This window comes from Myripristis murdjan, chromosome 11, assembly GCF_902150065.1.
Source record: "Myripristis murdjan chromosome 11, fMyrMur1.1, whole genome shotgun sequence".
NCBI lineage: Eukaryota > Metazoa > Chordata > Actinopteri > Holocentriformes > Holocentridae > Myripristis > Myripristis murdjan.
The window spans coordinates 10513973-10655543 of NC_043990.1; the positions used below are offsets into that span (position 1 = coordinate 10513973).

At 44.0% G+C, this 141571-nt stretch overlaps 10 protein-coding genes across 21 annotated transcripts in view; 4 read left to right on the forward strand and 6 right to left on the reverse strand.

Annotated features, from left to right (window-relative positions):
• The first annotated feature begins 366 nt into the window (after positions 1-366).
• On the forward strand, positions 367-27101 carry nedd9 (neural precursor cell expressed, developmentally down-regulated 9). The gene is made up of 7 exons (XM_030064277.1): positions 367-578; positions 13333-13740; positions 21916-22014; positions 22899-23048; positions 23893-25068; positions 25330-25419; positions 26075-27101. Exons 1-7 carry the CDS (start codon positions 567-569, stop codon positions 26630-26632), a joined length of 2493 nt encoding a protein of 830 aa, XP_029920137.1. The 5' UTR covers positions 367-566; the 3' UTR covers positions 26633-27101.
• Positions 27102-31121: 4020 nt separating this feature from the next.
• On the reverse strand, positions 31122-35276 carry smim13 (small integral membrane protein 13). The gene is made up of 2 exons (XM_030064147.1): positions 34679-35276; positions 31122-32591 (listed from the first exon to the last, which is right to left on the reverse strand). Exons 1-2 carry the CDS (start codon positions 34752-34754, stop codon positions 32401-32403), a joined length of 267 nt encoding a protein of 88 aa, XP_029920007.1. The 5' UTR covers positions 34755-35276; the 3' UTR covers positions 31122-32400.
• A 4835-nt stretch (positions 35277-40111) lies between these two features.
• Positions 40112-48625, reverse strand: zc3h12ab (zinc finger CCCH-type containing 12Ab). 3 transcript variants are annotated; one of them, XM_030064561.1, is made up of 6 exons: positions 47836-48625; positions 46615-47160; positions 44110-44249; positions 43056-43290; positions 42855-42955; positions 40112-42109 (listed from the first exon to the last, which is right to left on the reverse strand). In XM_030064561.1, the coding sequence occupies exons 2-6, from the start codon at positions 46986-46988 to the stop codon at positions 41142-41144; spliced, it is 1818 nt and encodes a 605-aa protein (XP_029920421.1). In that variant the 5' UTR covers positions 46989-47160; positions 47836-48625; the 3' UTR covers positions 40112-41141. The 3 variants fall into 3 exon arrangements, with proteins under 3 accessions (XP_029920421.1, XP_029920419.1, XP_029920420.1); XM_030064559.1 differs by having other exon boundaries at positions 46615-47163; XM_030064560.1 differs by lacking the exon at positions 47836-48625 and having other exon boundaries at positions 46615-47220.
• A 765-nt stretch (positions 48626-49390) lies between these two features.
• On the reverse strand, positions 49391-71249 carry LOC115367276 (mucin-2-like). The gene is made up of 4 exons (XM_030062946.1): positions 71152-71249; positions 64742-64887; positions 63082-64439; positions 49391-61641 (listed from the first exon to the last, which is right to left on the reverse strand). The coding sequence occupies exons 2-4, from the start codon at positions 64777-64779 to the stop codon at positions 49943-49945; spliced, it is 13095 nt and encodes a 4364-aa protein (XP_029918806.1). The 5' UTR covers positions 64780-64887; positions 71152-71249; the 3' UTR covers positions 49391-49942.
• On the forward strand, positions 65591-70026 carry oscp1a (organic solute carrier partner 1a). 2 transcript variants are annotated; one of them, XM_030063930.1, is made up of 11 exons: positions 65591-65910; positions 66130-66159; positions 66482-66636; positions 66781-66948; positions 67190-67270; positions 67404-67507; positions 68117-68245; positions 68345-68399; positions 68507-68652; positions 69167-69224; positions 69538-70026. In XM_030063930.1, the coding sequence occupies exons 1-11, from the start codon at positions 65799-65801 to the stop codon at positions 69649-69651; spliced, it is 1152 nt and encodes a 383-aa protein (XP_029919790.1). In that variant the 5' UTR covers positions 65591-65798; the 3' UTR covers positions 69652-70026. The 2 variants fall into 2 exon arrangements, with proteins under 2 accessions (XP_029919790.1, XP_029919791.1); XM_030063931.1 differs by lacking the exon at positions 66130-66159.
• Positions 70405-72190, forward strand: lsm10 (LSM10, U7 small nuclear RNA associated). The gene is made up of 3 exons (XM_030063933.1): positions 70405-70550; positions 70946-71013; positions 71179-72190. Exon 3 carries the CDS (start codon positions 71205-71207, stop codon positions 71601-71603), a length of 399 nt encoding a protein of 132 aa, XP_029919793.1. The 5' UTR covers positions 70405-70550; positions 70946-71013; positions 71179-71204; the 3' UTR covers positions 71604-72190.
• Positions 72191-72513: 323 nt separating this feature from the next.
• On the forward strand, positions 72514-78120 carry eva1bb (eva-1 homolog Bb (C. elegans)). Its single transcript, XM_030063932.1, has 4 exons — positions 72514-73518; positions 73646-73974; positions 76042-76193; positions 77457-78120. The coding sequence occupies exons 3-4, from the start codon at positions 76127-76129 to the stop codon at positions 77897-77899; spliced, it is 510 nt and encodes a 169-aa protein (XP_029919792.1). The 5' UTR covers positions 72514-73518; positions 73646-73974; positions 76042-76126; the 3' UTR covers positions 77900-78120.
• A 723-nt stretch (positions 78121-78843) lies between these two features.
• On the reverse strand, positions 78844-94913 carry thrap3b (thyroid hormone receptor associated protein 3b). Of its 3 annotated transcripts, none has more exons than XM_030063928.1 (11): positions 94500-94910; positions 90259-90407; positions 86316-87146; positions 85155-85793; positions 84864-85030; positions 84553-84664; positions 84342-84417; positions 83388-83566; positions 82335-82566; positions 81631-81780; positions 78844-80586 (listed from the first exon to the last, which is right to left on the reverse strand). In XM_030063928.1, exons 2-11 carry the CDS (start codon positions 90384-90386, stop codon positions 80359-80361), a joined length of 2742 nt encoding a protein of 913 aa, XP_029919788.1. In that variant the 5' UTR covers positions 90387-90407; positions 94500-94910; the 3' UTR covers positions 78844-80358. The 3 variants fall into 3 exon arrangements, 2 of the variants coding, with proteins under 2 accessions (XP_029919788.1, XP_029919789.1); XM_030063929.1 differs by having other exon boundaries at positions 94493-94910; XR_003928972.1 differs by lacking the exon at positions 78844-80586 and adding an exon at positions 82095-82224 and having other exon boundaries at positions 81646-81780; positions 94500-94913.
• A 10371-nt stretch (positions 94914-105284) lies between these two features.
• The window catches only part of LOC115367599 (MAP7 domain-containing protein 1-like), a 38076-nt gene continuing 1789 nt past the window's right edge, over positions 105285-141571 (reverse strand). The window contains exons 2-17 of one of the 7 annotated variants that reach the window (XM_030063405.1): positions 126111-126326; positions 124052-124120; positions 121168-121331; positions 120438-120546; positions 119132-119236; positions 115204-115323; positions 113623-113750; positions 112801-112940; positions 111880-112130; positions 110503-110854; positions 109962-110142; positions 108081-108185; positions 107895-107945; positions 107747-107801; positions 107283-107567; positions 105285-105540 (exon numbers count right to left, since the gene is read on the reverse strand). In XM_030063405.1, coding sequence (XP_029919265.1) covers positions 105530-105540; positions 107283-107567; positions 107747-107801; positions 107895-107945; positions 108081-108185; positions 109962-110142; positions 110503-110854; positions 111880-112130; positions 112801-112940; positions 113623-113750; positions 115204-115323; positions 119132-119236; positions 120438-120546; positions 121168-121331; positions 124052-124120; positions 126111-126326 — 2342 coding nt within the window. In that variant the 3' untranslated portion in view covers positions 105285-105529. Of the gene's footprint in view, positions 105541-107282; positions 107568-107746; positions 107802-107894; positions 107946-108080; positions 108186-109961; positions 110143-110502; positions 110855-111879; positions 112131-112800; positions 112941-113622; positions 113775-115203; positions 115324-119131; positions 119237-120437; positions 120547-121167; positions 121332-124051; positions 124121-126110; positions 126327-141571 lie in introns of all 7 variants that reach the window. The other 6 variants (XM_030063404.1, XM_030063402.1, XM_030063403.1 and 3 more) reach the window with 6 other exon arrangements.
• Positions 137521-141571, reverse strand: part of stpg1 (sperm-tail PG-rich repeat containing 1) — a 16094-nt gene continuing 12043 nt past the window's right edge. The window contains exon 10 of the mRNA XM_030063410.1: positions 137521-137729. The gene's annotated coding sequence lies outside the window, so the exon portion shown is untranslated. The remainder of the gene's footprint in view (positions 137730-141571) is intronic.

Consider the following 141571-nt stretch of genomic DNA (forward strand, 5'->3'; position numbering starts at 1 on the left):
AATCTATGCTGTTCACTGTGATCATGACGTCACCTCAGCAGCAGAGTGTAGGAAAGCATATTTTTTTCCTAGGATGGCGAAGTCATGACCTAATTGACTTACATTCATTCTCTACAGCCTTATCCTAATCGCAGCCACCATCAGTTTATGCCTAATCCTAACATTAACCCTAACCTTAACCTAACCCAAACCCCAACGTTAAGACTCACCTTAACCCGTAATTCAAGATCACCACTGAATTGACTTCGCCTTCCTAGGAATGAGTATGACGCTCTAGGGAGGGAGCAGAATGTCGCTTCGACCAATAAGAAGCGTTTTATGCAAATGAGCTTCCAGACAGTCAATGTGGTAAAACGCAATCTGGTGTAGGGGAGTAGAAGGAGTCGGAGTTCACTCAGAAATTTGTGCGCCGCTTGTTTCTCTGTGTGGTACCGGAGCTGGATGGTTGCTTCATCGCTCAGAAAGTCCAACTTTTCGCTTCAGTATTCAGATGCGCGCTCTTTGATGCGATAAGCGGATATTTCACACTTTCCCGGAGTCCCAGAGAAGAGGCGAAGGCGCTCAACATGAAATACAAAGTAAGTGCATCTGCGGTGCAGTTGAGACAGCACAAGTTGGACTGTAACCCCGGATTGTTTTCTGCCTCAAGCTTTATTGTATGCTGTTGAAAAAGCCACTCTGGGAATTAAAAAAAAAAAAAAAAAAAAAAAAACGGTGTTATATATTAACTTATTGTTATTTGAAACTTTCCGCTTTGTGTTATGTTGGTGTTTTGAGCTTCTGTGATGAATCTTCTCGGTTTGTTTCACAAAACTCAACGGAGGAAATAGGGAATTGCACTTAAGAGAGTCAATGTGACACGAAGAGGATGCTCTGTTGCTTTTTTTTCTTTCCCTTTTTGTAGATCTTTGCCATGTCTGAGCGTTTTTAAAGTCGCCCTCCTCTTATTTATTTATTTATTTGTTTATTTATTTATTTATTTATTTCCGTGTATAAGTGCTAACTAAGGCGACAGGGCGTCTTGTGTTTTCATATGTCACCTTTGTCCACACATGCACTGCAGCCCAGGGGCGGAAATACAGTGATAGGTGACTCAAGACGCTCCTTTCTGCTTTAACCACCAATTAGTGAGAGCAGAGAATGTAAAAATGTCATACTCCTGTGATTTCTTTCCTTTCCTTTTTTTTTTTTTTTTTTTTTTTTTTTGCTATCCTCCATTGGCTGTGCTGTGTAGCCTGTTTGTGGGGAATGAACATTTCTCTGCGAGTCAAATTACTAGGTAGCAGTTAAAGGACACATTGGCACATTTATTATTGCTGTGCTCCATTACTTACGTCCTTTCCAGTGACCCCCCCCTCCCTCCTCTCCTCACTGCTCCAGGGGACTGTGAGGCTCCAGCTTTGTTTGGCCACTATTTTTTTTGTATTTACATTCAAGGGCAGACACACAAATGACACATTCAGTCGGGTTAATCTGACACCCTTGCTTGAAAAAAAAAAAAAAAAAAAGAAGAAGAAGGGGGGAATGGGGAGTGAGTCACATTCTCACAACATGTCAATTCTGCTTGGTGGCCTTTGGAAAGTCTCCAATCACACTTTCCCTGCGCACGTAGGCCGCTGTGTTTTGAATGACGCCGCTGGTCGACAGGGTCTGTTTTGTGATGAGTGGTTACAGCTCGGCCCCGGCCCCGGCCTCGTCGCAGGCACGGGAAGCTTTGGATTGGCTCCTGTGGAAAGTTGGCATCTTCTTGTCTTGTGGCCCTTCCATTCAGAACATTCTCTGGACGGCACTGCAGCTCAAAGATAGTGGGAAGATTATCATCTGACTGCGGTAGACGGTTTGGACCACCGCTTCATGAATGGAATGCTTTTGTGTGCCTAACACTATTTCAGGAATATAGGGCAGTCAGCAAGAGATGACTAGCGGAGTTGGTTGCCATGAAATCCCACTCTTCACGGGCATACGCAGCACCTCTAATACCCTTTAAATGTCATCGCCCTGCCTTATTCCTTTTATCATTTAGATGGATGTGCTAGATCCTGAACGCTGCCTCAGGGTGCCATATTTGGGAAGCAGAAACTCACGCTCTCTCATGCAAAGCTTTTTCAAAGTGTTATGGAGATTCAGGGGTATCATGGCTTCAGTGTTGGGCCGGCCGCTCTCTGAAGTGTGAAGCTGCTGTTTTTAGAGGTCTGGCGCGGTTTTCTACACTTGAAAGCAGCCCCTCTCATTGTAGACCAGGTCAGTTTGGGCCGTATCTTTTTTTTTTTTTTTTTTTCATTTGGGCCCGTTCCCTCTGCCCCCTCGGTGTCTGGCGAGTCCGGCCTCTCTGTGATTTGTGGGCGTGTGCATTGTGTATTTGCGTCATGGTCCTAACTGAGTCATTGTCCTGTTCAGTACACAGTTCACAGAGCGGAGTGGCGGGCCGGAGTTAATGGTGGTAATGGTTTGGGCACGCGGCCAGGTAGACCGAGGCTGAGCCCAGCGAGTCTTTCAGGCTGGGGAGAAGCTCCTGATCAAGGGGGGCGGCTCTGAGCAGGTCTCCTTGATGACTGCATTCATCCTAATCAGGGAGGTGGGACTGCGTGTTGATCAGAGGCAGATCTATTTTGAGAAACCTGATGAATGTCAGTCTTTCCAGGCTGTTATCTGCCTGTTGGGATGAGATCAGTATAGTATGCAGCCCTGCTGACGTAGAACTGCTGCTCCACTTCTCTCTCTCTCTCTCTTTCTCTCTCCCTCTGTCTCTCTCATATTCGAGTCATACCACAAAACCAGCCAGTGTTCTTCACCCATGATAACCTATCTACATTATGCAACTCAGCCAGAGGAAGGGCGGGTGGCAGGCAGGGAGAAAGTGTGAGGTCAGGCAGCCAAGAAAGACTTGACCTCTCCGGTTACACATTTTGTGTCAGCATATCTGCTCTGTTTTTTTGAGCTTCCCTCAAGTCAGCCACCCACGGGCGCCGTCCCCGCTGTCTTATCCCAGTTTAATTCTGCCGACAAGAAGCAAAGTCTTTCATGTCCCCTATCAGATCCTATCAGGTGTTTGCTCTTCATCTCGGCCCGGATGAATTATTTACAGCTATATTAAGTGCGACTTTCCTCACAGAGTGGTTAATGTTTCCACAGAAATGTAGCTAAGTGCGGCGGGTGGCTGTTGGCGGCATGTCACATGTCGCATGTCCTGAGGTGCGATGCCACCGGCTGCGGCGGAGCCAGGAGGCAACGGGTCCGGCCAGGGGCTGGCTCTCTCTCTGACATCAGAGACGCTTTCCAACAGGTGTTCAGGTGTGAACGGATGGCTTGTCTTCCATAGGTCACCTAATGCGTATAATCCCCCTGGTGAGTCCGTACACAGAGGGATCTCTTACAGCCCCAGTGAAGCCCAGGGATTTCTGAGGGTGACAGAGACAGAGAGAGAGAAAGGAAGAGAGAGAGATGATTCCTGCGGCAATTAGGAGTTATGACACAACTTTCTTTTCTGGGAAAGAGAGAATTTGAGAACCCCCCCCCCATACACACACACACACACACAATTCTTCCAATTGAAACATTTGTATACACACATATGCACACCCACAGCCGCCTTTTAAACTCATTCTTTTGCAGCTTACGTAACTGTAGCAGAAATAGCTTCACAACCACAGTGAAGAGTGATTAGGTGAGTCCATGTTCTGGCCTGAGTGGTGCAGTGTATATGTGTGTGCGTGCATTTTTCCTCAGTGTTTCTTTTTTATGGGTTCAGGTTCCAGGCACCGGTCCAAAGAGAGGGAGCTGGAGGAGAGCGAGGCAGACATTGTTCTCAGAGCCAGAGATCGAGGAGGGAGGGAGGAGGAGGATCTCTGGTGCTGAAAGGGACAGAAAATGAAAGGGATAGGAAGTTGTGGGGGGACTGAGAGGGCAAACAGAGTTGGATGTGTTGGGGGGGATGGGAGCTGGGAGTTTGAGGAGCTCCCCATGAGAACGAGGCACATTCCAGGCGCTCGTGCATGGGAAGGTTGTTCAGGAGATGCACATGATTGTTTCAAGATGCCCCCTTACATTGTTAATGAGGGTTTGTCTGGCAGCGGGGCGCACTGGGATACAAAGTCCTCGCTTTCTGTGCGCTGTGTGTTTGGATATGCAGGGGTGGCATTGTGTAGAAAGAGCTCTTCTCCAGAGACATTTGTATTCTCCAAAAAGAAGAACAGGGTTTATTCATGGTGCAAACTCGAGCCACCAGGCAAACAGTCGTCTCCTCTGTTAGAGTGTCTCTCTCTCTCACGATCGACCTTTCACTGTGGGAGTCGCCGGCACAAGATTTACAAACATTTAAGCAGTGACATGGCTTTTCTATGTGGCTTTTTTCTAATTTCCTATTACTTAACCTTAGAATTTACATTGAGTTAAATGCAAGTCCTTCATTAGAGTATTCTTTAATTAAAAAGTCATGTGAGTATATGCTCTATAACATGTGCAAAACATTCATCTAGATCTTTCTCAGCAAATTTCAGGATTCCCAGTGCCTTTCCTACTCCCAAGTCTGTCCCAGCTGAGGATTTTCAGCGAGCGCAAAGAGCTTTTCCCTCAGTCTGAAATGAATAGCAGTCCCTCCACCCCCCACTGTGCCCTCGCACCTTGGGCCAAGCATTAACATTTGAAAACGGTCAACCAGGGAGACAGACTACACTGTGTGCTCATGGCACTTAAAAAGACAAAAAAAAACAAAAACTGCCCAGCATCAGCAAAAACGCACATAATCATTTCCATTTGGGGCGGAAATCATTTTTGCCACCCCCTCCCTCCCCACGAAGAATGCCAGCTATTTTGCAGTGACATCTCCCAAGACCTAGAGGGCCACTGTCAACTTATAGCGCAGCCCTGTGGAGAGACGGTCCTCGTGTCAAACAGGCCATGAGCAGCCATGACAGCTGGGAAAATGGGCCTTTTTGTCACCGCTGTACCTTGGATTTGTTTGTGCTTTGAGAAGTTTGTTTGTAGTGTAGTGCTGTCCACAGTCATGTCTCTGCCCTGGGTGTGTCACTGCCTTGGTTCAGCATGGGCATTTCTTTTGTTAATAGCATGTTTTGTGGCCCGGCGGTCAGAGAGTTCGTCTCGTAAACACAATGTGAGAGGGCTGATTCCTGCATGGTTAGATGCCAGTCAGAGCCATCTAACCATGCAACAACACAACTGCAAAACACTGATAAGCCATGCACGCTGCCAGCTCATGTATGTATTTGTAATAACACTATGATTGTGCAATAGAGCAAGCAAATGGTCCATATTTGTAACTAAAATGTATTAAAGGAAAGCGATTCTAACTTGTAATAATCAGTCTACAATGTAGTTTTATGGTGATCATGTGTTGTCATCTACTTCAATTAATGTTTTGCTTCTTTTCCCAAAATGCCTTGCAACAACCTCAAGAGAAGGAGCCTGAACTTGCTGCATTCAGCCGCGGGTTATGTTTTGTAGATGGAGCGAACAATGGCCATAGCAAAGTAAAAGCAGGAGAGTGAGAGTTTTTTCTGTTTTTTTCTCTCCCAGTTGGCTGTGTCCCTCACATCAAATGCAGTATGTCTCGTGGCTGCATTGCATTCTGGTCTATTGATGCTGCTGTCAGAGGAGAAATTGGTATTTCTGTTTTTCTTACAGAAGTCTGAAATCTGGTTGGTGAACATCAGTGCAATTTTTTTTTTCCAATTGTTTGTTTTTTTGCAAGAATAAGTAAAATACACCACCCAGCAGCAAAAACAGGACAAAGCCACATTGTCAGAAACTGTTTTAAAGAGTGTTTTAGTGTTTTAGGCTGGATTTTTTTCCCCCTCTGTGTAAATAAATTATGCTCTCTTTATCTCAAATAGCCCTTATGTAGGGGAGGGGATTGTAGGCTCTGTTGTTGTTCGCATTGTGTTTGTGAGATCTTGGATTGTAGCGTGAAATCGGGGGGACAGTGCTGCAAATCTACATCTCATTGGCTATTCCTTTATGTAAAACCACTAAATGTGGCCCTGCACTTACCATAAAATATATTTAGCATCTTGGCCAGTTCGCCCATGACGGATTATCCCCTGTCTCCAGGGGCTACGACGATGCACTCAAGTACCCTCACTTGGCATCTACACCCAGCTTGGCAAACGTAACCCCTCCTCCTCCAGAGCTGAGCCCTTCTTGGCAGCAGACTCATGAATACCATCCATAGTGTGCTGTTATTTGTCAGTTTGGTTTTTTTTCTGGTGATAAATTTTTGACATAGAAGAGGGACGATGCATCCCTCGGTTCAATATATTGCAATAAAAAATGTGACAATGTGACAAAAATCAGATGGCTTCCCCAGCACAGTTTCACAAGTTGTCCATTGATATTATATTGTTTGCACTTTGTAGTGACGGTGTTTTTACATTGTTTACATTCTAGCAAGCCACTGCCAGTGGTGGAAAGATTGACTGTGCAGAAATTAACATAACTGTGCACAGACATACTTTGTTGATCCTATTGTGAGCATGTTGTCTCATCTCTGTATCGACCTCCACAGGTCAGAGGTCAGGTTCAGCTACAAGGCGGGGGGGGGGACTGCGGGGGATTCAGCATTTTGCTCCAAAACACTTCTGCGAAGCGGATGCTTGTCACGTCTTCTGGTTGAAGAACGGTCCGTCTTAACCACAAGCCCATGCTGCTGCCTCACAGCAGTCAGAACATCCTGGCATGACTTGCAGAATACGAGAGACAGCGTTATAAAACATGTTTGCCCGGCGGCCACAATTTGATACACATTTGAGAGAAAATATCCAGTGTAGCTTTCACGTCTAATTATAGATTGTCCTCGGTGTGCACGGCCAGAGCAAGGCAGCTCGAGATGTGAAATGATAAGTCTGTGTTGTGTATTTTTTTTTTTTTTTTTTTACTTCATCTCCATCTTATATCTGGGTTTCTCAGAAGACAGGAACTGCTGCGGGCTAAGGAGTGGGACGGAAACAGAGTGGAGGGCATTACGTCAGGTAACCTTTAAACATGACAGTCAAAACCAACTCCAGTGAATGGATGGAGGATGAGGAGCTGAGGACCTGAAGGAGGACAGTCATTATTTTTCCTCATAAATTACTCAGATCACTTCCTGTGATTTAGTAAATAGGTGTCTTGTAATGCTGTTGCCTCATGGAGGTTGGGTTAGCCTGTGATTGGCTTTGCTGTGTAACTTCATAAAACCAGCCCTCAGGGAGTCGGTACAAATATTTTACAGAGCTGAAGTGACTGAAGATTACGTTTTTCAGGGAAACTCCATGTTGGTGACACACACAGCTTCAGTGATGCAAAGAGAAGCCCACGGGCCGATACAGCAAATGCCAAGCCTTCGGATTGATGTAGCACAAGGATCAGCGGTTTGTCCCAGCATGCACTGTGGTTAGACACAACTTGGCACATCATATCCTGTCAGAAATGCCGTTGCCACGCTGTGACTGTTTAGATGTTATAACTGAGGGTGTGGAGATTTCCTCTGTGACACTATCAGAGTGTTGCAGCTCGTGAATCACAGACGAGCGAGGGAAGGCGATGGGTGTCATATTTACAGAAGACGTACAATAGCCTTTTATACAGCGCTTGACAAAATGAATGGACGCATTTCTGTCAGTCGGGAGGGGGGCTGATGTGCTCCATCCTGGCATTTTATCAAAGTGCACGTTGGTATTTGAATGAAAAACCATCACATTTATGTACTGATTGAAATATTTCTGTATGAATATTATAGTTATTTACATATTAAACATACTTATACCCTCCTCTGGATGTGGAGAAATATTGTCTTATATATATGTACATTTATTAAAACAACATACAGTGGTGGCTGGTGACTTAAAAAATTAGGGATGGTAGACATACTGTATATGTCCCTATGAAAATACGCCAAATTCAAATACATTCCATATATGGGTATTTAATATGGACATACATGCCATATATGGAAAGTTCCTGTATGTGCATATGTTACATTTTTGTATGGGATGATTTCTGTTGGACCACAACAGAAAGTCAATAGCTGCTTGAGTCATTTGACCATTAGGCTAGTGCCAGCCTGGAATAAGCTATTTATTGATTGCGGTTAGTTATCACTGCAGCTCTATTGAAGGTATTGATTTATTACTGTACGCACGAGGCATCGGTCAATGTGAGGCAGCCGTTCACGTGGTGGCTTGTGTTTGCCTCTGCGGCGAGGAGATGAGGATGATTTATGCCTCTCGAAAGTGGAAACGCTGGAAACGCGACATGGCTCTCTGGCAACGGAGAGACCGCTGCCGAAATGGAGGAGGTGAAGTTTCACCCCAGCCTGCTGTGTAATTATGTTAATACACATGACCACTAGCGGGGCTTCGAAAGAGGCTGTAATCAGTGGGTCAACCTTCCTGAAATCTGTCCAAATGAAGAAATTGCCATGTACTCTGAGCTCTGAACTGCTTCCCATGAGCCTGTCCTACCCAGAACCCTTCACACGGCCCATTTATTTGAACTGGCTCTCACCCGCAGCCGCCCGCACTCAGAGGAACGGCTCGTAAAAGTCATCAGGTCCTCATTATCGTCATTACTATAATTATTTTCTATATTTACCTATGTGAAATGAGGCCAAATGAGTGTGCTGGTTCACCCATTCTATGAACCACCCCGGGGCACGTGTTACAGTGGTATGGCCCTGATTCTCACACCGTCCCGCTGTTGAGACACTGCGTGGAGTTTAATAGCAGCAGCATGATGTTCTCACAATTGGAGCCTACCACTTTTTTGGGAGCAGGAGGCGGGCGGGTGTGCAAGAGAGGGGGCGGGGGGCGCGCTTGTTTGGGTCGAAAACACCCTTGTCTCTTTAAAATCAGGACCGCTCCCGTTGCCTTGGGGACCCAGATCTCCTCGAAGTGGTGTGGTCGTGTTTTTGGCTGCAGTGCCAGGGGAATTTCAACTGTTGTATTTTGTGAGCTCGTTTAGCCAAAGCCACCTTCATTATTATTAGATGGATGTGGACTCCGGGGAACGCTGAGCCAAAACCACCCAGAGAGCTCTTACTGAAAGCGAAGGTGGGGCTCCGTTCGGCGGTGGGGTTGCGTAAGACGGAGTATTTTATTTTTGGAACGGTCAGCACAAGGTTTGCGCACTCACAAATGAGTTTAGGCGATCTGTGCTCAGGCGAGACGCCGGCGGAAAATGCCTTGTTGACGTAGAGGCGCGTGAGTCACAGGCGTCTCCCCGAGCTGAGAGGCTCTGAGCGGAGAGAGGGGCTGGACCGGCAGCTGGCTCGGGGTCTTCATGTGCACATCCATCCTGCTCCAGGTGTGAATCTGGACAGCTCGGCCTCATACACGATTCCACGCTTTCTAATGACAAAAACATATGAGACCGTGAGGGTTTGTCCAAAGCCAGATGTTGCCAAGCGCAGACTGAGACCTGAGAGGCCCCTGACACACTGTTGGTGTGTGTGTGTGTGTGTGTGTGTGTGTGTGTGTGTGTGTGTGTATTTTGTACCTCAGTTGCCATCATAAACACAAGGTAAATGTCCTCTGGCACATATTCCTCTTTAGTAATTAGGCCAAAGTCTGTTAAATTTATCTTCATCACCGTGGTATCTGCCCGCCATGTGTTTGAGTATCTGAGCTGTCTGTCCCTACTCTGTATTCACCCGATTTTTTTTTTTTTTTTTTAAACTAAAGCAGCTTATAGCCAATATTTTCAGCTGGAGTTCAGTATCTTAATATTTGAAAATCGCTATGCAAAAAAAGAAGCAACAAAGAAAACTTAAACCTCTTTACTTGAATGTTTGAATAAGCAAAATGAATAAAAAAGGAACACTTCAAATGCAAATACAAACAATATTTTTTGAAAAAAAGTTTGAAAAAAGGACTATAGAGAATAACCTCTCTCACATGAGAGAGGAAAGACATAAACATGCCAGTATCCGATATTCAAAAAGGCAGATATTGGCCTCACCTCCTAGTCCTGCTCTTTATACAATCAGCTGCTTTGTGCTTTTCCATAAGTGTTTTTACATTTCCATTGGCAGCTAGTGGAACGCTACTCATCTCAGTGAGTAAGAGCTTATGAAAGATAACTTCCTGGAAGACGTACTCATCTGGCCTCCAGCGCAGGGGCCCTTCCTCCCTGGCCTCCCTGACAAATGGCAAACACGTGTTTACAGCAGGATCGGCGGCCAGTGATGGAGTCCCCTTGTTATGACTAACCAGTGTTTTACGCCGGCGATCTGACGCCCGTGTTAATAGTCAGTTTCACCTGCTGCAATTACAGCGGTGCAGCGGACAGAGGCAAACAAAAACAAGCAAACAGGAGCTGATTTTTCCCTGTTGCACCACTTCAAAAGGATCTGCATATTTCTGTCAGCCATTATGGTGAACAACCTGTGTGAGTCATTCAGTATGACTCTCAGCATTGAGATGTTTCGAAGAGCTGTGTGTCTCTCACGGTCCTTCAGATCCGCAGTTTGTCCAGATTATGGTGTTCAGTGACAGTTTTGGAAGTCGACTTTGGCCAACGTGCTGTAAAACTTTTGCTTTGCTCCTCCAGGTAGTGATAAAGTAATCATGATTTCCATTTGTATTGTATTTGCTTTTACCCACCCAGCCAGCCCCAGTAAAACGAAACCATGGTGAGAAAGAGGTTATGTGTGTGAAAATGTGTCAACCGGTTCCCATTTGGGATCTCTGTGGTCCTGGGACTTACCACAACAGCTGAGGCGCCGCCTTCATGTTTATCACAGCGTATTTCCACAAAAATCACTCACGCTGATGTCAGAGTTATGCAGAATTGTTACCTCATCGATTGCTAATGGTGATTACCCTGCTGCGGTGTTTGTGGTCCTCCAAGGTGGATGCTTATCGCCACAACAACTTGAGATCAGCATTGCACTTGATATATGATTCATATTTTGTTTTTAATATATCCTTTTTCTGATCTCTTTGGTTTGCCTCTCTTTTTGTACAAAATATGCATCAAACCTTGTAAGGAATGGGACAGTATGTCTGTGTGAATGTGTTGCTGGTGGCACTTTAAAATGCTTGTTAGAGATGAGCCTGCAGTGCCGTGTGGAGGAATGGCACATTTTAAACACCATCTTTTATCCGAGCTGGTCTTCACAAAGGTTAACCACACTGCGCTGCCCAACCACAGGTGTTTTTGGTGCGTATTTGTGTTCGTGGGCACACTGTTTTGTGTTGTGTGCGACTGTGAGAATATGTGAGTGTGGTAATACTGACATGTTTGTTGTTACTGCAGCTGGCTGCAGCAATCACTGTAATCAGCGGACAAAAGGGACTAGGCATAAGTATGATATGTCTGTGTGTGTGTGTTTTGGGGGCGATCCTCAACCATCTTCTCCTCTGAGGAAAATTTAGGGGAGTTAAGCCCAGCAAGGTCATGCATCCCTACACAAACAGAGTATGACAGCAGTACAGTAGGCTGCTTTAAACAGTTGAGGATTAACCACTTAAACTCTGATTTTCCCTTAAATTTCCCAAATTTCATTCATTCAGTTGGTTAAAAAAAAAATTCAGTATTCAAACCCAAGCTGCCATTATTTTATGAAACCAAATGGAAATATCTAGATGTCTTGTGCATCATTTTATGCAGTTTCTTGTAATTCAGCAGGACATTTGTGGTATCTTTGGAAACCTTGGACTCGCCACTAGGGGATTCTGTATTCACACTGTTTTAGTGGAGTAGCATGAGAGTCCACATCAACACAGTAATCAGCATTTTGTTTCCTCTCGGATAGCCCTGCCAGCCTAGATCAAATTATTGGAGTGAACACACACTTGCCATCCGCTCCCATTGGATAACGGTGACCTCTGGGGTCAGGATCGAGCGCGATCCAGGCCCCGCAGGGCCGATAGTGGGGGTGTAATTGTGCGTCGGTGTCTCTGGCTAATGGCCATGACAGTGTACAGCACTTAGACAATAGCCAGGGAGGCCTGACTCACAGTGAGAGATAACGATGCTACGGGCCGAGGGAGTTTCACATGGGAACCTTGTGAATCAGGCCGGGTAGGAAAGGGGAAGGACAGCGAAGGTTCATGAAACCATCAACCCAGTAGCAGCCGCAAAGCGGACTTCCTGATTCCCACAGTGAGGTAGAGACCAAACCAAAAGAACCAAAAAGAAAAGAGAAAGGACTAAGAGAGAATTTGATCTGAAAAAGCAATAGAGAGATATTTATTTCCTTTGACAAGCTTGAACAGTTTATGCATACTTTTTCTTGTTTATGCGTTTCCTCATCCCTGCTCTGCAGAAATGTCTGTTTTCAATCCAAATGTGCATGTAGTGTGTCAGATTAGGAATCCGGTTTTATCGTCTGTCCAGCTCAAATCATCTGATCTGAGTGAATCTAAGCCCACTGTGCTGTAGCTCACTGTGTGGAGGGCTGAGAGTTTATAAAGATGAAAAGCAGATCTAAAATCAGACAGCACACACCACAGCTTCAAACCCCCAGTCCCTCTGTGGTTTGGACTTCATTTCGAAAAGAAATTATTTCTTGCCATTTTAATGCAGAGGCAGAGGCATAGGCTGTGCACACAAAGGCTGTGTTAACTTGTTTTGTACTGTTTTGTACAATCTGACTGGGCAGTGGTAGCACAAATGTTGCCATAAAACTGTTGATTCAAAACAGAGACCGGCTGGGAAAATGTGAGCAAGAAATGCTCTTCCCTCCCCCAGCATCTACTCTTAAGGTGCCCTTGGGCAAGGCACCCAGTTTCTATGGCTGGCAGTATAGACTGTTGTTGCACTGGGCAGTTCCCAAGTGTGACTTTGTGTATGAAGCAGCATATACTAAAAACGTTAAGTCCTTCCCCTGAATAAATAACAGCTAAAGAAAAAAAACACATGGGTACATTTTACTGAGGCGATTAGTGGTAAGTGCCCTTCTCACACACAATAGCGACACCCTCTAGGGCTTTCCACATCTCCCGATCTGTGGTTTGGAGTCATTATCCCTCACCACTCACTCACCAGCCCTTTTGATAGCCGTGCCCCGCAGCAGCACCCTGGCTGAGAAAATCCCATCAAGTTCAAATCATTTTGAGAGACATCTGGCGCGGAACAGGGGCTAATGCAATTCTGCAATTTTGCATGGAAATTTCTCGTGCAGCAAGAAGTTCACTGGCGTGTCAGTCACCATAACGTTCTAAAAATGTCACAGAGATGCAGTATGTGGTGGGAAACTGAAGTGTTGAGATTTGGTAAAATTTATTATCACCCGGAATATGTGACAGTATGGACATTGGTGCTATTTCTGTTTATAATTCGATCAGTAATGGCAAATAAAGTTCATATTGCTGTCCTCTGTCTGTCTCTCTGCAGAACCTAATGGCCAAGGCGTTGTACGACAACGTGCCGGAGTCCCCTGAGGAGCTGGCCTTCCGGAAAGGGGACATCCTGACAGTCATCGAGCAGAACACAGGAGGCCTGGAGGGCTGGTGGCTCTGCTCTCTGCATGGCCGCCAAGGCATCGCCCCCGGCAACCGCTTGAAGCTGCTGATCGGGCCCATGTTCGAGGGCCAGTCCTCAGCTGCCGCCAACGCCGCCACGTCCGCCCAGCCCCTTCCTCAGAGCTCGGGCTACCAGCAGAAGGCTGGCGCAGCCCAGGGGCTCTACCAGGTGCCGCCGCAGCAGCAGGGCCATCAGGGGATTTACCAGGTTCCTGCGGGACAAGACATCTACCAGGTGCCACCAAGGAGCACCCTGGCTTCTGACAACACACCCAGCAAGGTGAGAGAGATTTAAAACAAAAAACAAAGTTACAGCCCATTTACTCGTGTAGGTCAAGTTTCCATTTTGCTTAATCACTTTGCAAGTCATGCCACATGTAGTTAGGTTTTTTTTGTCATTTTGTTTTAAAACCAAGCTTGAAATGCACTGCTGTTGCAACTGACAAAGACTCAAAATGAAGACATGGATGTGAAACTAAAGTTTGTAAGGCAGCATGTTTTTGGGCGATTACTTCCTGGCGGAGACTTCAGTTGCTCCCTGTGGGTGTCAGGTGATTGACAGTCAGCAGGGTAAGGCAGCACTGGAATATAAACACTCAGCTCAGGCTGAATACAGCAGAAACTTTGGTAAAACTAAATGAATGCCTCATGTTTACTGTGATGGATTATCTAGCTCGGGCAATTTTCAAATATGTGGAAGGATATTGTGTAAGAGTGAGTGGCAGCAAATGGCTTCTTCTGAAGGGAGGAAAATGGACCCTGATGTCTGCAGCCACTGCAAGGAGAAACCACCAGGAATAATGGAAAGGATAGGGGTATCCTAGATGATTCCCATAAATGTGTAAAGACAAAAGCATTATCCTTTACATGCAATAGTGGAGAGAGGAATCGGAAGATGGAGAAATGGAAAAGGGGGAAATAGAGAGAGAAAGTAAAATGGATACTGTTCAGCCGCAGCCTGCTCACTGGCTTCTGGGCAGAGACAGCTCTGGGATCAGAAAGGATTGGAAAAATAACACAAACTCTGGTGGATGTGGCCTGCGCTGGCAAGTGTGGGCATCAAATGTGATAGGACATGGCATTTACGCATTTACACAGCGACCTGTTATCCTGCCAGTCTGCCGTGACACTGCACCAGCATGATTGCACATACACACACACACACACTCGGGTCCAAAAGCCAGAGGGATTGTGGGTCTGCAATGTGAGCTGCGGACAGGGTGTGACTGCCCGGGCACTTACCACAGAACAGGGTAGTGTTTTTATGCAGCGCTCCCATTTGGCTGTACTTGTGCACTGGCGAGCTGTGTGTAGCCGAGCCAGTCCAGCCACAGAAGGGCATTGGATAGGGGAAGAACTTGTGGAAAAGCAAACAGCACAAAGCTGTTTTTTTGGGTGTTTTTTTTTTTTTTTTTTTTTTTTTTTCATGGAGCCCAGCTGCCTCAGTGTAGGTTTCAAATGCTGTACACAGGTCACTGGAAAACTCATCGCACTTGGCTTGGTCATTTACAGTACATCTATTTATACATTCCTCCAGGCAGTGCATCCATCATTGGTACATTTGTGTTTTTGGTTGTTTTTTTTATTCGCTGTATGGTATATCATTTGAGCCATATATCTGAGGCTGTCGCAAAAAAAAAAAAAAAAAAAGTCAGGCCAGTTATAGCACAGAAAGACAAACAACCGATTTTCCAGCAAGTCTCGCATCACTTCTCATACATATGCAGGGAAATCATCTGGACACATGGGAGCTTTGGCAAGGGTGTGTGTTCCAGCATGGACACATGAGGAAAAAAAAAATGAGAGGGGGAAAATGCTGCTGTTTATTCAACCGCTTAACTAGCTGTAGCACCTCATATCAAATCCTCCCTGCAGGACACGGACAGCAATTATATTCTGGATGAGATTTTTGTATCCTAGGGTCTTTTTTTTTCAAACTAGATGGCTGCAGCTGACATAGAAATGAGCTAAGGTGTGCATTTTGGTAGGTAAATATGCAGCAGGCGCCGCGAGCACAGCAGACTTTGTGTGATTCACTGCACAGGAGCTGGTTGTGATAAGTCAGATAGAGCCAGGGGCTGCGAGGAGGGGAGGGCTAGAACATGAGAGCTGTCAATCAACCTGCACATTTACAGCACTGTAGACACACACACACAGGTGCACACACACACACACACACACACACACACATAGACAGCAGTCCTGTCAAGCAACACCTCTCCTCTCCACTAACAGCCCACAGGACTTAACCGAGGAATGGTATTAAAAAGAGCTTTGGTGATAACATGGAAAATTAAATGTGCTTCTAATGAAAGTCGTTTTTGTGCCGGTAATCTGTAATCATGTTGTTGGGGAGATTCAATTAAGGTTTGGACCTTTAACAAACCCGCCAATCTGCGGGTATCAAAGTAGTTCAATTTTCAGCTGTGTTCCTGTCCATTAAAGAGGAGGATGGCGAGTGTATGTGTGTGTTCGAAAGAATAGGGATGGATGGCAGCGTATTGATGTGTGTGACTGTGTGCACGTATACCCATGCATGAGTGTGTGTGTGTGTGTTAGTGTGTGTGTGTGGGCTCCAGGAATCCAGACAAGGCTCGTGTTGTTTTCCAAGGGCATCTGACTGTTGGCCAGAAGCACCATTAGCCCCGATGGCAGAAGTAGAAAAACGGAGAAATTGTCCACCCTAAACTTGAAAACACATCTAATTTTCTTTGTTTTGGCCTTCCACCCACACCATAACTCATGCATTCAACCCACAAAAAAAAAAAAAAAAAAAAAAAAAATGGAGCTGTTCAAAAACACTCCCATTCAAATTTGGTAAACTTGAAAATGCTGCCAGTTCAGTGTTGTGGTGTGGACGGGGAAAAGTGTGCTTTTTGAAAACACTATTGTATGATTGTAATGTCATGTAAGCGGTGGTCTTGTATCAAGCGTGCACAGTCGGGCCACACATACATGCTCCATAGGAAACTGCTTGTTTAATGTAGCTCCAAAATGGCGTTTTCAGATTTACCTCTCTTAGTGTGGACAGACACGACACGGCCTGAGAAATGACCTCAGGGTTTATCTCCTATCTCATCAGTGTTTTGCTCCTGTCTTAATTTATTGTCAGCACACGAGGCCGCTTAATTGTGTTGCACCGTTTATGATGATGATGTTTGTTAATATGAAATCCACACCGCCACCTTTGATCTTTACGATACCGGAGAACTTTGCCGTGCTGTTTGTCCTTGCTGATCCCTGTTGTTGACAGGCTCCGAGCGTTGACTCATGCCAAATGCGTTAGCCAGTCGTGGCGTGGCGTGCTAAGAGATGACGGAGCTAAGGAAAAAAAAAACAAAAAAAACAGAGATTTGTCAAGCGCATAGTGTAAACAGGCATCTGCATGTACGCACAGACTCACGCTCGCTTCCCCAAATGATTATGGAGACTGATGCAGGCGTCCTAGACTGATAATCCCCTCTCATATTACTCTAAAGCATTCATCCCCTCCCACAGAGAAAGGATCCCATATGTCCTTCACCTCGTGTGTGCATGCACCCGTGTCTGCTCACATCCTCCAGTATGCATACTCGGGTTTGCATGCCAGCCCCGCTGTGCAAATCCAGATTGGCGACCGGTTATTTTTGATTCATGTGGCGTGGGGCTTTGGTATATAAAGGCACACTGAGGTTTGGCGCTCTCTGCCTCTCTGGCTGTTTGGTTTGATGCTGCGGCCTCGTCCCCGTGTGACCCCGCCGGGAGGGTGAGCTAAAGAGTCCCACAGCTGCCCCATTCAAGGCCTCAGCGCCGGGACAGTGTGGGACAGATGCCTGGGGCTCTCGACCACACAAAGAGTCTCCTCACACGGAGGCCAGGAGGAGCCTTGCACCGCCGGTTATCACCCTGGTGTTAAGAAGCCCGTTTCTCATCTGACCCTGCCCTTGATTTCCTCTTTTCTTGCAGCTCTGAAAGGTGTTTGTCTCACCCACACAGTCTGTTTCGTCCCCACGCTCCAAGTTCCTCTGTGCTGCTCCCCTCTCCTCCTCCTCCTCCTCCTCCTACGCCGCTGAGGTCGTGGTGTTCAAACATGGGTTGGGTTCAGAGTTCAAAGGCCCCCGCCAAGTTCCTTATCTGCTCCTTCCAGACGGCCTTTTTATTCCTCACTTCCTGGCTCTTGAGCTCTGCTCCTTCTATGGGCATTTCCTCCATCGCTGTGTCATACCCATACAGCCAATCTCTTCACTGGAGCCGTAAAGATGTTGGAGAATCACAGACGGGCCGGTAAACTCCCACGCAGCTCAAGGAAGCGCTCTGGGAGCCGTTTATGGGCCAGACGGTTGAAGGTGCGGCATCCACCTTGATAAAGTTCTGCCTTTGGAAGTAACCAGGTTATCTGTAATGAATAGCCTGTTTGTTTGGTGCGGGCCATATTTTCTCCTTCTAATCATGTGCAAAACGATCTTGGCACCAGATAAGTGAGTTATCCCTTCCTGGAGCAAGCCGGCTCCTTCAGACGCTCGTCTGCTCCTTATTGTCGTGGTTGTGATGAATCGCTGGCCCGTGAGATCCGACAGAGAGGGCAGGGTCATAAATCCATTGTATCACGAGTATTTTGCTCTGCCGTTTGCACACTGAACGACTCCCCTCCCTTGGAAGTTCAGAGCAGAGGCTGTGAAGGAGTAACACAGAGGTAGAGGACAGGAAATTCTTTACTGAAAGTTGACATTTTTCTCCACCGAGATCTATGTTTGTAGTCAGAACATTTCTCATCTCCTGTCCTCCACTTCTCTTGGGTTTTTTTTTTTTTTTTTCACAATTCCAGAGGATTGTCTTGTGATATTGTTTTCTTGGAAAGTAAACACTGGGATGCCAGACACGCCTTTAAAACTACCTCCGTCCACATAATCACGTTGAAAAATTTGGCTGGTCGGCGGATTAAGAAGCCTCTTTGATCAGAAGGGATGAAAGATGATCCTTATTAGCGCTAGAATCAGTGTGTTCTCTTTTAATGCTCCTCATTAAACCCGCTGTCTGTTTGGGTTTAGCCACTTGGAAGCTTTACTGAGGCGGCTGAGGGCCTCACGGGATTCAAGACTTAATTACCTGCATTAATTAGTTTGGCGCGTTAATAGGCCAGCGCAGCTCCAAGTGGTGGAAAGGAACATTATCAAGTAGCTCTGAGGAGCCTCGCAGCAAACGGCCGGGGTGAAGAAAATGGCCCTCAACGCTGCAAGTGAAACCCTCTTTCTGTGATTCAGCACAGCGGAAAGAGAAGATTACAGTAACTCTGCCGAACACGAATCATATAGATATCGCCACTCTCACCTAAACTGTGAGTGATATGAGTAGTACAGTGCAGACAGTGAGCCATCATTGTCATCTGTATGCCATCTGACCTCTGGCTTGCCTTGATAGAGTTGTTGATTTGTGTCATCAGGCCATTAGCTGAGGAAATTATTTGCTGCAACCAATGAAAAGGTGTGAAATGACAGTTTCCTGTTGACTCAAACTGAAACTTACACCCCCTCACCCCCAAACACCCACACACACACACACACACACAGTCTTGTATGAATGCCGTGCAACCTAAACACTACAAGTCCAGGTACAACAGCATTGCATGGCGTCTACATCAAATCCAATGTCAGCTCATGTCTCTAACAAACATGTGAGGTAATTGTTGACATTTTGACTCTAAGCTCTAAAATAAGACCAAAATCAAGCTGAAAAATCCAACCTGAGTTTGCAAGGGATGCTAGGTAAACACTGTGTTGCTGAAAGAGCCATGAGTCATTCACCATAACTATCAAGAGTGTTAAGAAAGGCCTCTGTTTGGCTCCTCGGGGCACCAGTTTGAACCTGATCCGTCTTGAGTCACTCCCAAAGTCTCTGATTCCTCCATGAAGGAATCCTAAGAGCCCGTTCCCCTGAGTGGGAACAAATGTTTGCTCAGTCGCCTTGACGCTTCGTGATGTCATCGCCACTCCTCTCTGAAAGCGGGCCACCACCTCCGCAATAAAAGCACCGACCTCATCGGACGCGGTAAATATTTACCCGCCGGCAATTACAGGAGCGCCGAGCGGCCTCGGTGCACAGCCTGCTGGGTAAACAGAGGGCGGAGATGCGAAATAAATGAGCAGTGTGTGTCTGGCAGCGGCTGAGAGGAGCCACTGATGGGAAGAGTACTACTTAAACCAGTGACATATACCTGTGGAAAAGGGCACCGGGCCCTTTCACAGATACTCCTCTGCCATCTGCACAGGATGACTGAGTCCAAACAGAGATCCCCTTGTGTGCGTTCGCCGAGCGCTCGCACACAGACGCGCACCGCAGGGACAGCGGCGGGGCTGGAGTGACCTTTTACCAAGGAAGACTCCGTTGTTGCTGCTTTGTGAAAAGGGTAGCTCGCTCCTGCTCTCATGTGTCTGGTTAACACACCACGGGAGTTTTTTTTTTTTTCCCAGGCGGAAGGTGTGCGAGCATCTGTGCGTGAGAAGACCCCAGAAAAGGAGCGCGGGTATTTATTCCTACGCTGGTTTATTTCAGAGCCCACGTTGACGCGTTTAAAGCCCACAGTGTACGTTTCAGCTCTGACCCCACAGGCCCTGTTGGGATGATGTATGCACGGACAGGAATGCCAACAATGAACACCTTAAATCACAGTGGGGTTGTTCATATTAGACTTATGAGAACCATATGGACTACTGTTGCTCAGACTCACTTCGCCCGAGATGAATGGCATTCCTTTCCATACTAGGCTACATACTCGCATTTTCCGTCCTACCTCACTTACCTCGTTCCACAAATCGCTTTTTCACAACCGTCCCCCCTCTCTGCTCTCCTCTCCCTCCTCAGAAACATTAATCTCATTCTGACTTGGCTGGGCCTGTGCTGGGGTTACGGCTCCAATCATTCAGGCTCTGATTATGTCTGTGCAGTACGGGCGAAGGTATTAGGATATTAGGTTGGCTATACAGGGACTCAGATTGGATACCGAGACTGAAGTCTCATACGTCCCTGGAGACTTTTCCTCTCTCTGCCAGGAAGCCATGCGTATGGTTCCTATTTTCAACCCCTGTTAATGAACCCTGCTTATTTCAGTGTAGTGATAGTGGTGTGTGGGGGCAGGGGAAGAGAGGGGAAGGAGGGGAAGAGGGGTACTGGGCTCAGGGAAGGACATTCCCCGCATTCCTCTGTCTGTCTGACGCAGCAAGGAGGTCTGCAGCTCTGCTTTTTGGGGGGATACAAGGAGGCAGGGGGAGGGGATGGAAAAAGAGGGATCAGGCGATGTGGAGGGGCTGATAAACACTGACGGGAAGGACGGGAGGGAAAATGTGATGAAGAAAGGAAACTGGGGCAAAAAATGCAATAGGCATAGCTGAAGCTGGTGTCACATCTGTATTTTTTTTTTTTTTTTTAACTCTGAGTAGAAATGACGTTTGAGTGAGATTCTCTAGGTAAAGTCTGACACACTTTAATGATTCAAGTATGATTTTTTTTTTGTCCCACAACACAAAATGACACAAGCACAAAGGCTTGAAAAGGTTTTGATCAGTCTCAAATCTTCATATCTTTATTTTGCCAGTTGCTGAGGTCTTCTGGCTTTTCAAATGCACTTTACAGCCTGCATGCTGTTCTGTTGCTTTGGAAAAAAATGATAAACAGTTTTATTACTATAGTATTTTGTTTTGTTATATGTTACCTCTTCACTAGACATTTCCTAGAACTAGAGCTAGAGCTTTAATTGTGTGTGAGTATAGCCCTTATATTTCTGTCTGTTCCAGGCTGCCATAAATTTTGCCACAACCCACTCGATGCTGTTCCACTTCCTCGGTCTCATGTAGAGAGGATGATGAAAGTCATAAATTACTTAATGTCCCTTTAATCATAAAACTGCATCTGCTGCGGTGCTAAGTAAAATGTATGGGATTTATGATTCAAGCTTTTTTCAAACGACTGTATTTTTTTGGTCACAAGACCAGGTCAGTTTTTTTGTCCTTCAGCCCTGCAGTGTTGCCCTCTTTTGAGACATCACACCTCATCTCACCTCAGTCCACTGGGTCTGAAGTCACGGGTTTCTTTGTGGCTTTTGGGCATTTAAGCATTTTAGTTTTGAGACCAAGGACCCTTGGTTGGTCTGCTCCAGGCTTGTTCATCACGTGGTTCGGAGAGTCCTCCACAAATAGCCTGAAACACGGCGCAGGGAGGATGTAGGCCCGTCTCTGTTGTCAGAACTTATCTGGCTCAACTTTAATCACTTTGTCACTGGGTCACTTCAGGACTTGAGGAATAGGAAACAGGCAAAACTGTGGAGAGCCAAGACAGTTTGAGGATTTAGCGGCTGGAGGGGTGTGTTTGCAATTTGCAATAGTGGGTGTTTTTCTTCAGAGTTGTTCTGCCCCAGGTGTCGCCTTTAGACAGGAGCACTGATTGTTTTTCTGCTCTCTCTCTCTTCCCTGCTGTGAATGGACAGGTGGTGACCCCGACCAGAGTGGGACAGTCCTACACATACAGCCCCGGCCAGCACAACCAACAGGACCTCTATGATGTCCCACCCAGCAGATCACAGGGGGTAGGTGTCTCATATTTCCACAACATTTCAACCTTCCAGTGTACTTGCATATGGTACAAACGATGCATCTGCTTTATAAATCTAATTATGTTAAAAGCCAACAATGCACATTTGCACATTCTGCATAAAAAGGTTTTTAGATGCAAAAGAGGGATAAGTTACATTTTGGCTGAAAATGGGTTTAACATATTATCGGAAAGCTCTTTTTGATCTCTATCTGATTTAGTTATTAACTAGATTAAAATAAAGAAGATCATCCAAGTGTCTAAGCCTGCAACCCTAGATTAAATATGAGCATCTGCACGTAATAGCTGTTATAGAATATCCATTTTCTGTTTTAATCTTAGTAGCAGCATGAACAGTATCATGTTTCTTAATAAAAAAAAAAGAATCCAAGCATTTTAAACATCTTTTTGTGCTCCTCTTCAGTCACTTTCATTATATTTCACTGCACTGACTTGGAAATTTGTGCATCTGTGAAATTCAAACATCTGTTAATCTGTAAATCTGTCAATGCTCAACATAGCAAGAATTCTCCTAAAGGCAACACAAGTTCTGTGTGAGCATAACAGAAAAGCTGCATCATTAATCTTCACTGTGCTCTACATCTTGTGTTTTTATTTGTATATTCATTTCTTCGCTGCTAAACAAGACGAGCACAGTCGCCGCTCAGTTGAGGCGCACAACATCTAGACATAAATTATCCCAGTCGAATAAAATCAGCTTCAGTAAGCTGTAATTTACATGTAATTATTGCATGATTGCCATTATTTTGCATAATTACTGAGAATCCCTCGGTAGTGTGCGATTACAACTCAAGCCATAACTACCATGTTAAAGGTCGTTCCACCCTTTTCAGTGTTTTTCTTACGTTCTCGTTTCAGGTGTATGATATTCCATCTAGTCAAATGTTGGGATCGCCGTACCCCGGACAGCATGGCAGCGCCCGGTGCCAAGGGGTCTATGACGTACCTCCATCTCAAATGGACCTCAGGACACAAGGGGTTTACGACGTACCTCCCTCTGCACAAGGGGTAAAAGAACATTTCACCAAAACCAGTAGAACTTGTACCACAATCAAAGGACACATCAGTCAGTCACTCCATTCATTTCAGTCAAATAAAGTCGAATTAAGGAAGTGGTAGTCCACTTATGTCCGGAATATGTTATTTTGTGTTTATTGATACAGTTCCTAGTATTACTCGTCATTGCCTGTAATAAATGAATAATACGTCAAGTGATCATATTTATGACATTCTTGCGGTGCCACTAAATGAGAGCCTTGCCTGCCAATAGTGTTCAACCAAAACTCCTTGAGTGTGGTTCTGTGCCTGTGAACTCTCCAGCAGGGGAAAAAGTCAAGGACATAACTCTTTGCTTTCCAGACCCTCTAAGATTTCACCAGACTTCCAGACCCAACCAGGCTTAGGGCCATAAGTTTGTTTGTAATAACCTGAAATATGCCGGGACCTGTTATTTGCGTCGTACCTAATTACAGCTTGGGTAGGCCTGTCTAGCTGCAAAGAGTGGATTTCAAGGCTGATGGAAATCACTTGCAGGCCACCATTTTATTCACCCCGCTGCTCTCCTGTGCTTTGTGCCATGTACGTCAGAACGCATAGTCTGCACTGTCAAGACACTGTAGTTCCTGGGAATGTAATGCTTTAGTGCTATATTCTGACTGACACTGCATTAGAGGGAGGAATCTGAGGGAGGGCTTTTGAGGTTTGCAAATATAGTATCTGCATGCAACCAGGAGGCCTTCCACTTCCTCAATCTCTAACTGCAATACTGCTGTACACAGGACATCCGGTGAGAAGTTTCTGTATGACTTTGTGTTTGCACTGTATATTAACCTTATGACACTCCCCTTCACAGGTCTACTCGGTGCCTCCCTGCAGAACCAACCCTGCCCTCCAGGATGGAAACTATGACTTCCCGCAGCCTCTCAAACACAAACAGGAGGGCATCTACGACGTACCCCCGCCCGCCCACAAGCCCACACAGAGCCCCCAGTCTCACTATGACTTCCCCCCCAGCTCGGAGCCGACTGCCCATCACCACCACCCTAACACCAGAGACAGTGAAGGCATTTACGACGTGCCTCCCCCTGCCCTTCATTCAGGAGCAGGTTCTCCAAACGATGTATACGACATTCCCCGGGGCATGCACCCCTCCCAGCCGAGAGCCTCACCCGCGGACAGGGACAGAAGCAAGGGTGTGTATGACATCCCTCCCCAGGATGCTCGGGCGATAGCAGATGTGACGGACAGCGTGAACCGTCTGTCGTTCTCCAGCACCGGCAGCACACGCAGCAGCATGTCCACCTCCTCCTCTTCGACGGGCTCCAGCTCTGAGGGCCGCCTTGCCCTGGATCTGGACGCTGCTGTGCAGAGGCTGTACCGCCTGCAGCAGGGCGTGGAGGCCTCGGTCGCCGCCTTACAGAGCTTTGCAGCATCCCCTCACTGGAGGACTTTTCCCTTCATGGAACGCCATGCCAACGATGTCCGCACCGTGCTAGACAGGGTCCGGGCCGGCCTTGGGGACTTTGTCGTGTTCGGAAGAGGAGCTGCAGCGAACGCCACTGCTCTATCTGACTCCAGTCTGCACAGTAAGCTGAGAAGGCAACTGGGACGACTCGAGGACTCCCAGCAGATCCTCTTGCAGATCTACCAGGCCTTCGAGAACTGCGGGTGGGCTCTTAACGCCCTGGCCTCCTCCGCCGCTGCCAAGCACCACAACAAGACTGATGACCTGGACCGCTTCGTTATGGTCTCCAGGACTTTGCCCGACGACGCCAAGCAGCTGGCCTCCACGATTGGCAGCAATGCAGAACTGCTGTTCAGGCGGGCACCCATGGATGGGTCCTTCTCTAGAGGGAGCACACCCGATGAGAACATGATCCACCCACTGACCACCTCCTCCTCGGATAATGACAACTACGGCGGTCAGACCAAGCCTTTCCCTGTGTCGACCAGCCAAGATAAAGACAACATGAACAGTGAGAAGTGTGTTAAAAGCTGGATGGAGGACTACGACTATGTACATCTGCAGGTAAATCATAAACAAACCACCTGCAACATGATCTGTTATATTTCTACAAGAGCCTGAATAGGAGTTTTAGATTCTTGTGTGACTTATTTTTAATTTATTGCAGTCCAAATTAATTTGCTTTACTCCTTTAAAGTGAATGTACACCACAGGGAAAATGTTGTCAGTCATTATCCGCAGGTATAATATCAGGGCCAGACTAGGACTGTGTGTGTGTACATAATATTTGAATGCTTTTTCTCAACTATTTCACTTCTTCCTCAGGGCAAAGAAGACTTTGAACGTCAGCAGAAAGAGCTGCTGGAGAAAGAGAACATCATCAAGCAGAGCAAAGTTCAGCTGGGACAGGAGCAGGTAAGGTTTTCTCGCTCCTTTCACTTTCAGGGACATTATTACACTGATAAGGAGGGCAGTTGTTTTTTTTGTTTTTGTCATTGCTTTGCCTTTATATAAACATTAGTCATACATATTAAGGTATTTATGATTCACAATATAAGTTGGACACACAGCTGTTGACCTCTTGGGTCTCTTGAGTGGAGAGACCTACTTAGTGACGAGAGCAGGCCAGAGAGAGTCAAACATTTGGAGCCCTGTGCTCGGCTACCCACTGGCCAGCTGGCAGCTCACAGCTTTACACAGAATACAGGAATCAGGAGATTAACCTTTTCTCTCATATAATCTGCAACATTTTTTCCTGTCAGTGGTTGACAATGGAATTCCCTTTGGTTCCCATTTAGCGTGTCTTGCAGCAAAAGGAAAATTTTTAATCTTTCATGACACATTTTTTACAGATGGGGAGGGGGGGCCTTGACTAATATCATATCCTCATTAGCATATAATCTGACATTTAGAGCACATTATGGGTTTACAGATAAGGATAGAAAGATATTCTTAGAGTGTCATAGGTGTGACTGATATAGCAACATCTCTGTAAAAATCAGAAGGACACAGTAAATAGCAAGTTAGGAGACATGGGGGATAATCCTCTCAATTCTTTCGCCCTTGGCAGATCAATCAGTTCAAGAAGCTGGAGCAGGAAGTGATCAAACCGGTGGAGAATGACATCACTCAGTGGATCTCACACCAACACCCTGCTGGAACCTCGGCTTCCTCATCGGACTCTTCGTCCTCCTCCTCCCTGGGCGGAGGGGGAGGCCATTTGTGCGGGCGGGACCGTCAGCTGCTGGGCTTCTACTCTGAGCAGTGCGAGCAGCACTTCGTCACGCTCCTCAACGCCGTGGACGCTTTCTTCAGCTGCGTCGGCGCCGGGCAGCCTCCCCGCATCTTCGTGGCGCACAGCAAGTTCGTCATCCTCAGCGCCCATAAACTGGTCTTCATCGGAGACACCCTGTCCAGGCAGGCGACCACGCCCGAGGTGGCCAACAGGGTGATGAACTCCAGTAACGTGTTGTGTGACTTACTAAAGACCGTGGTGGCTGCAACCAAGACGGCGGCCCTGAACTACCCCAACACAGCTGCCGTCCAGGAGATGGTGGACAGAGTCACTGATCTCTCACATCATGCACAGCAGTTCAAAGAACAGTTGTTGCAAATGGCTGCATTGTGATCTCCAGCTGTGTAACTCGTCCATCGGGTCCTGTACATTTCACCACAGACACCATGTGTACATTTATCTATCATAAATATAAATATATATATATATATATATACATATATATATATATTGCCCTTCATTAATCTTTGCGTGTTTTGGATGTTGTAAATAGTCTTGTTCTTTCTGTTCTGTAAATATTTGCTCTATTTTTGTGTAGATTGTTTTATATTATGGTATGAATATATAGATACAGTATTGGTGTCTCTGTAGGATGGACATATTTTCACAACATTCCTGTCGCATATTACGAAGCACCTTATGAGATGTCCTATTTTTTGTTTTCACTCCGTAGAATGTTGTCGATGCGCCCTACTGCTGGATGTTGACAGTAGATCTCAGTGTAAATCATTTTAATGTCAGTCTCACCTTTTTCTTGCGGGTTTGGGGCTTTCCACAAAGTAAAGGACTGTTCTTAAACATGTGACTGCGTCTTTTAATCTCCGTGACGTACAAGATGTATTTCAATGCACGAGAACGCGTTTCCTGAAGGAGTGAAAAACCAGAGCGAAAACAGTTTCCGACAAAGTTTTGCACTGAATATGCAAATTTAGATGATCAAGTGGATATCATGTTAGCAGAATGGAACACTGCTTTTAGTATTAAAATCAATACAAGAACTGTAATCTTACACCGTGTGTGAGAACTACACAAAAAAATCAAGTGATATGGACTAATTATGAAAGAGACTGTATTAACTTGAATGAAATTGGATGCCATATTATCTTTGGGAACATGTCTCTTTACCAGTACACAAGATCTGATGTAACTATCTCTTGTGCTATTAAACTGCAATGAGTGCCAACTTAGAAACCTGTCTTGGATGTTAAAGAAAATGGGAATGGGTGAGAGCAGGAAAACTCTGGGATACATTAGGTCTTTGCATGAAGAATTAACATAGACAAAACAGCAATGGAGCATTTAAATAAATAACTAAGTGTATAAAGAAATGTCATTTCAGGCTTTGCAGATTGTTTTTATGCACCTGTGAAGGAAGGAATCTCATTTGTTTGAGCAGTGAACAACACGACCGGTCAACATCAGATATTCAGGTTAGGCCTGTATCGGTCTTACTCTCATGTTTTGTCTCCCTCAGATTTAACCTTGTGGGCCTTCTGCAGGGTATTTTTGATTTCAAATCATGTCTGATTAGTTAGTTATACCTTACAAACATTGAAAGGGTCAGTTAAAGGTTGGGCTAAAAGGATTTAACAGTAAGCCTGCTGGTTAAGGAGCCCGTCCCAAATAGCTCTTAACTTTGCAAGTGGAACATCAGATATGACAGGGAGGGCAAGCAATAGACGAGACATCATTTCACATGCTCCCTGGATCTTGATCTGAGAACCATGTTGTCACAATTACTGAAGCAATGCATTGCTGCAATGCATTTCCTCTGATTCTAAGTGTGGCAAATTGATAAACCATACAAAATGACGGGGCGTCTTCTGCAGCAGCCTCTTAGGAAACTCAGCCGAGGCTTGGGTGTGTGTAACCAACTGGCTGTAAGATATAACTCAAAGCAGTCATTGTTTTCTTTTCTCCTTTCCTCATCTTCGCCTGTCCCTCTTTCCTCTCTTTCATTATAATCTGAGTGAAATATAGTGTTTCCCTGTGGAGAAGCTGTTCTATAGTTAGACGGGACTGGGTGAAGAAGAGATGCCCATGACCACAGCGAGACTTCCACCCCCCTTCAGCTCCCAATCAGAAAATCTCATTAAAATCCTTTGAGCACACGCAGGCTGGCACTTACAAGCAATCTAACTGTTTTTATTATCCACCGCATTCCAGCCAGATCTCTCCCGGGAGATGAGAAAGAAAGGAATTTGCAATGGAATGACTTTTAAAGGGGCTCTCATTTAACTCCCGTTGCAGACATGGTAAATCAGGAGATGTCACTCTAAGACAACAGATCCAGCTGACAAGTCTCGCTTAGATTTATTTTCTGCTAATAATGGGATCCAAGAACATTTTGTGGCTCTAAACAAGTGGGAGACATGTCTCTTGGCTGAAGTTAATGTTTGAGACCTGGGGGGAGCTGGATGAATCAATGAGCTATTTTAAGCCTGGCAGCCTTAATACATCTACATGGGCCAGGACAGATAGTCCTGGACTGCACAGCGGGGCAAAACAGCAGCAGAAGAGCTTCTGTATGCGTGTGTCATGAAGGGCAGCATGCCAAACGGCTCATAAATGGCTGCATCTGGTTTACCGCAATCAAAACAGCTAAGCCAGGTGCTGCAGAGCATGGAGGCTGAAGTTCTCATCTCATAAGAGCCTGTCTCTGGTTCACCACAATGAAACAGCAAAGCAAGGTGCAGCAAAGACAGAAAGTTAATTCGCCGTCGCTGCTTTGCCACAATTAAAAGAGCTCCACAAGGTGATGCAAAGGCAGAAAGTCGAGGATGTACTTTGGCCAATCCCCTGGAGCAGCTGTCTCCGTGCTCCTCAGTGAGGTAGCGTCTAGCCGAGAGGACAAGCAGCACCAAACAGGTGTGAGACTGCCGAGGTGGAAATTTACTGGGATGCACAAGGGGAGCAGCAATTAAAAAGTCAGCTGCTCACCTGTCTGTTGTGCGAGCAAACACTGAAAGGTCATTTCATAGGTGATGCTGTGAAAGACATAAAGCCAGCCAGAGGAGTGAAAAGCAAAGCTCGGCTCTCACTATATATAGAGTCAGAGGAGCAGCGGAGAGTCGATGTCATTTCCTTGGTTTACCACAATCATTTCCTGTAAAGTATTTGCAGGCTCTGAAATTACAGCTTCTCAGCTCAGCAGAGCCTCCTCTCTTAAAAAGGCCCCAGCTGCAGACAGCAGCTCTTGAAATGCACTCAGGCAGATCTGAGAGAAAAAGTGCCATCATGAGCATTTCTAAAACTACGTCGGTAGGCCTCAGAGTTAATTTACTCTAAAGGTGGTTTCTTAATTTTTCACCATCTGTTTTCAGTGTACACAAGAGTCTGGATGTGTGAATTCTTAACACTTGAGTCACACCAAAAAATTACTTCTTTTTAACTTTTAATTATGTTTGATTATGTCCTTGGTGGGAGAGTTGTGGATGTAAAACTACAGTATGCTGAAATGAAATGCAAGTGGATTTCAAATGCCCAGATTGAACTCATAGAAAACAACTGCATGTATAAGTCAACACACACCCTTGTGGAGGTGTCTCAATCCACTTTCGGTGAGGATATTCAATACATTTCAACTTAAATCTGTCAGCTGCTTGGGGCTTTAACATAAATATCAATTCAAATTTAGCTTCCCAGTTTAATCTTGAAATATTGCTCCAAGATTATTTGTTTTTCAAACTTGATAAATGAAGAGAAAATTCACTTTGCTGCGTTTCACAGTCAAAATCAATTGATTGATAAGCACAAACAGCCCAGGACTTAAGCAGATGACAGTATGGACATGAATTAAAGTCTTTTAAGATGAACGAACTCAAAATGGCTTGTACATGAATGAATTTGCTTCGTATCAATCGTGGTGATCCAGTGCAAGAGAAGATAAGATAATGAGAAAATAAGCTCTGGCAGCAATAAGCAATCAGCGTCAGCACAGACAAATGGGTGTTGCATATAATTTAATACAGGAGTTTAATTAATTTGAGCCACAAGTGTTTTCTATTAGGAGTCTATGTATTCCAAAAGTGAGGGTTGGCCAGTTCAACAGACACTTCATGAATCCACATTTAATCAAAAGTGAGCTAATTAAACTGGTGTGTCAATTAAAGAAACATTTTTCATTTGTTGTCTCCATACCTTAGTAGTTTATTAATGCTCACCAATACAGGCGACTCAGTCCCTCCCTCTTGCTCAGGTCACTTCTCAGCATTTTAAATCTGATTGTCTTTTTACAAAAAAGGAAAAGGAGGTCCAGGTACAATGATTTTTTTGAATTGAATAGACTATAGGACTACACCAGATAAAAGTAATAACCACGTCTACTGTTGGAGACGTTTTTCTGTGGTGTGGTTTTCCCTTAGTGCAATACTGCCATCTTGTGTTCAAACATTAAACAGCGGTCTGTGGTGATTTTGAGACACTGATAAAGTGCACTGAGATTATAAGACCCAAGGAGTTTATAAATGACCACGGCAAGTTTCGCTTTGGTTTATGAGAAATAGTTCAAGTTGTAACTAGACAGACCAGCAAGTTTTGTCTGAAGAAACCCAGAACAAGTCAAACAAAAGCTCTTGTGGATGTGGGTTTTCATTACAGCAACATACCTTTCGTTCAAAGTAGGTAATTCCATGTCTTTACGCAGAATGAGGCATTTTTATAAAATGTCATATTTATTATACAGGAAAATTACAGCTAAAATTTAAAAAAAATAATTTCAACCAGTCATCACACGTACGACCATGACATCGCCCACACAGACTTTTGTTTCTGCACTTTTCCACTAAAGAGACAAAGGAGATTTGCCAGGGCCAGCTCAACATGTTTATAGCGTTGTTTACTTACTCAAAACTACGGTTGCAAAATCACTGCCGGTAACAAGGTGCAAGAGTCCTAAGTTTCATTTGGAGGGAAGCTACGTGACATACATAATGACTTAAGCCCTGGTCAGCCTTGTTTTGCCCCGTAATGGAAACCAAGCTATTGTTTGCTATTGTAAAGGATCAGAGGCCATGTAACGAACAGTGGATGCCATCTCGACAGGCACTGGTACAGACAGAGGCACAGGGAGCGGGAGAGGGCTCACACACCACTAGGGCGGGTTTTTTCTGCAGCAGGGAGCCTGGTTGGACACTCCAGGAAGGCAGCGAACAACGTGTACAGCTATTATTGCACGCCAGATAGTCCAAAAAAATCCGTCACTGCCTTGAAACTTTCTCCTGACTTCAAGTGTAAGTCCATGAAGGGGTAAAGAAGAAAGAAAAAGCTCACATCATTAGACGACTGGAATGAAGGGCTGTCATTTGTTGACTTCCTGGGGGGCTCTGGGCATTAATTACTGGGTGTGATGCTCTCCATCTTAAGCATGATTATTCACAACAACACAATGACAGCAAAAATAAAACAACATTCCTTTCATTGCAACTGTGTTATTACAAAGTTTTTTGTTGTTAAAAACGAAAACGGTGTCAGTTATACAAACTGTTTCTTTCAGTTTTGAATTTGTCTTTAGTTGTTCCTTTTGAAATTGTGCAGACAATCTCGTTTTTTTTTTTTTGTTTGTTTGTTTTTTAACAGTTATTGACCTACACTGTCTGGCTACTACTGAAAATACAAGATCCAACAGTATAAAGTGTACACACAGAATCATGATAAGAGCATTATCGTCATGTGTCTTGGTGTGATGGAGTAAATTTATGTCCCACGTAGGTGACAGGCAGCAGCTTGACAGCTAATGAAAGCTGATCGTCACTATCGCAGCACCATGAGGAAAGCCCCAGACGTGCTGCTCAGTACACATGTATACTATACACACACACACACACATACACACACTTCAACAGGTGACACAAACAAAATGGCCAGTGATTTTGATGGCTTATCCCTTTGAAACCAGGATATTTGCCTGGTCAGTTTAAAGTGTCCTGGACAAGAAAGGGGCCGAGTTTCGACTGCCGGCAAGGTCCATGCGTAGTGTAGATTGAAGGGTGGATGGGAAATAATCTGTAACGATCAGACACGACATTTGGAGCTGGCTGACGAGCAGTCATGGTGAGCAGCAGATAAAGGTGTGAAGGATACACAGTAGCTATTTGGATGGTCTATGAGGTGCTTTCTGGCGAGGCGATTCTTTGGCGTGCAGTCTTGGGCCGATTGCGTTGAGTGGCGCTGGAGGAACGGTCACTCTTGGTTTCGGACGGCTGAGTCTCGGCCTGTGGAGACACTGCATCCCCCACCAACTCACGCAGAAACTTAAACTTGGACAGGAACAGCTGCCAGACTACATACCAACCTGTGGAATAAGTAGGGAAACGATTACTCAATGGCATAATAAAGTCACAAAAATACAACATAGCCACAGGTGGAAATGAACAGGGTCCAAACACGCGAGGAGGAAATTTTAAGAGGAATTTGAAAACATTCCACATACATGAAGTAAAAGTAGGATTTGGCCACCTGGGGATTCAAACCCTGGACCTTTGTTTCCCCTGAATTGGTGACTTACTGACTGAGCTAAAACCTTATAACATGAGGTATTTTTGTTTGTTTAAACATTTACAACAGTCAAAATGTTGGTCATAAACTTCTGAAAAAAAAAATAAATAAATAAAAATCAAACATCATTCTGCTGGTTTCAGGTGTATTGTCAAATACTTGGGTGAGGTTTGATTTAACACTGAGCGCAGAACAAAATGTGCTTACAGTACAAATTACAGCAAGATATTTAACATCACTGCAGACTCACTGTTGGACCAGTCTGGACACCACTTGATATCTACCATCTAGAAAATGTCTGGCTCAATTTTTGGAGCATCTGAATGATCTCTCTAGGACCCACGGTGTAATTTTACTTTTTAGATTTAACTGCAATTTTGATTCAAATGTGTGTTTTGCTAGTAAAGCACATTCTTTTTCCATAATGACCAAATTTTATACAATGAACTGCATGTGACGTGAGAACATGTGGACAACACTGTTGATGCGAATCCTCTCAGCTGATTCTGAGATTTACATTTGTTTTGCGTGGAACAGTGCCACATGCAGCTGGAACGTGAACCACTCTCACACAGATGCTCAAACCACACCTGAGAATGCATGGTTTGAATTTTGCAATGATTTGACAAACAGTTCATGAGTTAACGCTGTTTTGTGAGAGCCAGCATTTTCTGCAACCTTGAAAAATGCACTGCAGCCAACAGTTATGAATATCAAAAATCAGAAAAAGTACATTTTTATACAGTTTGGTCCATGGAAGGAATAGCTAAAAACTGATTTGGACCAAATTAAAAATATCTGTCCTTGTGCATATGGGCATTTTGTCTCTGAATTGCTGTTCAAAAGTTAAAGACCCAAACACAAAGTTCATCACTATAGCGCCACCATGTGGTCAACTGGTGTTTTCTGGGGCTGTTTGTTTTCTTTTTTTTTTTTTTTTTTTTCTTTTTGCCTAAGTAGTGGGTGAGATTTCCAACCTGTCTGTCAAGTTTCAGTTGTGTCCCTGTTTTGGTTTCTGAGATGCAGATACTTGTAGAGCACATGTGTCAAACTGGTGCCATGGAGGGCCAAGAGGCTGCAGGGTTTCACTCCAGCCGGAAACTCCACCAAGTGATTTCACTGATTAGTCCCTTCTCTGTGCTTGAAGGTGGTTTAATCAATGAAATGACCTGCTGGAGTTTCTGGCTGGGATGAAACCCTGCAGCCTCTTGGCCCTCCATGGCACCAGTTTGACCGCCCTGTTGTAGAGGATAAGTAAGGAAAAAGAAAAACAATCCAAGCAATCACAAGAGGGCTCCAGCACCCTCTGTGCTTTCTAAATATCTTGAACACAAGCACAGCATACGTCCATAAACATTCATCCATACAGTCCTGTCTGCCTCAATATGGAGCACCTCTACAAACTGGAAATGAAGTAAATAATAAAACACATGGAAACGCTGGGTTAAGCCACTTTTTTTTGGAGTGTAAAGGTCAAATGAGATATGCAGAGGGGAATGAGGGAAAGGGGGGAAAGCAACAGTCATGGTGATGTGCCCACTTTCTGAGGCTCCTCCTGCACACATGATAAAAATAGAAACCTCTTCTTGAAACCGAAACACGTCGGCCAAAGACATTTAATATACCTTCCCACGCCGATGACAGTCACATAAACCAACTTCAGACGATTAGTTTGGTCGTTTATGATATTATTGACAACTAGATTCCACGGCCTTTGATTTAATAATCCTAATTTTTGTACCCTTGTCAAATCAAGTCACCCTGACCTCAACCTTACCCCGATCCATGAAAACATAATCGTTATATTTACCGCATGTTACCAATCAGCTAAAAATATATATATATATCTAGATAAATAGTAAGGTTATAGGAACTGAAACTTACCAAACAGCATGAACAGCAATGCACAAACAAGTGTGGCCACAATGACCAGCACTGTGAGCCCGACACTTTGCCACATCTTAGCTGGACACTTGGTAGCAAAAATAGCATTAAGAAGAGGGACTGCGGTGTGTGTGTTTTGCCTCACAACACACGAAACAACCAAGCCAGCCGGATCCGTCGGTCGGACAGCTTGCCGTCACAGCATAAGGTTAAAAAAAAAAAAAAAACAGCCAGCTAGCTAGGTTAGCTTATGTGCTGACGACGAGAGAGAGGCAAAACAAACAGCACCGCATCGCAACCTCACACTAGCCTGTTTGCTAGCGTGCGGCTAGCAAGTTAGCTGACTTGGCTAGCCGACAAGCCGGAGATGAGCCCGAAGCGGCTTGGCAGTCCGCGGCCTGAGGGCGGGCTGAAGCGAGCTGCTCACTCAGCACAGTACCATTCCTGTGTGGCGTTAGCTGGGCTACATAACTGCGACATACATTTTGTTGGCTGACACAGACGACAGAGCAGTACAGTAACTAGGTTAAGACAACAAAATTAGCGTCATACAGCGGCGCCCGACTGCGGCTGCGCAACACGCCAGTGGACTTCTGGGTACTGTAGTCCACCCACGTACCAGACGCTCTCATGCCATGCGCAAGTTATTGATGTTTCATAGATGGCTTTATCATAATTTTATTCTATTTTATACACTTTAAACTTAATGTTTGTACTTTTTCATTATTATTTCGACAGTACACTTTGTATATTTCACCTTAATCTTTGTATTTCTTAATATTTATAAATTTTAACTCCATGGTATCATATCTTCACTTAATCACTCAATCACCTCCCTTAATCTTCACTTTATCATTTTTTTTTAATTTTTTTTTTAACTTTGACAGTGCACTACAGCGTGTGTAATGAAATTCCTCTTGGTGGGTGAATAAAACAGACTTTGAGTCTGTTTGCAGGAGGCCTAGAGTATGTTTGATGAACTGTGTAAATTCCCCTGAATCTACATAAGCACATTAGGCCTGTATACATTACTTATTTACACATTGACTTAAGTAGTGTGTAAATACAGTGTTGAAGTGTTGGCAGTGATACTTCACTTTAATTTGCATTTTGTGAGACTTTACTCTTGCTGTTTTGCGTTTGATAGGGAAACACGTTTTACTTCACTACATTTATCTGACATTGGGTGTCAGCTAAATGTTGCATCATTACAGCTGAATATTTCCAACAGTATATGGAGCAGTTATAGCGACAGCACTCATGTACTTCTAACATGTTAATGCATCAATAATTTGACACTCTGAAAGGAACCATGCTCCACAGCGGCTGCTTTTGGCACTAAAGTATTTTGAATGCACTTTCCACAGATTTTTTTTTCTGGAATTATACATTGTACTTAAATGAAGAACTTGTGTAACCTATTTTTTACACCACTACTAAGCTCCACCTGAGTATTGCAGTGTTTGTTTGTCTCTCAGCAGATGCATTCTCCATCGATCCAGCAGGAGGTGTCACTGTCGGCCTTCCCCGAGCCAGTCATGATGCACGTTCTCAAAGTGGAGAAAAGGCAGGTTTGAAAAACACCTGGAGTGTAAATAAAGTGTTAAATCATGTGGTTAATTTGTGATTGGCAGCAGAGTTCAGGAGTGTCCTTATAGTCTCCAGTATATTAACTGGAAGGCCAAGGATTAACATCCCGGGACGTGCAGCACCCACCCAGCTCAAGTGTCCTTGAGCGACTGATTGCTTGCGGCTCCAGGCTCACTGTTGTGTCTGGTTGATCCTCATCCTTTCACCTTCCAGGGGATGGGAGACAAGTGACAACAGGATTTCTTGCAGAGATCATCACAGTATCACAAAAACTCTTTGTTCTCGTTATTCATCCAGTAGGTCAAAAACAGCACTAGAGAAACTGGGTCCTGCGGTACCTTTTCTCTGCCAGCGCTGAAAAAAGAAAAAGAAGATTGATTTGATTTCAGTGATTGAATACGCATATTTCAAAGTCACCTCAATTGTGTCGTCTTTGAACAACCTCAAGTGACCCTTGGAATAAATTTCAAAAGAGGTACACTGATTTGATCTTGATCACTGCAAAGGAAGTGCATTCGAAATCTAGTCATTCCCCAACATTATCCTGTCACTTAAACTGATTGTTAATTGACCTTATATAATATTTATTATAACATAAAATTAGGCAACCATGTACTGATTTATATTAATAAAGTTGTGTGTGTGTGTGTGTGTGTGTGTGTGTTCTGTATTTGAATGCTTGTTTAATGTACATCACTATACTGGGTCTGAGCATCTTAAAACCTTCGTGCAAAACTGCATTTGGGTTTGTTTGTTTGTTTGGTTGGTTGGTTGGTTGGTTGGTCCTGGCAAATAGGAAAAAAGATCACAAAGATGTAAAAACGTCCACAAGCAACATAATTGTCACTCAATTCAACTATCAGTTCATCTCACCAGTTCAAATCCCATTAATCTGAGTTATTACTATTTGAATGAGGCTTCAGACAGACAGCTGGTGTGAAAGCAGCTGGTGTCGAAAGTAGCTTGTTAGGAAACATGTTTTCCAATGCTCAAGTTGAAAATAGGTCATTGGCTTTCAGATTTAATGACGTTTCGCCCTCATTCTTTTATATTTCCAAGACATGAGCACTACTCAGGCGTGACAGAAACTGTGAAGGCCTTCCTCTTGATTTTACTTGCACTGACTCACCTCTGATGCACGTGGGGAGTTTTATCTAATCAACAAAGGTAAAAATGCATGAAATAGCAGAAAATGTGAATGCAGCAATGCTCACTCACTTTCTGCCAGCCTCTCCTTCTCCTCGTCTTTCTGCCTTTCTGCAAATTAGGAACATTACTTCATGCCCGGACACGTGCACATTTGCAGCAGACTGTGTCCTTGGGCATGAGCTCAATTGCTGTATTTACAAGAAAACTGAGGTGAGGACAGAGTAATGTTGAGTAGTGCCTGCAATCAAATGGCACCAAAAATAGGTGTGTGTGTGTGTGTGTGTGTGTGTGTGTGTGTGTTGCTGTTATCAGCTCTTTTAGTCCGGCCCTTGTACCTTAAAGCTCTGTATTTCATCTTCCGCCACATTTAATTTTAATTTTATGCATCCTTCACCTCAGACAGAGCCAAAAAAGGTATTAAATCGACTGGCTGGGCCTGTGTGCCCAATATGCCTGCCGGGAAGGCCCATCCCTACTTTGCATCTGACTGGTTAACCTTAACTCACCTCACCAACAAGTACTAGCCAATCAGAGGCAGAGCAGGGCAGGTACTTCAGCTCAGCAAGTCAGTAAAGTCTTGAGGCTTTCCAGAAACCACCTTGAAGTACATCTTGACTGACAGGCTATTGTTTCACTGAGCTGGATGCTGCATGCAAAACAGATGTGTCATTTCCCAATAAAACAACAGGGGGGAAATATCTTGTTTCCCCATTCGATTCAAAAGAAACGATGAAATTCTGGTTTATGCATGCAGGTGGTTTGCGACCACAGGCCATGCAGGGAGTTCTGCTTAAAAAATGATTAAAAATGTGTGGTTTGTCCTCAGTTTAAGTATTTCAGCTACACAATGTAAAAAAAAAAGTGGGCATGTGACAGCCCGTATCAGTGAATTAGGATTATAAAAGTTGGTGTCCGTGCATTATTTATGAACTCTGATATTAATTAGCCGTCACAATGCTAAGGGAATAGCTGAGGTTATTGTTTGGTCAAACTATGAATGCTGCTGACCACATTTTTAGTCCCTGTGGTTCATGACCAGCCCAGAAATTAGATCAACTGGTTTCATGAGAGGTGATCTCAGTAAAGGTCTTCGCTGAGATGGGAGGACCATTGAAAAGCACACACACAATGATTTTAGTGGCCTAATCATATTTAAAACCATGTTAATCTTTGCAGACCTTTCATGCAGTTATATGATTTAGGTTAGGCAAGCAGGTTGCAACTTTAACTCATAATAAAAACCTGTGAGAAGCTGAACCTGAATCACCTCTGACCGCTGCTGAAGGAGATCTGGCACCTCCAACAGGCCCACACTGGACTGGACAACACATCACACACCTTTGGGACTTTGATACAGTGCTGTTACAGGTGGATAACTATATGTTTTTTTTGTAATATCTTCATGTTCCTATATATTGAAATTTTTATTTTATTTCATTGTATAAATTTTTTTCTGTATTTCCTTCATCTTAGAAAGTTTTACTGAGTCCTTTCGTGTTCTCTTCTCCTTATAACATTGAAATTGTCCATTATGCTTGTTTATACAGCCCTATTTTGCTGTATTCATGTTTGCACTGAGCTAGTTTTGGCTGTCCTGCTATTTCCAGCTGCAGTAAGCCAGTTTCTCCACTGGTATATCAGTGAAGTTTCATCTTGTCTTTAGTTAACCTGGACAAAGGAGAAGTTCATATCCCAATTTAGAAAAAAAGCACGTGTGTATGCGTGTATGTGAGAGCATACACAGGCAAGTGTGAGTGTATTATTAATATGAATTTGGTCAATATAATATTTCACAATAAGATGGGAAAGTACAGTAAAGGGACATCACTGCATTGCACAAATGGAAAACTGTTTCTGTGAGTCATAAGTCAGTGGCCACATTGTGTGTTTTTTCTGTTCTCCAGCATCTCAGTAGTTTTTGCTTCCTTTGCTCTGACCCAATAAACCAGTGCCTACAGTAAATAGCAAGGCAAAGAGCAACCAGCAGCCCGACTACTCAGTGAGGGGAATAGTTGATAAGTCAAACAGATGGCATGATAGCCGGGTTAGTTTACTGGAAGTTAAGGGACACATTTGCATGACAGCTTACGATTACCAAAAACGGAGCCTCCTTTAAAAGCTTGAGTACACTTTTCTGATCCGTCAGCACTCGATTTGAATAAGCCTCTGTTCAGGTTTGCCACTTCCTGCCACTTCTAGCTCTCACTGTGCATCATCTATCTGATACCATCTCCACACAAATGTTTTGAACCCGTTTAATTAGGACGCCCTTTTCTGTTTTTCAGGTTGCTAATGAATTTTTTTCCCCCTAATTACTGTTTTTAAATCTGCATAGGTTAACACAGGAGATGGTAAGATGCGGTTTGTGTGACTTACAGTTACATATTTCAGAGTCAGACAATCTGTCTGCACTTCACTTTGTGTGATGACACGCAATTTCCACTGCAAATCATCAAAGCCAATTTATATAATTTAGGTCAATAACTCAGGCATTCTGTTTGTATATGTACATGGGCTACTGTATTTATATTTCTAAAGCTGATTTTGGACACCTATGCTTTATTACCCAAAGAAAAAATAAATATACTGACCATTGCATTAAACTTGTGAATCTCCCTTTTAAAGTTCAAGATTTATTGTATTGTAAATAAGCATGAAGGCAGTCATTTATCTGCAATGTGTTTCCTCTTTTTCCAAAGGATACAAAGTACGCCTCCAGTCACATGAACCGAAATAGAGGAAGAGACACACTGAAAAATGGAGCCCCATTACACAAGTACATGTTTCCCACTTAAGAGTGTAGGTGTGAAGGTCGCTGGCTAGGTCAAGTAATCCAACGGCTTTGAATGTGTGTGCTGAAGAAATGTACCTGTGCAGAACAGACTAAGGTTGAGATATCTAGAGGAGTTTTCTTTGAAAGATTCTCAAAGTTCACACACAGACATGTTTGGTACTGCAGAGTCCTGGAAAAGATAACAAGATTATTATTTGACAGTGAGATTGATAACTTGTTCTTTTTCTACTTTTTCTATACATCAAAATGGAAAACAGATCAATAACACATTCTTCTCAAGCAAACATGAATCAATACGCCCTTTATTAAAACAGCATAAAGTGCTGTGGTTAACTGCCAAAAACAAATTTCCTGACAGTGATGTTTTCAGTTTGGCATGACCCCAGAAAGCAAAGCTGTGAAAACACGTCTCAACTATGATCTTCTGTGTAATAGAGAAATAATATCCCTGCTCTGAATAACAAATGTTTGTGCATCATTATTTTATCACAAAATGATTTATTGCCTAGACCAAATCTACAAAATCAACACTGGCACACAGTGCCAATACGCCATATGAAATGATTACATCTTATTCAGTACATTCATTTTATCTATGACAACATATGTAATAGTATATTTACAAGTTACGTGAACCTCCTTAAACCCAAATGGGCATTTAAATCCACTTTTCCATTTCTATTTTTTATTAAAGATACAATTTGTATCAACTGTATACTTCCTCTTATTTGATCTAGTTCACAGAGGGTAGATATAATCAAACACAGCTTATGATTCCAAAGCATTCTCAGTAGAAACACAGTTTCCTGCAAGGTGGATACCACAATACAACAATATACAAAATGACACATTTATCGTGGCTTACACAGCCTTCTGAATGAAAATCCTTTCCCTTGAAAGACATGGGTTGAGCATAGAACAGGACTTGTCCTATCTCAGGGCTCTGCTTTGACTCTGCAGCATGAGGATTTCAGCCGCCAGCATCTGGGGATCCATCAGCTGGGGAAACATCTCCATGGCTTTGTCCACCAGGCAGGCGTTAAAGATAGCAAGGAGCTTCTTTCGGACAACCTCTCTCTCCTGGTGAGGCTCCCAGTGCTCTCGCTCCCCCGCCATGCTGTGCGGAGGATAAACTCCACACGGATCTGACCAGAACAGGGGCTGCTGGTGGCTGTGGACTCTGAAATCTCCCGGTTGGCTGTATGCATGCATACTGACTGGATACACTGGTGCGCCGTAGCTGTGGTAATGAGGGGGGCCGTAGCCCATCATGTCTGAGCTGTGGCTGACGGCTGGCCCCATGCCATGACTGTGGCTTTGGTGTTGGAAACCAGCTGTGGTCCGCAGTGAGGGAGGAGCAGGGGAGCAGCAGCTGCACGGTGCACTGTTAGGGACAGACACATTTTTGGGACAGCACTGCTGTCTTATATTGTGAATGGGCTGGCAGCACCTGTACCCCGTCCCATAGCGATGATCACAGTGACCCCACGGAGCCTCTGTTGACTGGCTATCTATGGAGCCCAATCCAGAGTCCAGCTGCTCGTGGGAGCCACTGTGCACCTGCGAGTCCAGGTCAGAAGAAGAGTGTTGGCTGGTCTTCTCCTTCCTCGATGATCCCCTCTTGCTGGAGCGATGACTTCCCCTCACCACAGCAACACTTTCGCTTGTATGATCTTTTCTAAAGGAGCCACTCCACTGATCTAGGGACAGTTTCTGGGCCATCTCCTCCAGAGAAAAGCTTTGGGCAGACCCAGGCCCGGAGCCTGGTGCAGATTGTTTTGGAGGGGCTGAAGGGAGCTTTGCCTTCTCCCGAAGCTCATCCGCCACAGAGCGATGGGACTGGGTGGCTCGCTCCGGATGGTGGAATTTACATTTGATTCCATAGGTGCATTTCTTTCCTGCATGAAGACAAATATACACAGTGGTTTGCTCAGTGGTGCTGAGAATTTCTAACACTGAGAAACATCTAGGATCACACTTCTCACAATGTTTGTGAAAGTGACAATTTCAGTTATCTGTCATAATCCCCGTCCAGTTGACTCAGAGATCTGAGTCAGTTTAAGACAGTCCGCGTATTTTGAAATGCCACAATAAAAAAAAAAGATCAAAGAGACAAAAAGCAAAGGTATTGTGGACAGAGCGAAAGATGCATGCACACACACACACACACGCACACACACATTGCTGCTGTTAAACATATGCCTCCCACCATGCCACCACTGCAAGAAAAAAATTCTAGGGGAAACACTGAAAGGATCTTGAATTTTGGCCTAAGCTGTTTAAGCTGCTTAATAATTTAATCATTCAAATTTTCTAAAGTTTAAATATTAAAGAAGTAACTAAGAGCTTCATTCAACCAGAAATACCTGTGTGCGGTGTCATTATTCTAGCCATATGGTATTTCAATCAAAATCTTTATGCATCTGTCTTAACTAATTTTACAGATTTTAAATGATAAAATATCTTTTTAGGATGTTGTTTCATTTTGTCTAGAACTGATTATGAACATTAACCTGGTGCCAATACACTTTTGGATTGTCTGAGAGTCTGGGAATTAAAAAATTAAAATAGTACTTTAATTGTGGTATTGACTGGCTGGATCTGATTTGATTGAGGATATTCTGGCTGTGCAGGCGACCTCACCATAGGGACAGGGCTGTTTTTTGTGAGTCCTTGGAAACTTGCGGAGGAAGTTCTCCAGAGTTGGTCCATGGCGTCCCAGAGGATCATCGGGAAGCATAAACCTGAGAAGTCACATTCAAACATTAGGCCCACACAGTGTCTGATCTTTTCCATGGTAGCTGTACTACAAGTCATTTATCGCTCATCTGCACTGCCACTCACTTATCGTTAACAAAGGAGTACATGAGCAGCCTCTCCTCGATGAAGCGCTTCCACTCCGGCTTCTCTCCCTGCAGATCCCGGTACGTGTCGTTGGACACAATGACGCCGTCAGACTCGTACGCAAGCTTGACGATGAAGCGATCGTCGTAACAGACCACTCGTTTCCCCGCCACGCGCCTCGAAGGTGTGAACACCAGAATCTTCTTCCTCTCCAGGTCTCGCAGGATGTGCTGATCTTCACACCAAACATAAGTTAACCGATTAATGACAAGACATGTTTTACTATTTATAGATACTATTTATAGATACTTTTTATAGATACGCACACTTTAATATTATTTACAGCCATTTAATCTGCACTTTCTAGAGCCTAAGGTAGGATAAGGTTTGAGACAGATAATGTGGTTCATCATTAACCAAAACCATCAACCCTAAAAGTTTACTCCACCACAAAATTAATTTATCTGTATGAGCCAGCTGCTCATGTACCAAAAGCATACAGGCTTTGGGACACTGTCCAGCAGAGCAGGACAGGACAATGTCAACAGCATCTGGCAAATACAAACCAACCAAACCTCTTACACCCACTAACATTAACAGCTCAAAAGGCAATTATCTAACTTGGGCCTCAAAGGAAGTGATACAGATTATCAGAAAAGTCCCACATTTTTATCAGTTGAATGAGAGGTACATAAATTAGAAATTGAGCTGACTGTAGTTGCTATTTGGAAAGTAAACCTACATGGGGTTTTTCCCTTCTGAGACTCAGTGGTGACATGAAAACTAGCCTTTACCTGGTCGTTTCACGAGGAGTTTCTGAATGCAGGCTCTGTATTTCAAGTCCACAAACTGATTTGTCAGCGCTCAAATTTATGGTAACATGTGGCCCGTTTCCCTCGGTTACAACACTTTGTGTAATAGGGTGTCAGACCAGATACCAATCCAACCAGTCCTGGTTTCTGACGAACACTGAGGGTTGTGGTGAATGATCCACTGCACGAATGAAAGAAGGAAGTAGAATACTGTAAATGCTGTTGAATTGCCATCCTTGTACCTGTAATAGGGACATCTGGTCTGGGCTGCTCCTTCCTCCAAGAGGGAACAAACACGGTGATATCAGAGTGGCCTCTTTCCAGGAAGAAGTTCACAGCAAAATGGATTCCCAGACAAGAGAAAACTTCCTTGTTCCCATGGCTGTGAGAGAACACACATAAACCAGGAAAAAGGCATGAGTGTGCGGGGACACGTTTTCTCACCATCAATCGAACAGTGACTAGTCTGTAATGGAAAGTTCCCCTCAGCCATTTTAGAATGACATACAGACACTGATTTATCATCTATAATGGAGCAACTACTCTTTGATGTTTGAGCTGGATGGCAGCACTTATCTATTCAACACCTCATAGCATTTTCTATGTAAATTTCCAGACCACAACACAACAGGTTGTCTCAGACCAGATAAATTTGACATTTATAATTAGATACTACTGTACTATCAGGGCAATGCCAGAATAAATATTAAATTACTGCTACTACAACTACTACTTTGAGAGCCAAGAATTAATCATAATGTCAGAAATAGAAGCAAAACAATTTGTCTGTATCACACATAGAATATTTCATATCTGCTGGGGGGAAAAAAAGGTCCACAAAGGGTCTGGAGCCTGAAAAAAGTTAGAAACTCCCTGACTTGAAGGTTTAGTATGTGGAAGCTGTATCAGCAGTAACATCAGTGCATCCCTGGATCTAACACCACAACATGAGCAAGACTAGGAGATGTATCTCCGTGTGACATGAACAAAACACTTCAGTTGTCAACAATAGCAAAGCCCTCGTTTCATATTATGGCTATCTGTGACTGTGTATTCACTTATCACACTTGTGTTTTGATAACACAGGATCTTGAGTTATCATGGCATAATGATCATAGAGGGTTTTTTTTTTCTACTGCTGAACACAGAGACCTTTCTCTATAAACAGTACAGCTCCCCGAGGGAAGGAGAAAGCTCTGATTTGCATGCTCAGATATGCATACCTGTGCTGTGAGTCTAGAGTGTGCCTGCACGGGCGTGCCTGGCTGTGCACATGAAACAGAACACAAAAACAAAAGAAAGGTGTGTGCGCTGTGTGCTTGGTGTACAGGACGAGTCAAAGAATGGGACAGTAAAAAATACAGAGAGGAGGTAGTGTGTAAATTGTGTATAGGTGTGTGTGTGTTTGTGTGTGTGTGAAACAGAGGGTGTGTGGGAGAAAAGGTTGAATCTACCCACAGAGTTCCCTAAATTACTGTCAGGACACTAATCTACAGAGCGCTTCAGAGGCTGAACAGATGAAATCGTTCCTCCCTGTCATTTAACTCTGAGATATTATCTGAAGGTTTATCAGCCTGAAGGGGAATCTCCAGGCGCCGTACAGTGTGCTCTTGAGGCCTGGAGGGACCACGGCACACATGCTGTGCTTTTCTGTCAACCACCTGAAAGCCAACAGGTGGTTGAGGCATCACTTGTGCTGGCAAAACCACTGCATCATCGTCTGAAAACAATAACTGGCATTCAGCGTGAAAAAATCCCTCGACAGAGCTCTGGAGGTCCCATGGACACAGAGGCAGCACAGCAACAGTCACAATGTCAACGCTTTCAAATGGCTAAGACAGGATTCTTGACTTTGCTTTTCAAATTATTTTTTAATAATAAATTACCACTAAAACATATTATTATTGGTAGTACTAGGATTAGTTGAAGTTGAAAACATGAGGTAGTGATATTAATATGGCAGTAGCATTACTATAATATAGATTATGTCCGCATTGAAAATGAGATGGTTCATCTGCATGGGTGTATCCTAATGAACAAGCTTATATCCTCATATAAATATTGCTAATAATAGTCATGGCCAAATTATGGGTTTATTGTTATTAGCCTGCCTTGTCTCAATGAAATTAAGCCATAAAAATGTCAAAGTGGAAGTGCTGGCGTGACTGACATGCTTTATCACACTTCCACATGTTACACTTGAAAACTGGTTCTCTCTCTCTGAGATTACATGAAGTAACTCATGTCACTGTTTTTGTGCACAAGACCGTTTGCACTCCCGTTATAGCTCACCTCACTCCTGACTTACACAGATATGAATTAGTCAGGCCCAAACACGGCGCTGCCTAACACTGGAGCCTCCATTAGTCACAACTGAACCTGCTATTGTGCTATTCAGTGCCTCATTTTTTATTCAGTGATCTCCAGTGCAAAGTGAAACTAGACCAGCCAGTATCGCCGTGTGAATTTAGTTTATGCTGATGACTTTTCTTGTTTCTTGTGATATTATCTTCACTTGTATGTATTTGTGTCCATTGTTTTGTTGTTGTTTTAATCACCAATTATGAACAGGCAAGAATAATAATAACAAGAGAAAATGAATAGGTATACAATATATAGTGCTATATAAAACAACATGCTGTGAAGTTAAAATGTGCTTTACTTTGCGATATTGTTTCCTAAAAGAATTGGTAGCACAGGTTAAAGATAAAACCCCTGGACATGTAACAAACTTATAACAGTCTCACCTCATGGCCACGTTGCTTCCATCAATGACGATGGGTCTTAGAGTATCTCCATCCTCGCTGGCCTCTTCTCTGCTCTGAGGAGGTGAGACCGGCAGCAGCAGGGCGGGGGCCTTGGCCTGGCCGTCCCCGCTGGACACCAGCATCGTCATCGTGGTCACCAGCCCCTCTTTTGCTGCCGGTACGGCCCCGATCCGGACCAGCTCCCCCAGCACCCTGTTGGTGTCTGTGTTCAGGCCGAACTTCTGAAGGACAGTCTGGACTTGTGCCGTGGAGTATCCAAGCTTGTGGAAGAAGTCCAGCTGTGTCTCTGTCAGCTGGGGGTCCTGGCAGGGTTCAGGCTCATCCGGGACAGTAAGGCACCCACCGGGCTCCATTCTCTCACTTGCAGGACGGGCAGCTTTTTGAACCAGGTCCTTGCAGCTGCGTCAGTCTTTGCGAGATGCAGATGGGTCGTCTTGGGGATTTTACACCATGGGTGCAGAGTTGGGACAAGAGTGGCATCAGCATTCATTTCTCCCTCCTCTGCGCGACCCACTGATGTTCAACCTGCTTGGAAAATATATCATAATTTTTCCTATGTTCTATCTTCCTCCTATATTCTGCAATGAAGAGAATGACTTTAAGCTGAGTAATATAGATGTTATATTTTCACATAGTAAAAAGAAAAGTCATATTTTTTAAGAGTTTTTTTATTATTATTTTTAACAGATGAGGTTATTTGTCTATTTATTTGATTCTTAACATTGTTATTTTTCAGACATCTTTTATCTGTTTTTTCTTAGCTCTCTGAAATTTCAAATAGCCTACCTGGTAATTGTTGCTATTTTCAGATTATGGCCAATTTACCAAGAAACATAATGCCACAATTTGGTGATCATGATTTTTATATTTTCCCCTTAGCGATATAGCGATAGTGTATTTTGCAAAGCAAAATACACTTCAGCTTCAGCACATCGTTCACAACAAGTGAACCTGTACTGAGACACCAACAGTGAAGTGTTAACTGTGAGCCTTCAAGTGCAAAAACTGTTTACACTTGGCTGTAGTCTGGTATAGACCAAAACATTCACAATAATAAATAAGTAAGTTGTAGTTGTATAAGAGTTGCACAGAAAGATAAAGAGCAGAGAGAGTGAAACCTATGATCGAAATAGAAATTCCTGTATTACTCTATCGCCTATCTAAATGAATGAAATGGTGATGAAATTAAACATCACCTACCTCATTTTGCAGTGGACTCCCTCAGACCCCAGGAGCCAGTGGGACAGACTGTGTAACATCAGACTAAGTGCGGCTGATCGGGCCGAAAATTCGCACTTATGCATTTAAAAAAAAAAAAAAAAAAAAAAAAAATCCAAATTCCTGCCGCTTCCGCCTGCACTTGTTTTTAACTTGACAGTGAAACAAGAGACGAGAGCAACTTAGGAAATTAACCCACTGGCGTAATTAGATGGTTCATAAAACAGAAACAGCGTTTTCTCTGTTGTTGTTCATTCTGATTTCCAAGTGAGCACTGTCTGTCAAGCTGAAGAGTGAGCCAGGCGAGCGGTGAGACGGTGACTTAATTGAGGCCGGCACTTCAGGAAGTTTTTCTCTTCTTGTCATAAGCAGCCAACCCCCAAGCAACATTCATGCGAAGTTGGCAAAATCGCACAATCCCAGTTCGCCTTATTTGGAAAAGCCCACTCGTCACACAACAGGTCGCCTTCCAGTGATCCACATGTACAGGGACTGCACGCCTGTCATGTAGGCTACACACTGTCGAAAATGGAGAACAACTGAGGACAAGAACCGAGTGTATCCAGATGAAAACGCGGCATCAGTTTCATTTGTCTACTGCTTATTTTGTTGCAAGTCTGAGTTGCCTTTTAAAAAAAAAAAAAAAATAGTACATTTAGGATAAAATGCAAAATGAAAATATATAGGTCAGCCTATAACGCATGCTTGGTGATAGGCTATGGTCTATATAGAAGAATAAAAGAAAAAAATATCATAAAATACAATAATGCACCATAAACTGTGCACCATATACACAATATAAGTTATTATAATATTAGACTAGAATGGCATTTCTTTCAAGGTCCTAAATGCAATGCCAGAAAAGCTACTCTGAAAACTTTATTATTATTATTGTTATTATTATTATTATTAATGAAAAACTAAATCATCTCACTGAGGCAGGTTATACTTTTGTTATAGTCATGGTGCCCTCTTGAGTTCACCAAGGCAAAATATCACTGAAATAAAATCTAACACTACTACTACACAAGGAGAGTAGTTCTGCAGAAAGCCATACTTACTTCATACTCATCACTCTAAAATTTATAATAGGATTTTTTTATTCCATGAGGCCAAGACACAGTAACTTTACAAACCCCATTGAAGGGCTGCAAATGTAAGCCTGTAAAAATGCTTGTCTCGTCCTGTAAATGTCTGGCATACTTATTTGCTACACTGATTATGGTGTGGAATTTACTTTGGAAACCACATGTAATTAGTTGGTGGTTCATTGTCTGGTTCAGGTATGTTACCTCAGCTCGACTCCTGCTGATTCTCATTATCACACCCAGATTTTTAAGGTGACAATAAAATCCAGATCAGGTTTTTGCACGCTGATCTTCGACTGCAAATGACTGCAAACTTTAGCCACTTGATTCATTTTACTGATTAAGCAAAAAGAAAGGAAGGAAGAAAGAAAAACCTGCTAAATGATAAGCACAGAAACAATTGTGTAGATAGATAGATAGATAGATAGATAGATGTTTGCTGCCACCCCAGTTATGTTTATTTTCCAATCAAAATAAAATGAAATCACAGAATTCCATCTTCCTTTATAAACAATGTCTCTTTACAATTGCTATATACATTAAGGTATTGCTCTTGTGAGGTCCAGTGATTTAAAGTGTTGCTACCCTTGTTCGGGTTAAGGGTTCAGGATTTACTCATGATAAAAAATGTACCTTTGCCACTGTAAAGTGGTGAATTTTATGCAGATAAAATGTAGGTCTGGATGTATAGCAGAATAAAGTAGTGATCTACATATGAGGGTGGGTCATGTAGGCAAGCATGAGGGCTGTTGTCTGAGTTTTTCTTTGGTCAAACATGAGACAAAAACTGCCACATTGTTGATAATAGTTTCACTGGGAACAATTATTGGATTACATTGCAACTGAAAGTAATTATTTTTTAATGGCATTATTTATTTATAATGAATGAGTTAGTGTAAAATGTTAATAATTCTTGTGTCTTGAAAAGATGTTGAGCAATTTATTTTATAAATTCCCTCTCTAGTACTATCTAAACACATAGCATTATCTTTTTGGGGTTATCACTTAAATGTTTTCCGTGCATGGCAATTAATCTTTCCCCGATATGGTAACTTCGGCCCTGGTGCAGGCAAGGGGTGGGGATGTATGAATGAAGGTTTAGGGTGCGGTTCAGTAATGAGTTTTGGTTGATCAGAGGCTAGATGGGGAGTATGTGCTGTATTAGTTGTGTGAAAAGGCCTTCGGTGGGATGTTGGAATTGGGGTACGGTGTGCCTCAGTGGTTGAGACTGACGCTGGATGGGGATTGCCATCTACCTTGGTTGTTGGTTCTGGTCCTTTGTTTGACGTTGGATCAGTGTTGCTGGGTGCCTCGCTGGTCGAGGCTGACGCTGGATGGGGACTGCCGTCTGCCTTGGTTGTCGGTTCCGGCCCTTGCTGTGACGTTGGATCAGTGTTGCTGGGTGCCTCGCTGGTCGAGGCTGACGCTGGATGGGGACTGCCGTCTGCCTTGGTTGTCGGTTCCGGCCCTTGCTGTGACGTTGGATCAGTGTTGCTGGGTGCCTCGCTGGTCGAGGCTGACGCTGGATGGGGACTGCCGTCTGCCTTGGTTGTCGGTTCCGGCCCTTGCTGTGACGTTGGATCAGTGTTGCTGGGTGCCTCGCTGGTCGAGGCTGACGCTGGATGGGGACTGCCGTCTGCCTTGGTTGTCGGTTCCGGCCCTTGCTGTGACGTTGGATCAGTGTTGCTGGGTGCCTCGCTGGTCGAGGCTGACGCTGGATGGGGACTGCCGTCTGCCTTGGTTGTCGGTTCCGGCCCTTGCTGTGACGTTGGATCAGTGTTGCTGGGTGCCTCGCTGGTCGAGGCTGACGCTGGATGGGGACTGCCGTCTGCCTTGGTTGTCGGTTCCGGCCCTTGCTGTGACGTTGGATCAGTGTTGCTGGGTGCCTCGCTGGTCGAGGCTGACGCTGGATGGGGACTGCCGTCTGCCTTGGTTGTCGGTTCCGGCCCTTGCTGTGACGTTGGATCAGTGTTGCTGGGTGCCTCGCTGGTCGAGGCTGACGCTGGATGGGGACTGCCGTCTGCCTTGGTTGTCGGTTCCGGCCCTTGCTGTGACGTTGGATCAGTGTTGCTGGGTGCCTCGCTGGTCGAGGCTGACGCTGGATGGGGACTGCCGTCTGCCTTGGTTGTCGGTTCCGGCCCTTGCTGTGACGTTGGATCAGTGTTGCTGGGTGCCTCGCTGGTCGAGGCTGACGCTGGATGGGGACTGCCGTCTGCCTTGGTTGTCGGTTCCGGCCCTTGCTGTGACGTTGGATCAGTGTTGCTGGGTGCCTCGCTGGTCGAGGCTGACGCTGGATGGGGACTGCCGTCTGCCTTGGTTGTCGGTTCCGGCCCTTGCTGTGACGTTGGATCAGTGTTGCTGGGTGCCTCGCTGGTCGAGGCTGACGCTGGATGGGGACTGCCGTCTGCCTTGGTTGTCGGTTCCGGCCCTTGCTGTGACGTTGGATCAGTGTTGCTGGGTGCCTCGCTGGTCGAGGCTGACGCTGGATGGGGACTGCCGTCTGCCTTGGTTGTCGGTTCCGGCCCTTGCTGTGACGTTGGATCAGTGTTGCTGGGTGCCTCGCTGGTCGAGGCTGACGCTGGATGGGGACTGCCGTCTGCCTTGGTTGTCGGTTCCGGCCCTTGCTGTGACGTTGGATCAGTGTTGCTGGGTGCCTCGCTGGTCGAGGCTGACGCTGGATGGGGACTGCCGTCTGCCTTGGTTGTCGGTTCCGGCCCTTGCTGTGACGTTGGATCAGTGTTGCTGGGTGCCTCGCTGGTCGAGGCTGACGCTGGATGGGGACTGCCGTCTGCCTTGGTTGTCGGTTCCGGCCCTTGCTGTGACGTTGGATCAGTGTTGCTGGGTGCCTCGCTGGTCGAGGCTGACGCTGGATGGGGACTGCCGTCTGCCTTGGTTGTCGGTTCCGGCCCTTGCTGTGACGTTGGATCAGTGTTGCTGGGTGCCTCGCTGGTCGAGGCTGACGCTGGATGGGGACTGCCGTCTGCCTTGGTTGTCGGTTCCGGCCCTTGCTGTGACGTTGGATCAGTGTTGCTGGGTGCCTCGCTGGTCGAGGCTGACGCTGGATGGGGACTGCCGTCTGCCTTGGTTGTCGGTTCCGGCCCTTGCTGTGACGTTGGATCAGTGTTGCTGGGTGCCTCGCTGGTCGAGGCTGACGCTGGATGGGGACTGCCGTCTGCCTTGGTTGTCGGTTCCGGCCCTTGCTGTGACGTTGGATCAGTGTTGCTGGGTGCCTCGCTGGTCGAGGCTGACGCTGGATGGGGACTGCCGTCTGCCTTGGTTGTCGGTTCCGGCCCTTGCTGTGACGTTGGATCAGTGTTGCTGGGTGCCTCGCTGGTCGAGGCTGACGCTGGATGGGGACTGCCGTCTGCCTTGGTTGTCGGTTCCGGCCCTTGCTGTGACGTTGGATCAGTGTTGCTGGGTGCCTCGCTGGTCAAGGCTGACGCTGGATGGGGACTGCCGTCTGCCTTGGTTGTCGGTTCCGGCCCTTGCTGTGACGTTGGTTCAGTGTTGCTGGGTGTCTCACTGGTCAAGTCTGAAACTGGATTATGACTGCCAACTTCAGTTGTTAGCTCTGGTCCTCGGTTGGATGTCAATATGTGGGTGCTGTGTGCCTCAGCAGTCGACGCCAGTGCTGGTTGGGGACTGACCACTTCCTTGGTAGTTGGCTCCTGTCCTTGGTGGGACACTGGATTAGTTGTGCTTGTTCTCTCAAGGGTTGAGATTGATGGTGGTTGAGAACTGCCCACTGCCTCGTTTGTCAAAACTGGTCTTTGGTTGGATGTTGGATTCGAGGTGCCTAGCGCCTCAGGGGTCAAGTCAGATTCTGGTGATTGACTGTCTGCTGCTTCACTTGTCAACTTTGGAACATATTCAGTTGTTGGATTAAGGGTGCTCGGTGTCTCAATGGCTGAGTCCGACACTGGTCGGGGACTGCCCATTACCTCAGTTGTTTGAACTGGTCCTTGGTCAGACGTTGGATTGGGGATGCTTGGTGTCTCAATGGCTGAGTCTGACACTGGTCGGGCACTTCCCACTGCCTCAGTTGTCATTTCTGGCCCTTGGTCAGATGTTGGATTAGGGGTGGTGGTATCTTCAGGGTTCGAATCTGACGTCGGTTGAGGACCTACCATTGTCTCAGCTGTTGTCTCTTGCCCTTGGTTGGATGTTTGATAAGGGGTACTTGGTGCCTCAGGGGTCAAGTTCAATGTTGTTTTGGGACTGGCCACTGCCTCAGTTGTCATCTCTGGCCCTTGTTCAGTTGTTGGATTAGGGGTGCTAGGTGCCTCAGGGGTCAAATCTGACACTGGCTGGGGACTGCCCACTGCTTCAGTTGTTAGAACTGGTCCTTGTTCAGATGTTGGATAAGGGGTGCTTGGTGCCTCAGGGGTCAAGTCCAATGTTGTTTTGGGACTGCGCACTGCCTCAGTTGTCATTTCTGGCGCTTTGTCAGATGTTGGATTAGGGGTGGTCGCATCTTCATGGGTCGAATCTGACGTTGGTTGAGGACCTACCATTGTCTCAGCTGTTGTCTCTGGCCCTTGGTCGGATGTTTGATAAGGGGTGCTGGGTGCCACAGGGGTCGAGTCCAATGTTGTTTTGGGACTGGCCACTGCTTCAGTTTTAACCTCTGGCCCGTTTTCAGTTGTTGGATTAGGGGTGCTAGGTGCCTCAGAGGTCAAGTCTGACACTGGCTGGGGACTGCCCACTGCCTCAGTTGTTAGAACTGGTCCTTGTTCAGATGTTGGATTAGGGGTGCTAGGTGCCTCACGAGTTGAGTCTGACACTGGCTGGGGACTGCCCACTGCCTCAGTTGTCAGAACTGGTCCTTGGTCGGATGTTGGATTAGGAGTGGTGGCATCTTCATGGTTCGAATCTGACGTCGGTTGAGGACCTACCATTGTCTCAGCTGTTGTCTCTTGCCCTTGGTTAGATGTTTGATAAGGAGTGCTTGGTGCCTCAGGGGTCAAGTCCAGTGTTGTTTTGGAACTGCCCACTGCCTCAGTTGTCATTTCTGGCCCTTGGTCGGATGTTGGATTAGGGGTGGTCGCATCTTCAGGGGTCGAATCTGACGTTGGTTGAGGGCCTACCATTGTCTCAGCTGTTGTCTCTGGCCCTTGGTTGGATGTTTGATAAGGGGTGCTGGGTGCCTCAGGGGTCGAGTCCAATGTTGTTTTGGGACTGGCCACTGCTTCAGTTGTCATCTCTGGCCCTTGTTCAGTTGTTGGATTAGGGGTGCTAAGTGCCTCAGGGGTCAAGTCTGACACTGGCTGGAGACTGCCCACTGCCTCAGTTGTTAGAACTGGTCCTTGTTCAAATGTTGGATTAGGGGTGCTAGGTGCCTCACGAGTTGAGTCTGACACTGGCTGGGGACTGCCCACTGCCTCAGTTGTCAGAACTGGTCCTTGGTCGGATGTTGGATTAGGAGTGGTGGCATCTTCATGGTTCGAATCTGACGTCGGTTGAGGACCTACCATTGTCTCAGCTGTTGTCTCTTGCCCTTGGTTAGATGTTTGATAAGGGGTGCTTGGTGCCTCAGGGGTCAAGTCCAGTGTTGTTTTGGGACTGCCCACTGCTTCAGTTGTCATTTCTGGCCCTTGGTCGGATGTTGGATTAGGGGTGGTCGCATCTTCAGGGGTCGAATCTGACGTTGGTTGAGGGCCTACCATTGTCTCAGCTGTTGTCTCTGGCCCTTGGTCGGATGTTTGATAAGGGGTGCTGGGTGCCTCAGGGGTCGAGTCCAATGTTGTTTTGGGACTGGCCACTGCTTCAGTTGTCATCTCTGGCCCTTGTTCAGTTGTTGGATTAGGGGTGCTAGGTGCCTCAGGGGTCAAGTCTGACACTGGCTGGAGACTGCCCACTGCCTCAGTTGTTAGAACTGGTCCTTGTTCAGATGTTGGATTAGGGGTGCTATGTGCCTCAAGGGTTGCGTCTGACACTGGCTGGGGACCCAATGCCTCAGTTGTTGGAACTGACCCTTGGTCAGATGTTGGATTAGGGGTGGTGGCTTCTTCAGAAGTCGAATCTGATGTTGGTTGGGGTCCTACCATTGTCTCAGCTGTTGTCTCTTGCCCTTGGTTGGATGTTTGATAAGGGGTGTTTGGTGCCTCAGGAGTCAAGTCCAATGTTGTTTTGGGACTGCCCACTGCCTCAGTTGTCATTTCTGGCCCTTTGTCAGATGTTGGATTAGGGGTGGTCGCATCTTCATGGGTCAAATCTGACGTTGGTTGAGGACCTACCATTGTCTCAGCTGTTGTCTCTGGCCCTTGGTCGGATGTTTGATAAGGGGTGCTGGGTGCCGCAGGGGTTGAGTCCAATGTTGTTTTGGGACTGGCCACTGCTTCAGTTTTAATCTCTGGCCCGTTTTCAGTTGTTGGATTAGGGGTGCTAGGTGCCTCAGAGGTCAAGTCTGACACTGGCTGGGGACTGCCCACTGCCTCAGTTGTTAGAACTGGTCCTTGTTCAGATGTTGGATTAGGGGTGCTAGGTGCCTCACGGGTTGAGTCTGACACTGGCTGGGGACTGCCCACTGCCTCAGTTGTCAGAACTGGTCCTTGGTCAGATGTTGGATTAGGAGTGGTGGCATCTTCAGGGTTCGAATCTGACGTCGGTTGAGGACCTACCATTGTCTCAGCTATTGTCTCTTGCCCTTGGTTAGATGTTTGATAAGGGGTGCTTGGTGCCTCAGGGGTCAAGTCCAGTGTTGTTTTGGGACTGCCCACTGCTTCAGTTGTCATTTCTGGCCCTTGGTTGGATGTTGGATTAGGGGTGGTCACATCTTCAGGGGTCAAATCTGACGTTGGTTGAGGACCTACCATTGTCTCAGCTGTTGTCTCTGGTCCTTGGTTGGATGTTTGATAAGGGGTGCTGGGTGCCTCAGTTGTTGGAACTGGCCTTTGGTCAGATGTTGGATTAGGGGTGGTGGCATCTTCAGGGTTCGAATCTGACGTCGGTTGAGGACCTACCATTGTCTCAGCTGTTGTCTCTTGCCCTTGATTGGATGTTTGATAAGGGGTACTTGGTGCCTCAGGGGTCAAGTCCAATGTTGTTTTGGGACTGGCCACTGCCTCAGTTGTCATCTCTGACCCTTGTTCAGTTGTTGGAATAGGGGTGCTAGGTGCCTTAGGGGTTGAGTCCGACACTGGCTGGGGACTGTCCACTGCCTCAGTTGTCAGAACTGGTCCTTGGTCGGATGTTGGATTAGGGGTGGTTGCTTCTTCAGAAGTCGAATCTGATGTTGGTTGGGGACCTACCATTGTCTCAGCTGTTGTCTCTGGCCCTTGGTTGGATGTTTGATAAGGGGTGCTGGGTGCCTCAGGGGTCGAGTCCAATGTTGTTTTGGGACTGGCCACTGCTTCAGTTGTCATCTCTGGCCCTTGTTCAGATGTTGGATTAGGGGTGCTAGGTGCCTCAAGAGTTGAGTCTGACAGTGGCTGGGGATTGCCCACTGCCTCAGTTGTCAGAACTGGTCCTTGGTCGGATGTTGGATTAGAGGTGGTGGCATCTTCAGGGGTCGAATCTGACGTCGGTTGAGGACCTACCATTGTCTCAGCTGTTTTCTCTTGCCCTTGTTTGGATGTTTGATAAGGGGTACTTGGTGCTTCAGGGGTCAAGTCCAATGTTGTTTTGGGACTGGCCACTGCCTCAGTTGTTATCTCTGGCCCTTGTTCAGTTGTTGGATTAGGGGTGCTAGGTGCCTCACGGGTTGAGTCTGACACTGGCTGGGGACTGCCCACTGCCTCAGTTGTCAGAACTGGGCCTTGGTCGGATGTTGGATTAGGGATGGTGGCATCTTCATGGGTCGAATCTGATGTTGGTTGGGGACCTACCATTGTTTCAGCTGTTGTCTCTTGCCCTTGGTCGGATGTTTGATAAGGGGTGCTTGGTGCCTCAGGGGTCAAGTCCAATGTTGTTTTGGGACGTCCCACTGCTTCAGTTGTCATCTCTGGCCCTTGTTCAGTTGTTGGATTGGAGGTGCTAAGTGCCTCAGGGGTCGAGTCCGACACTGGCTGGGGACTGGCAAACTTCCCCGTTGTCTTTTCTGGCCCGTGGTCAGATGTTGGATTAGGGGTGGTGGCATCTTCAGGGTTCGAATCTGACGTCGGTTGAGTACCTACCATTGTCTCAGCTGTTGTCTCTTGCCCTTGGTTGGATGTTTGATAAGGAGTGCTTGGTGCCTCAGGGGTCAAGTCCAATGTTGTTTTGGGACTGGCCACTGCTTCAGTTGCATCTGACATTGGTTGAGGACCTACCATTGTCTCAGCTGTTGTCTCTGGCCCTTGGTCAGACGTTTGATAAGGGGTGCTGGGTGCCTCAGGGGTCGAGTCCGATGTTGTTTTGGGACTGGCCACTGCTTCAGTTGTCATCTCTGGCCCTTGTTCAATTGTTGGATTAGGGGTGCTAGGTGCCGCAGGTGTCGAGTCCGACACTGGCTCGGAACTGCCCACTGCCTCAGTTGTCAGAACTGGGCCTTGGTCGGATGTTGGATTAGGGGTGGTCACACCTTCAGGGGTCGAATCTGACGTTGGTTGAGGACCTACCATTGTCTCAACTGTTGACTCTGGCCCTTGGTCGGATGTTTGATAAGGGGTGCTGGGTGCCTCAGGGGTCGAGTCCAATGTTGTTTTGGGACTGGCCACTGCTTCAGTTGTCATCTCTGGCCCTTGTTCAGTTGTGGGATTAGGGGTGCTAGGTGCCTCAGGGGTCGAGTCCGACACTGGCTGGTGACTGCCCACTGCCTCAGTTGTAATTTCTGGCACTTGGTCAGATGTTGGATTAGGGGTGATGGCATCTTCAGGATTTGAATCTGACGTCGGTTGAGTACCTACCATTGTCTCAGCTGTTGTCTCTTGCCCTTGGTTGGATGTTTGATAAGGAGTGCTTGGTGCCTCAGGGGTCAAGTCCAATGTTGTTTTGGGACTGGCCACTGCTTCAGTTGCATCTGACATTGGTTGAGGACCTACCATTGTCTCAGCTGTTGTCTCTGGCCCTTGGTCAGACGTTTGATAAGGGGTGCTGGGTGCCTCAGGGGTCGAGTCCGATGTTGTTTTGGGACTGGCCACTGCTTCAGTTGTCATCTCTGGCCCTTGTTCAATTGTTGGATTAGGGGTGCTAGGTGCCGCAGGTGTCGAGTCCGACACTGGCTCGGAACTGCCCACTGCCTCAGTTGTCAGAACTGGGCCTTGGTCGGATGTTGGATTAGGGGTGGTCACACCTTCAGGGGTCGAATCTGACGTTGGTTGAGGACCTACCATTGTCTCAACTGTTGACTCTGGCCCTTGGTCGGATGTTTGATAAGGGGTGCTGGGTGCCTCAGGGGTCGAGTCCAATGTTGTTTTGGGACTGGCCACTGCTTCAGTTGTCATCTCTGGCCCTTGTTCAGTTGTGGGATTAGGGGTGCTAGGTGCCTCAGGGGTCGAGTCCGACACTGGCTGGTGACTGCCCACTGCCTCAGTTGTAATTTCTGGCACTTGGTCAGATGTTGGATTAGGGGTGATGGCATCTTCAGGATTTGAATCTGACGTCGGTTGAGTACCTACCATTGTCTCAGCTGTTGTCTCTTGCCCTTGGTTGGATGTTTGATAAGGGGTGCTTGGTGCCTCAGGGGTCAAGTCCAATGTTGTTTTGGGACTGGCCACTGCTTCAGTTGTAATTTCTGGCCCTTGGTCAGATGTTGGACTAGGGGTGGTCGCATCTTCAGGGGTCGAATCTGACGTTGGTTGAGGACCTACCATTGTTTCAGCTGTTGTCTCTGGCCCTTGTTCAGTTGTTGGATTAGAGGTGCTAGGTGCCTCAGGGGTCGAGTCCGACAGTGGCTGGGGACTGCCCACTGCCTCAGTTGTCATTTCTGGGCCTTGGTTAGATGTTGGATTAGGGGTGGTGGCATCTTCAGGGTTTGAATGTGACGTCGGTTGAGGACTTACCATTGTCTCAGCTGTTGTCTCTTGCCCTTGGTTGGATGTTTGATAAGGGGTGCTTGGTGCCTCAGGGGTCAAGTCCAATGTTGTTTTGGGACTGCCCACTGCTTCAGTTGTCATTTCTGGCCCTTGTTCAGTTGTTGGATTACGGGTGCTAGGTGCCTCAGAGGTTGAATCTGACACTGGATGGGGACTGCCCACTGCCTCAGTTGTCAGAACTGGCCCTTGGTCGGATGTTGGATTAGGGGTGGTCGCATCTTCAGGGGTCGAATCTGACGTTGGTTGAGGACCTACCAGTGTCTCAGCTGTTGTCTCTGGCCCTTGGTTGGATGTTTGATAAGGGGTGCTGGGTGCCTCAGGGGTCGAGTCCAATGTTGTTTTGGGACTGGCCACTGCTTCATTTGTCATCTCTGGCCCTTGTTCAGTTGTTGGATTAGGGGTGCTAGGTGCCTCAAGGGTTGAGTCTGACACTGGCTGGGGACTTCCCACTGCTTCAGTTGTCAGAACTGGTCCTTGGTCGGATGTTGGATTAGGGGTGGTCGCATCTTCAGGGGTCAAATCTGACGTTGGTTGAGGACCTACCATTGTCGCAGCTGTTGTCTCTGGCCCTTGGTCGGATGTTTGATAAGGGGTGCTAGGTGCCTCAGCGGTCGAGTCCGACACTGGCTGGGGACTGCCCACTGCCTCAGTTTTCATTTCTGGCCCTTGGTTAGATGTTTGATTAGGGGTGGTGGCATCTTCAGGGTTCGAATGTGACGTCGGTTGAGGACTTACCATTGTCTCAGCTGTTGTCTCTGGCCCTTGGTCGGATGTTTGATAAGGGGTGCTGGGTGCCTCAGGGGTTGAGTCCAATGTTGTTTTGGGACTGGCCACTGCTTCAGTTGTCATCTCTGGCCCTTGTTCAGTTGTTGGATTAGAGGTGCTAGGTGCCTCAGGGGTCGAGTCCGACACTGGCTGGGGACTGCCCACTGCCTCAGTTGTCATTTCTGGCCCTTGGTCAGATGTTGGATTAGGGGTGGTGGCATCTTCAAGGTTCGAATCTGACGTTGGTTGAGGACCTACCATTGTCTCAGCTGTTGTCTCTTGCCCTTGGTTGGATGTTTGATAAGGGGTGCTTGGTGCTTCAGGGGTCAAGTCCAATGTTGTTTTGGGACTGCCCACTGCTTCAGTTGTCATTTCTGGCACTTGGTCAGATGTTGGATTAGGGGTGGTCGCATCTTCAGGGGTCGAATCTGACGTTGGTTGAGGACCTACCATTGTCTCAGCTGTTGTCTCTGGCCCTTGTTCAGTTGTTGGATTAGAGGTGCTAGGTGCCTCAGGGGTCGAGTCCGACACTGGCTGGGGACTGCCCACTGCCTCAGTTGTCATTTCTGGCCCTTGGTCAGATGTTGGATTAGGGGTGGTGGCATCTTCAGGGGTCGAATCTGACGTTGGTTGAGCATCTACCATTGTCTCAGCTGTTGTCTCTGGCCCATGTTCAGTTGTTGGATTAGAGGTGCTAGGTGCCTCAGGGGTTGAGTCCGACACTGGCTGGGGACTGCCCACTGCCTCAGTTGTCATCTCTGGCCCTTGTTCAGTTGTTGGATTAGAGGTGCTAGGTGCCGCAGGGGTCAAATCCGACACTGGCTGGGGACTGCCCACTGCCTCAGTTGTCATTTCTGGCCCTTGTTCAGATGTTGGATTAGGGGTGGTGGCATCTTCAGGGTTCGAATCTGACGTCGGTTGAGGACCTTCCATTGTCTCAGCTGTTGTCTCTTGCTCTTGGTTGGATGTTTGATAAGGGGTGCTTGGTGCCTCAGGGGTCAAGTCCAATGTTGTTTTGGGACTGCCCACTGCTTCAGTTGTCATTTCTGGCCCTTGGTCAGATGTTGGATTAGGGGTGGTCGCATCTTCAGGGGTCGAATCTGACGTTGGTTGAGGACCTACCATTGTCTCAGCTGTTGTCTCTGGCCCTTGGTCGGATGTTTGATAAGGGGTGCTGGGTGTCTCAGGGGTTGAGTCCAATGTTGTTTTGGGACTGGCCACAGCCTCAGTTGTCATCTCTTGCCCTTGTTCAGTTGTTGGATTAGAGGTGCTAGGTGCCTCAGGGGTCGAGTCCGACACTGGCTGGGGACTGCCCACTGCCTCAGTTGTCATTTCTGGCCCTTGGTCAGATGTTGGATTAGGGGTGGTGGCATCTTCAGGGTTCGAATCTGACGTCGGTTGAGTACCTACCATTGTCTCAGCTGTTGTCTCTTGCCCTTGGTTGGATGTTTGATAAGGGGTGCTTGGTGCCTCAGGGGTCAAGTCCAATGTTGTTTTGGGACTGGCCACTGCTTCAGTTGTAATTTCTGGCCCTTGGTCAGATGTTGGATTAGGGGTGGTCGCATCTTCAGGGGTCGAATCTGACGTTGGTTGAGGACCTACCATTGTCTCAGCTGTTGTCTCTGGCCCTTGTTCAGTTGTTGGATTAGAGGTGCTAGGTGCCTCAGGGGTCAAGTCCGACACTGACTGGGGACTGCCCACTGCCTCAGTTGTCATTTCTGGCCCTTGGTCAGATGTTGGATTAGGGGTGGTGGCATCTTCAGGGTTCGAATCTGACGTCGGTTGAGGACCTTCCATTGTCTCAGCTGTTGTCTCTTGCTCTTGGTTGGATGTTTGATAAGGGGTGCTTGGTGCCTCAGGGGTCAAGTCCAATGTTGTTTTGGGACTGCCCACTGCTTCAGTTGTCATTTCTGGCCCTTGGTCAGATGTTGGATTAGGGGTGGTCGCATCTTCAGGGGTCGAATCTGACGTTGGTTGAGGACCTACCATTGTCTCAGCTGTTGTCTCTGGCCCTTGGTCGGATGTTTGATAAGGGGTGCTGGGTGTCTCAGGGGTTGAGTCCAATGTTGTTTTGGGACTGGCCACTGCCTCAGTTGTCATCTCTTGCCCTTGTTCAGTTGTTGGATTAGAGGTGCTAGGTGCCTCAGGGGTCGAGTCCGGCACTGGCTGGGGACTGCCCACTGCCTCAGTTGTCATTTCTGGCCCTTGGTCAGATGTTGGATTAGGGGTGGTGGCATCTTCAGGGTTCGAATCTGACGTTGGTTGAGGACCTACCATCGTCTCAGCTGTTGTCTCTGGCCCTTGTTCAGTTGTTGGTTTAGAGGTGCTAGGTGCCTCAGGAGTCAAGTCCGACACTGGCTGGGGACTGCCCACTGCCTCAGTTGTCATTTCTGGCCCTTGGTCAGATGTTGGATTAGGGGTGGTGGCATCTTCAGGGTTCGAATCTGACGTCGGTTGAGGACCTTCCATTGTCTCAGCTGTTGTCTCTTGCTCTTGGTTGGATGTTTGATTAGGGGTGCTTGGTGCCTCAGGGGTCAAGTCCAATGTTGTTTTGGGACTGGCCACTGCTTCATTTGTCATCTCTGGCCCTTGTTCAGTTGTTGGATTAGGGGTGCTAGGTGCCTCAAGGGTTGAGTCTGACACTGGCTGGGGACTGCCCACTGCTTCAGTTGTCAGAACTGGTCCTTGGTCGGATGTTGGATTAGGGGTGGTCGCATCTTCAGGGGTCAAATCTGACGTTGGTTGAGGACCTACCATTGTCGCAGCTGTTGTCTCTGGCCCTTGGTCGGATGTTTGATAAGGGGTGCTAGGTGCCTCAGCGGTCGAGTCCGACACTAGCTGGGGACTGCCCACTGCCTCAGTTTTCATTTCTGGCCCTTGGTTAGATGTTGGATTAGGGGTGGTGGCATCTTCAGGGTTCGAATGTGACGTCGGTTGAGGACTTACCATTGTCTCAGCTGTTGTCTCTGGCCCTTGGTCGGATGTTTGATAAGGGGTGCTGGGTGCCTCAGGGGTTGAGTCCAATGTTGTTTTGGGACTGGCCACTGCTTCAGTTGTCATCTCTGGCCCTTGTTCAGTTGTTGGATTAGAGGTGCTAGGTGCCTCAGGGGTCGAGTCCGACACTGGCTGGGGACTGCCCACTGCCTCAGTTGTCATTTCTGGCCCTTGGTCAGATGTTGGATTAGGGGTGGTGGCATCTTCAGGGTTCGAATCTGACGTCGGTTGAGTACCTACCATTGTCTCAGCTGTTGTCTCTTGCCCTTGGTTGGATGTTTGATAAGGGGTGCTGGGTGCCTCAGGGGTCAAGTCCAATGTTGTTTTGGGACTGGCCACTGCTTCAGTTGTCATTTCTGGCACTTGGTCAGATGTTGGATTAGGGGTGGTCGCATCTTCAGGGGTCGAATCTGACGTTGGTTGAGGACCTACCATTGTCTCAGCTGTTGTCTCTGGCCCATGTTCAGTTGTTGGATTAGAGGTGCTAGGTGCCTCAGGGGTCAAGTCCGACACTGGCTGGGGACTGCCCACTGCCTCAGTTGTCATTTCTGGCCCTTGGTTAGATGTTGGATTAGGGGTGGTGGCATCTTCAGGTTTCGAATGTGACGTCGGTTGAGGACCTACCATTGTCTCAGCTGTTGTCTCTTGCCCTTGGTTGGATGTTTGATAAGGGGTGCTTGGTGCCTCAGGGGTCAAGTCCAATGTTGTTTTGGGACTGCCCACTGCCTCAGTTGTCATTTCTGGCCCTTGGTCAGATGTTGGATTAGGGATGGTCGCATCTTCAGGGGTCGAATCTGACGTCGGTTGAGGACCTACCATTGTCTCAGCTGTTGTCTCTGGCCCTTGGTCAGATGTTTGATAAGGGGTGCTGGGTGCCTCAGGGGTCGAGTCCAATGTTGTTTTGGGACTGGCCACTGTGTTGTTACTACAAATGCATGGCTTGATTTGTATTATTTTCTTAATAAGATCAGAACTGGGGAAGTTCATAGTTATTACACCTAAACAGCCTGGTATCACAGAATTTTGCTTGTGTTCCACCACAAGGTCATTGAGCTGTTTGTTTACTCCTAGAGCAACCTTTTTAGGATTATTTAAAAATGATGTTGCTGTAGTGTCGGTCAGTACAATATGATGGGCACAGTTTTCCTCAGCCACTTTAAGATATTTTTTTACTTTTTTAATCTTTTTTTCAATGTTCCTGAATCTGTCATCATCTGGGAAAAATGTGTCATGGTTAAGGGTTCCATAATTGAAAGCATCACTCTGAATAAATACAATTTTCCCCCTCACCTTTTTCAGTTTTGGTACTGAGAATTCAGTCCACACCCTTTTCTTGATATTTGTAATTAACTTTATTATCATTTTTGCAATTTTCTTCTGGTACAGGCCATGCAGTTTCACTCTTAAAAGGACTGTCTCACTATCATGGACTTTTAAGAAGTCCAAAATTATCTCAAGGACTTCCTCAAATGTAATATATTGCCGAAACATCCAACGACTATCTGATACAATATCAACACTTTTTTGGCCAACAAACCAGTTCCCAGCATGCACATCAAAATATCGCAGCCCCACTTTTAATTGTTTGTCCAAAGTCCAAGCTTGACATCGTATAAGTGGTCCCCCATACAGTGTTAAGCTTTCATGTGTTCCAGGAATGGAAATAGCTGAGAGTGGAGTGTCATCAGGTATCGACTCCATCCAGTTCAGGTTATAGTCGCTTTCCTGAAGGCCTGGATCATCATTAAAACCTATTGCTGAACCTGAACAGGAGGTTGTAAAAACTCTGCAGGAAGAAGTCAAATACATATTGGCTAGTTTGTTTTTCTTGTTTTTTGTCTCCACATATTTAACTATTGGTGGAAATTGTGAAATTGCATCTTAAAAGATCAAACAAGGTCCTTAAACACACAAACAAACAGTAAAATACAGGATACAAATTTAAATGCACACAACATTTTTGCTGAAAATGTTAATACTTATAACTAGCGAGAGCCAACTCTAATATGGGTATATGACAGGACATGTGATGAAAAATAGAGCAAAATATTATTACAAATTCAATATGAATTTTTAGGTTTAGCTTACATAGAGAGAAGGCAGAGGCACTGCTGGATCTTCATCATTAGTTTGTTGGGTGATCTTTGGTCCAGTGAAATCAGTCAGGATTGGTGCGTCTCCATCTCCAAGTGTTGGTTTGGTGCGCTTTGTTTACCTCATTGTCCTGTTGTTGTCTTGTGAAAAATTTTATGTGAGTCTGTAAGCCGATACAGCCTGTGACAGTTAATTTTCTCAGGTCGACTGCACTACTGTGCAACATCACCAAAGTGCATGAAGAGTGGCATTCATTTGCATCTTTTTACCTGTAATCTTCCATTCAGAGACAGAGATATAACGAGAGAGAAAGAGAGAGTAGTGTGGACATAGTAAAAGTGGTGATAATATTACATTGTAGAAGCTGAGTTAGTGAGGAGAGTGTGCCTCCAAGGAAGTAGAGTCATCAGTTAGCAGGCTACCATTTTCATATATCAGTCCATTACCTCTATTGACTGTTATAAAATATGATTTTCAAGGAAGTTGAAGAAGTATAAGAAAAAACTCACTCTAGGCAAGAAGTAAATGTTTATTAGCTATGCTCTAAATCATGTATAGTACATTTCATAGGCCTACGACTTTACAGCTCTCATGTATACATCATGCCAATTGTTATGAACAGACTTATAAATGACTGCCATTGGGATATCTGCCCTGTATTGTAGCCATTTTTGCCAAATACTAAAAATGTCTCACAGAGACAAGTTAATGTAACTGTTTTCTTTCTCTGTTTGGTTGTGCGGTAGCGTCACACTTATCTCCACCAGTCAGGTTGTGTCTAACCACTACTGATCCCCTTCCTGGCCACCTGTTGCTTCTTAGTGAAAGCGTTATCCGCAGAGGCCTGATCAGATGAGCAGATTAACATGGGCAATTTTGTTACCAGCGATGCTGATGGCAATTCACAACAGGAACAAGCAGATATTGTCTTTGAAATGACAGGAGTGTTTTCTTCTTCTTGTCTGCGAGGGACTAAATTGCTTGCGACTCCTACTTCTGCACCGGTTTTTATCCTGTCTGTTGCCGGTTAATCCTTTCTTTGCCTTGTAAGATGTCTATGAGAACTCTCCCCCTGGTTTTCATTAATCTCGGTGGAGAGATGCTTTATATACTGGACCAGCGCCTTCGAGCTCACAATACATCTGAGGACAATTCAGACAAAGGTAGAGAGATGGCTGGCTGTATCTGTGTATATAGCAGGCAGCTACAGTAGCTCCAAGTTATCCCTCTTCCTGACTAGCTAATCTGTCAACTGTCAGTTTATGAACTTGAGCAAAGGGGTGGAGTATTTACACACCACCCAGAGACAATGAAATCTGAATCTGGACTACACTCATTAAAATATTTTCTTTCTTTTCATGGAAAACATGACTCGGCTGCAGGTGTATGGTCAGAGAATGACAGAAAAAGAGGTATCCATGTGCTGTACTTTAGCATAATACTGGCTCCAGTCAGCTCCTTTCCCCCTGTAGTGTCTACCAATAGCTGGTATTTCTTTATGTAGGTCAAGGAAACAGTAGCACAGTCCTTAGAATATAGCCTGATGCAGACAACAGGCAATAGAGACCAACCATTAGAGCTGCACTGACACTAATATGGTGTCTATTGTGTGATTGTGTGTTTCATGACACCTAGACCAAAACTTTTAAATAGGCAATCCTATTCTGTGTTCAGTGGTTTCTATTTAGGCAGAACTAATTTCTGCATTGTCCCCTTTGTCTTTCCCATTCATAGTAATGAATGACATCGTTGGGACCATGTTTAGTAAAGCCTTTATGGATGAACTTCTCAAGCCCCAGCAGCTGTATTCGCACAGGACGCTGAAAACAGTGCTGACTCGGTTAGCACACGCCTCCATCATGAGGCTCAACCCAGCCAGCATGGACAGAGTACGTACTGTACACCACATCAAGTTCAAATCCAGTTCACTGAGAGTAACCTCTATAGGTATCGTTTCCGTTTTTCCTTACTTTGTTTTGCTGTACGTTTTGTCATTAATTTATGTGTTTTTCCTTGTTGTTTTTTGCTTACAGCTTTATGAGCTTATGGTCATGGCTTTCAAACACCAAGTCCTCCTTTGTCCCCGGCCAAAAGACTTGCTGCTTATTTCATACAATCACTTAGATACCGTCAGGGAGTTTGTGAAAGACACTCCTGCAGCTGTGAACCAAGTGGATGAGACACATAGGAGGATCATTGAGGTATCACCGGGAATGGGAAGAGGGGCTGGCAGTATATCAGTGTTAGACTGTTAAATTATTGTTTGTTTTGGTTTACAGCAGTTGAGATGTAAAGATTAAGGATACAAGTCTGATGTCAGACCAACACAGCTCGTATACCTGCACCCCAACAAGCCAGTTGATACTGGCTGAGTGACAGCAAACAGCGTTTAAGTTTTATTAGTACATCCTGTATAACCTGTTCTTACATTCCTTCATACAGACATATGGATTGCTCTCTGAGGGTGAACTCCAGCTGCTCAGACAAACGCTGCTCATATTTTTCCAAGACATGCATGTTCGTGTGAGTGATCTGCACACTACTGCTTGGCCATTAGTACAAATTATATATGTATGTATTTGTATATGTGTGTGTGTGTGTGTGTACATATATATATTCATTTATATTGGTCCTTGTTTTTCGCTTTTTCATCCAGGTGTCACTTTTCCTCAAAGATAAAGTTCAGAATCCAAATGGACGCTTCGCCCTCCCAGCCTCAGGCCCAGTGCCTCATGGGATAGAAGTTCCAGGGTTAATTAGGTATGCAAATGACCGGCAGCAACATAGCAGAAGTGCTGAACGTCTTCTGATAACCAGCAATCCGATAACAGTTTTATGTCACTGTGACGGCGACTGTGACCGGCTGAGTGTCTCTTGAAGTGAGCAACCAGTGCGCGCATCTTGTGTCCTCCTTTGCATTTAGATGTCAGATATTTAGCCAGCACCTGACCGATATAACATGTGACTATATACTGGCTTGTAGTCGCACAAGAACATTGATTGTTTTGCTAAGCTGACCCACCGGATACAGTAGCTGATAAAACCAACAAACCCTTTTTTCTGATTAATTAGTTAACTCTTCTCAAGCTACAGCTCAGAGTGTTTTTCAAGTAGAGACCAAGGTAAATACAAATCTTTTTCAAGTCTAGTTGTGATATCCTTCCCTATATCTGCCAGCTATTTGCACACATCCAATGTTCCACTGGTTTTCCATTATTGCTTGGAGATGTGTGATTCAACTGGAAAGCCCTTGTCTGACCTGCAGGCATGCCATAACTCGCAGTCATTGTTTCCTGTGTTTAACTGGCCGTTGAATTTCCTGTGACTCCGTGCATCCAGAGTGTCATCACCTACTTCCTGTTGCCACAGGATGTTCAACAGCAAAGGGAGGGAGGTGAAGCGGTGCGAGTTCCCCACAGGAGGCAGCTACTCGAGCTCCATCCGGCAGGGGTCCTTTGAGCTGCATGGAGACAGAGTCGTCCGACTGGGCAGGAACATGTATGTACTGTGTGCCGCTCCGCCAGCGCAGTTTAACACATCACTGTTGTTCATGTCTCTGGGTTAGACCACTGTGTTTTGTGTTTCATGGACATAAAGGTACAGTGTGTGCCATCCAGAAGAGACACATACATCCAAGCCTCCATCTGTGAAGGTAACACTCATTAAAAACCCCTGCAGGAATATAACCTCATGCATTAGGCCTTTAGTATTTTGACAGGCCTTTTGCATAATCTGCTGTGTGTTTCCATCGTGCTGCAGACAGATGACTCCCCCAACCTCCTGGCCAAAGAGGAGCTGAACCTGCTGGCCCGTCTGATGGGCTGCATGAAGGTGGAGAACGTGCAGAGGTCTGGAACGGGCTTCCGAATCAACCTGTTTAGCACCGACAAGGAGGAGGAGGAGGCGTGAGTCCTGCTGCTTTCCTGGCGTTTTGGTTTCAAATGGCAATAGGGGACAAGACTGAGATGATGTGCACACTAATGCATTTTATTCCTCTTACCGGTTGTGAATTTTATTATTTTTGCATGTCTTCTCCTTGTAGTTCTTTATGAACTTTATGGTTGTTCCTCTTTTCCCATGGAGTGAACTGGTCTTATAGTATCATTTCTGCCATTTCATTTCTTTCACACTCTTGCCAGCCTAGCAGAGGTCTGTTCCTGTTTTGATTTTTGTTTTTGCCCACCGTGGCAGTGTTCAGGTCACAGGCTGTGGTATTGTTTCCCATAAACTGCAGGCCTGTAAAGCTCTTTGAGACTGTGCACAGTGATTAAGGGCTATAAATACACTTGAACTTGATCTTGTAAGCCCCTTTTCTTTCTTCATGCACTCTTTCCAGTGTGCTCTTTTTTTCTTTGTGTTCATTTGCACCAATGAATCAAATCTAAATCCCATACATGAGACTTTGATTTTGTTCAACAGGGGAGCAAGCGGGGCTGACGACTCCATGTTCGGAGTGATAAATATTCAGGCGATGCAGGTATGGCTTGGTTTGGTAAGAGACTGTCATAAATGCAGTGGAGGGCAAGTTAATTCAACCCAGTTTTATTCATGAAATCAAGTCTACCTGTCTTATTGGGCTGAGATGAATGTGAATGATGTAAATTCATATGATGCATCATTGTGAATAGTATCAAAGTGATATAAGTTATGTGATGTTTGGGTCAAAACACTCATGCCCTCTTGAAAATGGGATTGTTATTTAAATCGGTGGTTGTTTGGCTGATCATAATGAACCGATAGAGACTGACTTTAATCAAAGTTCATTTTTGTTTGTCTTTGGTTCGGCTCAGGATGTGCAGGCGAGTACGGAGCTGGCCCGAATCGCTGGAGAGTTTGCAGATCTGCCGGAAAATCCCAGTGGCAGCAAAGGAGACGACCTGTTGGCCATGATGGATGATCTCTGACTCCAGTGTTTGACGCTGAACTTGAAGATGAAGTGAGGACAATTTTCTGCCAGACAGTCAAAGATCTTATTGCACATAAACTGGTAAACTTGCAACTGCTGTCCTGGTTGGCTTGTATCTTGTATCTCAGGTACAATCACTTTATCTGTCACTGTGAACTCATTTCTACTTAATATGCAAATAAGGAACTGTAAATGTATTCAGTGCTACCTCTGATAACTTCACACTGTTGCACAGCAAACTAGAGAGCAAGATAACCACACAAATGAAGAATAATGTCAAATTCAGTCGTATAACCCCCATATGTACAGCAATGATTTCAATTTTATTTAAATATGAGTGTTTCAAACTGTTAGCACTTGAAAAACGATCACATGAATCGATTACAAATACAAATTGTAATATCTGCCATATGTGATCTGCTTTTTTTTTTCCATGATCATGATTTTATGTGGCCATTTCAGCTGTCTGTGTTTGCATTAAAGTGACTATTCACAAGTGTGTTTTTCTTTTTCTTTTTCATTTGTTTGTTTTTTTGCCCTCTGCTAGATCAGTGGCTCCAAATACTGTGTTTCCCTGTCATTCATTTATTTTTAAGATGAAACAATGAGAGAAGGAAGTGACTTTAAACAAATTACATCCAACAACATCAAGAAAATGGTCTCAGATGAGGACAAAATTAGTGTCCGTCTGGGTGTCTTATACACAAAAAAAAATTAAATTTTAAACCAGAATAGCGCTTGTTGACGGCAGGGAGCCTCAGGGGGGCGCTGTTGCGTCGTGCTGAGGAAAATCCGTGACGCAGGGTAAGACGTCATCACGCTCCACTTCCGTCTTCTTCCATACGGTTTGTTTGAGAGTTTGCAGCTTTTCTTTCAGCCCCCAAAAAACTAAATAAGGTAAACCGTTTCAGTGAATTAACGATTTAAACTAATGCGGGTAACTGTTAGATAGAAGTTTAACAATGCAGCATATGTATTTTTTTGTTAATATTTGTTTTCGGTCGGTGCTGAAGCTCCCACAGTGGCTGCCACAAACGCACATAAACAGCCGCACTAGTTTACTGTTTTTGTTTTTATGTAATAAAACGGTAACATTTGTGAGGTGTCGATGCAGTTTAGCTGCTGTGGCATCGACCTTTCCCCGTTAAATGAAACATTAACATGAGCTGAATTCCCATTAACACGGTTTATCTGCTCAACGTGTCTAAATTCATAAAACCACAAATTTTGCCATGTTATATAGTGATATGGCATATAATAATGTGGGTTTTCTCTTGTCTTTTCATCCACAGTGCGAGGCGGTATCCATGAACTTGTCAGTTTTGTGCTACAAGTGAGACTTGAGATGGATTATCACTAGGTAGGCTATAAATATAAAGCATTATGCCACATGATTAAGTTGAAATTAAATGAAAGTTGCCACTGCAGTTTCTAAGCCCCCCTCTGCTCCACGCTCCATGCATCATACATGTTTCCCACTGATGATGAATTGTCTGACCTTTGTTGACCTCCTGCCTCCCTCCAGGTGTTTTTGTCTCTTCATCTCTGTCCATGGAGTCCGCGGAAAATCAAACCCCAGAGCCCGAGCTGGTGGCAGGCTTCAGCTCTATTCGGGAGCGCACCATCGCCGAGAACAGCCTGGTGATCCTGCTGCAGGGGCTGCAGGGACAGGTGACCACCGTCGACCTGCGGGACGAGAGCACGGCACGGGGCCACGTGGTCAACGTGGACGCCTTCATGAACATACGCCTGAAGAAGGTGCTGCACCGGGACCGGCGGGGGCGGCTCACGCAGCTGGAGGACCTCTTTGTCACCGGCAGGAACGTCCGCTACGTTCACATCCCCGACCACATGGACATCATGGAGACCATACAGGGCCAGCTGGCCAAGAGCCACCGCGTCCGCAACTTTGCCGGCGGAAGGAAAGAATATGCCAAGAAAAAGTCGTAGTCCTTTTTTTTTTGTAGAGAGATGCACAATTTGTACTTGATTGTGTTGTTTCAAAGACTGGAACGAGTTCAAAAGTCATCTGGAGACATGGAACATTTTAAGACAAGCATCACATCAGACATTGAGTTGACTCTGTTTAAAGTTTTTGTGTTTTGGTAACTGAACTAGAAGGGCGGTGTTACATTGGTATAATTAATATCATGATATGAAACTAGAAACTAAAGATTTCCTGGAATTTTGGACATCATAAAATCATGATATGGCATACATGTTGCTTTTCGTTGTTTTAAAGTCCAAATACAATGAAGGAATGCACTGATTAGACTGTTTTTATTGTTTTCCTCTACCTGCTCGGTCATCATATCCACATTACTAATAATTGTTTCTAAGAACTCTTTGGTGGCCATCCCTGCAGTATTATCACAATATTGACACTGAGGTATGTCAGAGATATTGTGATATTTTTTCCATATTGCCTGGCCCTGTATACCAGAGGTGGACTTTTTGCCTCATTTTCTTTTGAAGCAGAAATAACCGAGATATTTTTGTTGGGAAATTGTAAATAAAGACATTTCTTTTGCAAGTAACTCATTGTGCAGCCTCAGCCTTTTTGCTCTCCAGTGCACACAAACCTGTCTGCTCCAGCACACGGGCTCACCTTAAGATAAAGCGGTATCTTTTTATGGAGTGTGTTGCCGTTAATGGCGAGGGAGGGTGTGGCTCTGGGTGGCGGCGTTGTTGCCTTTGGCCGTGGCTGTTGGGTAAATCCTGGCACCGACTACAATACCCGTCTGTCTGAGTGTGAAACCAGAGTGAGGTTAATAACCGGCTGCACGCACGCCGGGAAAACATGAGTCACGATTAATGGTAGTTTGGTGGAGGGAAAAACAAACGGGTGTTTCCACATTTTAGCTTTCCATCTCACAAACATGACTGAGCTGTCACTCTCCTCTGTGATTGGTGGACATGACAGGATGGAGCTTTTTGTTTAGCCAATGGAAAGTGAACGGAAGAGAGTGTTTCCCTTGGACGCTGTCATCCCAGTGTTCCCTTACGCACAAATATGTGCGTGTGTTGGGGAATTCAAGGAATCTGCAAAGGGGTATGTTATTTCTAAGCGGTGTCAGGAAGAGGACAGGCCTGACATAACACAGGCACAGGCCGCTGGTGGGGATAAAAACCCCACAGTGGAGATGGAAAACTGTTGCCAGCCATATCGGTCACATGCAGTGAAACAAGTGGAATATGCTCCCAAATGTCAGGAATGTCCCTGGGAAGCAGGAGCATTGTTTGGGCCGATGGGGCAGAGCTGCGGTCGGACTCGGGTTGTTTAGGAGATATTTTTCTCCAGCTAATGTTTTCTTTAAAACCGACCTTGAAAACATCTGAATGACAGCAAGCCACATAATGACTGCTTACCGACTTTGTTGCTGAAAACACTGGACCGAGCGCCACATCAACACTCGCAAAGCTCAGAATAGCACTTTGCAGAAGCGTACACAGCGCAGACCGCATGGAAAACAATCCTGACACAGCTATGGGCTCATGTCCCTTCTCTTGCCCCCCTTCACGTGAAACAACAGCACCTGCTTGCTGCTGCCCCACTGTTTGCTTGAACTCTGTCAGGAACATACTGCCCGGCTCTTTCCCCCACCTTCAAAAACAAAAAAGAAAAAAAAAGAAAGAAAAGGAAAGCAGAGATTAAAATACAAAGAGCTCAATTAATCCTCAGGCCCACAGCACCGCAGCCCTGTGCCCATGGCAGCCGACTAGCTATTTCCTGTTCCACCCTCCTGGCTTAACACTGAACAGACCTCAGTGTGGTGCGTCTGAGGCCGGAGAGGCAGACATCACCTCCCTCTGCTCACTCTGGTCAAGCACTGAGGCTGGAATCCACATTACAGCAGAGAAAAAGGTGCATTTTTTTTTTTTTTTTTTTTAATATTAAATTTTTATTTATTTGAAGGTTCTCTACACCAGCACCAGAGAAAGCCAGAGCTCCATGCTGATGAAGACCCCCTCCTTTTGATTTGATCACTCAGGAATCACCTCCCTCTGGACCCCTTTTCAGCTGCTGCAGCCTCTGAGCGGTGGGAGTGCTCACTGCTCAGGCTGATGCTGGGGAGGCAACACACGTGAGGGCTGTTCTCTCTCCGGCTCTCCACGGTCCAGAGGCAACATCAGCTCCTCGGACTGACAGACACACACATACACACTCACACTTCTTACTCCTCTACAACTTCTTGGAAACCAGCCTCTCTCTCCGTAGGTGTGATGAGGTTTTCTCTACATGCTGGTTGACAGCCCGGTCTGAATCTGGAACTAATTTCTTGTTCAGCGCAGACGTTGTGCTCGCTGGTGCAGCACTAAGGTGAGTAATATTCAGACAACCTTATGCTTTTCTTACTTTTTTCTTTAAAATGCCTTTTCAGTAGTCAGTTTTTCTTTTCTTTTAAATTTTCCCTCTATTTTGAAGTTCAGCTAAGGATTTTCAAGCATTTTCACAAGTAGGCTGTCTTAACTAATATAATCCACATTCAGGAAATTAAAGGAGTAATAAACTAGTTTATTAGTAGGGACTGAGCCATGTTCTTTATCATACCACAGACCATAAAATTCTTTGTGCCACAGCTACAAAGAGCCTGAAAGCTTCAGTATTTTCAATGAAAACTGACAAAGCAGGGGGATCAGGTTAACCAGTTTCTCAGCTTGTCACAGATGTATTTTGTTACTGCCCAGGCTCTTTCCCTCAGTATCTCTGGGACAACATCTGCTGGAAGCTGGAAGGACTACTGTAAAACAACAGCCTTATTTGCAATGGTTTCACATTTCGTCTTTTGACTTAAATAGGATTATCTAAGCAGGAAATGTGGAGGGTTGAATGGGAGAGCTTTTTATGGGTCACATAAACAGCTACAGCTGCTGGTCTGTGCATGTCCACAGTTAACTCCCAGAAGTTATTGGACTTGTCTGGAAATGTGAGGTGTTAAATCTGTCTTCCCGAAATCATGGCTGCACAAAATAGCCATTTGTCTCCTCCTGGCATTGGTGTGGTGCGTCCAGCTCAGGCAAACTTCACCACAAACTGCCTATTTCTGGCTCTCATGATGTTTTGTGGTGCTTTGGACACAAAAGCACCCTGTGGTGTGGTGTCACATTGTTTTCTTCTTAAGTTAGAGGAGAAAAAAGAACAAAGGATGGTGTGAGTGCTTGTAAGAGGCTAGCAAATGTTTTACTCACTTTGTTGGTATCTGTAACAAATGCAATGGTCCACTGAGCATCTGCTCTGATAACATCATGAGTCTGAGAGGCGATCTGATATGTGTCTAGGAAACACTGCTCTCGATATAAATTACAGTGACATGAAACTTTAGGATTGTTTGTCTTTACATGAGCTGAACCAAAAACAAAATTGCCCACTGCACTTAAGTTGTTAAGGTCTAGGGGCAGCAAATTGAGGATGCAGTTGGTGGCGTGGCCCTTTCTGTGAAGTGAGTTAAATGCAGAGCGGAAGGCGAGGCTGGTCAAGACCAACAATTTCCCATGAGTCAGTAAACCAGCCAACAGTCATTACAAACATTGCCACCACCACTGTAATTGGCACAAAAAAAACATGCTTTTGAGAGTGTAAAGGGTCTGCCAAGAGTCATCAGGATAAAGATCAGGGTGGGAGAGCAACCCAGGCCCCCGAGGGGTCAGACCGGAGCAGGGCATGATTTTATACTCCCAGGAGAGAAAGAAACAGAAAGAAAAACACTTTACTCCCACGCACATTGTTGTTGCAATGACAGGGGAATGTTAGGGGGCGAAAATGTCTTTCATCGAGTTTACATCAAGCTTGACAGTAACAGCAACTATCACGGGTTTAATGCGCTGGTTGCACGCTCTTTTTGTTTTACCCCAATCCAGCCTCCGGTTTCCCTCTTTCTCTCTCCTTGCCTCCTTCCCCATCAGTCCTCTCTGAGGTTGCAACATCAGCTTCAGTGTCTCCCTGTGGACATGCAATGCAAAGTCAATGCACACGTGAAATCCAACATGCCACTTTTTCTGCAGGGAGGAACTAAAAGCTCCATGCTCAGCACCGGAGAAGAGACTCCTCAGGCAATGTCATTAATATAAACACTTCTATCAGACTCAGATGGCTGCGTCGCCGTCCTCACTGAGGGCCCCTGTGTAAAACCATTACGAGGAACACCATGTCCCTGGCCGGTGACCTCTGACGACATCTTAGATCAGTAGAATGGAGGGTGGGGATTTGGAGGAGAGTGTTCTCTCAGGCTTTTGGCATCTTCGTGATGAGCTCAGACCAAGCCATGTGACTCTGCGTGTCCCTTGTTAAAGAACACATCATATGAGAGTCAAACAGAAGACAATGGTGAATTTGGGTGGTTGAAAACGCAAAACTCTGTTGCCTGTCTGCATTTTGTTTGTGCGACAGGATCTGCCGCGGGTGGAAGGTCCACAGTTAACCCACGCAAAAGTGAGTCCTGGAGATGAGAGATTTGAACCCGGAGTGAACCAGGATGGAACCCATTAAGAGAGACATGGAGCTGCTCAGTAACAGCATGGCAACCTACGCTCACATCAAAGGTAAAACACAAAAAACTCACTGGGTCTAACATACTCCTCAACTAAACTCTCCTTTTCTGATTTTCTCATGCAGAAAAAACTAATTTCTGTGTGGAACCTCAAACAGCTTCAGGTGCTTGAGCGTGCTGTTTTCTCTGGCTCACCACCTCTGTATTTTAACGTCTTTGTGCACACGCAGTCAAATATCATGTGACAACTGTAATTTCCAGTGCTGAGAAATTGGCTGTAGAAAAAAATCGCAGCACAGATTTTGTCCCGTCTCTGGTCACCCTTAAGTCAACACAGCACACGTAGTCTGCGAGGCAAAAACCCTGCTACTGTTACTCACACTTGTTACTGCTGCACATTCAAGGCCTAGCAAACAAACACTAATCCCCCTGACAACCACCTTGTAATACCCTAGCAACCAAAGTTAGTATCTAGTTACCACCTTGTAATGCCCTAACAACACCTAGTAGCCTTAGTAACCGCTGGTATTCACCCAGCAACTGCTGAATAAAATGCTCACAACCACTAGTATTCAGCCAGTACCAGCCTAATAAAACCTTAACAAAAATCACAGAGGGACCTCGCAGTAACACCCTAAAAAAATACTGGAAATGTAGAGATGACCTGGTCAAACTGGGCATTGCTTCTTCAGCAAGCTCATTATTTTCTTGAGTAAAATTAAGAACCTTAACTACTCCGTATGATTTGGTCTATATAGACATATATATCAAAGTGTAATCCAACTGTATACTGTGTAGTCGAACCCAACCAATATATCGGGCCAATATTATCTCAGCACAAATTTATCAATATCAGGATATAAGTTGGCCGATACGCAGAAAAAAAAAAACAGTATTTATTGCAGTAAAAGCACTAAAATAGTTTTATTAAGTGCTTTGTCCAGCATAAAAATGACAGCTGAGCAGATTGCAGTGCAGACTGCAAAAAACAAGTTTATTGTCCAAATGTATTACAACTATTTGGTTACCAAATTTAAGGATTCTTTGCTCCTATGTATCTATGTATCTATCTATCTATCTATTGACATTTATATAAAGCCAATGAGTCACTATAACAGCATCAGAAGATTTTTTAAAATCTCAGATATTGGTATTGGTATCGGCCCATCAAATGCAGCATTTGTCAAGTTCTTCTTTGTAGCAGATATAGGCCTTGTACAGAAGACACATACAGTTTTCCATTGAGATTCAAGGTGTTCATGTTGTTGAACTCATAACAAACACTGAGCTCCACTGTGCTCCTCTGCCCACACAGCAAACCCAGAGAGCTTCGCCCTCTACTTCATGATGGGTGTGTGTTTCGGCCTGCTGCTGGCACTCTGCCTCCTGGTGATGGGCATCGCCTGCAGGCGCCGCAGCCCCAGCAGGGCTCCCCCCTCCCCTGAGAGGAGGCAGCTGAAGGAGTCCAGCGAGGAGGAGGAGGAGGAGGAAGACGACGAGGAGGAGGAGGAGAGCATTGGGGAAGCAGACGGGGAGGATGCAGAAATCCCCAAAGTGACAGCGGGGCCCATCAGTGAGCGCAGCAGCCAGTCTAACGGGACTCTGAGGAGTGTGAATGTGTTCACGTCAGCCGAGGAGCTGGAGAAGGCTCGGCGTCTGGAGGAGAGGGAGCGCATCGTCAGGGAGATCTGGAGGAACGGCCAGCCGGACATCCTGGTCACCGGGACGGGGACTATCGGCCGGGTACATTACCACTAAAAGACATTAACCTGTATCCAACCAATGCACCTGAAAGACTGCAAAGGACAGAACGCAATGGGACCACACTAAGACTTTTAAATGTTTGTACTTGTGACACATAAAAGATTTTGTATGCAGCATATTTGGCTTCATCTGTATGCTATTCCATCTTTGCAATGTGAACAATTAAAATGTTAACCACTTTTTGGGATATCAACACCAGACTAGTACCATGTACACGGCTTGTACACATGCACAGTAGTAATGTACATGTGTGTGTATTTAAGTCCATTAGTCAAGCTGCTCCCACAGAGGCAATTTCAGCGTGGGCTAATCTTAGCAGGGAAGACTGCTTCCCATAGAAACCCTCCAGCCTTTTCCCTCCCATTAGCGAGCATCTCTGACCCTGTCACTTCCTGTTTCCCTTTCCACAATTCCCAGCACCCGCTCTATTTCAGCTTGGACACTGCAGCTCTCTGCTAAAGCCGGGTCTGTTTGGGGGCCTATGAAAAGGCCATTTGTGCCTGAGCCAGATACCTCTGCTGTACTGTAGATATTACCAATGCAGAGCTTCCCCTATGCATCCAAGTCGAGTCTCAGGAGACCGTCTCGATTTTGTTGGCTTATTTTTTTTCCTCCTTCAGCCAACCCCACATGCATGAAAAGGCTGCTTATTTTACAAGTAGGGAGATTGTGTCAAGTGTCCTGTTGTGAATGGCACTGGCTGAATCACAGATTGTTGTAGGAGCCAAACAAAACAACTCTATACAGTGTAAAGAGAGACACTCGTCTTCTCATGAGGCTAGGTATGTGCCCATTCTGTGCCTGTTTACTCAAAATTGGCCAAAATTTCATCAACAACCACTCAACATTCCTACAGTGTGCTGCCCCTCACACAAAAAAACGGTAAACAGGAAATTGTAGATCATGGTAAAAAGGAAAAAAAAAAGGCAGTTGCAGAATTGAGCTGAATCAAAGAAAACAATTTATTGAAAATTAAAAGACAAACAATTCAAAGCTCTTGAGGAACAGTAAAAAAGATTTCAGCTTCAGATTTGAACAGAAATTTGAGTAAAAGTCCTACAGTTCTGTTCGGTACATACAGTATGTACAGCCTAAAGTGGGACACACAGCAGCAGATTGAGAGCCACAAAACCTTGTTTGCTGGTTTGTGTCAACTCCTCTGAGAAATATATTTATCTCTACTTCTGACAGAACAGATTTGTCACAATTTAGACCGGTATCTTGTTACTTTTCATGTCATTAAGTTAAGAGAGAACAGATTTAAATGAACTTTTTTTGCATGTTAGGATTACTGCAATTGCTCTTTCTTAAAAAAACAAAACAAAAAACAAAAAAACAAAAAAGGGAACCATATTCTATTTTAACTTCTCCCAACCCCAAACACAAAGGTAGCAATAATTTAAGTCTTATATATCTATTTATATATGCATTACCCCTTTGTAATAACTATTCATTCATCTTAAAAATCTAAACACAGGTAGCCACTTACCTAAACTGATAAGACAGAGGCACAACCTACATTTGTTTATCAGCTCTAGAGCAAGCAAACCAAAGGATATTGGTGCCAATCCTTTCCATTCAACACAGTGAAAGTTCTGTACTTTTTTTTTTTTTTTTTAAATGAAAACATCCACAGTAAGAATACAGCACACACACACACACATTAAAAAAAAATGTCTTTACATCCTAAAGAGAAATTATGGTGAAGTGGCACTATATGAAAATGACTGGATAATATAAGTGAGGAACATCAATAGTTCAGGGGTACAACAAATATTAACTTTTGTGTGTTATTGTTCATAAATGACAAGTATGAGCCCTATGCCCACCACGGATTGGTCCCATGGAGCGAGGTATGAATCCAACGTTTCATGCACTACTACCAAAGATTTCTCACTGCCCCAAACATAAACAAACAAAAACAAGTAATTCAACTGATGTCTTCCTCTAGTACTGCAATTAAAGGCAGTACAAAAGGACAATTACAAGAAAATGTATTACTGTTACATTAAGGTCTAAGGCACAAATGCATTTGTCATTTTATCACGTTTTGACAGAATACTGAGTCATCTTTGAACATTTGCTGTCTCCATACTTCCACCCTTAGAGGGTACAAATGATTCGATGCCAACCAACTGCAAAGCTGAAGAAAGAAATGCACAGTTGCATAAAAAATTAAGCTAAACAGACATACAAAAAATAAGAGTGTTGCTCTTCATTCAAGTCAATCGAACATTTTTTCCTTCACTCAGTGTGAGGGGGCTCAAACTCATTCAGCAATTTTTAACCACTAAAAGATGAGATGGTGTAGGAAAACAAACAAACAAAAAAAAAACCCAACAAAAACACCTTTATTACTACTGTTAACATTCGGACACTGGGACACTGGCAGCTGTGCAGTCACCCTCTGCTACCAAAACTGCTAGATTAACGGCAGTCATGAGGGGAGCAGTCTACTGCTTCTGGGCGGAGGAGTCTCCCACAGCCTTCGTTTCTTTGTGGTCTAGCTCCATGTTGTCGTCTCCCAGCTCTCCCTCCTCTCCTCCCTGGAACATGTCATGGGTCCACTTGGGGCTGCTGCCTCCTTTGCGGTAGACAAATCGTCCCCGGCGGGCCGGGAAGGACCCCCGGCCTCGTCCACGGTTGTCCACCCAGGTTTTCTCACCGTCTCGGTCATCGTGCTGGATGGGTCACAGAAATAGTCAAGAGCCAGTTCACGATTTTAATTCAGCTAGGAAAAGTTTAATAATGATAGAGAACTTCAGCACCCAGCAAAGACAGAAACACTGATCTTGTCTAGTTTGGCAAGTAGCTGGCTGTCTGCTGTCTGACAGAACCCAGCCGTTTTTAGGTTTGCATGTTTCCCCAACTGAACATGTTCACTGTGTGTGTCGGGTTGTGGAATATTTGACCAGTCTGATGTAGTTTGCCACCAGCAAGCTCTGTCTCCAGAGCTTGCTCACACAAAATCAAGCTTGGCCTCATGTTGTGTTGCAGTATGTGGATTTGCTAAGTATTACTGTATCAGAAATGATTAAAAAATAAAAGCGCTGAATATTATAATAAAATTCAAATGGGGGAAAACTAGTTTCCACTTAAAAAAAATTCACTTCAGGCAGTCAGTAGAGCCTCTCTGATTTCAAGTTTGAAAGTAACAGGCCATTCTGATGTGGAAATTAAAATTTAATTAAATTAAAATTAAAGCTTTATATTAACAGGCTCTTTGTTAAATTAGACCATAACATTAAGTAACATGATTCTCAATGCTGCAGACCTTTAGGAAAAATGATTATAATGGTAATAACCAAGAGGCCAATTCTGCGACATTTTCATTTTCAAAATAAATGTTTGGTTTTGCAACTGCATATTACTGATTGATAACACAACAGCAATTCAACCTGGTAAGTCTTTCCATGGAAAAATCAAACACAGGAAGTGATATGTTTTACCACACCAGAAGAAGCAACAGCAGATTGTTTGGTTTAAACAGAGCAGTATTTACTACCACGGCTCAACAGGGAAAAGAGTACCGACTACAGAAACTCACATTTCACCAAAAGAACATCCAAGGAAAAAGAAGTTTAAGTACTGGGCAGTACATTCGATTGTAAAGCGATATCTGGGAAATGCAGGGCAAAAACATCACAGCGGTGACTTTAACACCACAGATGCCACCAAAATCAAACCAAGAATCAGGAGCATGTAAATTATTGTCAGAGACTCACCAAGTAATATTTCCTGCTCTTAGGGGTGTATTCAGGGTCCCACTCCTCCTCTGGGGGGCGCACTGGGGCATTCATATTTCCTGGGTTGCCATTGCTGTTGTTGCCTGGGTAATTACCCCTGTTCCAACCCCTTCCCCTCATTCTGGGGTACTGAAATCAAAACAAGAGGCAGGCTCACGTAAAGTATCCATGTAACATTTAAATGCATTTCAAGATAATTTTCCCACAGTGATTCCAATTCCAAAATTGATGGCATGATTTCATAAACTTTAACAGAAATATCAGGTGCAGCAGGAAATCAATCGGTAGTCCAGGTCAGAGATCCAAGGAAACACTGACAAGAATGACATAATTCACAGGACAATTGATAAGTTGGAAAAAAAAATAAATAAATAAAAGGTTAAATTCTATGAAAAAAAGATATTTATTTAGTGGTAGCATTCCACTGATTTGCGCAACTTTACCTTAATACAATCAGGTAGTGCATGGAATATGTATGAAAGAGTGTCATCATCACTATCATCATCATCATCATCATCATCCACATTACGTTCCTTAGCATTAGGTGGAAGGAACAGAGCAGAGAAGCGTAGTCTACAGTGATGTCATTAGGGTAGAGAATTGCAAGAAGATGAAATGTCAGTACCTCACAGTGAAAACCATATACAGTAAAAGAAATGGAAAGCGCTCAAACAGGGACTTACAAATCCACGTCCTCTGCCCCTCTCCATGTTGTGGCTCTCATAATCCCGCGGCCCCCTGTCCACAGGCCCGCCATAGTCCCGAGGGGGGTAGCGCGGGTGACTGTAGCCCTCGTCCATGTGCTCCATCCCCTCTCCCATGAACTCTTTACCTCTGAAAGATGGAGGATAAGGGGATGGAGAGGACGAAGAGGAAGAGGAGGATGGAGAACGATCCCGTTTCTTCTTACTCTTCCTGTGAGCAAAAAAAAGAATAATATTAAGTCTAGGAGTGAGCATCATGGATACACCTAATGAGTTTTACTGGCAAATAAATCTGAAGTTAACAATTCGGCAAAACTGTGAGGATACAGAACAGAGATCATGTTAAGTTTGGAAAGGGGTTACAGGGGCTACAAAGGACACGACAGTAACCTTTTCACCTTTACATAGCAAGTAAACACCTTCAGCTGCTTTCTCATAAGATGTGACATCTCCATCCACTCACTGTATGCCTATTAATTCCAAGGTCTTGCACTGCAGATAAATTCATTTTTGCCCTTGTGCCAAAATCTAAAACTTTTGCACCCTGTGATGAAACTCTCACTTGTCAAGCAGAAATCGAAAGAGAAGCAGCCAGACAAGGAAGGAAGGAAACATTAAGGAAGCAGAATTTCCTGAATTATACAACACAGGTCTGAGACTGAATGAGGATCTTGGTAGAAAGACACACTCGGGAGCATGTTTCTGATGAAATTAGCACACCAGGTGTTTAAAAATGCAGTGGACCACCGGACTTGACATTCAGATGTTTTGAAAAGCTCCTCACTCTGCTTGTTGAAATTAATTATTGAATTAATTTCAATTGTTCAATTGAAATTAAATGTTCAAATTATATTTCACAAATATTTCACGTTTCACTCTTAGCCTGGTATCAGTGCTCCAGCAGGCTGCATGTCCTTTGTAACCCTTGGTAACCACTTGCCAAACAGTATGTATCAGGCCCCTTTTCATGACGTACTGGAGGTGGATGATATAGTCCAAACTTGGTACACAGACTCCACACATTAAACCTACTTTGATTTCTTGTGGTGCTTTGCAGATTTCTCAGAGGACCTCTCTCTGCTTGGTCCTCGGGATCCTCCTGAGCTCTTGCCTCCATCCCGCTTGAACTCACGTTCCTTACCAAACCTTTTACGTCTCTCAATATCCAGGCGCAGGTCCATCACATCACCTTTGAGCTTTTTACCCGGATCCTGCAGATATATATCAATACATCTGTGTTAGCTGCCACACTGACTGCTTTCATTATTGATGGGTGACAAATTAAAAAAATGGGAGTAATTACAGCCACATGTGCCATCACATTGAGAAAGTTATATACCATTATATATGCAATATATAATAGTAAATATCAGAAGCAAATCAAAAGTTTAAAAACATGATTCACTGAAGCAAAAATAAAGCTGTCAAAATATCTTAAGCACTGGACTCCCTCAACTGGTTAATACAAATATTCTCAACTACAATTATTACTACAATAAAAAAAAGATTCTGGTACAAGAGCAGTAAGTAAATTTATTTTTAACAAATGTTAAAGGATAATGATTCAAAAAACAATTTATTTATTAAATATTACTATTTTCCACACATTTTCTACAAATGGGAACCAGCAGCATGCATATAGCATTTTAAGATAAGTTACAATTTTACAGTTCTTTCTTTTTTTTTTTTTGCTTGACTTTTTGAAGAAAAATACTTACAATGGCATTGATAATGGTCCCTTGAGAGGCTTGGACTCAGGATCTTAAGTCACCTCCTTTTAGCCTTTGCTTGGGTTCGTACATACCCAATCAATAACCATATGTCATTGGCTGGGAGCTTTCTTGGCATTTACAAAACGCAATTGGGCTCTTTTGATTTAGATTTATGCATCCTTTGAAAGAAAAGCACAAAGCTCAACACTGCTTCTTAGGACCATCTCAAATTTGCTTGTTTCCAAACACATCAAATTTCAAAAGGGCTGGTCACCTTGTAGCTGGTCTCCTCCATATCCTCAAACAGGTGAGAGTGCCTCTTAAAGGCACTGGGGGAGACATCAATTCTCCTGAGAGAAGGGCAAAGACAAGGCTGCAGGTCAGAAGATGATGACCAAGTTGGTCACAAAAATATCTCAGAAAAAATAATTGCTTCATTTCACACATTAGTTACAAGGAATATCAAGGAATCAAGGAATCAATACCTGTGGATTTCTGGGCTCCTTCTTGGCTTCATCATTTCTACCTCTGCAGCTTTTCTTTGGTACATGGCAAACCGCTCACTTAAAGTCATGTCTGAGGAGCGGGAGTGTTGGGCTGCAAACAGAGAAGAAAAAGCGATATGATATAAAGTGACACACATTGAGTTTCTTTAAAATGATTTCCCAAATGATTTATGATTGCTTGAAATTTTACATGTCCAATGGAGCTGCTCAAAACTATCCAAACTCTTGTTGTCTTATCTGGAGTCTCTAGAATCTTGAACGGGAACAGCCCAAAGCAGACCATACTATACCTTTAATGTAGTGCACAATAGTGACTATGTGCTGAGCGAAAAGCTCAGAGGGGCTCCGGCGGAGCTGCGCTGATTGAATCTGGTGGAAAATGGAGCGGAACTCTGGATCTTTCTTAGTGGGATTCACTAGATCTCGGGACATACGGCGCTCCCTAGACAGAGAGGAGCTGTGAAGGAGAAAGAATAAGAATTGGGCAAAGAGATTAAAGAAGTATGGCAGGTTGAAGTGAGTTTTATGCTAAAATCTCTCATAGCTGTGTGAAATATTTGAAAGCATATTACCATACATACCTGGGCATTTCATCTAAAGAGCTGATTTTGAGCTCAAAATCCTCCCTTGACACAGACAGTCGTGAAGGGGGTGACTCCTCCCTGGGAACGATGGCCCCAGGAAACAAGGGTCTGTCCTTCTCCCTGCTGTCTCTGGGAGGTGCTGGGGCAGGGGACGGACTTCTCCTGGACTTCTCCTTTTCTTTCTTTTCCTTCTTCTTGGACTTCTCCTCCCTCTTGGAGCTGTGCTTACGGCTACGGTACAAGTCCTCCTCTAAGTGTTCTATATCCTCTGCCTCTTCTGCATCTCTCCGGCTCTTCTCCTTCACTGTTGGGTACGAAGTTGGATAGTTAGGCTCGTCCTCCCATTTCCCAAAAATGTCCCGGGCTGTGAGGGTGGTCTTGCTATTATCTTCCCCGTCCTCTTCAATCACCCTCTCTTTCAGCCCATGAGACTTGAGGAACTCCTCTTCGCCAGCATCAAAAAATGGCAAGCTTTTTTCTTCCTTGGACTCTCCAAATGCTGCAGCTGTGACATTGAAGAGGCCTCCCACCTTGCTGCTGCCTTTCTCCAGTTCTCTTTCTGTGGTGCTCTGCTCCTTATCGCGACCATTCTCCTTCTCAGGTGCCAGCTTTTTCCCTTTATTCTCTGCCAAGAACCTGAAACAGACAAGCACACTGGGCTTTAGTACACAAAGCGCAAAATGTTTATTCTTTCACATGGGAAGAAGATAACTCATTCTCATAGTGAAAGTGAAAAGACACAACATGATTGTTACCCAGTAATTAAGGGTGTCTTCAGAATGTAATTGATTGGCGTAATCAATCAATAAATGACATCAAGAACCTTTCCTGCTTAGTTTTTCTTATCAATTCTAACCCTTTCTCCTCTGCCTGCTCTTAACTGTCAAAATGCAACAAGATGAATCAGAAAGCTTAGCGATTGTATTCACTTGGCAGAAAAACAGTATATTCTTTGATAGTGACAGCTTGAAAAGAAATAAGGGAACAATCCAAAAGTATAAAACAAAGATCCTTTAAAGGATCTTCAAAGACCTCTGAAAGACTAAAGCAAGTTGTGAAGCCACAACCTGCTAACAGCAAAAAAAAAAAAAAAAAAAAAAAAAAAAAAAAACAGATGGAAACAGGTTTAACAATAAGATAAAGGGAAAAAAAACATACTTTTTGAAGGCAGAGGGTATTCCAGCCTTATCTCCAGCTTTGGTATCTTCCTTCGAAAAGAAGCCAAAGCCGCTGAAGGAGGTGGTTGGCACTGACTTGGCAGGACTCTTGGCTGCAGGGGCAGGGGCAGGGGCAGGGGCAGGAGCAGGAGCAGGGGCGCTGCCAATGGTTCTCCACAGAGGACCACCACTCCCAGGCCCTTTGCTTTCAGGGCCAGTGGGGGCTTCCTCTTTGGTTCCAGCAGCAAGACCAGCCTCAGGACTGGTCTGCTTGGGGCTTGTGTCGTAGTCAATCCATTTACCTCCAGATGCCTTCTCAATAGCACTGCCGTCTGCTGCCTGACCTGGTGCCTCTGTGTGGGTTTCTGCAGGCTTCTCCTTGGCATCCTTGGAGCTGCGCTTGCTCTTGCTACTGCGGTGGCGTGGGGATGAGGACCGGGATCGGGACCGAGAGGAATAGCTTGAGCGCCGAGATCGACCTGAAGACGAGCGGTCAGAGTAGCGGGAGCGGCTACGGCTTCCTGACCGTTTCCTAGGGGTGCGGGAACGCCCCCTCCTGGGGCTGTGAGAGTGGTGGTCCTGGTCATGGTGGTGATCGTGCCAGCCGCCACCACCACCCTGCCAATTGTTGGCCCTGTAACCATAGCTACCCCCTCCCCTGTTCTGGTAACGGCCACGTGGGAAGTAGCCTCGGTTTCTGCCACGGTAGTGGTAGGGCCTACGGTAGCCGCGGTTGTAGCCCCTGAACCCTCCCCTGTTGTTTTGATAGTCCCTGGTGGGGTAGTTTCTGTGGGACGGAGAGTGCGATCTGGAGCGGGAACGAGACCTAGAACTGGATGAGAGAGGAGAGGAACACACAAAAGAAGGAAAATGATATTAGAGATTCAAGGCTTGCAGTGTGTTTTTATCTTTATTTTTCTAGGTTAAATCAACTGAGCATCTTTGCTACTCCACAGCCACCTAGTCCAGACACTTTCTGACCACAGGCCCTCTTCTCTTATACTTTGGGAACGCTGACTACAAATTATAGTTCACATAACAATCTAAGGATTAAGTTGATGGTCATATTTAAAGTGAATAGAATGATTTGCAACAAAGGACTAAGTCTTAACTACCAGGCAACTAGCAGTAAGGAATTCTCCCAAGGCTAATTTTTGATGAAACGGTTTTGGGGTGGTAACAGGCATTCTGTCTTTTTTCAAAACACACTTATTAATTATCAAGTTCTTTTAATCCATTTCCAGATTAACTATGAGTTGTGGTGTCAAGCACTGAGTGTTGGTATACAGTTTTGAGTAGTAGCAGTTTAAAATTGTAAACTGCAAAAAAATCTATGACATCTGCCATGGAATGCTAATCAAATGCAGGCAAACTGCCCACACAGAAAACAAAATTAACAGTTCAAAAGGAAAAAAGTGACTAATCAGCCTTCTGGTTGGCAGATGGTGCTCATGGAAACACTCCTGATAGCAAAGTGAAACCTCTTACACTACAGAAAAAAACATCTCATCAACACTGATGTCACCCTGACATATTCTCTCATTCGGCTAAGCTGCAAGGAGATAAATAATTGTTCCATTCATTTTGCAATGGTCCTCAGAACCCACTTTAGGCAACAATCATAGAAGACAGAGGTAATAGTAAAAAGCTGTGCTTCTGGCCAAAAGGGGGCATTATAACATCAGTGACTCCAAAAGCACTCCACTGAGTCACTCAAAATAAACTCCACAGAGCCATATGGATCGTAAACAGATGCATTTTTTACTAATCAAAGCTCAGGGTGACTTTCAACATATTCAACATAGTGGCCCTCCAACACGATAACCCCGGCAATATGCTCATGTGTAAACTGTCAATCAGCTGCTAAAGTGAGATCAAGCAACTTCTGAATGAGAGAGGAGTACAGCACACAGTTCAATGTGCAGACAAAATAAATAAAAGATGCAAGAATAAAGATAAAAGCAAAGACTCCAGGGCATAACTTACAATACTAACAGTTGTGTAATTACATACTGTAGCGAATATTTTATAGAACACAAACCTTGAATTCCAGTGATATGCAAATTCAGAGACAGGGAGATACATGCAAAGCACGATATTAACATACAGTTCCTGTTGACCTGAAAGGCTATCGGCAAAACATTCAAGTTAGCAAATACTTGCTGACCCCATTACGGGATAGATAGATAGATAGATAGATAGATAGATAGATAGATAGATCATTTTTATTTCGGTTCATCCTCCATTACCACATGCAGACAATACAGAAAAAATATACAGCTAATTAGAACCGAAAAGGTGTAGGCAGAAGCCGTAGCTTATATACGGGATGGCCCTGAAGCGCCATCTCTCAGCTTACCTCTTGAGGTTTTTCATTGGAACAGAAGGTCCCTGAATTGTGCGGCATAACATACAAGCTAGAGTCCCATGAGCAGGAGTCTTTGTCACCTTAATGTATGTAATGGAAAAGGAGACCGCACAGGGACACAGTCTGCTTTAACCCACAGGAGGAAAAGGAGGAGGAGGGAGTAAACAGGACGGGAGGGAGATGCAGCAATGCCAGTAGTGCTCACTCTCAACAGCTTTTTCTTTTGACAAATCATTGACTGCCAGACCCCAAGTTTTAAGCTTAAAACACAAACATGGACTGACAACAATGAGGCAACACGTCTTCATTGACACTTCTCAGAAATTTGAAGCTCTTAGACTCAATATACAATAGTATATTGTATAGTATATTGTATAGTATAATGTTAGTTTACTTTTAAAAATCAAAACCAAAACACATTCCAGATACCCTAAATAATTATGAAAATCAAGAGCCAATCTAAAATGTATCGCGCAAAATAAAAAAGTAAAAGTGAGTGGAGAATGTACATTTATAGTATCCATATTGTTATTTCCACTGATTTAAGACTACATTAAGTTTAAAATGCTTCAAATTTCACTGACCAGTTGTTTTTTCTAGTCAAACGTGAAGCATGAAAAAATGTATCACACAACACTATAAATACAATGATCCTAACATGAAACAACTAACGTAAAACAAACTGGCAGTTACTTGGCAATTCCCAAACTGGGAGAAAAATGAGACTGATGAATAAAATCCAATAGAACTGACACAATGATTAAATATTATGTGTGGTGGCAGTACTTCAGCTTAGTGTTGGAAGCTTAGATAAAAACTGTGCTTCCACCATGCTTGAGAGAAACTGTATAGTGTGTTCTGGCAGAGACGACAGGAGAGTGGTTGGAGACAGATCAAATTGTGGTCTGTGTGCTCAAACAGTGAAAAGAAATGACTGTCACGCTGAGATAAAATGGAGGGGTACGTGCACAACTGAAACATGAGCTGCTCGTTTCCTTGCCGCTTTGCACGCAGCGTTAAAACTTCATCCAAATATATTAGACAGACAATATTTCTGTTTAAATTTTAACAGCACTAATACTGAAAGAAGTAATCAGTGTCTGTATATTACAAAATCCAGACAATTATGTGATTAAACAATTTGTGAGGTCAGTTGAAAAGTAAACACAAAAAGTGGTCCCTGAAAAAAGCCACACAAAAGCTAGACAAGCATGTCATCACCACTAATTCCCGTTTCCAACTAAAGCAGTGAAGTTGGTGAGGAAATGTCTATCACAAAAATATATATAATGAATTTACATTATACTCAAGAGTGCTTGTTTAAAGCATGACATTGACTTACTACTGTTTACCCACTATCAAAAAGAAAAGAATTATTAAATCTTTACTTTATTACAGTGATGTCTTACAGCTGTTACTGTAGAGGCTAACACCTCTAAGCTGCACTAAAATCACAAAGCATCATGAGGTATTGCCTATCATTGCTTTTTATAAATAAAAGCTCAAAAAACAGTATTACAGTATCAAACCAAAAGTTTTACACTAAAAAACAAAAGTTAAAAGGCAGTGGCTTTACCTGTAGCGACGTTTTCTGGATCTTGAGCGGGAGCGGCTTCTGGAGTGAGATCGGGAGTAAGATCTTGATCTGGACCTGGACCTTGATCTGGAGCGGGATCGAGCTGGAGAATCCGGGGCCTTTGACATCTCTACAGTTAGGACTGTCAACTTTTTTTTTTTTTTACAGAAAAGAAAAGAAGAGGTGTCTTTTGTTAAACAACTTAGGGTATCAGTTCTGCTTATGTTTTGTCTGCATGCACAATTTACTCACAACGCCTAAGCCGTAGGTTTCATGGTTAATTGCTCTGATGTTGAACAAGGTTCTTAAAACCCAATTTCAAACACAGTTCAAAAAACTCTCCTACACTAATATTACAAATATACCATTCTGGAAAACTCTTGGTCTGTCAGGTTCTTGCACCACTCTTAATCACAGCTATACATTTCCAAAGCTGTTGACAAGTTGGGACTGTGACAACGTATATTGCACCTTGTCCCCCGTCATCACCCCTGCTTCTGTCTCTACGCCTGTCACCAACAACCCTAAAAGCCCTTTATGACCTTCTACTGTCAGAAAAAAACAATGCCCACAGAATGGCTAAAATTAGCAGCAGCACAAAGAGGCTAACAAGTTGCACATAGATGGCCTTATCTTTAAAGCGGCAATAGACAGCTGGAGCAGCAGGGAAACTTGCACATTGGCCTGCAGTAAAATGAGCCATGATAAGTTGAGCTCAATCTGCCGTGGACAAAAGGCGTTCAGTCTGTTGCTGAAGCGCAGTGAAAGCAGGCTGGCTCTGCTTTAAGCCCGTTCACAGTACATGACTTTCAAAATCATTAGATCATGAGTGAAAAATAGGCATTAAACAGATGCAACAGTAAAAACTACCCAAGGACAGCTGCAACAACCCGTACACCACCACGTCACACCCAGCTACACAGGATCGGGCCTAATACCTTGGATTTTGTCATATTTACAACAACGTTTCCCACAAGAATCCAGTTTGGCCTCCACAATCTTTTGAGTGTAACTATATTTGGTGTTTCAAATTTCTGCAACAAATTACCATAATAAATCTGCCATAACAGCAATACTGAAAAACTTGGTTACAGTTACAACAGTCAAGATGCTCATACAACAAGGGAAAAAAGCAGTAAAATAATGTTATCCTAAAAAAAAAAAAAAAGGAAAATCAGTATCAGTCCAATATCATTTTTATTGGATGTTTAGTATTTTTACTAGTGTCTGACAGTCCAGGCCAGGCACAAAGTCTTAACCTTACTGGGTTTCAAAAAAGGGGTCTTTCCTACTGTTCATATGTAGGAATGCATCTTCAAATAGTAACCAGCAAAACTATTTAAACTGGGAAAATATTCCACAATATGGTGCAAGAACAGTTGCACAATTGTGCAGTATTTTTCTGGGAATACTGGTAGCCTAACCACAGACCGTCCTGTGTAGGCCTAAAGGATACTGCATTGCTCAAATGAGGTCATGAAAGTGGCAGCAGGTCACAGCTCATGTGGCCCAGGTTTCCCATTTCAGTGCTAGCAAAACATCATTAGGTAAAATATTTAGAAAAAAGGTTAACTCTGGGGTAAACATTCAGCTAGGTGACTTTGACCCGAAGCAAACAACTGGATCAAAATGATACCAGTTGATCATCTCAGAATATGTGATCAATAAAGAGGCTCTCTGAGAATACAACCTGCCCTCACTTGCTTATTTATGTGTGCTTTCATTCACAGTGATCTATGGGTGCCAACCTTGGAGGACAAAAACATAACTTCTTCATCAACAGGTTGAAGTTCACCAGTTTTACTATCAACAAAAAAGATTTTAAGATAGAAATGAAAAGCAAAACAAGTCCAAATGACTGTTTGTTACATGCAAAAGCAGCAAGCAGCAAGCAGGGTAGAGAACATAACCAAGCCACAAAAAAATCCCAAAATTTACAGCATTTGTCTGATCCTGCTGCCTTGTTTTTTTAGGGGCCGTTTCCTATTGATGCCTGTGAGGAAAAGTCTCTTGACACAGCAGTGCATGTTCTCTTTCAGAGAGGTCACAGCACAGGGTCTCCTACACCCTGGAGCCAGCAGGGATTCAGTATTTTGCTCAGCAGGGCAGATGCTAACTACACCACACTGCTGTCCTTGTGCCTGAATCACAGTTTGAAACAAATTATTTCAAAATCCTACAGGTCGGGAAAGAAAAAACAATACAGCATTGCATTGCAATATATTGTGTGGCGATGCTGAATCAATACTGCTTGACAATCCAATTTTGCTGCAATAAAAGTGATTGAAGTGAGATGAACAGAATGAAAAATGTATCTTATTAGATAAAACAGACAACGTTTTCCCTTGAGGACATACTCTGCAGTCGAAAAAAAAAAGTTAATAAATTGTAATATATTGCAATACAAAGCATATTGCAAAATCTTTCGAACCGCAATACCACTGGCTTGTAACTTAAGTATTGTGATAATATTTTTTGTGGGGCCTCTGGTGATTCCCACCCCTAAATCCTACCATGCACACCACAACCAAATCAAAGACAAACAGTCTTTAAAATGCAAAGTGCTCACATTCTTGCACTAAAGAGAATGTGAGAATATACTGTAATCGTTAACATAAAATTAGCTTGCCCTACCATTTGGTTGAAATTCTGGACAAAGCTGTTTTGAGCTGTGTAAAATAAGGAAGTAAAAACATGCCAAGGCAGGGATACTGATTTATAATAAGTCTTGTGGTCAATAATTAGCAGCTAAGAGTTTGCATGCACAGCATCATCCCTGATGCAGTTGCCCTCAATCCCAAGCCTGTGCTGAACACCCTGCAGAGTGCACACACATGCACTGAATGGTAATTACAGCGCAGTGCCTCAGTGAATGTACTTTCACTGCATTATCAACTGTATCTAACCATAGCTGCTCTCCCTCTGACGTTAAAAAAGAAAAAGGAAGTGGAACTGAACATGAATATTTCACCAGATTTTTCCACTTGAACAATGTAGGCAATGCTGTCTAGGAGAATACTTGAGCCATAGATCCTGGCAACTCTTACAGTCCGCAAGAAATGTAAGCTAATCTGCCACAACTGCTTCTCGTGTACTGTGGAATTTGAATTGGCCTACGCAAGGCTAATTTTTTTATTTGTCTGTAACAGGATGTGGCCTCCAGGCCCAAATCTATTATGTCTATAGAGGAGAATGGGGCTCAAGTGGAAAAACAGTTGAAAGCATCAACCTCAGCAACTTGCCCTGCATAGAAATGAGTCTATTCACTGCCCATATAGAAAAGTACCAGTGCATATGACTTAGCTGTCTATTCTAGCATTACTATATATAAAAAAAAGGGAACGCTTTAACAATCTTAGTTGCAATGTTAAAGTTAACTCTGGCAAAAGGGCACTTCCAATCACTTTTTTTTAACAAATATATTGGTTCAGGCTCTCTTGGAAATCTAACTAAGCAAGAATGAGGGCTGGTGTTGTTCAATGTTGACTTTTGTTGTCCACAGACACACATTTGCTGCTGAGGAAATGTCTTTCCATATCACCTGCTTAAATTAGTCCATGGGCACTTGCAGCAACCTGGCAAAGTCTTTGACAATAATCAAATCCAAATGTAAATAATATGGTTGAGGTTTTATCTACATTATCCAGGGGACTCCAATAACGATGACTGAATTTTCAGTCGCAACCCATTATGTCCATTACATAGTCAAATGCAGTTGTCCACACTCTCCAAGAGCTGCTTTAAATCACCACTTTGAGAATACTGTATTTTGCTCGTGTAACGTGATATCTTTACCAAAACAAACAGGGTGGCTCGACAAAAATGCAATCCCCCCAAGTTACACAAAACACCTCATTCCGTGTTAATTCAGCTCATTTTGCGGTTGTTGTTGTTGTTTTTTTCCATCGTTTGTTTAAGGTTAATTCTCCACCTCTAGTAAACGGCGGCAACCCTAAGCATCCATGCACGACACCGAATAATACAGCAAAGATTAAACACCAAATACAACATTAAGAGCTGTGCTGGCTAAACAGTGTCGGACAACAGCTTAATGCTAAGGTCCAGTGTTGATTTAGGGCTGACAACAAACATGCTGAATCCAGAAATACATCTCAAACGTTTCATCGCTAACGCTGGGTTTCGTGCTTGCCATTAAAAAACCACTCAAATTAGCGGACGTTAGGCAGCCGCTAAGTATCACTGCTTTACAACATTAAACAGCGTTGCACGGTACCTTTTACCTGTTTCGACCGAACCGTCCGTGGTTATTTAGTCAGTCAATGATTGCAGGAGTGAAGCAACCTCGGAGGCCAAGCCAAGCTGCCCCAAACAAGTGCTGCTTTTGCTTTCTTCCTGGTTTTTGCCGAGTCGTTAGCCGCCTAGCTTGATGAGTTACCTGCTGCTAGCTAGCGCCGCTTTGCTAAGCTAGCAACGGGCTAGCAACAAGGCAAACAAAAGCGGACGGTGTGTGCTCTGGCCCGAGACGACACGTACGGACTTTTGGGCTACTACAAACTAAAGCAGCACGCGAAAGGTGCTATAATTATGTCAAATTTAGCCGCATATACATTTTTAAGGTAACGGTTAATGGTTGTCGACGAACGGTAATTAGCTCACGAACGACTCGGTCAAATCACGCGAGACCTCGTGGCAAAGCGAGGCAGCACCCGGGGTCAAATTTCCACCAGCCAAGCCGAGGTGTGGTGGTTTCCAAAATGGGACCCACGGACCACAGGGGTTCACTGACAGTGTCCTAGGGGTCTGCATGGAACTGTTGTATTTTGTGGTAATTAATAACAAAAATAAGTGTTTCCTTAATATGCAGCTTTGTCAGATAAGTAGTGATATATGTGCATCTGCCTGGGGCCCCCCTATGAAAACATTGCTTGCAGCAATCCATGTAATTAGGCAAAAGTATGGGCCTACAACTTGTTTAAAAATCCATTTAAGAGTCTGACAATAGGCATGTTAGAAAGGTTTAACCTGTTGTGCATCTCTATTAGTACCATCACTCATACACAACCAATATGGGGCATAGTACTTTTTTGCTATACTGCCATTCTGGTGCACCCCTAAGACCAAAAAACAGAAACAAAGATCAAACTCCTACTTTATAATTCAATACTGACATGATATGACAGTCCCTGACAAAACATGTAAAAACTACCACAACTAATAATAATAACTGTATTCTGTAAGACAGCCTATGTTCCTCTGACATTGTTTGAGTTAAATGGGGTCATAAATAAAAAGTCTTAACCTCACTGCAGTTCCACAAAGGGGTTTGGAGGTCTTTCCTTGTGTTAATGCATCTTCAAAAAGCAACCGGCAAAACTATTTGATCTGGGAAAATATTCCACAATATGGTGCAAGAAAAGTTGATCAATTGGGGAGGATTTTTCTAGGAATACTGATTTCCAACTTCAGCTTCAGCGTTCTTGGGGTTTGCATGGAGCAGCTCTATTTCTGTTATTTTAATCAACAGCAACAAAATGGTGTTTAAGGAATATGCAGCTTTGTCAAATAGTGCTGATCTATATGCCTGAATGAATTTAGTCAGTTAGTTAGTTAAATAGTCTGTTTTTAAATTTTCTATGCCTGAAAGCCCCTTCTGTAATCTTAAGAAAAGATGCAATTAATTTTTTAATCTAATCCTGGAGGTGGTAAAGCAATTGTAGAATGTGTTAAATCTGTAAACACATAAGACATTCTTTATATTTTTTCATGATAAGACAATAGCGGTCTATGCTTTGTTTAGTGGAGAGCCTCCTGTCAGTCCATTAAGGATCCAATTTTCCCTCCCACACTTTTCCTGATGGAGTAAATTGAAATTTACTGAATTGAGACAACAACTATCAGTTTCATGCTTGTATGACCCTGGATCTTATCAAATTAGTAAGTGAATGAGTGTATGTTACTGTCAATATCAACAGATCACACACAAAACAGATGAGGTTTTTGATTTAATCAACACTGACCTATTTACTATGAGCTCTTTGCACGACCTTTAAACTCTACAAAGCTTTCTCACGACCTTTAAAAACCACGTCACCTGTGTTTTATCCATTCTCTGGTGGATAATGTCGGATATCCACCCAAACACTGTGCATACAACTTTCTTCCGCACACAGCTTAAAGTTGGAGCCACTTATTTGTAGTGTGCTATTTTTATCTGAGCCACATAATGCCTTGTGCCTGTGCCCAGTATGAGAGTGATGACATGAAGACAGATTTTATCCTCAACACCTCTCAGGGCCTCTTGGCCTGTGCGTAGAGCACAATGCAGTACTTCTCACTGAGGCATAATCCCGCCTCATTTCTCCGTTGTCATGCTTCCTACCAGACGTACAGCTCCATAAGAATCGGGTTTAAATGAGTTAACAGAGCTGCTACAGAGACGACGCCATTCACGCAAACGCCGTGGGAGTCTGCAGCGGTTTCTCTGCTGCTCCGTAGTTTTCTCCTCTGGAGGATATTAGCCTCCAGTTGGATGGTATACCAACATCCATCAAGTTTGGCGAAGCAAAACAATGTAAAATTTTCATTCAGAGTGGAGCCTGAATCAGAAGCGCCCCTACACAGCTTGTGGAGTTTCTCTTTTCCTGGGCAGCATGCCACCTGTCAACTTCAGCCCACAAGGCAAAGAAAAACATGAATGTATATGTTAAAATACCTGAAAAATCCCACATAGTTAGGAGGACAGGGTTAGGTGTAGGAGTGGAGTACTACACAATTCCCTCTGAATAAATAAATGCTGACTTTATTGTTTGAAACTGACCTCTCTACCGTGGATGGATGGACAGGCAGGGTCAGGTATGCCAATCACAACATGCCGGTTATGCACTGCAAAATATATATATCATACAAAGTAATTTGGTCTCCTATTTGGTGTTAAAATCTTGTTTATTATTCAAACAAGTGAGAAAATCTGCCAGTGGGATGAGATAATCACATTTGCTTCCAGTGCTAATCAACTTATTTTGAGAATTTCATTGAATCAAGCTTCATTTTCTTGATAGTAGTGGGCTGATCTGTCTTATTCTGCCATGTTTCAACATATTTATACTTATAAATATTAAAAAAAAAAAAAAAAAAAAAAAGTTGACTGCACATTAAACATTCCTCTTGCTGTGTCCACTGCGTCAGCCTTCACAGGTGTGATAACTACAAGCAGGGAACCTAAGGATGTTAGGGGTAAGGAGATGGGAAGGAAGGGGATGTCAGGCAGTCACGTACTACATAGGAGACTGACGAGTTTGCATAAGAATTATGTATGTAAAATATGTGAACTGACCTGCTATTAATTGTGGAAAATAATAAAAATTTGGTCACAAAAAAATAAATACAAGCAGGTCACATGACAACCACAATTACAACAGTCTTCGTTTATATAATATTTCCATATTGTTTTCAAGAGAGGACATTTCATAACATCAACAAAATTTCACTGTTGAAAAATCCATGGTTGAGATTACAGTGTCACAAGAGTCACATCATTTAAACTTGATTTAAAGAAGAAGCAAATGACTTGACAAAACAGGATGAGATCAATTCTTTGGGAAAATAGATAGCAGGTCGTAAAGCTGTCCGTCTGTCCGTTTTTATCAGTTTGTCCCTGCAGCCGACCAGCAGGTTACTGGCTGTGCACAGGGAGTTCTGCCTGCTAAATCCTGAAACAAGTGAAACTGCTTTGGAAACAAATGGGATTATCTCATAATTCCACTTTTCTTTTCAGCTGTTTGAAGAAAAACAAGATTTTAACACAGAATAGGGAACTATATGGAGATTTTTTTGCAGTGCATTTCTATTCTTACCTTTGGAATGTGCAAAAAGCCTCAACAATAGAGTTTATTTATGTAATATCACTGTCTTGTCAATGTCAATGTCTTTCTATGTCTATAAAAGCAGTGTATAGATATAACTATCTGATAATAGTGTTTGTAGTCTTTGCACCAGAGGCATTGACATATAGCTGTGTCTGTGTGTGCAGTATTCAGATCGATTAAAATCATGTCATAACATTTGCATAAGATACCTGGAGGTGGGGCTGCTTGCAAGCTAAATTAACAAGACATCATGAATATTTCATGCTGAAAGGAACACAGTCTCTATATTTTTGATAGCTTGGGTGCTGCTGAGCGTTGCTCTGCATTACAAATCACCCATCCAAAAAAAAGTGAGAATCCAGTCTGTCACAGCCCTGAAGCCTATCTCGACAGCTCAGTTATTTCCCTGCTGTGATCTAACCATGTCAAGGACAAGAGCTGAAAGGAAGTGCAGCTGAGCCTGGAACCAGCTCTCTGTCCTTCACTCTGTACGATAATAACATGTCATCCTGTCGCCAGCGATCACAGCCTGCACTCAGACTCAGTTTCCCCTTTTGAATTTTTACAAGTCAGTGCGGCGAGTGGTCTGCAACTCCCCCCTTGTTGACCCTTGTCAGAGATACACAAACAGTGCTCATTCACTGTCATTTTCCTTCACACCACAGGTGCTGGAGATGTGGTGGCGCCAAGGTTAAAATTAACCCCGCCAAATCCCTCCTTTGGCCACAATAACGGGCCACACATCGCTCCTTGTCTGTCACTCACTCAGTCTTATGAGCTGTTTATGCTTTCAGTGGCACTTCGCATGCCAAGGGGCAAAGGATAACTTTGACCAATGAGGTAATGAGACAAAAGTGTAAGGTCAGTGAGGAAGGCTAATGTCAGAGAGAGATTCAGAGCACATAAAAACATAACATGAGGGAGAAAGTGTGTGGCAGCCCCGTGCAAATGGAAAAGCCAAATGTTTCTGGTTCAAACCACAGGTTTGCAATAAAAAAGCATATGCTTCATAATGCAAAATTACAAGGAACAGGCTCAAGAAAGTCAATTTAACTTATAAACAGAAGGATCTGGAAAAGTAAATATACAGAATGGAAATGTAACTATGAAAATTAGAACCTAATTGAACTTTTTAATGTGTTTTAAATGATCATTATGTTGATTTATGGCTGTATGTTTTAACCCTTGTTTGCAGATGAAATTTCCCTTAGGGTGCAAATAAAATTTGAATTGAATTGACTTGAACTGAACTGAATTTCTGAGGAAAGATGGAGAAAATCATGTAGACAATAGACAATATTTCATAATGACCTTCCTGTAAGATAAACATGCATTTATAGGTAGTATGAGTGAGCACTATCAGCAAAGATGCCATCTGGAAAACAAGCAAAAAAATTCCACACCAAATTATAGTCAGCCTTTTACAATGTTATGCTGGTTGTGTTTGTTTGCCTTGATTCCTATTTTACTCCGTCTTCAACACGTGAATGATATGCTCAAATGGAAGTGCGTTTGGGGATTTCGGCCTGGGCACACTGGCTATTTTCTATTTTCTATTCTATTTCTATTTTGTAAGTAATGGGCTGCCTGAGCAAAGTGTTGTGTAATAGCAGCCCACCACAGTGAGCCAGCATGGTTGAATTTTATAGCTCAGCTTTTGAACACTTTCCTCTGTCCTGCTTCATTAAACCGGCTCGTCCGTGGTCCGTCTTATGGGCTGTATATACAGGTCATACAGTCAAGTACAATTTCTAACACATAATCTAGAATATGCCTTTTGCTCAAAATTTAACAAAGCAAAACATCCCAAAGTGGAGACATACTCACACCTAAACCCAAGTAAGAACAAGCCATTTTCTGATCTTATCCGGAGCTTTGGATTATTTGGTTTAAGACATTCAAACATGGCAGCACAAGATATTTAAACTAGCTGAGAGTACAAGAGAAAGCAAGGAAAACAAATCCCACCTTGTGTCTCGAAGTGTGGAGGCAAAAGTGAGAACAAGGAACTGAAGCCCAGAGCAAAAGTGCTAAGAATTTACACAGCGTGCTGCAGTCTCCACCTGTCTGACGAGTGTGAATACATTTGAATTATAAATAGCTCCCTCTCTGTCAGGGTTTTCATCGGTGTTGCTGTGAGGATTTGTTTATGAGGGAATTTTACTGCATTTGCTAACAATGATAATCCATAATAAACAGGTTCAACATCATTTGTACGTGACAATTATCTCACTGTGTATGTCATGGGATGGCTAGACAGGTTGGACTTAATTGCTCAGGTGTGTGTTTATATAGGTGTGTGTGTGTGTGTGTGTGTGTGGCAGGACATTAAGGCTGTATCCTGTTGCGTTTGGCTGAAGGCCAATGCAAAGTTGCACAGCAGCCTCCACGCTCCCCTCTCAGCCTCTCTGTCTGTTTAGACAAACACCTGAGGCCTGAAAAATGCTCCTTATCTGATCACATAATCATAAAATGCTCATGCAAAAACGCCGGCTTTCCAGGAACGTGGAGGCGAAGTCGATTTGCAACAGGAATGCCTCCGTTTTTTGGTGTCATCATTAAGTTACAGTCTAGATTCAACAGTAAAACTTCATATTTCCTTAGTTTTACCTTATAAATTGCCGGAGGATCTGAAATCTGCACCAACTCTGAACTATTTTGAATCAGGGCTCGAAACCTTTATATTTGCCACTATGTTTTTCATTCAATTTTAAGCCTTTTCTTCCTTTTCTGCACTGTAACAACACTGCAACTTCCCTATAATTTTACAGCATGTCATTGTATCTCTTTTTATTAGGGTTTTAATTATTATTTTTTTATTTTCTTATGATGTTTCATTCTTTCTGTGTTTTTCCTCTCTAGTACATTGTCTTTTTTTCATGTAAAGCTCTTTGAACAGACTTTCTCTATGACATGTGCTACATAAATACATATTGATTCTCAAGAGTGAAACCCCTTAATTTCACATAATTGACAACAACTGACTTACAGTATTTAGATATCAGTCATGAGTATCACAATCTTTCATTTTAACTAAGGATATAATCATTTTTTTTCTTGATAACCCTTTAGAAATCATTGAGATGGTGTGTGAACATTTGTTAATAACGTGAATGGTTACCTTTTAAGGTGTTGTTTTTGTGTTTTAAGTTGACTGAGTTTACAGAGAAGTGGATGGGAATGCAATTACTGGCTTCAGAGTATTATTGTGTTATTCATGGATATATTGTGAGGATATATTCCTCAGAAAGCAGGTGGAAGCTGGGTCGCATTACCATGTCAACATCCACTGATCGGGCGAGAAAACACTCGGACAATAGAGCTTCAGCCTGCATTAAAGCTCCGCCGAGGCATGGAGGTCAATGGTTTCTCGGTGGTCATACGAACTGTGTGTGGCGTGCCTGAGAGGATCTGCATGTGCATTGTATGTTAACCGAGCTTTTCTAAATATACGGCTGTGTCACTTTGGAGCCATCTGAACCACAGCAAACAGGTACAGAGAGCACAGTGTGTCCTCCCAGACGGTTTCTGTCCAGAATGCCGTCTCTGTGCCAAATGGCATGACGGTCACAGCGAGACAGAGTCCAGTTTATCTTGCCGGACATTTGATATGCAGGCCGACGCCGCGGCTGGATGAGGAGGACAAGAACTGAGTGATGAGAAAAAGAAAAATGAGTGACCCTGAGGCTTTTAATATTTGATTGCTAAAGTGAATCATGGTGTTGCAGCGACAAGTGGACTCTGAGTCTGAACCACACACACACACACACAAACACACACACCTTTGATCCTTTGGGGTCAGTTCTCTACTTTGTGCAACACAAAGCCGCAGACAAACAAACACAGGCTGTTATTGCAGATAGAGGGGCTCTGTTTAAGCAAAGGGCTTTTTTAAAAAAAAATCTGTTACCTCCAGTTTGTGCAAAAAATCAGCAAGCATTTCAGTCTGAAAATGTGTTTGGGTGTATTGATTCACATTTTTCATGGTTCAATTTGTATCATGGTGATAGGGATTTTGCCAATTTTTTCATAAAGGTTATGCAGCATGGCAACAGAAAGCCTTTGCATGCAACTGATGTGGAAAACTCAGTTGTTAGGACGTTATTACTAATCAAAAGCAGTGTTGAATGCATCATGTAAAAACAAACAAAAAATCATATTGAAGAGCTGTGGTGGGGAAAAAAAAATCACAGTTTACTGTTCACTGCAGAATCGTGGTTTTCAGTTTTGCTACAAAATCATCACACCTTTAGTTTGTCCGGTGCAGCAGATACTCTCAGTGCACACACCCCCACACATACACACACACACACCCACCCACCCACACACAAACACACACACACTGAGTCACTGCCTTATATTTATCTTGAAGGCTGTCCAGGGGAAGCTTCTGTCACATCTGTGTGTATCAATATGACTCACATTTGTGGAGCTCAGTGTCGTCTGAGGTCCCGGCCCTCCTGTCTGCGCAAGCTTCTTCTTGGAATACCAGGACTGAAAAAAAAGACTGAAAAGACGTAATAACTGTGAATAAATAATGAAGCTAAATCAAAACTAAATCATCTGTAAGACAGTCGAGTGTGCTGATAAGGATTCTGCTGGAATTCTGTTAGTGGTTTTGATTAGATGTTGTTTATTTTTTAAAATACAGATTTGGGGTTCTGTTTACTTCTCTCACCGTTTCCTTCTCCTCTTCTTGCATTCGTCTCTCACTCACCTCTCTCCTCTCCCCCTTTCTTCTGCCTCCTATTTTCTCCCTCTCTCCCCTCTTTTTGATGTTATGCAACGCTGTATGATGTATGTGCTGTCCTGTCAGCAGCATTGCTTTTTTCTTGCTGTCCTGCCAGATTTTCCTTTAAAAATAGAAAATTGGATCTGAAGAGGGACCTCATTTTGGTAAATAAAGGTTCAATGAAATGAAATCAATCCAATATCTAAAATAATCCAAGAACAAACAGTGTACCCTGAGTTCTAGCTGTCTATATTTGAGTAGAACAGGCTGAAACAGGGTTTATAGGAAACTGCATGATAAATCACCTGATCTCCCTCCTTAGTTAAGACACAGCAAACCTGCAGAACTGCTGATTTTTCAAAGTGCAGGCGCTGATGGCTTCATTTTTTTTTTTTTTTTTTTTGGTCCCTGGGTGCTCATCCCCCGCTCTGCCCTGTATGTTTTCTTTTTCTAAAGAGCAATTCAGTTTTTTTCTCTTAATAATTTCTCAGATAAGCTCGGTTAAAAATGGCAGATGACTTTGGTGTTGGTTCAGGACATTTTCCCGGCTCATCTCTGCAAATATTGTCTGTTTTATTGTCTTAAATATTTTCACTTTAACCTCAGAGTGCTACTTATTGAGGGCACATCAAGGTGGTTGTGGATATTTGTGTCATCAGGGTTAATGGCAGCGGAGAAAGAGTTAAAACTCTGTTGACTTTAATGAAATGATGAACAATCCCAAGGGGTTTCTGGCTGATCAGAGAGCTGCCTGGGCTCCACATGGTGCGTTTAAGTCAGTGCTGCCACCTTCTGGATTTGGATCAAAGTGAGGATCAGAAGGCATGTTTCCCTGAAAACAACAGCAATGCAAATAACATCAAAAATACACTGTGGGGATTTCTGGATGTGTCTCAAAAAAAAACAAAAAAAACAAAAAAAAAACAGTGAAAGTCTGTGACTAGACTCTCTTCACACCGAGATCTCACTTCGTCATCTGCAAGAAAAATCAAGAAAAACACGTCAGTGCTGAGAGCAAGTGTCAACATGTGATGTGATTAAAACAAATCACACACACACACGCACACACACACTGTGGCGATCACACTAATCTCTACGCCCCCATTTCGATTGATTTTTCTCTTTATTTTGCTCTCCTCTTCATCCTTTCCACTGTCTCGTACTTGTGTCTCTGTCAGCAGTCCTCCTCCAAAATAAAGAGGTCTCTCTGCTGGTTTGTCCTACAAAATAAAAGCATGATCCAGTTTCTGTGTTGCCATTACATCAAAACCAGCATGACAGCCTGATTTCACACTTGAACTCAGATGATCCTCATGACCTCTGCTGGCTGTGTTCAGAAATACCTGAAATACAAAACATGCAATACAGCACATGAAGAATTTCACCATATCAATATCATATCAAAATGAATCTGGGAAAGAAAAAATCATTGCTGTTGTAAAACTACAACTCCTTAACGAGAACGACTGAAGCCATCAAGTGAAATATGAGCTTTGCTTACAAAACATGAATATTTTTTCAGGATTAATCCATCAACAGAATTTTATGTTTCATAATTATTTGAGAGTCACTTCTGTTCAATAAAATTGTAACACATTATTAAGCCTTACTGAGGTCATCAGGCAACCTAACCTCTCTGCTTACAAAATATTAACAATTTTGATGAGAAAAGAACCTGCTTTAAATCTGATACCAAAAAAATGGCTGAGAGAAAATCAGTTTTGCATTCATAATTTGTCACCCTGATATAATAACTTCAGATTTTTGCGATGCAATGCTGTTTTTTTCTTTATGCACTGTTTGATGCATTTGTTGTGCATGTAGTATACATTATATATGGATTGTTGACCAACATGTTGATGTAACTGTATAAAAAAAGTAATAAAAAAAAAAAAAATCAAATAAAAAAAAAAACAAAAAAAAAAAACATCCATTTTAATGAAATGGTGAGTAAAGAATTTCAGATTGCAGCCATTTTCAAAGAGTTTAAAAAGCCTTTTTGGTGTTATGTAATCCCAGACATAGACTCTTGACAAAAATGGACACACAGACAAAATATGCACGTCAGTCCCTTTCATAAAGCTTTATTTGACAGATCCCCTGTAACAGGAGGCCTCGGCAGCCAGGCTCATTATACATTTACATACACTGTCTGTGGCCAATCCTTACACTGCTCCCCAAGTTAAATAACTCAATAATTCAAGACAGAAAGAACAAATACACACACACACACACACGCACACACACACATTGTTCAACTTAAGATAACAATAGCAATATCATAACAACGATGATAATAATAACAACCATTGTCAAATATTATGTATTTCCAGGGTCCTATATTCTCTAAAATTTGTTACACAATCAGTCATTTTTAAGGTGCACCGTAAAATCTGCATGTGACATTTCAATAAAACTTGACAAATGCTGCACCATAACACGCAGTGAAGACAGAGAATACTGGTTGCTTTTTTTTTTTTTTTTTTTTTTAATCTATATATATATATTTTCTTTTTTTCTTTTTTGGATGAATGTTTTGCTGGCAGAGTTTTGCTCCTCCTCTTTGTCCTCTGCGGCAGGTCGATGGTAGATAGTGGATTCGGCGCAGTTCATCGGTTGTTTGGCACACTTCTGTTTAAGCCGCTGTGGTGTGGCACGAAATTTCTTAGCTCAAGCAGAGACATAAGGCGCGTCTCCGGGGGTGGGTGGGCACTCACAGGACCTCTGGAGGGGGAAAAGAGGAGAAAAAGGAGGCGTAAGAAAGAGTGAACGATCAGGGAGAGGAAGAGGACGGTTACTCTTTGTTTTGTGAAGTGAAAGATCCTGTTTTTATTGCTGTTCCTTATAAAACATGCTGTCTTACAGGGATACAAGGAACAAAATGACTATAAATCCCATTGTCCCCCATGCAAGGAAGCCGGTTGGTCTGTTAGGCTGATGGGGGTGCAAAATTTTAAACAACAGCTTACCCAGAATACAAAAAACAACATATTGTCCCACTTTCTGCTGATGCAATCTATCTATCCAGGTAGTTTCTGTGTGATTTGGTGGGGGTTCCAGTCTGTCTCAGCCTTCCTTACCCCGTCTCTTTTCATTTCATTTCAATACAATGAAGCTGAATGGGCGCTCATTATTTTGTGGAGCTCGAATCGTCAATAAATTTACATGTGAAGAACTCGACAGCAATGGCTCTTTTCGCAACCAGTGACACAAATACCCGACACGATCCACAGCGTTCAGGGGCAAGTTTCACTAAGAACTACTTCCTGTGAGCAGTATCAGTCTGCCTCTAATTTGTCCTCTCTGTGGTTTTTCACATGTACATTTCTGATGGTTTGATGTCCACAAACATTAAGGTCCACCTAAGTCCACAGCAGACTAGAAACCTCTCCAAATCACACATAAACTATCTGCATTGATAGATTACACTAGGGATCAGATGGAAAAAGAAATAAATATCAATATCTTGTCGACATTAGAGTATATGACACCAGATATCATCTGGGATTTAGATATTGTAATATTGTGATGAGGCAATAGTGTTGTCTTTTCCTGGTTTTAAAGGCTGAACTACTGTAAAGAAATGGATTTATTAGACTGTTTTAGCTGATTTATTATTTGTCTCTATGTGTTTTGTCATCATATCCACATTATTAATGATTGTTTAGCCAAAATCTCTTGTGTGTAAATATTTTATGAAAGCATCAACAGTCATTCCTGCAACATCGTTACAATATCAACAAGGTATTTGGTGAAAAATATGGAAACTATCTGGTCCTTTTTGAGCAAAACTTTAAACTCAAATGTGATGTCTCAGACTTTGCTACTCTGATTCTGACAAAATGTTTTGATGAAGCGTTGGGTGGATGATGCTTCTGCTCCCTGACTGGCTGGGAGGCTGTCGGCGTCATTCATGGAAAACAACACATTTTCTCTCTGGGGCTGAAGCTGAAGACCGGCTGTGGGGCTCTTGGCGTGAAACGGGAGACACCTTCGCTCAGTCAAGAGGAATGCTTGTAATTTTGGACAGAAATTCTCCCTCATAGAAGACTTTATAAAGGCCACAGCAAAGCCAATAAAACAATTTCAGTCAAGCTTTTTCTCGGTGTCTCAGTGTTTTCCTCGTCTTCTTATTGTCATCCTATCACTGTTTAAATCTTCTGTTTCTGTTGTTTTATTGTCATTATCCCACTTGTTTTTTATTTTGTTTTTTTACCTTTTTTATACTACATTCCATTTAATTTATTCTACCTATCCAGCTTTATCTTTGTTATTACATTTTTAAATTATATTTCTACATATATCAATATTAATTTTGTGTCCATTAGTCTCTATAGTCTTACTGTTCTTCTTTCCAGTAGTGCCATTTATAGTTTGTCTGATTGATTGATTGGTTGATTGATTATTTTAGCCAGAAGAAGACTACACCATAGTTTTAGGCTGTGTGATCTATAAAGTTGCTGTACCTGCGACATGCTGAGGCTTCATCTGGCCCGTTTTCATCAGGAAGGGCTCTCCTCCCTCGAAGGCCAGGATCGGGTCACTAACCAGGCCACCCTGTGGTTGCCCTGGGTTACCGCTGCTCTTCAGCTTTATGATCTCCTCAAAGTCAGCTGCCTCGCCATTGGCTGAGAGGCCGTTCTGATGTGCGTCTGGCTGGACGCCGTTCACAACGGGACCGGACACGCCTTGTGATTGGCTGAGGACTGCTGCGCTGTTATTCGTGGGAGTCTGCAGGCTGCCCGGTGCTGCTGAAAGACGATGAATGAATGAGTGCATGCATTCATTAATTTATTGATTTTTTTTTTTCTAGGGAGCACAGACTTTAATGGAGAATAAAATATTTTTGGCATAGGAACCTGTATGTTTCGGAGTCAGAAACACTGCATTAATGAGGCAAATGGAGATTATTATAAGACTAGAGCGTTACCTTTGTTAATCTCTGTGTCTTTGCCATTGACCTGTGCAGACGCCTTCACATCCTTCTGTGATTACGAAGAAAAGAGGGCTGTTGTTATTGCAGTGTAACAGGAGAGAGTTACATTTCTCTGAGCGTACCGGACATGAATCATATTAACCTTTTCTCCTGCGTCGCTCTTCCGAGTCCTCTTCATGATCTCCTCAAGGCGCTGTGTAGTTCAACACAACAGGAAGTCAATTAATTGCATGTTTTTTTTTTTTAGTTACTGAAAGTAGCCCATGAGTGATGTGTGTGTGTGTGTATTTGGACTCTGAAGACACAACAATCCATTCTTTCTCCTTACCCTCTTCCTCTCCAGTCGCTCCTGCTCTTCCTTTTGGAAGTGCTTCTCCCTCTCAAGGCGCTGACGCTCAGCCTCCTCACGGGCCTTGGCTTCAGCCTCCTCCCTCTACAACAACAACATAAAATCTTTTATATGAGGCATGTAAAAAACTACAACAGCCTAGTAACTAAGCACAATTGAATAATTCAATTTTCTTTTACAGCTTATGGAAAACCAGTGTCTGACAGTAATGGAAATGTATAGGGTAAAAAGGTCATTTCTTTCAGTGCACACATGAACCACCAGGGGGCAGCACATGCCCAGTCGGGGCTATAGCCTTCAGGGCAGAGTTGATATTATCCTGAGTAACTCCATTACATGGCTCACTGGGTATTTAGAATGAGCAGAAGTCAAACAGATGTGACGAAGAAGGCAATGAAAACAAAATTATGATATTAAACATAAATAACATCTGTCATTTACAAAACCGCTAAAAGCAGCCTGCTGTCTTCACAGTCTGGAGTCCCATCAGAGCCACACAACAGTGACATCTGACTGAAAACACGACTTTTAATTTTATGGACACAAATCTAGATGGTCACAGAGTTGGGTTTTTTTTTCAGCACCAAGAACACAATACATAGCTAAAAATATGATGCTATTCTTGAGCGAGCGTGCCATCGGTGAGTAACAACCAGTTGAGGGGAAAAGTGTGTGTGAGGGGGGAGGCGGTGAAGCACAGCTCAGGCCTTCAGGCATGGCGCATGCTGCTGCTCCCGATCTGATCCGACAGTCAGACCACCGCAGCGGCGAGTCTATGAGACGCTGGCAACACAGAGCTGTCACTATCTCCCCACTCCCCCAGTAACAATGGCTCTCTCAGCCGCTGCTCATCACTGGGCTAACACCATTATGGAGGTCACCAGCTGGCATCCGCCTGGACAGACAAGGGCCCTCTGACCGCCAGGGCTCACGCATGACACACATCCTGCATGACGGCACATATTTAACCACATTAATCTGCCGAGATGCCAGACAGCGCAGGGCTGAGAGCTGAGCTGATGTTCGGGCTCTCGACACAACACGTATCCCCCCCCTCCCTCCGCAACCAGACAGCACGTTTCCCCTCCTGTGAGTTAATCTGCCCAGCTGGTAAATGGGTTTACTACATGTGGGGATCACAGGGATTCATGCTGGTTAATGGAAAATTATAGGGGCCTACAGTATTAACCATTAACATTGGAGTAATTAATTCCTACACTCATAAACTGCGTGGTCTGGTAGCAGTGAGTTCAGGACAGGGTTAAGGGTTTGATTCCTGCTCGTGGACTCAAAATTGTCATGCTTCGGGATGAGATGTGACAGATGGTCAAAATTAGATGTCATGGAGATTTCGTGTTTTATTCATAACCTTGTCAAGTCAAGAAAACTTGGCGACTTCTGAAGCCGCTGCTCCGTCAAAGCAAATATCCGTCATAAGAGACAGGTTCTGAGAGCCGAGGCGCATTGATGAATAGGGGTTGATATATTCATTTGAAAAAAAAAAAAAAAAAGTTTCAAGGATTATCAAGTATTTTCAGCATGGATCTGATCCACGCTGCACATGGGTAGACTCTGTAGAGTCATCTCAGCCATCCAAGCAGGAAGATATCCACATGAAAATTCAATGTGTTCACCGGGCTGTGCTTTTTGGGTTGAAAACATTTCACCGTTCATCCCAAAAGATTAACAGCAAAATGTCTCCAACTAAAAAATGCATGTGGTCCAGTGAATAGACTGGGATTTCTTTCTCAGTTTTACATCTCGCATTGTAAGATACTTTGGGCTTGACTGATTTCTGCAAATGAAAATATGAAAATATGGCTCATGACCTGTCTGTCTGCCTGTCTGTCTGTCACTGACCTGTCTCTGCAGCCTCTCGTTCTCCTCCTGCTCGGCCTTGGCTCTCTCCTGAGCCTCCTTCTCCTCTTGGAGACGCTGGGCTTCGTCCCTCAGACGCTGCTGCTCAGCCATCAGCCGGGCCTCCTCCTCCCTGCGCTTCCTCTCCTCGGCCTCCCGCGCCATCGCCTCCTCACGCAGGATCCTAAAACGACGATACGGGTTCATACAAATCTACGTTACATTCAGTACACCAACACTCATGCTATATATTTGTGCAGTGACAAATAATGTGTGGGTTTTAAATCTCAAGAAATAGCAAGCACACACTTCATTTCTCACACGTTTGTAAAACAGTATGGTGATGTATTTCGAGGTAAAATTCCTCTATATTTTTTAAATATACATATTCTGAACAAGTAATTTCCTTTATATCACAAGCCAAAGGTTCATTTCATACACTGCTCCCAGTCCTGTAATCTCACAAGACTGTCATATTTCGGGTGCTGTTTATAGAGATTACATAACGTTTTGCGACATGTGACATGGTGTTTTGTTGACTGACCTGTTCCTGTGCTCCTGCTCCAGGCGCTCCTGCTCCTCTCTCTCCCGCTGCTCCCGTGCTTGTCTGCGCTTCTCTGCCAGCGCCCGGGCGGCCTCCTCTGGGTCGTTGGTGCCAGCTGATGGCCTGCCGGCCGGTGCAGCTGGAGGAGGAGCAGCGGCAGCAATGGCGGGTATGGTGGGAGCAGTGGTGTTAGCAGGAGTAACAGGGGCAGCTGGTGTGGGAGAGGCAGCTGAGACAGCTGGCTCTACGCTTGGCGTTGCGGGCGAGGCTGCCGCAGCGACCGGTGGGTTTACAGAGGGAGGCGTACTCGGCGCAGAGCACACCACAATGGCAGGAACATCAGTGGGGCCTGCTGGTGAAGGCAAAGCAAGGACAGGAGATGCCTTTGTAAAACTCCAGTAGTACTGAAAAAATGGGTAACAACATCAAAATAACAACATCTATTTATTAAAGTAAAGGAAAACTGAATTCATCATTTATGACTCAGCGTCATGTTTACACATATTAATAGAGATGTGGGAACCTAGTCAGCTACACAGCTAAATGTTACTGGCTTTTTTTCAGTGAATAATCACCATGATTTTCTGAAAGTCAAGTCATGGTTGTCATGGCATGTCATTTGCACATTTAAAAGTGGGATGTGCAGGAATGGGTCAAGAGCATTGAGAAAACCAGAGTTGTTGTGCAATTAACAGTTGTAGTAATGGTGTAGCACCATTGTATAGCAGCATTAGCAATAAAGTGTACCATTTAAATGATGAATAAAGTAATGGTCTATCAACATTATATCACATTATAGCAAAGACAGCACTGAGCCAAAGTCAGCACTGAGTTAGAGGGCTGCAAAGTGGCATGGAAAGATATATAAATATTCAGGGCTACTTTTAATTATCTTGTTCCCACATTTTAGTATTTTTTTATTAAAAGTTTTATTAATTCATTCCTTATTTCACTCATAATAAAAGATGGCCTTGATGTGAAGCCTCCTTTTTCCTCAACTGAAGGGCTCTGCAGAGATGATTTGACTGAGGCATTCAAATGGCTTTTAATGTACTTAACATTCAAATTTTAGACCTCACAGATTTAAATGGGACCTGAAAAGTCTTGATTTTATACTCGCCGCAAAGTTATTCACAAGATATCTGTTTCTATCATCAGCAAAATCTGTCAAAAAGCACATCTGTTGTCCAAAGCTGCTCATTTTGAAAATTTCTATTCATAACAGATATACCAGAGAGAAGCCTGTGCATACTGTATCAGCTGCTGGCACACACACTCGGTGTGTACACACTGAATTTACAGTGGCATATGAATGTCAGCCAAAACCTCTAAGTCACCTTGAAGCTTGGACACTGTACCCATGGTAACCATACTCACTCTTCGCCCCCTCAGCAGTGTCAGGCTGCTGGGGTTCGCTGTTGGTTTCCACGGTGACCGCGGTGACCGTCTGGGGCTGGACTCTGGCAGGGGTCTGGGCCCGTTTGGGTCGGGCCTTGGAGCCGGGAGGAGGCGTCTTCTTGCCCGCGGGGGTCTTGGAGGCTGCGGCTGCTGCCACTGGGACGCAGGGGGACAAGGGCCTGCTTTTGGGGGCTGCAGGCGATGGAGGTCTGTTTTTGGGCTTTGGGGTGCTGATGGACAGGAGTAGGGATGGAAGGAGAGGTGAAACATGAGCAGGAGGAAGAGTGAAAGAGAAGCAGTGAGAGAGACGGAAAGAGAGGAGATGAGGTTTCTTAGGACTGACGGGAAAAGTACTGACATTCACAGTGCTGTATGTAAAGTCCATAACTGGGTCAGGCCAGAGATATGAGCAACTAGCAGTAAAACCTCTACATTTGATCCCATGATGCCTTGGCTCTGGGGAGGTGAAATGTGAGATGAGGCAGTTATCTCGGTTTTTCCCTGCGCATTAGTCAGGGAAACCCCATTCTGTCTGGGAGTTGACTCACACACACACACACACACTCGCAGCCCGGCTCTTGGCAGACAGGCCTGGGGCTGGAGACAGAGCGGTGTCCAGCAGTGACTCTGTCGGTGAAGTTAGATTATAGCACCTAGGACCATCTGTCCGACATTAACCTGCTCCAGGGACGACACATGATCTCCCTCTGTCTACCTCTCAGTCTTTTTCCAAATTACAGCACACAAACAATGTTGGACCGTTATGTTTTTCCATTTTAAAAAATGTGTTTATGGAATATTGCGCTCTGCAGGACTGGTTTTCCATTTTTTTCCCCACTGTTTCTGATTTTTTCCCACTGTATAATCCATGCACGCTGTGTCGCTGCTTCCAGACGATACCTGCTCTCTGGCCTCGATCTCGGGGTCGTGGTCGGTGTTGTCGTCTGTTTCTTCTTCTGCACTTTCTCTTTTGTGAGGGCGTTCTTCTCTTTTTCATTCTCCCTCTCCTTGTCTTTTTTCTCTTTCTTCTTTTTCTCAATCTTTGTCAAAAAGGCAAGACAAAAAAAACAATTATCACCTCTAATGTGGGTATCATATGTTGATTTGCTGATATATTGTGTATACAATATTGGTCTTTTATTAAGTATTGAATATTGGCCAGTCAGTGCCACCTAGTAGCAATAGGTGAAAGGTGAAATTTCTTAGAGATATATAAAAACATAAAAAGTCTCTAATATCTGTGATATTTCATTTGCATATCTTATGCAATTATGTATTTTTTAAAACTATACTTAAATGTCTAATGTGTCCAAGAGTTTTAAAAACTAACTCCCATAAAATATATCATCAATATGGGTTTCAATGGCTTAGTTTTAGTTGATGTTTTGAGTTTTAGTGTTTCGTGATAGTCAAAATGCTATTTTAGAGGCCTTCCCCAAGAATAAAATACAGGGAAATACACTAACTACATATCCAGTTATTTTTGGCATGAAAATGGTCAAATTAAAGTCACTGGATACCAGCAAAAAACATACTGGTTATGTGTGACTGCAGGCTAAAATAGTGGGATTGATATCAGCCTTCAAATACTCAGTACCTAGCCCTGATCACGACATCACAAGCTCAAATTTTAGCACAATCCAGATGATGTATAGATTTATTGCAGGTTAGTGTGCTTCTGAACATATGTGTGTGTGTGTGTGTGTTTGGAAAGAAGCCTACCGGCGTGGAGTTTCGTCGGCGCTGGCGCTGGGTGATGTCCGGCGTGCTGGCAGAGGAGACCCTCCAGCGCTCGGCGGAGTTCTGGTGCGGGTGGTGATGGGAGCAGGCGGTCAGCGGGCTGGCCGAGGCTGAACGGGAGCAGTGGTGAGAGTCTGAGAGGTGTGAAGATGCACATGCAGAGAGAGGCAGCGAGGTCGAGGTCAGGCCCACCACACACACACACATACACACAAACACCAAGCAGAGTTATGAAAAAAACTCTGTAACATCACTAAAACATGCCCTTCACATGCTATAACACCAGGCCAACAGTGGAAAACAGTTTGGAGCACCATCATCATGCAAACCTTGATTTCACCACACATCACATAGAAACATGTGTATTTGCACAATGGCATGCGGCTTGCTTTATATTATGACTATATACTCATCACAATAGACATAAAATAACACTTACATTTTGCAAAACATCAGCTATATTTTGAGCTTTGTTTCTTTTTTCTGGCATATCATCAGAACAGTTTACAGACTGTTTTTTAACCAAGTCAACATTCCCTACTGCTTAATGACTTTTAAAAACCTGCAACATATAATTATAACCAATGCCCGGCTCTCTTTCTTACTTTTAAATGCATCTCTGAGGCCGTCTGCACCACATAGCCTTCTTCCATTTCAAATCAAATCAAACCAATGTCTACATAGAGCACTATAAAGACGGGCATGTCAAATGCTCTTGCTTTGCATTAAATATTTCATTGGTGGTGACGTTAATGCTCAGGGAAAATGATTTAGCCGTTTCAAATGTCATTGATGTTTCAAAGGGTCAGCTCAGCGGAAGAGAGCAAAATTATTCAAGAGCACTTTGGGATTTCAACTCAGTGCTAAAGCAATGCTGTGCTTGAGGTTTATGTCACATTAGCTCATTACCTATGGCTCTATGGTGGCTCAAGTCAACATGAGACTTGCACGATGGTATGGAAGAAGGCAGGTTATGGTCATGTAGAGGGATGGAGATGCGGCAGTTTCTCTTTCTCCAACTTTTGTGGTGCACTAACTATTTTTGTATTTTGTGTTGTCTGTACCTGCTTGCTTTCGGTCTGATGTGTGATGGTGTTGGCAGGCTTGCAATACACTGGCTCAGTCTAGCTGAGGTACACACTAATGATGACTTCAGGGGTATATCATATTTTTACATAGCCTTGTCATTTTACAATTATTGCCTTAATTATCTTTTTATTGCTATCCTTCATTTCCTTGAGTATCTCATTATTACAGCAATATCCAATTTGCTCTTAGGGATCAGCTGCTCAATTAAAAGTTCACAACAAGGTTATTCACATAAAGTGGGTGAATTACAGAGAGAGTGAGCGAGAGATGGAGGGAGAGGTGAGGCGGTGAGATAAGTGAGCGAGTATAGGCCAAACTAAGGCCTTTTTCCCCCACATAAAATGCCCTGACAACAGGTATAGAAGAGAAGTAAAGAGACGCTTTCATCATTCCTGCACACTCCAGATGTGCAGCTGCATGCAGAATGGGGGAACAGACACTGCACACAAGTCCTGGACGGGCGTTCACACTCACGAGAGTCGCTGTTGTTGAGGAGGGTGGCGGCGCTGCGACTGCGGGCCAGGAAGGACAGCGTAGGGGTCATGAGCCGCTCCACGATCCTGCTCTCCCACGGGCTCAGACGCAGACTGCGGGCTGACACAAGAGGGCGCTGTTAGTGTCGGGCTGCTGTCATACATACATAGCACACACAGCTCACATACATGCGCACATGTAGATACTCCTGATGCTTCCATATACATAAAAATGCACTCACAGATGCCCTCATAGCTTATACACACACACACACACACACACACACACACTGGCGTACAGTCACACAGGCACACTCATACTGCAGGAGGTGTGCTGTTTTGTTCCTCGCTGACGACACTGCAGCACATCCTCCCGTCCCACAGACACAATGTGAACACAGTCTGGCTCTGCCTCAGTCAGATGCAGGTTGGAGATTTTCTCTGCGCTCACATGCAAAAAAAAACCTGAATCTTCCACATGCAAATTTCTCATGAAGTCGGAAAGCCAGAGGAAATTTTACTCCCTCGAGTTTTTTCGAATTCTGACAGAATGATCGACTTTAACCTTCTTAACATGGTGGATAAAATAAAGTTTAGGAAAACACTTAGATATGTGGACTTTTGTCACACACATGTGGTTGGACACACCAACTATCATAACAAAACATGCTTTTATGTTTGCTCTTATAATTTGCATTTTCCAATAATGTGAACTCAAAGCTGTTTAAAAGCAGCCAGCTTGTAAGTTCTGGATGTCGGATGTTCCCATCGGCACATGAAGGCAAAGTTGGTTGTACAGACATTTCTCAGAGGCAGAGCTGATGTGGAGATATGATTGGTTGAGGTAAAATTCAGTGGGTGGAGCCAAAGCATCACAGTTTTTTGGTGCACAAGTTTGCGAACTGGCAAATGTGACTGAATGGCACTTTTTTTCATTCATTCGTGACTTTGGAAGCTCAGCAGCCTAAGTGGCCGCTACAGGTTAGTATGGCAGAACAAATCTAGCCTAAGCTGGTTCTTTAGCCCCGCCCACTGAAATTTGACTCAACCAATGACCTTATCTCTGCGTCTGGGAAATGTTCATGCAACTAAAACTTCAATCTGACCATCGGACGCAGACAGACTAAAGTGTTCACACAGTGGGACGGATACACACTTCACTCCGGCAACACAAGATGGTTCGACTGCCCTGGACAGCCTTCGCCTAAAGCTCATGTACATGTTACAAACTGGACATTGGACAATTTCAAAATCTCACAAGAGAGCAAACCCAAGCCAGATTAATTCTCCACAGTTATCACCCAAAAACACATCACCCAGAAATCAGACCCCATCCAAACCCAATGCAGTGCAAAGGCCTGTCAGTTTCTGGTCAGTTCAGCATTAGTGCTATCTATCATTTTGTCAATACCCCTGTGCTCTACAGACATTTTGCTATTGTGTGGTGTGTATCTAATAGTGTTTACTGTTACTGTGTGTCCTATGATGAAGACTCAGCATGTGTGAAGTACCACAACAGCAAGATGTATTGTAATGAGGGGGTGGAAAAACAACAAACACAGCCATAACACCAACACAACACTCTCAAAAGCAGCCTTAGGTGGAGCAAAACAAATATCCAAAATCAAAGCTGTTTTTGAGTTTGAGATTCCCCAAATCTTTGATTCCCACAGAATCAAATCAATCTAGAGATGGCGTATATGTGAGAAACAGTACATGATGAAAATTTTATAAAGCAGGAGGACAAAATTGTAAAGCCCTGAAGGGGGTAGAGAGAGTGAAAGAGACAGACAGAAATAAATGATGCAGTGTGAGAGAGCACGGGGAGACTTTGAGTCTCTTCACAAGGAATATGATACTAAGGAGAGAGAGTTCAAACTTCTCCAACATTCGCTGAAGTACAGACACACTGCAGTGCAGCATTTTCTTCAGTCCATCCACTTGACTTTAAAGCTAGGGCTAAAAGCTGTGAAGCTCCCCTGAGTGTGTACTGGACCTTTTCCTTCGAGCAAGTTTCATTCTGTAACTGGAGCCTTAATATCGTCAAATTACCTATTTAAGGCATTGGCATCTCACAGAGTAGCTTCATATAAGCTTTGTTCCATCTCAAATTCCTTTATTGTCCTGCCCTGTTCCTTCAGAAAGGCTTAGTTGGCAGTACAATGCAGCAAAATACACAGAAATGAACAGGGGACAAAGATAAAGAAACAAGGACAGACACAGCAGGGTGTGCAAGTGCAGATCGGTAAAAAGTCTTAAGATAAAATGTCCCTTCAATTTTGTGCTGCACCAACTCAAAATGCGACCTGCTGAGCAAGGACAGGTTGTTATCAGTTTTAATCAGTCCAGTATGTGCGGTTTGCATATCTTACACAAAAACCTAAAATGACAACATGCCGTGCAACATTTTTTTTTTTTTTTGCTAGTGACAAGAGCAAAATGTGGACTGACAGGACTTCAGCTTAATTTAATGTCCTCATGTAGTGCTCTTCTATTACTTGACTGCATACATAAACAAAGCATGACATCAGCAAACACATACACACATATGACAATAGTGCAATCAAAGCAGCACTGCCAAGAACCACGTTCCTGTTGTAAAAACATAAACACTGTAAGACGCTGCTCGGTGTCATAGCCTGGCCTGTGTTATATAACGCCACAGAAGGGGGTCACCTTTGCTGCATTTTGGACAGATCATTTTCACAACACGTTTTATGACTAACTGATAAATCAACTACCTCCTGTTGCTAGGCAACACTGCCTTTTTTTTCCCGCCCTCCTCCTCCTCCCCTTCCTCCTCCTCCAATGCGGCAAGAAGACGATGTGCTGAGCTGCTGCCTGGTGATCAGCTGTTTACCTGAAGCTTGGATCTGTAGCCTCATCCAACCCCCAACCCCCAGCCCCCCGCCGCTCTGCTACTGATGCACTGTGCAGTCTGCCGCCCAAGGCCAGAAACATTAGATATAATATCGATTTGATCCTAAATAAGAAAATGATTCTGGACAGTGCCTCCTTGTGCCTGCCCCGCAGTATCAGGCGATCTGGGTTACTGATGATCGAAATGTGAATCGCCACTGTGGTGGTGGTCGGGTCTGAGAGTCAAACTGCTGATTGCACTGAAGGGTGATTGAGTCTGAGATGAGACTTGTTATGAAGCATGACGAATCTGAGATGAGGACAGCGCTGCCCGAGTGAATGTGGCAACTTAGGGAATATGATGAGATTAGCTAGATCAGGCGTTATGTTTGAATATCAGCAGGTTACTCTAAAAAAATTGATTTCTACCATCAATCCATGCAAGATAGGCTTACCCTTAATGTCACTAGGCTGTGTAATTACATGAAGTAATGCATGAAAACATAATATTCATAACACTTACATTTAGCCGCACCATCTTTTTAGTAGGCACAGTCACACTATAATACCCACCACCACCACCATCACCATCACCATCACCTTCAACAACACACCGTACCACCAACAGTTAAGTGGAGGGGGACAACCAAACATGGTGGAAAAAGAAGATGTGACAGAGAACTTATAAACCTATGAAACACGAGTACCAAATCATCACAAAAATATGGTTCAGTGATGTCGGGGGGAGGTCTGATCAAAAATGCACAGAAGACATAAAATCAATAACGACCATCAACTGAAACCAAATTAAACAAACCACGATGCAGTCGAGACCGAGAGCGTGAGAGGGGGGAGTAAAGGTGGTAAATGACCAGTCACCAAGCAACAGGCAGGCAGGCAGGCCACCAGAAACGACAGTTATAATAAAAGAAAACCAAAACCAGATTAGGGTAAAGGGCTGGGGGGGAGAGGGATGGGGAGGAGCAGGAGGGGTGGATAGGAGAAGGGGAGGGGTTTGGGAGTAGGAAGAGGAAGCCTGGTGGTGGACATTGACGTCGGGTCGTCCTTACTTCTGTTGGGGGAGTTCCAGAGCGTGGCAGAGGACTTGGACAGCCTGTTGTTAATGACAGGGTCCACCTGTCTCGGCAAGTTGACCGTGGAGGCCGAGCATCTGCCTGCACCGGAGAGAACGCAACAGACAACAACTGTTCACAAGGCGGCCCTGGCCCTGACAGGCTAAAACTGTGGAGTGATGAGAGATGAAGGGGGCGGGGCGAGGTTCACCGCCTGCCTCGCCGGGCTGAGAGAGAGAGAGAGAGAGGGGGACGACTCGGGGGGGTCATGCAGTTCACAAAAACGTCCCCTAGGAGAGGAGGAACTCACCGTGTTTCTGAAAACAAATTGGCTTCTCATTAGCATTTAGAGGTAGATTAATGTGGAGTCACACTGGGAGAGGTGGTGAGGGAGCTTTGAGGAAAGTACGGGAAGGGTGTCGTACGTTGTTAGAAAACAACCCGCCACTCGTTTGTAAGTGGCTCCGCTGCTGTTTCTGCTGAAAGGGTACCAAAGACTACGGACACCAACACTCACACACATCCAGCATCATTCACACTTGGAAGAGGAGAGACTTCTCTTGACCTCAGTGTCAGCCAGTCACAGTTTGTTTCATTCAGTGGCCACAACACAAAAACAACATCCAGGTATGACCTCGCAGATCTGTGATAAAGTTGGCGACTCTCTGTTCACACTGAAAATCTAATGAAACACGTACATGACGACCACCTCGACCCCTAAAGCAACATTTAAAATCAAATTTAGCTCTCAAACAAACTAAAAAAAACAGCCACTTATTCATGTCTGAAACTGCACATTCAAGATCCAGTGCAGTGGATCTGGTGCAAAAGGATCCTTTTCATGTTAAGATCATAATGAACTATATGTTTCACTCATAGTGTCTTGCTATGTGTGTTTTTTTTTTTCGGTTTCTTTGATGTTTTCTTACAATTACCAGCACCTTTCGGCATTCTTTTCTTCTTCTTTGTCGGCCTGAACTACATTAATAGTCATGCTCAAAACCAATATTTGCCCATCATAAGTAAATACAATGACACTCGCTGAGGAAGTAAAAGGGGTAAAAACATAAATTACTGAATAGGTCATCTCCCTCTGGTCCCCCACCCTTATTATAACAAAGCCTTAAGAAGCAGCTCATCTATTTCCTTCAGTTGCATCACTTAGACCAATGAGTCACATTCTGCACTGTGTTGCTCAACATGCAAGAGCTGCATTTCTGTAGTGTTTGGGCACATTCATGTGCATCTTGTTCTGCTTGGGTTCTACTGGTTTCTATGTGGCTGTGGTTGCACTGCGACTCACTTTCCCTGCGGGAGGTCTGGTTGAGTCCGCCGGCCCAGGACCATCTCTGCTGGCGGATCTCGGCCCACGTCTTCTTTGTTGACCGCTTGATCGCAGCTTCATATCTCTCCTGCGTTGGCAAGGCCACAGAGGACAACAATCAGTGCTAGAAATCAACGTTATTCCCGTGTTTTTTTTAAAAGTCCACACCCATCACGGATAATTTCACACTTAAAATTTTGAACAGCAGTCCCACAGCAACATCAGTCCTGTAAGTGAACAAACAACTCTGCAATCAAAACTTGTCAAGTCCAAATAATTGCCACAGACAAATGAGCACTTATAAATGCTGTAAACTGGCTGTGTACACGAGTTTTAGGCTTCTATAACTGAGCGATTTTAAAGATCGGACCAAATCTATGGCGCACAGCCAATGCTCCAGTAGTGAAATGGGCTGAACTCGTATTAACATTGGCATTGATTGTTGTTTTTTGCAGTGCCAGACTTAAATTGACCCTGACACTGCCATGAATCACAACACAAACAACATGTGTTCCTGAGTACTTTGACTCACACAGGATTTGGTGAAATACATTAAGTGTTAATAATTATGGATGGGCATGGATTTGAGTCATATTTGTTCTATTGTAATCCAAAGGATAAAAATGTGTTTTATCTCTATTTTCAGTTACATCGTACTGCACCTCACTGCGCCATGAGTGCCGGCTAACCTCTCTTGCCCTGGCCTCACCTTGTTCTTTTCTAGTTTCTGTCTCTGTTTCTCCTCCAGCAGGGCTCGGCGTTTCTCAGCCTTCAGTCTCTGCTCCTCCAGCTTCCTCCTGCGGTCCTCCAGCTGGCTCTCCCTCAGGCGCCGGGCCTTCTCCTCCTTCTCCAGCCACTGAGCCTTCTTTGCCGCTACGGAGTTACCAAAGACAGAGGGGAGTTAGAAAAGAGGGAGCGTGTAAGAGATCAGAAGGCGGTTAGCCTCTCTGAAGCTTTTCCTTTCAATCTCAAGTGCCTCTGTCAGAAAAACCCTTCACTCTATTTCTCTTCCCTACCTGGCTGCTACCATTAACATTTCTTCAAATGCAACAGTGTAAAATCACTTGAGGCTTTAGAAAGGCAGAATTGTACCGCTGAGACCCAAACAGAATGGGACAAACAGATGGAGAGCAGTGTGTTCATTACACTATAATCCTCTCTGACTTCAAATAACAGTAAACAAGCACAAGAGGTTTTCCCGCTGTGTTTTACAGCGTCCTCCAGCAGATGCCAGTTTTCCCTCACACACTTTGCTGTGGCTCATTTCTTGGAGCAACAATTAAACAGCAATCAATCCTTTTAAATTAAACTGCCAACTTGCTGGATGGCAGCTGCGTTGCTTTCTCCCTCGAAGTAGATGCACAGTTTTCCACTCATTTGAATACAGGCCTACCTCCTCAACACAAGTCACTTAGCCTGGTGGGACAGGCCAGATTTGGAAATGAGTTTAAATCATGAGACGTTAGCATGGATGATGATTTAGAAGATGAGATGTTCTAGGAGCAACATGAGATTATAATAATTCCACATTGGATCAAGCAAAAATGAATGATATGCAATGTCTTTTGATGTTATTTTGCAGCTGTGAGCTGTGAATAAAACTGCATTGGGGAGTTCTTTCAGTGGACTAAGCTGTGCGAGGATACTGCAGCATCACAAGGCAAGGATTTGATTTGTATTTGGTTCATTTTTCACTAATGAGCCAGAGAGGCACACTGGTTTGTGCCTCATCTGTAATGAGAAAGCTATCTCCCTTCCCGCACAAATCCAATTCCTGAAAAAAATCCAATTACGCCTATATTGTGATCAAGTGAACTGATAAATACATGAGGTTTATGCTTGTGAGCCTGGATTTTCACATTTCCCATAGAGAGAATAAATACTGTGCACAATTGCTGTTACATAACAGTAAGGCTCAGTTCTTCAATGTATATGGATAACCAGCATGACTGGAAACTGAAAAATATCTTTCTTCATCTGTATCTCATTACTGACCAATTATTTTAAATGGGTTGTGATGTATATATGTAAAAGCTTTACACTGTCCCATTTAATTACACACTGAATGGAACGGACGAGAGGAAATGTAACTTGTCTCAGAGCAACTGGAGCTGGACACAGCTTTGCTTTTATCAATAAAAGACAGCAGCATTTGCTCTCCCAGTGGCATGGCGTGGCCACATTAATGATGCAAATGAAAGAAGTAATTAAATCTTATCTGTCAGAGAGGCATGGTATCGATTCACACTAATGACCACCCATTTTTTTCACGCCAAGTGCCCCGGGCAACATGGAGCGTCTCAGCAGGGAAACGCCCACCAAGCTCTACTGTGATTGGCTGCTGAAGCTTTGGCCTCGGTCCACAGGGAAAAGGCTTGTGCCAGTGTTTAAAAAAAAAAAAAAAAAAAAAAAAAAAAAACGAGGTAGGAGTACTCTGTGACTGCACACCAGGTGAAAATTGAGAACGTACAACAATACTATATTTGCAGATGACATGAGGGTAAACATTTATAAACACAAAAGCAAAGCTGCTGAGGCTCATATGGTTTCACTGAATGACGACAGCAAAGCAAACAAAGAAAATAACAGATTCATGGAGCGAAGAAAGGAGATGATTGTCTTGGCTGGACCACAGCGGAAAGAAAAAGAAAAAGAAAAAACATAACAAAACATGGCCTACCCATCACAAGTTACCATTTCAAAATGGCATGACTGTTGCATATGCTGAGGTTTTTTTTTTTTTTTTTTTTTTTTTTTTTAGTGGAGCACCTTACCTTGCAGCTGAGTTTGCTGTTCTGAAGCCATGCAAGGGGAAACAACAACAACAGATGTCAATAACCATCGGACATGTCAGAGCAGAGCGTATGTCAGAGTGACAGAGGTGGAGAGAAAGAGGTCGACACCAGGTTAAAGACAGGGCAGTATAGAATAGAATAGAACAGAATAGAATAGAATAGAATGTAGGGGTGTGAATTCTTGGCTTAAGATCAGTCCGGTTTCATTTATGATTCACTAATTGGGGATTTGAGTTAACAACAATTTTTCTTTTTCTGCAACAATTCAATTCGATGTGAGTCTATAAACCACAATTCAAATCGGCGCTTTTTGATTAAGCAATAATAAACAAGGGCTGTAACATATCTTTTGAAATGTGAAAAAAATCAGAAAACAGATTTTCTATAACAGTATATTTTCTATAAAACCTTTGATGAAAAAGAGATGAAATCTATGTCATTTATGTTATATGTTATTATGAGGGCAGATCAACAAATCTTATTGATTGAGGGCAGAGAAATTCATTCTATGTGTTTCTTTTAGCAGACTGATTCAGTTGAACAGGCAGAATTTATAATCGATGCATTGATGCACTGACTGAATCGTGTTACCCCTAACAGAGGAGAAAAGAATAGAAGACAAAAAAATCGAAGGGAAGGTCTGCACATATCAAGTTAGTGCCTCATGCATCAGAACCAGACACCTTGTTTTGCTAAGAAAAACCAAGACGCTCAGACTAAAACTGTTCTCTGGCACAGAGCTGCAGCCCAACACACAACAATGGGTGGCTATATTGAATCGGGCCCCTGAAGGCTTACCAATATATTTGGCCCTCTCCTCCCTCCGCTCCTTGGCAAGCTTCTGTCGTTGCTCTGAGCTCATCGCATCTGTGTGGAGCAAAAAAGAAAGAAAAAGCTTTCAGTTAAATTTCCAATCTTAATCAATATTACAAGGAGGTTTCATCTAAACGTCTTATAGTTGCTCAACACAAGACAGGGCCGTCATTGTAGTACCATAGGATCTGGCCCTGACATATTAATTAATTCAATTTCAAGGTCAGTGCGGCTCCGTCTCCCACTACTTTGATCGTTTTATTCGCTTGAGAGTTTGATAATGTTGTGTGGCTCAGATTTGGCCACAGTGTTCATCAGTTTTTCCAGTCGTTCTTATCTCCAGTGATTATCAGCGTTATTCGTCATGCCCCTTGAAAGAAAAAAAAAAAAAAAAAAAGCAACAGCATGACACCAGGATTTATGTAGTTCAGTCAGATGTGTGTGAAGCGGGCCCGGCCATGATTGAGCTGTACGACGTTGAAATCCCGGACCCCCGGGGTGCTCGGCGAGCCTGTCTCCTTTTGTGGTTCTTGGTGCTATGCAATATGTATGCTGCGTATTCTCGACCAATCAGAGAGGGCCCTGCAGCACCGGAGCCCCGTCTCCATGGCAACCTGTATTTTCTCCCTCCCCATCTTCAGAGAGTTCCTACACCGGTTATGCTTAGTCTGGCTGATCTGAAGACACTCTCAAGTGCAGAGAAAAAATAAAATAAAATAAATTCCCATGGGCCCAGAGGTCTTGCCCCAGCATAGGTCTCTTAATGCTACACCCCCCCACCCCCTCCCTTACACACACACACACACAATTCACCATCCGTCTGCATCCACACTAAAAACACTGTCTCCACACTGCAAATGACGACTTGGCTCTCAGCCACTACCATCTGTCTGAATGGGTGTGTAATGATTCCATTTACACTGAAACCTTTATGTACTGAATAAAACAATCTTGAATGGCTTCTCTAGCCTTCTCTCATCAGATCTGTCACACGCTGACTGTAACGATGGACATTAAAATCCATTCTCCATAGGGACAGGAAGGAGGCTTGTCATTAAAGCGGGGTCATAAATAAAAAAAATGCCCTCAAAACTTTATAAAATGCCTGTCAAATGAAAAACGAAGGGGTAAAACATCCTTGAGAATTAAAAGTGTCCACTATATATGATTCATCATGGCAGGCTTCGACCGAGCACATGCCGGATGAGAAATATAGAATGGTTTTTGATCATAAAACAACAAAACCCACAGCCTGAGGCAGGAGAAAATGCTGCCACCACACAGCCAGCAGTCAGAGAAAATGCTAACCTTTACACAAACCAAACCATTAAAATATTTTAAACATTGACAAAAAAAATTAACAGCAGAAGAGTGTGGAAAATGGACTGGTTGGGAAGCAAGAGGGAGAAAATAGCCCCATTCTCCTCTGTAAGGCCTGCTGCCAGTTTCCACCAGTGGGAAAGAAGTTTATACAAATCTTAGTGGTACAAATTGAGTGTTTACTTGCCAATATGCAATGTGAATGTATTACTGTAATAAAACTGATTCTGAAAAAGAAAAAAAAAAAAAAGAACTGGCTCTGAAGTCAAGTTTTGGCAAAGCGAAGATGTGAATCTAATGCAAGTCAAAACACAAGATAATGACTTAATCACTGGGGCTCATTTTGTAAAATTCAGTAATAGCATCAAGATTTGACCCTATCTGTGGTTACATGTGTTCCAGTGCCTGAACTGAATAATGTAATGATTTTAAGATGTGCAGAAACCCATAACTTACTGTCACGCTGCCATCTTGGACCTCGCCCACAAAGCCAGGATAAAAGACAATTGATTGGTACAGCTGACTACACACTTTTGAGTCACATATTCAAAATGCTAAATGTGGAAGAGGCAACAATGGAACAGCAGAAAGAGCCGTGCCCCAGATTGGCTTTGTGCTGCATGTTAAAAACGTCAGAGGCATCTATCTCTCATCGGTGGCTGCCTCTCTCTGCAGACGCCAAAGCTGTGCTACAAACTAGGAAGACATTTGGCTTGGGATCTACCTTTTTTGGGCTGAGGGCTGGCGCTGGTGCCAGGGGTGGATGGCCTGGCATCTGTCTTGGCAGAGGGGTCTGTGTTGGTGGAGATGTCTGTGTGGGGGCTGGAGACTGTGTTAGGAGAGAGGTCTGTGACGGCTGAGTCGTCTGGAGTCAGGAAGTCCTTTGCCGGCGGCTTGTTCTCATTCTGGACTGAATGAGACTCTGTCGGCAAGGGCAGAGCTGGAAGACAGACAGGAAAACACCGATCAATCCATTATCTGTCATTATCAAAATAACATTTTCTTGATAATGAATAACATGAAATCATATCAATCATCCATAGTGTTTTCTTTGTGCTGGCACTCGTGCTTTTAGCATCTTGTTGTCCTGTGAGTCATCATCATCATTAGTCTAATGAAAATAAAGGCTGGTGATTCACCCTTCACCTCGCTGGCTGACACACCTTCACTTAAAAGGTGAAAGCCCTCAGTGGCTTCCCTTGCCTGACACTCAAATCCCATTACCGATCATTAGCATCTTATTCACGCCCAATTTACACATCAGTCAACCTGCTAGAATCAAAGCAGCCAGACACTGAGTGCCCAACACCCCCCTTCCCTGGAGCTTTTGGTGCTGCAGAGCGAAGCCTCCCGTCAAGAGTGCTAAACACACCAGACAAGCTGATGATGAGTTAGGTGAAATGCACAGTGCAGGCTTTACAAGTGATGGTGTACTGAGGGCTTAGCCACAGTAACATAAACACAGACAGACAGAGATGCTGCAGACTTTGTTTTTTTTTCCTGTTGGGGACGAAAACAAAAACTTGCAGATTGTTGTGTTCCTATTTCAACCGGCCTCATTAAAAGGAAGAAATGCTAATGGGAATAATTAAGGCCACATAGCTATCCTCTGCAAAACAGAGATGTACAACACTGGGGCACCAGCATGGCTCAGTGGCTACACACCGTCCTGCAGCGATGTACCCGTTAAACAGCCACATGTCCTGTTAAAACCAAACCCCTACCTGCTCGCTCATTGTTTGTCCCTCTGGATATTAATAACAATCTAATACCAAACATGTAAAATGTACATAAAACAGCAGCTTTCAAAGTGGGGTCCTTGAGCGTCCCCCAGGGTGCCCTCGGCCAAATGAGGAATAAATTAAATCTGATCCAGCATCACTCCTCTCATCTTTAAATATATCCTTTTAACTGATATAAAGATAGTTCCCTTGTAACTTAATTTTTGTTTGGTAATTTCCAGGTATTTTTTGTGCAAGTTGTCTAGTATTTTTTGCTAATTTTCTGAGATTTTTTTCCCTAATTTCCCTGTGATTTTCTTGCAAATGTTTATTTAATTTTATTTATTTATTTATTTTACAAGGTCTTACTAATTATTTGGAAACTTTTCACCATTTTTTACTAATATTTTTGCCTGCATGTCTGAATTTGCTCAGCTTTCAAAGGGTTAATTCAGTATAACACCTAGACTGAAGTCTGAGTCTAAGTGGGAGTCTGAAACCTGAAAGAGGTTGAAGACATCTGACATATAAAATTAACAAATTTAAAACAAGTCCACGGTAACCATGACATCCTACATGATTATCACAACTCATCCTGAGTAAAACTGAGAGATATTATGTTTCCTGTCTGAGACATTGCTGCTTGAAACTTGGGGACTTTTTGACCTGTGGGTGGCGCTGTGGAGGTCCAGTCAGTTTGATTTGGTAGATACTGGATATAAGGAGTACATCTTTCTTAAAGTTAATTAAATTTGACTCAGCAGTGTCTGAGATACCGAGTGAATCTTAGGGCCTTGTTGGCCTAGTGGTGGCGCTGTGGCGGCCCAATCAGGGTTAGATTCAGAATGTAAAGTAAAACAGGCCAGCAAAGGCTCGGAAATTATGCATGATGGACAGAACGGAACCTGATACATAATCCCTTCCCCAATCTTAGACTGTGGGAGGCAGCAAATGAGACAGATACTGCTTCCTTTGGGTTAATAAGTATTATTTCCAAAAGGTAAAAACACAGTGGTGAAATACATGACTTCCCCGAGCTCCAGACACATCTAATCTGCAGTGTCTGAGATACTGTGTGTCGGCAATGTGGCTGCACTTCAGTTGAATTTTTGAAATGCAGAGGTGGGACATAATTCCTCAGAGTTTTGTCCAAATCCAATTAGCAAAGTCTGAGCTATCATGTGTGCTGACAGGATTATAACAAACAAACTCATACACTGATACAGACACAGTTTGTCTCTCAGCCTCAGTGTGGGGAACAAAGCGGCCTCTGGTTACTCGAGCCTGACATTCGAGCTGGAACATGAGCTGTGAGTGAACACAGCAGTGTGACTCAGTCTGCGAGATACCTCCAAATCAGCACCACCACCACATGCCCTGAAACATCCAATATCTTGTTCCATGCAGCCTGAAGCATCTCAAATTCTGTTCAAAAAGAAGAGCATGAGCATCATTCACTGGCTCGAGGCTGATTCCCACTCGTGGGGCCAGGCTGTCTGACCTTTAACCCCCGTGGAGGGTGACAAAGAGGTCACAACAAGGCGAAAAAACACATCCTGTTTTAATCCTCGCTGTGACTTTGTTTTCACACTTGGCCGCCCTGCTGATAATGTCACCGGGCTCGGCTGCTCAGCTGCTGCTCGTCTGGGTCGCTCCCATCTTTCTGCCTGTCACGGGCACGTTGGAGACAAACTGCACAGAGCTGTGATGACGCACGGTGGGGGACAGGGAGCGAGATGGCGAGATCAAGACCGGGAGAAGGGAGGAGGAGTGGAGATAAATTCAACAATGGCCCGTAGAGAAAATTGCAAGGGGAGTGAGATGTAGAGAAAAGAGAGAGAAGAAAATGGTGCAGCTAGCTTTTTCTATAATAACAGAGTGAAAAAGAGGAGGAAAAAGGGAGCGGAGGACTTGGAAAGACAAAAAGGACAACCAGAGATAAGCAACAGCTAGGCACAGACGAGAGCTGGAGTGACAATGAGCCGGGGGGTGGGGTGGGTTGGTGAGGCGGTAGGTGAGAGGCTCGAGGCTCAAGGCCAGCGCTAGACTTTCAGTCAGCCAGCAATGGGCAGATGGAGTGTGACGCTCTCCTTGGGCCCGTCCAAACGCTCACCGAACCACATAAATCACAGATTAACACTGGGCCTCTCTCCAACTGCCCCCACTGTATCTTGACGCGGAGCCAGCCGAGACTTAATGCACAGGCCACACCATAGAATACTAATAGAGGAATAATGGGATGCGAATTAGGCCCCATCTGCCAAGATGATAAGTCAACTGTATCAACAAACATGCAAGATCATGTTCAAACTGGATGGCACCGCGTCTACCTGATGATGAAGAAAGGATTAGGATTTGGCAAAAAGAGGATCGCAGTGCCCCTCCTTGCTTGAGATTACTTGTTTGTCAGGAAGAGTGGCTGACTTTTTGCATTTGATCACTTTACCAACAGGGTTATACACTGCTAAACAGAGAATTATTACAGGGACAGAGAGCCAAAGCCAAGGGTCTTTTTGGATGCCTTGAGTTTGAAACCTCCTTGGAAAAACAACATTGCGGCTGATGGATTGGAAAGACAATTTTATTTATACAGCGTTTTAAACAAAACTACTGTAGCTGTTAAAGAGTTGCACAAAGCCAATAGCTACATAAAACCGCACTAAACATGACAGGCTGTCAACATAGCACCGCCAGTAAAGTGTGAAGGCCAGAGAATAAAAGTGAGTTTTGAGCTGCGACTTGAAAGATTCAACCGAGAGGGCAGATCTAATGTGGAGGGGAGGGCTGCACGCCGTCGAGGGCTTTAAGAGGTCTGATATACAAGCAGGGACAAGCCCATTAAAGACTTTAAGAAGAAGGGAGTAAAAACTCTCTGTTCATTCATCAGGCAGCTGGAGAAGAGAATTACTAGAAAGAGGCTCTGAAGGCTACAGGAAAACCCTCCTACCTGTCTCCTTAGCTCTTATTTCTTCAGGGTCACAAGAATATTGTTAAAGGCACTATTCTCCTATTTTATTTGTGATCTTTTTTTTTAACTTCTTGTTGCTTGCACAGTTGCACATTTAGGAACTGAGGCTCATTGGGTGTTTGGAACCACGGGACTTCCCCCAAAAGCAATGCATGTGAAAATAGCCAGACGGCGGTCAAGAGGTAACAGGGAGCAGTGCTCAGATTATGTCAAGAGTCTGGACGGTAATTTGAAAGACAGCTACGTCCAGAAAAGTGAAAACTCAGGTAGACTGGAATCAATCCTGATTTAATCAAAATGAACACAACATGACAGACTGCTTTGCTTACAGTAAGCCACTATAAAAACAGCATACACAGTATCTAGAATGCAAAATGTAAATGTGCCATGGCGTGCCTACAAACTGCTGGAGCTGGAAGGAGGCTTGGCTCGGGCGAAGGATGAGATCCCTCCCTTTAGTTTGGTTTATGTTGCAGATTTGAATCTAACTAGTTATTACCATGATAAGTATGCAGAGCATGGGCGCGGCTGTGTGTTTTCTTGAGCCTCTAATGATATTATTACAGTGGAGTGGTAAGAAGAGAGAACAGAAAATGACTCTTGACAATAATTATAAAGCAACACCGACAGAAAGATAAAACTGAATGGGAAGATATTCATGATGATAGCAGTAGAGTTGTTTCAAAGTATGAGGGCTTCATAATTCTTAAGGTTTTGGTAACCCTAACTGATCGTTAATTTTGTATCCCGATTGTCCAGATAATTTTGAGGATGCACTTTTTGTATCTTATATCAAATGCAAATAATTCACAGATAGTATCAACATTACAATACCCTATGATTACTGAATCATGGAAACTAAAATCTCAACATGTGATTATACACGATTTGAACAGTGCAGCCTTTGCATGGGACATGTTTTAAGTGGTGCAATGGTACAATCAAGATCCATACAAGCATGTATTATACTGCATGTGAAGTATCAGTCAAGTTAACAAGTGCAGGCTCATCGCACGTGATCAGCCATTCAGGCTCCAGTTCAACACAGAAACACAGATTCATGTTCAGCCGTCCGTCCGTCCCTGCTCCCGCCCCCCTCTGCCTCAGCCATCTCAGGTTTCTGTGCCACTGTGACAGACTCTAAGTTTATAAATAGCGGTAAGCACCCTACTGAGAATGTCGGCCATAAATGGGACTGGCTTCTGCTGAGGCACCTTGGGACGACAGTGACTTGAGGCAGAACTCCAAACGAAGCGCCGTGTGGGATGACAGATTTAATACACATAAGCACGGCCGGGAACAAACTTTGTGTGCGGGCCACTTCACCCTGCAAAACCTTTTATTTAACAAGCTAATTTGATTTCTTTTAGACTGCACAAAGTAGGGCATCCAAATGAAAGTTGGTTATCGACCAAAGTTATATCTAGACTTACCATACCATATAGATGAAAGTTGTTGGGCTAGTGCCTGTTGTAAAAGGAAAATTTAACTTCAGTGATTATTATTATGCTATTACACCTCATCAATCTGTGTTCAATGGATTTATCCTGGTGGTGCAGCCACTTTCCCTAAACTTGCCTCATTTTCTTCACTTAGTGACTTCCAACATTTCCCAGAATGCCTCTAACAAACCAACAGAGCGAGCACCAACTTGTTACACCTATTGGTAGCTGTATTTGTAGGTGGAGAGAACATAACAATAGCTATAGTATAGAAATCACAAGAGAGGGAGGGGGAGGAAGAGGGAGTTATCTGCCTCCTCTACGATGGATTTCTCCCTGTATGATTGCTACTGTATGATTAAAACTCAATTGTAGTTGCTGGAAATATATCAACATTGTATATTTTCATCAACATTTATCCAAGAAATGAAAAAAAGAAAAAAAAGAAACTGTCAAAAGCCAAAGTGGTCCCAGGGGTGTGAAGGTACATCAGCCTACAGTACTGAGGCTGATCTGGTTTGGGTCACTGAGTTTATCCCTTTCATTTTCCACCCTGCCTGAAGGTAGGAAATAAATTGTGCATGCACGCTTTATAGCAGGGCATACTTAGTAACCCGATCAATCGTATTTGACTCTATCTGTCCTTCAGGTTGTTGTGCAATAGGTCTAACCTCCTGAAATAAGCAGAGCGCTGCAGAAAGCCATGTGGTGTGAAGCAGCTCAGATGCTGTGGCAGGGGGTGATGTTCATGAGGTTACAGTGTGTGTGTGGGTGTGTGTGTGCGCTGCATGTGTCTGCTCGAAGTGCATATGTAAGCTCTGGTGGTAGTGTACATTATGGGGAGTGTGTGTGTGTCCTGCATGTGTCTGGATGAGTGAGTGTGTGTGTCATCTGTGGAACATGTTGAATCCGGGTCAGGCTAACCTCAGGAATTCCTGGTATGTGCATTTCCTTTGCATGCTTCCATAGCAAATGTATGTCTTTTATGTGTGTGTGTGTGTGTGTGTGTGTGTGTGTGTATGTGTGTATTTGTGTGTGTGTACATGCTGTATGAATTACAGGAACTTGACTAAAATCATCTAAAATGGCAAGCGGAGATGATAAGACTGTTTGATAAAAGCTACAAAACAACATCCCATTTATTTTCAACAGAGAGGGAAAGGCTGGAACCAAAAGCAAAGACCCAAGCAATGACATTTTGACTTTGCAAAATGCCCCAAAAGAAATTTGCAACCCAAAAGAAATGGCATTTCACTCATTTTCTGCTCATTTTGCAACTTTGTGTGGGCTGTGCACAGTGTGCTTACGCATTTTCAAGGAGCACATGTGCCCAAGATGGACGTCTCCCTCTACTCTGCTTCCTCTCTGAAGGAAAAAAAAAAAAAAAAACAGGGTGACGAGTGTCCACGCCCCTGGGAATAGCAAAGGAAGAACATTCCTGCCCCTGTGGTGCTAACAGCAACAACAGCCGCCTGCTCTCTGGAAACAAATGCCTGGGACAGATGCGTGTGTGTGTGTGTGTGCGTGTGTGTGTGTGTCTTACTCAGTAAATATCAACATTTTACACAAATTTGTTCAGTTTTTCCCCTGAGAGGAAGAGAGAGAGATCAGCATGTATAGGTAGCTCCCAATAAATTAAAGGCAAGACAACATTTCGATCTCAAATATTTGTCAGGCAACGGTAACACAGATGACACAGTCACCTGATGAAAATCTTGTGAGATCAAAACATTGCCACATCAGATTATTTGGAGCTGCAGTATGTGGATCTGTCTCTCTTCCTCTCAGTTGACTTCTTCGTCTTAAAGTGCACACTTCTCCTCTCTAATGTATAGTTTCTCCCCCCCAAACTGGGACAGAAGGCAACTGTTGTTCATTCCTCTGGACTGCAAATGCACCTTTCCATCTTGGTTGCATGACAAACAACACTAAAACCGTGTAAACCATGAGGTCAATGAGTCTCAGATATAGCCTGTGTCATAAAAAACAACCATAACAAGATGTCAGTATGGTGTCTCAGAGGCAACAGATGTTTACAGTGCAACTTTAGGGCCCAGGAACAAACCCTGGATGAACCTTTACACCCTTTAGACTCTCCGATTACTGCAAAGAAAATATGGTAAACATCACCAGCTGTGATTCGAGTGAGATCCAGTGAGCAGAAACCCGAGCAAAAACATGTACAGCTGCTAATCACTGTCAGACGGAGAGACGTGCTGCGTTTCTGTACTGATGAAATGCAGAGAGACCTTGATTGTAAACGAGCACTTCAATTACAGGACGCTCACTCGTCAAGCTGTGCCAGAGATGAACAACACTGCTGCTGCTCCTTAAATTGTTGAATGTGTCTGGCTAGCTGAGAAGGACTTCTATGGTGCATCATTTAAAGGAAGACCTCACGTAAAAAAACACAAAAAACCCATGTGCAATCTATCCATGCAGATAGTTTCTGTGTGATTTGGCGAGGTTTCCAGTCTGTCTCCCTTTACCAGAATACAAAAGGCCTGGATGGGTATTTCAAACTGTATCTGATTGCTTTTAATTTCATTACTAATTGGAGGCAGTTAGATAGATTTTGCTGGTGTTCCTTGGCAGGAAACAATTCCCAATGAAACCCAAGAATCTTCCCTGTGGATTATGTCAGGGATAAATGTAATTGTTTTTTTTTTTTTGGAAAGAGCTGCTTCTGTTGAGTTTTACACATGTGCATTTTTGATGGTTTAAGCTCCGCAATCAAATAAGCCACATTTGTATGGGAGGTCTGGGAGACAGGGCAGATCATGACAGACTGGAAACTTCACCAAATCACACAGAAATGATATGGGTTGCACTTGGGGTGTGTAAAAAGGGAAAATATCTCTATATACTTTTTAAAAATTTTTGGTAAACTGTTCCTTTAACTTCTACCAGTTTAGACAGTGTAAATATTAACTAACTAACAGAACTGAAAGGCAGCACTGCTTTTGAGTACTATTAACTAGGGATGGTTGACTGGTCAAGGTTCAAGATGCTGCTCTGAGGCAGAAAGTATCAGCGTGAAGGAGCCTTTCCCTGCCATTACAGCCCTTTCTTTGCCACTAAATCCTGAAAAAATCCAAAACCAGCTATTAAAAGGGTAAACCTAGTGCAAAGATGGTATGATGTGAATGTGAGGGCTAAAAATACACAGCTGCACATCCCTGATCCAGTTAGAGAAGTAAAACAAGGACGAGAAAATGCTGCTCTTCTGAAAACAGGGCCGACCCCCTGATGCTTTTAACCGCAATAAACTGGGTTACCCAGTCACAGATGCATAAAGTAGAGGCAAGCATGAATCATAAATGGATCATCAGTTATTCACCTTTTCCCCTTCTGTCATCTATTCACCAGCTAAAGGATGATGGGGAGGCAGGAAGGAAGAAACAGAGAGAGAGAGAGAGAAGCTGAAGGTGTTTTGAAGGCAGTGAGAAAAGAAAAGAAAAAGATCTGTGGCTACTGAGAAAAGCTTTTCCACGAGACTTGCATGTACACCAGGAGAAAATAGCCTAGGCGTGGTTTGTTATGACTACGCTGTGGTTTCACATCCTCAACCATGACCTCATCGTGAGGTCACCGTCATGATGTCATGGCAACAGCAAGCAGGGCGCATGATGCACATGGGCACACAGGGTTGCCACAAAATGATGTCTCTCTTCAAGGGAAGGATCAAGGGACGCAGAAAGAAGAGGAAAATGAGCTGGACTGCGAGGACAAAGTAGCACCATATAAACGCTTGTGTGCAGAGCTACACACTCTATGCTACACACACACACACACACACACACACACTGACACACTCACTGAGGTTATGGGGTTCAATCCCTCGCTCTTGGTTTGGCTCTCCTTTGTTGACTTACAAACAAAGTTGCTGAAGAGCTCAAATGAGCCTCAACTGTTTTAAGAGAGTGGACGGGAGGGCTCCTAAACGCCACCACAACTCCTCACCACAAGCCTTTCGCACAGTGACAAAATCCAATTTGCTTTTGGAGAAAGACATGAGAATGCTACATTAGCTTCATGATACGCCTTTCACTTGTCATAACTCAAGGACAGAGACAATGAAACCCTTAAAAAAGAAGAAGAGCAGAAAAGAAAACCTTTTTTTTATGAGATAAACTGTTTCACTGATCTGTGGGTAGCAGGATCTGTTAACTGCTTTGGGAACTGCTTTCTTTCTTTTTTTTGTTTTGCTAGGGATGTCAGTATCTTTTACATTTGCATTTGTATTGTATATGTGCCTTGGCAATAAGTATGTATGTATTTCATGCCAATAAGGCCCATCTGAATTGAACTGAAAAGAACAGAGAGACAAAGAGGAAAGAAACAGTGGAACTGCAACAGAAGAAAAGAAGCGAGAGAGAGAGAGAGAGAGAGGTGAGCAGAGATCTGCACTAAGAAAAGAGTCGAGAAAATCCTGGAGGATCTCCACGATACTGCAGCTAATCTACACACATCCCACACAGCCGCAGCCCACAGCCTTCTCCAAACACTGAGCACTTTGCTGCAGCTGAGCCTGGAAGACTCCGAGTGAAAGCGAGACTTTTCTGTGTTTAGGAAGCAGCCACACTTCAAAATTACAGATACTACAACTGAGGCCCGGGACATCCCATAACAAAAAGCCTTGTAAGTGTGCACTGAATCAAAAGCTAAAATGAGTGCTAAGAGCTTTCTGTTAATAGTTTGCAAAGTTCAGACAGTTTTCAGTGGAAACTTGTGATGGAAACAATCCCTTGAACCCCGAACCAAGGCGACACCAGACTATGTAGACGGCAGCTGTTGCACCACACACTTGTTTTGGACGTTTAAAGTAGGGCATAACTGCAGCTAGCTGACTAATGTTGACCTGGCAGTGTGTTGAGGTGTGACAGACTGAGTTTAATCTCAGCTGAGGTCTGGTTTCAGTGTCACAAAGCACTGTTATCGTCTTATTGGACCTGGTCAGAGAGGGTGAACGAATGATGTTAACAAAGCTGGAAAAAAATAGACTCTATATCTCTCTACCTCCATTACAGTAGCCAATTATGAATAAAATTATAATCCTGGTTATTTTGCTGGACACTGTGATCATGACTGTCATTTGCAAGGATTAGTCTTCATAGTCTGGGGATCAACATTATTTCATTGCACTTGTTGCATGTTGTATCAACTGATTCCTGAATCCAAAAACCATGTTATTATGGGTCATTTCAACACAGTAACACTCACAAGGTGGTTACTTGTCTCTGTAAATAGTTTTAATTTAGCAATTATCAATGCACTGAAGTTAAAATAAATAATCTGACACTATTTTAGCACAGCTCATACACTTTTCTTGTTCACGAATTGGCGATCCTGCATGTAGGAGGTTGGTGTTTGTGTTTTTTTCTTCCGAGTTGGGCAATTTCTATGCACAGAATATCACATAAACATAGCATGCACAGTGCACAGTGATCTAATACTGTAATATATGCAGGTTTCAGGTGATAGTCAACAGGAGGAAGTTCCTATTGCAGTGTGAGTGTCATTGTGTTGAAAGGATGTTTTAGTTTTACATTCAACTGAGATGTGTGTGTGTGCTATTCTATCGAGGGCAGAACACCCACAACAACACAGAGCTAAGACATCTGACACACCACATGATGATGAACACTTAGGCAACTAAAAGATAAAACATTTTCTCAGTGCAATGAAAGCACATGGGAAATTTGGTCCAGTATCTGATCTGTGGTTCTGGGCAGGTGGCAGGTCGAGTCGACTGATCACACGCCTGTTTATTTTGCCATTTATATCGCCATTTATTTGTTATTGTTTTTCCCCCCTGCACTATCTCTATGGATTTGGGCTGCAGCCGTACAGTCTGTTAGGCACAAGCAGACATCGGTCCTCATCTGCGCTCTAAAATTAGAAGCCAAGGGTCCTGTGACTGAGGTGTTGTGTGGTGAGTGACACGTGTGTGTGTGTGTGTGTGTGTGTGTGTGTGTGCATAGATAAGAGACTTGATGTGGATAAATTTGACATGGCGCCCACTTATTCTCACTGTATCTTGCGCACACACACTCACACACAAACACACAAACTTCAAAGTGAGAGACGGGTGCTGCATCTGTTAGCGATTCTTGGACTGACACATAAACAAAAACATGGAGCACATATTGCAAGGCAGCATGGGTAAGGAGGACCAGCGAGACAGGAACCAAACAGGCGCAGCTGAGAATCTGTGAGGCAAAAAACACAGAAAACAGATGAGACATCCAAAGAATAACATCAACTCTGTGCCAGCCTACAAGCTAATTAAATGTTCCTGTGGCAGTCATGTATTAGGGGATTGTTTCCTATAATGCAAGACACATTCAGGCACGGTTTGCTTCAAACAAAGGAATTCAAGCCTAATGGCAAGACTGCAGGAGGACAGATGTCATCATGACAGCACGCACGGCGAGAAATCCCAAACCGAACATGTAAGATGGATTCATTTGTGTTAAAATCACCCAATTAAACTTTAATAGCGAGACAGCCCTGCCCCAGAGGAGGAAAAAAAGCGTGCACTGCAGAAAAAAAAAAGAGATAGGGAGTGCCTCTGGGTTAGCTGCAAGGGCCCGGAGGACACACTCCACAGGCTCCGTCGAACACATCAAAGCGAGTCTGCCGCCTCAAAATTCAAGACACATTCAAGTGCAGAAAACTGGGCTGGAAGGTCAATTTCGTGTAATCGCGCCCCCATAAATTATAGGTCACTTTTTTTTTTAAAGCAAAGCAAGAGATCGACTGTGGAAAAAGGAAAAGGAATGATAAATAATATCAAAATTGGGCAAATGACTTTAAAATTAAGTCGGCAAATTGTCTTGCATTCAATCACATTTTGTTGTATCCTTTTATTGTCTTATATTCAGCGGGCGGTCCCATTTTTCAGCACCTTAGTGGCATCTAAATTAATGAAAATCTCTTCTTGTTCACATGTTTGGTGTAGGCCTATGTATTGTATTTGCCATTCATACATAAAACTAAATTGTAGGGGAAAATGCTGTCAAAATGAGCCTCGTTTTCATATTATTCTACTCTTTCACAGACTGATGAAACATTATTCAGTTTATGAATGCTTTAACATTTGTGTTTCTAAAAACCCAGCAGGTCTTTCTTTGCCCCGTTCCTCTTTTGTAATAAACAAAAGAACTTGGTAGTAAGCATTAGTAAGCACCACATACAACAAGAATCAGATTTCATCAACAGCTTCAACAAAAAAAACCATGGGAAAAAAAGATATCACACTGTATGACTGACACATGATCAAGAAAACGGACAGGAAAGACCACTTTGCAACAAATATGTCACCAAAAAACAAAAAGCAAACAACTACATAAAATTACATGAAACAAAATATATTAAAAAAAAAAAAAAAAAAAGAACAGTAAGCGGATCTTCGGGATTACCACTTTAAGCACATAAAGCTTAAACACTCCACTCCCCGTGTCACTCCCTTCCTATTAGCTATAAAAAAAACCTCAGATAAGTGAAAAATAGGTGTTGCTACAAAGACACTGATGTAGAAAATGTGTTGTGACACTCATTTCCATGACTAAACTTCCTGCGTCTCTGCGGTGTGGCTCCTTGACAGGATTATGCTTAGGAGCAGGATTAAGTGTATCAGTATCCCATTCATGAATTCTGTATTATTTAGAAAAAAAGGGGGGGGGGAATAGAACGGAAACATGACTAATTTGTGCATTAGCTCTGAGAAGGCTACACATCCTTCTCCTTCTACTTCTCCGCGCTCTGCAACAGGATGGAGCGTTTCCTCCCCTTCCTGTGCGCGGACTCTGTGTCACGGCTGTGATTTATACCATCTGGTCACAGGGCTCGCTGACGTGGAGCGTGGAGGAGCGCTCTGCCTCTGCTCGGCCTCTCTGCAGCAGACACCTCTCTGCCTCTGCCTCCTCTCCTTCTTCTGCAGAGAGCGCACACCATCCCCTTCCAGTTTTATGACCGATCACCCACCGCATTCTGGCCGATCCCGTCCACACCCGTCCCCTATCCCACCCCTCTGCTCGCCCACCCGCGCCTGCAAGCATTCGAGCCCAGAGGCCGCAGAGGAGACACATTTGCAGGGCTGTGCGAATCTGAGTCCTGTCTGAGGAACTGAGAGCAGCTTTGTCTTTCAGGCTGCACATTTTGTTCTTCCTTCCAACTCTGACTCACATCGACAGTATCGAGTGGTCGGGAGTAATTCTGGATTAAACAGTCTAAATGCATAATCCAGGATGTGATCCTTGCGATGCTTCACTCGAGTAACGCAGCTCTATTTATTTACAGCAAGCCTAGAAAGAAGTGGCTTATTTCTTTGACCTAAATGAGAGAGGATGATAGATCACAGAGACGAATCAGAAGTTGATGGAGACGGGCCGCAAAGCCTAATAAATCAGACGGACTGGGATCTTGAACGAGTGCCAGGAACATAACATCAGCATGACTGGGAAGCCTGCAGGGCAAAAGGGAGTCCACGTCCCATGATTACTTCCACAGAGGAGCATTTCACTTGAAACAAAGAGTCTGACTGCAGGGCAGGGAGGCAGAAAAGTCATTCTGGTGGCACCACAGTTAAAATGAAATGGAAATTAGTCTTGTTTTGATATGATCCGGCAAGCAGGGCTGGGCGATATGACAAAATCAAATATCAACCGCACCGTAGCGCACGGAAACACCTCAATATCAATATTCAGACAAAACTATAGAGATGACTATTGGTGCTTAAATTAAATATGGACATGCAAGACGTTTGTGATAAACAATTATTAGTAATGTGGATATGATGACCAAGCAGGCAGAGACACATAATAGCTACAACAGTCTAATAAATTCAGAAGATTACATCCCTTTATTGTAATGTAGCCTTTAAAACCAGGAAACTTTATGCCATATCACCATATTGCAATATCCAAAGTCCTGTATGATATCTAGCTCTGTCACTCAGCCCTACTGAAAAGGAGATGTAACCTGTTCTGTCAAAGTGAACAGGCTTTACAAACACTTAACAGCATACAGCCAGCGTCAAGAGGATTTTGATGCTTATGTACGACACAAGTTCAAACAGTTTTCTGTGTTTGTCACACAAACGGTGAATTGTCTCAGCGAGGAAGCCGGTGCCACTCCTATTGTGGAGCATGAACAGAGAGTCTTTGAACATGTCACGTCTTGGAGAGGCTCGGTTTTGGTTTCTGGCCTGACTCCTCGTCAACTAGAAAAGCCACCAGCTGTGCTCTCAGGAGAAAACTCTGGTTCTTGTGTTTTTCAGCTCTGCACCACAGACTCTGAGGCATTGCCGGGCAGAAGAGAGCGTTTTCCAGGAACTGCAGACTCTGATTAAGTGGCATAATGTCTCTTGTTGGCTGTTTGCGGCGGGGTATGGAGGATGACAGGCGAGATGGGGTCATGAGGAGTAAGCATGGGGGGAGTTGGAATTGGGACGAGAGCACTGAGGTGGGGTTTAATACATTAGGGCTAAACCAGAGCTCTGCCAACCTTAGACCTGAATAAATTACTTTGATATGGGATTAGATTCCTCTCACAGCACCGACGCAGCAGGCGCACCGGGCTGGAACAACCAAACAAACCCCGGCTCTTTACAAGAATGAGACTTGCTGCTTTCAGAAAGGAGTCAGAGAGAAAGAATGCGTGTGTTTATCTAACGCCCCTGCCTTTCTCGGCGTCCAGCATTCCTGATAACGTCACACGCTGACCGGCACTGCGTGTGCTGCCGGGGCAGCAGCCAGTGCTTGGCCCTCTTCAGTAAAACTCCTGGGACCAAAACATGAGCTCATGTGGTATTTCAAGAACCCGACCGGCTGAAAGAACTTTGAAAGCAAAATTAATGTGTAAAAATAAAAAAATACACTCACATGTTACCAGATTAACTGAATTTGTAACACCAAAACAACCTCCAAAGAGGGCTGAGTGATATGGACAAAACCGAATATCATAATGTCTTTGACTGAAATGCCTCCATATCAATATTGTGACATATATAGGGATGTCTGTTGGTACTTTCATGAGACTTTACTCAGAG

Bases quoted from the DNA above. Each gene is read 5' to 3' on its own strand.
- LOC115367276 (XM_030062946.1), bottom strand. From the start codon at position 64,779: ATGATGAAGATCCAGCAGTGCCTCTGCCTTCTCTCTAT. The intron at 64,440-64,741 runs GTAAGCTAAACC...TTCTTCCTGCAG, and splicing joins TGCCTCTGCCTTCTCTCTAT to AGTTTTTACAACCTCCTGTT. The intron at 61,642-63,081 runs GTCCTCAACCAA...AGACAATGGTAG, and splicing joins AACAGCTGAGACAATGGTAG to GTCCTCAACCAACGTCAGAT.
- lsm10 (XM_030063933.1), top strand. From the start codon at position 71,205: ATGGAGTCCGCGGAAAATCAAACCCCAGAGCCCGAGCTGGTGGCAGGC.
- thrap3b (XM_030063928.1), bottom strand. From the start codon at position 90,386: ATGTCAAAGGCCCCGGATTCTCCAGCTCGATCCCGCTCCAGATCAAGG. The intron at 85,794-86,315 runs GTATGTTTTTTT...TGTCTGTTTCAG, and splicing joins ATACCCTCTGCCTTCAAAAA to GTTCTTGGCAGAGAATAAAG. The intron at 81,781-82,334 runs GTAAGTCCCTGT...TTTTGATTTCAG, and splicing joins GGGGCAGAGGACGTGGATTT to TACCCCAGAATGAGGGGAAG.
- smim13 (XM_030064147.1), bottom strand. From the start codon at position 34,754: ATGTGGCAAAGTGTCGGGCTCACAGTGCTGGTCATTGTGGCCACACTT. The intron at 32,592-34,678 runs GTAAGTTTCAGT...CTTATTCCACAG, and splicing joins ATTGCTGTTCATGCTGTTTG to GTTGGTATGTAGTCTGGCAG.
- nedd9 (XM_030064277.1), top strand. The intron at 13,741-21,915 runs GTGAGAGAGATT...GTGAATGGACAG, and splicing joins CTGACAACACACCCAGCAAG to GTGGTGACCCCGACCAGAGT. The intron at 25,069-25,329 runs GTAAATCATAAA...CTTCTTCCTCAG, and splicing joins ACGACTATGTACATCTGCAG to GGCAAAGAAGACTTTGAACG.
- oscp1a (XM_030063930.1), top strand. From the start codon at position 65,799: ATGTCTATGAGAACTCTCCCCCTGGTTTTCATTAATCTCGGTGGAGAG. The intron at 66,160-66,481 runs GTATCCATGTGC...TCCCATTCATAG, and splicing joins AGAGAATGACAGAAAAAGAG to TAATGAATGACATCGTTGGG. The intron at 68,653-69,166 runs GTGAGTCCTGCT...TTTGTTCAACAG, and splicing joins GACAAGGAGGAGGAGGAGGC to GGGAGCAAGCGGGGCTGACG.
- eva1bb (XM_030063932.1), top strand. From the start codon at position 76,127: ATGGAACCCATTAAGAGAGACATGGAGCTGCTCAGTAACAGCATGGCA. The intron at 76,194-77,456 runs GTAAAACACAAA...CTGCCCACACAG, and splicing joins AACCTACGCTCACATCAAAG to CAAACCCAGAGAGCTTCGCC.
- zc3h12ab (XM_030064561.1), bottom strand. From the start codon at position 46,988: ATGGAGCCCGGTGGGTGCCTTACTGTCCCGGATGAGCCTGAACCCTGC. The intron at 44,250-46,614 runs GTGAGACTGTTA...GTTCTCTCACAG, and splicing joins GGAAGCAACGTGGCCATGAG to CCATGGGAACAAGGAAGTTT. The intron at 43,291-44,109 runs GTACAAGGATGG...TTTGGTGTGAAG, and splicing joins ACCAGATGTCCCTATTACAG to ATCAGCACATCCTGCGAGAC.